Here is a 144,179-nt window from a genome sequence, read left to right on the forward strand (position 1 = left end):
CCTAGAACTCTCCTTTTCTGTACTTAAGTACAATACTATTTTCGTCGGGCTGATGAACTGCATGCCAGTTCTGCGTATGCCAGGTGCCCGAACACGGCAATATGCTATTTTCGGGTTTTATATGTCTGGAACGAGTGAGTGAATGTGCCTTTGTTTACAACAAAGTGAAGCCAAGGTTTTGCCTGATTTTCTGAAAAAAAAGCAAAATACAAGATTGGACAGTCATTGACTTTATCACTTTAAGTGATCATAATGCTATTTCTTTTAGTTTCCATGCCATCCTCACTGCAATTTTCAAAGCTTTCTATGGTAGAAATACAAAACCAAAGAGGCACTTTTTCTTTTATAGACACACTCACCAAGAATCTCAGATTATGCAATACAACTAAACTGATAGCATGCTGTAAGATAGCATGTCGACAAACATTTCGAATAAAAAAGACTCACACACGTACTGTATTTCTTGGTGGTCTGATACCTTATCTACGAATCTCAGAAATTTACGAAAACTCAGAACACAAGCACAAGCAACAACTGAACCTGCTATTCATAGTGACCTATTTGTTAACTATAAAATATCACAAGCTGCATTTAAACGAAAACTTGCATCTGCCAAGCAAGATTCCTGGCTGCAATTTTGCAAAAAACCAGTGGAAACCTACGGGACAGCTTTCAAAATCGCAACAGATAAGATTTTTAGGCCCACAGTTCTACCAGCAGAAATACTTCCAATGGCTGAGTCACCAACAGATACAATAAAATTCGTTCTTTCTTCCCTTATCAAGAATGATCCACCAGTTGATGACACAGCACAGCAATCAAAACTGAGAGCCAATTTTATTAACTTTGATTCACATAGGCAGTCTACTGAACCTCCTCCAAATAAATCTGAATTGGCAAAGATAATAAAACTCTTTAAACCGAAAACGGTCCCAGGGCCCCATAGCATAGACAATGCTATCATTCAAATGCTTTTTAAAATTGCTCGGGACCTTATTGTATTATTTATAAATACTTGTTAGAGACTCCGGCACTTCCCTTTACATACAAAAAGAGCAGAAGTGGTACTATTTCACAAGAAAGGCAAGGATCCTGTCCAAGCATCTTCTTATTGTCCTATATGTCTTCTCCCAGCTTTTGGGAAACTCCTGGAACGTGTTATCATGGGTAGATTACAATACTTCTTATTTCGTAATAATGTTCTGCACCCCCCGTAATTTAGTTTCCTTAGAGGCAAATCAACAGAACAGGCAATTTCGAGTCTTCTTTCAGTTACTCAAGCCATCAGAGAAAAGAATCTTCACTCTTTCATTATAAGCTTAGATATTCAAGGAGACTTTTACTCTCTGTGGTGGCCAGACATTCTTGATGCCTTTCTCACTATGGAGTGTCGCCATGCGATCTCGTAGACCTCATAAGAAGCTATCTCCAAGACCGCTCTATTTACTCTAGACTCTGGAATTGTTGCACAAAAATTGCGTCCAGGATGCCCTCAGTGCTCATGTATAGGTTCTGTCTTATGGACAGTGGTCGCAAATTCATTACTCCAAGAGTTCAGAAATACACCCAATTGTTCTGTCATAGCATACGCATTGATATATTATTATTCTACATTGTTCTATCATAACATATGCAGAGTACTTTATTCTTATTGTAAACGGGAAGTATTATTGTAAACTCATTGACTAAATAATAGGTATTTTTACGAATTTGGTACTTAAAAAGCTAACGTTAGTTCAATTATAAATCAAATTGTTTTATTTCCCGCGCAGTGCAGCGCATGACGAATATTAAAAGAAGAGAGCTATGCCGGAAAATTAAAAATACAAGAGCACGTGCATTTAACATCAAATAAATAAATATATCTTTTTGATTTCGAGAAAGTACCAGAAATTTCTCGCACGCGATTTAAAAATCGTATAAAGGGAGGAAAACCTCTCAGTTCGTAGTTCGTTACTTAGTTTGTTGTTGTTTAGAAAACTGCTCTTGTTGACTGTAGCGAATTCGCGGATTAGATTTCTTTAGCTGTTTTGAATTAAGTTCTATTGAACGTTTGAGTAGTTAGAAGATAACTACTGTGATATATTGTGATACTGGACGATTATTTGAGGACGATTAATCATATTTGTTGTGATAATAATAATTTTTTTTCATTTTTCATCGGACTTTTGCATTCATTTCGTAACGAACCCGTTCGCACGCAACAATTTTTGGTGTCAGAAGTGGGATTTGAATGCCAATCACAAGAGCGATGGAAGAGCAGTTAAGACAGCTATCAGCCTTTGCTGCATTTAAAGAGGAAATGAAAACGGGCCAGCAAGAAATGAAAGCTTGACAAGAAGAAATGAAAAATGAGATTAAATCGCGTCAGGAAAAGATGGAAGAATCCGTTAGAAAGGTAATGGAAGCCGTTCACGAAAAGTTGGAAGCTGGTCAAGTAACTTTTAAAGAAGACTTAAATGCCGTTAAGGAAGAGATTACCAGCGTAATAGAAAACAAATTCGAGGTTATGGAAGGCAGAATTGACGCAGTTGAAAATAAAGTTGGAAACATTGAAGAAAAAGTTTCTTCGGTAGAAGAAGAAATTGAAGAGGGAGTTTCTGCCGTGGAACAACAAATTAATGATAGAAGAACCGGTCACTAAAGAAGTTGATGATTTAAAGAAATTCGTAGCGACGGCAGGGAGCAATCCGGAAGGTTTTAAATTTCTGCCCATGCCTGCTCTCTTAAGCTATCGACATGTGATGGGAAGACAAAAGTGGACAAAAGTGATAACAAAGTGGCTCGAAGGTGTTGGAGATGTGGTTCTGAAGGTCACCTGCGATGGCATTGCAGAACACCCCATGGCACGGATAATAAAATGGAAGATTTGATAAGACCAGTGAATGCCTTAATACGTAATACTGAAGAGGAGAAACCAATCCTAAAGTGCTGGAACTGCGGTGTTGAATGCCACATACGAAGGAACTGCAAAACACCCCAGAGTACGAAAAATAAGAGAGACGGATTAAACAGACAATTAAATGCCATGGGACGGAAAGGGATTGACAAGAAACAAAAGTGCTGGAACTGTGGAACTGAAGGCCACGTACGAAAGAATTGCAAAACACCCCAGGGTACGAAAATTAAGACCATTTCTCAACAACGACACAGGAAATAAATTAATGACCATATCAAGGAACGGAGGTTGCCAGATAATGAAAAACTCTTTTTAAAGCGCTCAAGACTTCTACAGTGTGTGGCAACAGTAGCGGACTGTCCATCAATGGGCATATCGATCGAGTTCCTTGCAATATGATTATTAACACAGGAGCTAATGTTACCATCATTAGGAAAGATTTAGCTGAACAGTTTCCAAGGAAGGCAGCAGGCGCGCAAATTACCCACTCCCAGAACGGGGAGGTAGTGACGAAAAATAACAATACGAGACTCTTTTGAGACTCCGTAATTGGAATGAGTACACTCTAAATCCTTTAACGAGGATCAATTGGAGGGCAAGTCTGGTGCCAGCAGCCGCGGTAATTCCAGCTCCAATAGCGTATATTAAAGTTGTTGCGGTTAAAAAGCTCGTAGTTGAATCTCAGTTCCAGACGGGTGGTAAAGATAAACTTATTTGGACGCCCTCCTGTGTTACCCTTCAGACTGCGTTTGGTGACAAGATCGAAATAGCTGGGAAGTTAAACGTGGACATCACGTTTGGAAGTTCCGCCTACCATCACACGGCATATGTGGCGGATATTACAGATCCATGCATGTCGGATTGGACTTTTTAAGGAAATTCAATTTTTCCTTAGACTTCAAAAACAACAATCTGCTTTCAGCATCTAGTGTCATGACTATCCATCCTCAGAACAGATCCTCACCTGGAAATGCCGACGCCTTGTCCAAAAGACCCAGCTCGGGAAGCCGCCGAAATCATGCTAGGGTCGAAAAGAAACGCAAGACTACCAGCTATTCTCCATCTCAGAAGAAGCTCTTCGTTCGACACCTTCGTCTGCCTTGTGACCGCCTGTTTGGTCGCTCTACGGATGCGCCTTCATCGCTTGAGGAACACACCCGAGATGTCCAGGCTCGGCTTGAAGAGATGCACCGTTCTGCACGAAAGCGAGTCAACTTGGCGGCGGAGAAAGTGAAGACCAGACACGACACGAGAGCTACTAGACATAGATCTAACAAAGGAGACAAGGTGTGGTTGTGGAACCCGATTCAACGAAATGGACTCAGTCCTAAATTACATTCACCTTCAGATGGTTCATATACAGTGCTTAACAGATTGAATGACGTCGTGGTTCGTATCCGTAAGTCTTCGAACTCTGAACCTAAAGTCGTTCTCCACGACAGGTTAGGTTAGCTCATTACCCAGCTGTAGTTTGTGAAGTAGATATCACAGTCCACGAGGTTCCATCTTTCGAGCCTTCTTCGTGATTTTGGAAAAGACACCCTCTTCCTCGTGCGTATCCTGAGTTAGGTAAATCATGTTTTCGCTTTGATCCTATACCTTGTGCATTAGAAGAACCTAACAAAATAATATATATGTATATTTTTTTACAATAAATGACTCCTCACATTTTAAAAAAATTCGAGTACATCAGAAATTGTAAAAACAAAAATAACAATACATAAACATAAATATTTCTTACCTATTTCAGTTGATGTGGATGCTGTAGTTACTGATGACGAAATATTTGCTGCGTAAATATCGATGGGCTGAAAACCTTGCCCCAACGATTGCTCTTCCGTGCTATCTTCAGATTGACTAGAACTATTATTTCTCTCAAAGTTTTATGGAGACTCATAATCCGTATCATCATCAATATTATGTTCTTCAACATCAGATTCATTTTCAGATAAATCCTGTAAAAGTTGTGCAATTTCTTCTGGACTCAGATATCGCGGTCTTCGAGCTGCCAATACCGTGCGCTTGAAAGAATGAAATGTCATGAAACAAAGTGACTGAACTACTGCAAACTAAGGACTATATCATTTCGCCAAAAAGGGGTGGACCGTTGAGAGGGAGGTGAGGAAGTATTTGATGTTGTAAATAAAGAGAGAGTGAAAAGGAATGTGTAGGCCAGATGTTTTTCCAACAAAAGGGATTTTCTGAGCGGAAGGGAAGTATATCCTTCTGTAAATAATCAGTGAATGAAAGGAATGTATATGTACGCCAGATGTTTTTCCAAGAAAAATATTTTCTGAGCGAGAATACCATATAAATCTACACAGTATTACTAGCAGTCATTATGACTGTTTGTGGCGCTTTTAGGTATAACTAATAATATCTCCGTTAGCTTTAATTTCATTCGATTTATATTTGGTACCAATAATTTTCAACATATTTTAGGAAAATACCAAAATTTGTGAATTCTTAAGATAAAGGGTTTTTAAGGAATCCAAGGTCAAGTGACAAAAGCAGTCAAAATGACTGCTCTGGCGCTTCTAGTGTTAAATGATAATATCTCACAATTATTAAAGTTAATGGATGCTTATCTGGCAGAAAAATTGGATTTTTCTCATATGTACTGAGGTCAGAATGTTTCAGTCTGCCTCAAACCCTTAGAACATGATCTAAAAAATATTATATTTAAATTGAGCACATTTCTAGGAACTCGTAACTCTGAAAGTTCAGGAACCTCGGAGCACCACTGAAGCCATATGTTTTGTAGATCTACAGGTATTTCTTCATCCCAAGAAATTTTTTTCATCCACAAGACTTGCAGAATGAACTTTGTGCGAATAGTAAACGGTGAAAGCAACCCAAGCGGATCAAAAAGTTTTCCAATTGTACGTAGCAGGAATCGTTTGGTACTTTCGTTTTTAGACATACTGTCCACTAGGTTCTGCCTTCCCAATATTAGACAAAGTTCAGCAGGATTCCCCGACAGTTCCAAAACTTTAATAGTGTTGACTTGCGGCTGTGTATCGAAACCTTCACGTGTCCAAAACTGCATCAATGTATTGTCATTCGTAGTCCATTTTCGTAGAACCATGCTAGCTTGGCTCATAATTGATGTAGCTTGAGTGGAGATCTCAAAAGCATCCGACACATTATCAGCTCCAGAAATAAAATCATCCACATACAAACAGCGGTCTAAGCATTCTATTGTAGTCGGGAATTCTTCAGAGTGCTTTCTCAGGTGAGTTTTCGAATTAGCAGTCAAAAGGAATGGACTGCTCGTAACACCAAAAAGAACACGATTAAATCTGTAAACTTGAATTTTACCATTTTCTTCCTACAGAAAACGAACTGCATCTCTGTCCTTTTCGGCTAATAAAATTTGTAGGAAAGTTTTCACTATGTCTGAAGTAAAGGCGACTTTGTTTAATCTGAAATTAACAAGAATGTCGAATATGTTCGAATTCAGGTTTGGCCCTGACCACAGGCAATCATTTAAACTTAAATGTTTAAAGTTATGACTGGAACTTGCATCAAATACTATTCTCATTTTTGTAGTTGCACTTTCCTCTCTAAAAACTGGTTGATGTGGCAAATACTAGAACACACTTTTATCAACAGGTTCCTTAGGACATCTAACTTTCTCTATAATATTCTTATTTTCATAGTCCTTTAAAGTTTCAATATACTGCAAATGAAGATTTGGATCTTTCTGAAGTCTATGCATAAGTAAATTCAGTCTGTTTTTAGAAACCATGAAGTATTATTGAACTCTCCCCAATCTCTTTTCCATGGTAACTGAACCTCATGCCGGTCATCTTTAAAACAAACAGTTTTTTCAAATGTTTCTAAAGATTGATCTATCTCATTTTCACTGGGATCATCTTTAATTCCTATAGACTCAAGTTGCCAAAACTTTTTAATTTCATTTTCTTTACCACTATAAGTATTAATTTATCCACAGTGAACCATTCGCGTATTTTGAATCTCTGAACTTAAAATGCTGCCAGTGGCAATAAAGCCAAAAACAGAATTTTGAAATCTTAGCTCTGAATTGGGCACTTCAACTTGACCGAATTTTAAGATCAGATAAATCACCTTTGCGCCTAATAATGCATCAGTTTTTCCTCTTTTATAAAGGTTGGGATCAGCAAACTGAATGTTTTGAGGAAAATGTTCAGTCGGAACTTCTACATTATTTATTGGCATAGAGACCGAGATTTTAGGCACGCACAAAAATTCTAAACACATTTCAAACACAATACCGTTTGAAATAGAAGCACATACTTTAGAATTAATATTTATTCTCGTGTTATTTAATCCAAAAACCGCAACAGATATTTTTCTCTTTTAATCCCTAACGAATTAGCACATTCAATCGTTAAGAATGACGTCATCGAACCTACATCACATAAAGCGCGAACTGATTTTAATTCACCATAACAATCTCTGATTAAAATATTCGCAGTAGAAAGTAAACCATTTTTGGTCTGACGCATTCTGTTTACAGCTGTGTCGGCGAAAATACTTTCTTTATTAATAGAAGAAGAGTCATAAAAAATTTTTCTGCATTCGGATTAAGATTGACTGTCGTTTTCTCCACCCCCTACTTCCGGCTTTGAAATATGAGCACTTTCGGATTTATTTTGTTTTTCATTTTCGAAATGTAACAGCGTTGAATGCTTTTGTGAGCATTTTTGACATCGATAATTAGACAAACACGTTCGAACGGAATGGTTTTTCAAACAATTAAAACAAAGCTTATTTCTTTTCACGAATTCACACCTGTCCTTTACAGAAAGATTTATAAATTCCGCACACTTATATAATGAATGGAATTCTCCACACGGCACTTTATGCACTTCAAAATTATGTTTTTCGTATTAGAAGTGGATATCATACTCGTAAGTTTATGTGGAGAATTATTACTCTTTTCTACCTCCTTTATTTTACTATTTTAAAGCGTTCTCGCTTGGCTTTGTAAAAATGAAAGTAATTGTTCAATCGTACCGAATTCTTCCGAGTTTTATAATTCCTTTTCCCACCAGTATCGAGTTGATTTATCAAACTTATCCACTACTAAATATACTATCATGATTTCCGATAAGTTTTCTACTTTGTAATTTAAAGTATTTAAAGATCGAATACACTCGTTCGTTATATCAATTAAATTTAGAATAGAAGTAGATGCCTCGCTAATACTCGGCTGATTCAAAAACTTTTTATTATAGCATTTAAAAGCTCACGTTTATTCGAATACGTATCTTCTAAAAGTTTCCAAGCAATATCGAAATTTGTATCCGAAATAGAAATAGACTGTATTACTAGAGCTTCGTCCATACAAGTAGCTTCTAAATATTACTCAGGAGCTGGTTGACTTTGTATTTAATAAGAAAGATTATCATCACAAAGATATTTGCTTTATCATGTATTTATTAATAATTTTGTTGCTGTAGAGGAGCGATCTGGCTCCAAAACATTTCAAATTCTCAATCACAAAGCTGTAAGATCTGTTGCAGCAAGTAGAAAAAACAGAACAATACTCAATTTAAATTACGTAGGTCGAGAGTATGACGCGCTAGCAGCGCCTCCTGTCGGCAACTCTTAATCACTACTGAACATACCAAATGTCCTGTTTTATGACCCATGAAGTTTGGTGCTTTTGACTTCTCAAAGACGCAAGGCCAAATGCCGACCTACAGATCTCCTTAGACTTTGGAAAGCTGTTCAAAAAGAAGGGGATAAAATACCACTACCGATACTACATAGGTTTCATGATCTAGTTTTGAACCATCCAAACGCTATGAACGTAAATTCTTGAAAGATTGATGGCTTTCCAGTTTCCTACACAGAAATTGTCATGACCTGTCAGATTTCGGGTGAGATTCATATTGCGAGGTAAAGGAGTCAATGCGCAAAGTTCGAGGGTCATTTCCGAATTCTAATAAAAAAAAAAACCGTAACTTAATCCAAATATTTTGAGGAAATTTCAGGGAGAAACCCGTAATATTCGAAAGACTAAAAACACTTTAAACAAAGAAAATTTGCACAAAGCAAAACAAAGAAGGCATTTATTTTCATCTCCGATGACTTTGCATTTTGCCCTCCTACGAAAAATGTTGTATTCGGGATGTTCGTTAAAGAATCTGTGTTGAATCACCGAAGTAAACAAAATACCACCGGTTGGGATATAAATACATTTCTTTTTTTTTAAATAAATTTATTATAAGAGTTGCAGTTGTTCATAACAGACATAATATTTTAAAAGTCACTTCGCCTTTAACTATGAATCATCTTATTGTGTCCTTAATTTTTATGACATTGCACATTTTTTTAGTCTCGTCCTTAACTTTTATGACACTGCACATTTTTTTAGGCTAAGTTGTAATATAAAAGGACAGATTCATAGTAAGATATTCATACAGAAAAAATTTTTTGAATCTAGAGAATGGAGTTTCTGAAACGCAGTCTAGTTTTCGTTGTGGCTTTGGCGATGGCAACTTTGACTATCATCCATGCTATGCCAGGCCCTGATCCACAGCCCAGGTATTCGTTTGCCGATGGAAGATAAATTCTGGTATATCTTAGGTAATTGCGTAATATTTCTATCTATTTAGATAATTTTGTAATCTATTAAAATGTAAAAATTTTTTAATATTGTCTAATGAAGTGAAACAGCTGGTAAAAAGTTAAACGCTTTGGTATAATTTACTTTTAATATTGTTTGAAATATTCGAAGAATGAAAAATACAGGTTGTTCTTAAACTATACGAACAAAATAGAGCAGATTTGTAACCACTAAGACGAAAATCCGTGTCTCATTCCACGAAGAGTGTTAGAAAAGTGTAATTTAGAAACATGTCGACAAAAATAAGTTTTATATCTGACATCATTTCTCTCCTTCGGGAGAAGCAGAACTTCTGCAATACATAATCACCAAGCATTTGCTGCAAACTTCGAGTAATAAAAATTAGGATCGACGATTAAGCCTCATTTTCTCAACTCGGTTGTATACAACATCGGGCGAAACAGACGTTATTTTTTAAAGCCATACAGCCAAACTACCGTAAACACATCGGCGAAAGGGAACTTCAGGAAAGCCGTGGATTAATACAGGGAATTAGTATATATTTTAATTAGTGTACGTTAGTACGTCCATGTGTTTTCAAGGTCCGAAGTTCAAATTAGATATTTATTTAACTTGCCATTCTCCTGGCAATTGATGTATACATTTCTCGATCTTACCTGATTTCCCAAAAATTTGTAATTGGTCCCCCATTTTGTTTCTGTCTTTAAAAGTTCGAATTTGAATAATGGAGATTGTGACCACAATGTTAAGTGTAGTAAGGAATTTTTTATTAAGGTATTAATTAGGAAGTAAAATTTATAGCAATATCATGTGGAAAATAAAAGAACGCAAAGCAGCTTTCATTTTACGTGAGAAAAATATTTGTACTTATTAGAGAAGAAGAATGAGGCTTGCTAAAAACGCATAGATACTCTTTACGAATTAAACATCTGAAGCTATTGTTAAACATTAACAAATAAAATATTATTAATATTTTGTTAAATATCATATATTTTTATTCTCAGTAACACTGAACATAAAAGAAAGCAAAATTGAAAAATTATTTAACTAATATACATATTTTACATTTAATTAATACGCAATTTTTTTTTATTCTTGAATTTTACAAACGCAAATTATTTCCAAATATGAGATTTTTCATGCACACAGGAATACGAAACCACATCCAACGGAAACGTTTTTCTGAAGTTAATAAATCTTACACAGAATTATGTTAAAAATAATTGCTTTTGGTAAATCTGTTTAAACAAGCTCAAATTTTGCCTGTGATCTTCATTTCATACTCCAGTGGTCGTTTGGTGTATAAACAATAAAAGTCATAAATTATCAAGCTAAGGATTTCAAAATCTATGTCTACTTCCCTGAAATTTCACTTTTCATTCCACATTTACGCGAATTCCAACATACGACTTGGTCACTTCATTATTACAATTATTCGTACTTTAGTTTATTTGTATTAATTACTTGATTTTTTTTCCAGGATTTAGGAAAGTTTGAGAGAAGACATCTGAATATGCCTCTTTCGATTCAATGAAACTTCTTAACAGAGATAAAGGAAAAGTGTTAAAATCTGTGGCAATTATTATTCAGCATAATGTTAACCAAAATTTTAAAATGTGTTTTCTCTTTCACAAATGTTTCGAAAATGTACATCAATAAAATACTCTTCAATGTTGGCATAAAATGTATCATTTAATATTATTAGTAAACGCATGTTCAATATAAAATGGATGCTTATGCAACGACTAGTTTCTCTCATGTAAGTTTCGTGTATTTTAGCCACGATTGCATTCAACATAAATGACAATACTTGTTCAATATCTTTCCTCCATTTATCGCTTACCTGAAATGATGTAATAATTATGTCAATTTTGTAATTATATCCTGCACTACAACACCTACATTATCTTAGAATGTTATATCTTGCCAAGACGCCAGACAATAGCACCTAGCCTGTTTGTCAAATCATGGTATCCATGTCTCCCGTCAAATATCAAATGCATTAACCTTTATTAAATCTTTATCAAACCTTTATTAAAATATACCCCGTATTCACGATTTGGAAAAATACAAATAATTGAATCGCAATACATATTATTAAAATTGAAGAGAAACACGGAAATGCAAAATTTTAAATGAAGCGAAACAGCAAAATTAATTTGGCATTACTTTTCAACGAAATTTTATTAATTAGATGAAGGTCCGTCTCCTTCAGGAGAAGATACACTGCAAAAAGATTCGATGGGATTAAACATTTCTTCAATACACTTCCAAGGCAACAATAAACATAAAAATCATAGATATCGGATTACTAAATCCTTTTGAAGGACAAAATTGAAATTTATGTCCATAGTAAAAGAAGGTAAATAATTGTAGATCTGATATGTTTCATAGAAATTCAGTTCATGATATGAAGAAATTTTGTAAGTGTAGAATCAGAATTGGGCGAAAGTTCCTTCTAGGATAACCTACCGAAATTTTGCTTTTTTTTTCAGAAAATAAGGCAAAACTTTGGCTTAACTTTGTTGTAAACAAAGGCACATTCACCCAGTCGTTTCAGACATATAAAACCCGAAAATAGCATATTGCCGTGTTCGGGCACCTGGCATACGCAGAACTGGCATGCAGTCGATCAGCCCGACGAAAATAGAATTGTACTTAAGTAGTGAAAATGAGAATTCTAGGTCGGCAGCTCAGGAAGCCAAACTGAAAGGGAGCTCCCAAGAAGGAATGGTTAGCCTTGGGAGAAAGATTTATTTGAAAGTAAGGGAGCCTTATCTGTCAGTGAATATGGGGGAAATTGTTGATATATCAGAAAGCAGAAAACCTGTTTCTAATTATTTTCTTTAGAATATGCTTGGTACTTCAGCAATCTTTATGAGATAAAAGGAATTCATAAAACTATTTTCTTAAAGCAAAATTTTTAACTGTGAGTGAAAACGAGTTCATACCAATGACTTCCTTAGTATACATTCAGAAATTAAAACTTTATTTAAAACAATAATATTTTTAATAATAACCCTTTCAGAGTATAATATTTTTAAGAATCCAAAGTACTTATTTTTGGACATTATGTGTAATTGATGACTTAAAGACATAATATTATTATCATAATTGATTTTTAACTTCTGAACTTTAATAATATTTCTTCCCATCATAATTTTTGCTCTTTGTTTTAAATGATTTATTTTGGGAACATCAGTTTTACACATGTCTCATTATTCAAAATCCATTTAGTTTTCCTTATGTATTTATCCATTACTTCCTAAATTTGCTAATCCTCTTTTAATACTTATCCTATTCCATGTTTTTAATATTAAACTTTGTCTTCTAATTTATATTACGTTTCGGTCCTTATATTCCATATAATTTTAGTTCTTATTTCCTTTCCCTTGAAATCTAATTTTATTTATGTTCGTATTCCACACCGAACGTTATATGATTTTCTTGAAATGTATACCAGTATTTGATTATTTTTCTGATCGAAACTTTCACAAACGATTCCACGACATTTTCTCCCTTTAGCATCTTTAATTCCTTTAAGTCACCTGATTCAAATCACTATTAATACGCATTTACATTACTAGTACAGAGTGCAAAAATTGGAACTGAACTGTTACAGTAAAAGATATTAGATGCTTTCTTACTTCCTTACTTCCAATTCAATATACATAAAATGTATTTTCCTAAAGAAAGAAATTCATGACAAAAACATTTCAAACTCACAAACATCTACATAGTTAAAAAAATATAAACATTACAAGAATTAACCTCCTTTATTATCACTATACTATTATTTAAGTCTTTTTTCTCTCTCTGTCACAATATTGAAACCTCGAAAGTATCTAAAATCCTGAATGTACTGAGATTTTAAGAGATACAATCACAAAAATGTATACAACTCGGTATTTAAGTTAGACTGTATAAAAATGAGATAACTCCGTATTATTTCAGAGTATTATAAATGACAAACATCTCAAAATGAACACTCATATTTTGTACTTTCATTAAAATTTATGCCTTCATTGTCGTTGAATATAATTTTTAAGGCATTGTTTCTTTGATATTTAACTTTTATTTTGGACATTACTTTCCAAAAACCTTTCTCTGAAGCAGTTCTCGTAGAATTATTTCCGTTTTACAAATTATTCATCTGATGGATGCTGATTTTTAAACATACGATATAAAGCCTTTCAGAAAACATCCTACTAAACTATTTCCACTAAATTATTTTTTCAATCAATATGTTAATTTTAAGAGAAACAAATACTAGTTTAGTGCATTGTTAATGCTGCCTATAAAAATAAAACGAAAGTTTAAATATCCTCTTTTTAAATTTAAAATGATACAGCTAAATTATGAGTAAACTAAGTCTTATTTGGAATAGTTAGAAAAGGAAGTTTTACCCTAAACCTACCTTAGGTGTATTTTTAATTGTGTTTCCTGTTAAAAAATGTATTTTAAGTTTCCCTGAATGACACAATAAACTTTTGTTTCAGAAACCTAAATTGAACATGCATAGTGTATTTAGAATTAGACTAGATTTAATATCGTAATAATTTAGTTTGTTGTGTTAATCTCTGCTGCACTGTAATTCGGATACAATTCGGTTTTTCCTTCTATTTTTATTTTATACTACCCACTGGACTGTAGTAATATACAGAATACTGAAAGTGATAGAATAATATAAAAGAAAATATGTTAATTTTATTTAATGGTTACCTCTAACTGAACTTAAATGATTATTATAATTGACTATTAGAAGTAAAACATTTGATGTTGTGATTTATTGCCTAGCAAAATTAAAGAATTCGTCTTAGTTTGATATCTGAAAACACAAAATTCACGTTAAAGATTCACAGTAATAAAAACTCCATCAAAAATACACATTAAAATTTAATCGGTATCTAAATATCGGAAACAGAACAATGTAAGCTTCATTTCAGATACATTCTATTTAGACAGTTTCCTATCCGTTTAAGATAAGGAAACAGGAAATGATTTCAGACATCTCTTGACACTTCTTGTGGGTTTTAGAAATCAACCATGAGCTATAATGAAAATGAAGGATTAAAAGAAAATACTATATTCCCAAGAAATACAACTAAAAAAAAAAAAAAATATTAATTGGAAAATCAAAGCGAAAGTTAAAATATTTTTATCACAGAACATTTTTAATATTTCGACTGTGCGACATAGATTCCCAGGAATGTTGACAAGGATGGCGGTTCAGTTTCAGATGTCAAATAAGAATATTTGTAAGATGTGTGGACCTCGTAAGACTAAAGAAATTGATCACCCAAGATACCAACCCGAGATATTTGCATTTCTATTTTCTTGTGCTAGTGTCAGATAAATTCTCACACATCTACATTACATATACTGAAAATATAAATTCCCAGAAATTACTTTGTATTGTATATTATAAGCATAAAGCTTTGACGTTTATTTAAAATTTTAGTATTTTAGTGTATTTTTTCTCTTTTAATCCCTAACGAATTAGCACATTCAATCGTTAAGAATGACGTCATCGAATCTACATCATATAAAGCGCGAACTGATTTTAATTCACCATAACAATCTCTGATTAAAATATTCGCAGTAGAAAGTAAAATATTTTTGGTCTGACGCATTCTATTTACAGCTGTACCGGCGAAAGTACTTTCTTTATTGGTAGAAGAAGAGTCATAAAAAATTTTTCTGCATTCGGATTAAGACTGACTGTCGTCTTCTCCATCCCCCTACTTCCGGCTTTGAAATATGAGCACTTTCGGATTTATTTTGTTTTTCATTTTCGAAATGTAACAGCGTTGAATGCTTTCGTGAGCATTTTTGACATCGATAATTAGACAAACACGTTCGAACGGAATGGTTTTTCAAACAATTAAAACAAAGCTTATTTCTTTTCACGAATTCACACCTGTCCTTGACAGAAAGATTTATAAATTCCGCACACTTATATAATGAATGGAATTCTCCACCACGGCGCTTTATGCACTTCAAAATTATGATTTTCGTATTAGAAGTGGATATCATACTCGTAAGTTTATGTGGAGAATTATTACTCTTTTTTACCTCCTTTATTTTACTATTTTAAAGCGTTCTCGCTTGGCTTTGTAAAAATGAAAGTAATTGTTCAATCGTACCGAATTCTTCCGAGTTTTATAATTCCTTTTCCCACCAGTATCGAGTTGATTTATCAAACTTATCCACTACTAAATATACTATCATGATTTCCGATAAGTTTTCTACTTTGTAATTTAAAGTATTTAAAGATCGAATACACTCGTTCGTTATATCAATTAAATTTAGAATAGAAGTAGATGCCTCGCTAATACTCGGCTGATTCAAAAACTTTTTATTATAGCATTTAAAAGCTCACGTTTATTCGAATACCTATCTTCTAAAAGTTTCCAAGCTATATCGAAATTTGTATCCGAAATAGAAATTGATTGTATTACTCTCAGAGCTTCGTCCTTACAAGTAGATTCTAAATATTACTCAGGAGCTGGTTGACTTTGTATTTAATAACAAACATTATCATCACAAAGATATTTACTTTATTATGTATTTATTAAAAATTTTGTTGCTGTAGAGGAGCGATCTGGCTCCAAAACATTTCAAATTCTCAATCACAAAGCTGTAAGATCTGTTACAGCAAGTAGAAAAAACAAAAGAATACTCAATTCAAATTACGTAAGTCGAGAATATGACGCGCTAGCAGCGCCTCCTGTCGGCAACTCTTAATCATTACTGAACATACCAAATGTCCTGTTTTATGACCCATGAAGTTTGGTGCTTTTGACTTCTCAAAGACGCAAGGCCAAATGCCGACCTAGAGATCTCCTTAGACTTTGGAAAGCTGTTCAAGAAGAAGGGGATAAAATACCACTACCGATACTATATAGTTTTCATGATCTAGTTTTGAACCATCCAAAGGCTATGAACGTAAATTCTTGAAAGATTGATTGCTTTCCAGTTTCCTACACAGAAATTGTCATGACCTGTCAGATTTCGGGTGAGATTCATATTGCAAGGTAAAGGAGTCAATGCGCAAAGTTCGAGGGTCATTTCCGAATTCTAATAAAAAAAAAAAACCGTAACTTAATCCAAATATTTTGAGGAAATTTCAGGGAGAAACCCGTAATATTCGAAAGACTAAAAACACTTTAAACAAAGAAAATTTGCACAAAGCAAAACAAAGAAGGCATTTATTTTCATCTCCGATGACTTTGCATTTTGCCCTCCTACGAAAAATGTTGTATTCGGGATGTTCGTTAAAGAATCTGTGTTGAATCACCGAAGTAAACAAAATACCACCGGTTGGGATATAAATACATTTCTTTTTTTTAAATAAATTTATTATAAGAGTTGCAGTTGTTCATAACAGACATAATATTTTAAAAGTCACTTCGCCTTTAACTATGAATCATCTTATTGTGTCCTTAATTTTTATGACACTGCACATTTTTTTAGTCTCGTCCTTAACTTTTATGACACTGCACATTTTTTTAGGCTAAGTTGTAATATAAAAGGACAGATTCATAGTAAGATATTCATACAGAAAAAATTTTTTGAATCTAGAGAATGGAGTTTCTGAAACGCAGTCTAGTTTTCGTTGTGGCTTTGGCGATGGCAACTTTGACTATCATCCATGCTATGCCAGACCCTGATCCACAGCCCAGGTATTCGTTTGCCGATGGAAGATAAATTCTGGTATATCTTAGGTAATTGCGTAATATTTCTATCTATTTAGATAATTTTGTAATCTATTAAAATGTAAAAATTTTTTAATATTATCTAATGAAGTGAAACAGCTGGTAAAAAGTTAAACGCTTTGGTATAATTTACTTTTAATATTGTTTGAAATATTCGAAGAATGAAAAATACAGGTTGTTCTTAAACTATACGAACAAAATAGAGCAGATTTGTAACCACTAAGACGAAAATCCGTGTCTCATTCCACGAAGAGTGTTAGAAAAGTGTAATTTAGAAACATGTCGACAAAAATAAGTTTTATATCTGACATCATTTCTCTCCTTCGGGAGAAGCAGAACTTCTGCAATACATAACCACCAAGCATTTGCTGCAAACTTCGAGTAATAAAAATTAGGATCGACGATTAAGCCTCATTTTCTCAACTCGGTTGTATACAACATCGGGCGAAACAGACGTTATTTTTTAAAGCCATACAGCCAAACTACCGTAAACACATCGGCGAAAGGGAACTTCAGGAAAGCCGTGGATTAATACAGGGAATTAGTATATATTTTAATTAGTGTATGTTAGTACGTCCATGTGTTTTCAAGGTCCGAAGTTCAAATTAGATATTTATTTAACTTGCCATTCTCCTGGCAATTGATGTATACATTTCTCGATCTTACCTGATTTCCCAAAAATTTGTAATTGGTCCCCCATTTTGTTTCTGTCTTTAAAAGTTCGAATTTGAATAATGGAGATTGTGACCACAATGTTAAGTGTAGTAAGGAATTTTTTATTAAGGTATTAATTAGGAAGTAAAATTTATAGCAATATCATGTGGAAAATAAAAGAACGCAAAGCAGCTTTCATTTTACGTGAGAAAAATATTTGTACTTATTAGAGAAGAAGAATGAGGCTTGCTAAAAACGCATAGATACTCTTTACGAATTAAACATCTGAAGCTATTGTTAAACATTAACAAATAAAAATATTATTAATATTTTGTTAAATATCATATCATATTTTTATTATCAGTAACACTGAACATAAAAGAAAGCAAAATTGAAAAATTATTTAACTAATATACATATTTTACATTTAATTAATACGCAATTTTTTTTTATACTTGAATTTTACAAACGCAAATTATTTCCAAATATGAGATTTTTCATGCACACAGGAATACGAAACCACATCCAACGGAAACGTTTTTCTGAAGTTAATAAATCTTACACAGAATTATGTTAAAAATAATTGCTTTTGGTAAATCTGTTTAAACAAGCTCAAATTTTGCCTGTGATCTTCATTTCATACTCCAGTGGTCGTTTGGTGTATAAACAATAAAAGTCATAAATTATCAAGCTAAGGATTTCAAAATCTATGTCTACTTCCCTGAAATTTCACTTTTCATTCCACATTTACGCGAATTCCAACATACGACTTGGTCACTTCATTATTACAATTATTCGTACTTTAGTTTATTTGTATTAATTACTTGATTTTTTTTCCAGGATTTAGGAAAGTTTGAGAGAAGACATCTGAATATGCCTCTTTCGATTCAATGAAACTTCTTAACAGAGATAAAGGAAAAGTGTTAAAATCTGTGGCAATTATTATTCAGCATAATGTTAACCAAAATTTTAAAATGTGTTTTCTCTTTCACAAATGTTTCGAAAATGTACATCAATAAAATACTCTTCAATGTTGGCATAAAATGTATCATTTAATATTATTAGTAAACGCATGTTCAATATAAAATGGATGCTTATGCAACGACTAGTTTCTCTCATGTAAGTTTCGTGTATTTTAGCCACGATTGCATTCAACATAAATGACAATACTTGTTCAATATCTTTCCTCCATTTATCGCTTACCAGAAATGATGTAATAATTATGTCAATTTTGTAATTATATCCTGCACTACAACACCTACATTATCTTACAATGTTATATCTTGCCAAGACGCCAGACAATAGCACCTAGCCTGTTTGTCAAATCATGGTATCCATGTCTCCCGTCAAATATCAAATGCATTAACCTTTATTAAATCTTTATCAAACCTTTATTAAAATATACCCCGTATTCACGATTTGGAAAAATACAAATGATTGAATCGCAATACATATTATTAAAATTGAAGAGAAACACGGAAATGCAAAATTTTAAATGAAGCGAAACAGCAAAATTAATTTGGCATAACTTTTCAACGAAATTTTATTAATTAGATGAAGGTCCGTCTCCTTCAGGAGAAGATACACTGCAAAAAGATTCGATGGGATTAAACATTTCTTCAATACACTTCCAAGGCAACAATAAACATAAAAATCATAGATATCGGATTACTAAATCCTTTTGAAGGACAAAATTGAAATTTATGTCCATAGTAAAAGAAGGTAAATAATTGTAGATCTGATATGTTTCATAGAAATTCAGTTCATGATATGAAGAAATTTTGTAAGTGTAGAATCAGAATTGGGCGAAAGTTCCTTCTAGGATAACCTACCGAAATTTTGCTTTTTTTTTCAGAAAATAAGGCAAAACTTTGGCTTAACTTTGTTGTAAACAAAGGCACATTCACCCAGTCGTTTCAGACATATAAAACCCGAAAATAGCATATTGCCGTGTTCGGGCACCTGGCATACGCAGAACTGGCATGCAGTCGATCAGCCCGACGAAAATAGAATTGTACTTAAGTAGTGAAAATGAGAGTTCTAGGTCGGGAGCTCAGGAAGCCAAACTGAAAGGGAGCTCCCGAGAAGGAATGGTCAGCGTTGGGGGAAAGATTTATTTGAAAGTAAGGGAGCCTTATCTGTCAGTGAATATGGGGGAAATTGTTGATATATCAGAAAGCAGAAAACCTGTTTCTAATTATTTTCTTTAGAATATGCTTGGTACTTCAGCAATCTTTATGAGATAAAAGGAATTCATAAAACTATTTTCTTAAAGCAAAATTTTTAACTGTGAGTGAAAACGAGTTCATACCAATGACTTCCTTAGTATACATTCAGAAATTAAAACTTTATTTAAAACAATAATATTTTTAATAATAACCCTTTCAGAGTACAATATTTTTAAGAATCCAAAGTACTTATTTTTGGACATTATGTGTAATTGATGACTTAAAGACATAATATTATTATCATAATTGATTTTTAACTTCTGAACTTTAATAATATTTCTTCCCATCATAATTTTTGCTCTTTCTTTTAAATGATTTATTTTGGGAACATCAGTTTTACACATGTCTCATTATTCAAAATCCATTTAGTTTTCCTTATGTATTTATCCATTACTTCCTAAATTTGCTAATCCTCTTTTAATACTTATCCTATTCCATGTTTTTAATATTAAACTTTGTCTTCTAATTTATATTACGTTTCGGTCCTTATATTCCATATAATTTTAGTTCTTATTTCCTTTCCCTTGAAATCTAATTTTATTTATGTTCGTATTCCACACCGAACGTTATATGATTTTCTTGAAATGTATACCAGTATTTGATTATTTTTCTGATCGAAAATTTCACAAACGATTCCACGACATTTTCTCCCTTTAGCATCTTTAATTCCTTTAAGTCACCTGATTCAAATCTCTATTAATACGCATTTACATTACTAGTACAGAGTGCAAAAATTGGAACTGAACTGTTACAGTAAAAGATATTAGATGCTTTCTTACTTCCTTACTTCCAATTCAATATACATAAAATGTATTTTCCTAAAGAAAGAAATTCATGACAAAAACATTTCAAACTCACAAACATCTACATAGTTAAAAAAATATAAACATTACAAGAATTAACCTCCTTTATTATCACTATACTATTATTTAAGTCTTTTTTCCCTCTCTGTCACAATATTGAAACCTCGAAAGTATCTAAAATCCTGAATGTACTGAGATTTTAAGAGATACAATTACAAAAATGTATACAACTCGGCATTTAAGTTAGACTGTATAAAAATGAGATAACTCCGTATTATTTCAGAGTATTATAAATGACAAACATCTCAAAATGAACACTCATATTTTGTACTTTCATTAAAATTTATGCCTTCATTGTGGTTGAATATAATTTTTAAGGCATTGTTTCTTAGATATTTAACTTTTATTTTGGACATTACTTTCCAAAAACCTTTCTCTGAAGCAGTTCTCGTAGAATTATTTCCGTTTTACAAATTATTCATCTGATGGATGCTGATTTTTAAACATACGATATAAAGCCTTTCAGAAAACATCCTACTAAACTATTTCCACTAAATTATTTTTTCAATCAATATGTTAATTTTAAGAGAAACAAATACTAGTTTAGTGCATTGTTAATGCTGCCTATAAAAATAAAACGAAAGTTTAAATATCCTCTTTTTAAATTTAAAATGATACAGCTAAATTATGAGTAAACTAAGTCTTATTTGGAATAGTTAGAAAAGGAAGTTTTACCCTAAACCTACCTTAGGTGTATTTTTAATTGTGTTTCCTGTTAAAAAATGTATTTTAAGTTTCCCTGAATGACACAATAAACTTTTGTTTCAGAAACCTAAATTGAACATGCATAGTGTATTTAGAATTAGACTAGATTTAATATCGTAATAATTTAGTTTGTTGTGTTAATCTCTGCTGCACTGTAATTCGGATACAATTCGGTTTTTCCTTCTATTTTTATTTTATACTACCCACTGGACTGTAGTAATATACAGAATACTGAAAGTGATAGAATAATATAAAAGAAAATATGTTAATTTTATTTAATGGTTACCTCTAACTGAACTTAAATGATTATTATAATTGACTATTAGAAGTAAAACATTTGATGTTGTGATTTATTGCCTAGCAAAATTAAAGAATTCGTCTTAGTTTGATATCTGAAAACACAAAATTCACGTTAAAGATTCACAGTAATAAAAACTCCATCAAAAATACACATTAAAATTTAATCGGTATCTAAATATCGGAAACAGAACAATGTAAGCTTCATTTCAGATACATTCTATTTAGACAGTTTCCTATCCGTTTAAGATAAGGAAACAGGAAATGATTTCAGACATCTCTTGACACTTCTTGTGGGTTTTAGAAATCAACCATGAGCTATAATGAAAATGAAGGATTAAAAGAAAATACTATATTCCCAAGAAATACAACTAAAAAAAAAAAAAATATTAATTGGAAAATCAAAGCGAAAGTTAAAATATTTTTATCACAGAACATTTTTAATATTTCGACTGTGCGACATAGATTCCCAGGAATGTTGACAAGGATGGCGGTTCAGTTTCAGATGTCAAATAAGAATATTTGTAAGATGTGTGGACCTCGTAAGACTAAAGAAATTGATCACCCAAGATACCAACCCGAGATATTTGCATTTCTATTTTCTTGTGCTAGTGTCAGATAAATTCTCACACATCTACATTACATATACTGAAAATATAAATTCCCAGAAATTACTTTGTATTGTATATTATAAGCATAAAGCTTTGACGTTTATTTAAAATTTTAGTATTTTAGTGTATTTTTTCTCTTTTAATCCCTAACGAATTAGCACATTCAATCGTTAAGAATGACGTCATCGAATCTACATCATATAAAGCGCGAACTGATTTTAATTCACCATAACAATCTCTGATTAAAATATTCGCAGTAGAAAGTAAAATATTTTTGGTCTGACGCATTCTATTTACAGCTGTACCGGCGAAAATACTTTCTTTATTGGTAGAAGAAGAGTCATAAAAAATTTTTCTGCATTCGGATTAAGACTGACTGTCGTCTTCTCCATCCCCCTACTTCCGGCTTTGAAATATGAGCACTTTCGGATTTATTTTGTTTTTCATTTTCGAAATGTAACAGCGTTGAATGCTTTCGTGAGCATTTTTGACATCGATAATTAGACAAACACGTTCGAACGGAATGGTTTTTCAAACAATTAAAACAAAGCTTATTTCTTTTCACGAATTCACACCTGTCCTTGACAGAAAGATTTATAAATTCCGCACACTTATATAATGAATGGAATTCTCCACCACGGCGCTTTATGCACTTCAAAATTATGATTTTCGTATTAGAAGTGGATATCATACTCGTAAGTTTATGTGGAGAATTATTACTCTTTTTTACCTCCTTTATTTTACTATTTTAAAGCGTTCTCGCTTGGCTTTGTAAAAATGAAAGTAATTGTTCAATCGTACCGAATTCTTCCGAGTTTTATAATTCCTTTTCCCACCAGTATCGAGTTGATTTATCAAACTTATCCACTACTAAATATACTATCATGATTTCCGATAAGTTTTCTACTTTGTAATTTAAAGTATTTAAAGATCGAATACACTCGTTCGTTATATCAATTAAATTTAGAATAGAAGTAGATGCCTCGCTAATACTCGGCTGATTCAAAAACTTTTTATTATAGCATTTAAAAGCTCACGTTTATTCGAATACCTATCTTCTAAAAGTTTCCAAGCTATATCGAAATTTGTATCCGAAATAGAAATTGATTGTATTACTCTCAGAGCTTCGTCCTTACAAGTAGATTCTAAATATTACTCAGGAGCTGGTTGACTTTGTATTTAATAACAAACATTATCATCACAAAGATATTTACTTTATTATGTATTTATTAATAATTTTGTTGCTGTAGAGGAGCGATCTGGCTCCAAAACATTTCAAATTCTCAATCACAAAGCTGTAAGATCTGTTACAGCAAGTAGAAAAAACAAAAGAATACTCAATTCAAATTACGTAAGTCGAGAATATGACGCGCTAGCAGCGCCTCCTGTCGGCAAATCTTAATCATTACTGAACATACCAAATGTCCTGTTTTATGACCCATGAAGTTTGGTGCTTTTGACTTCTCAAAGACGCAAGGCCAAATGCCGACCTAGAGATCTCCTTAGACTTTGGAAAGCTGTTCAAGAAGAAGGGGATAAAATACCACTACCGATACTATATAGTTTTCATGATCTAGTTTTGAACCATCCAAAGGCTATGAACGTAAATTCTTGAAAGATTGATTGCTTTCCAGTTTCCTACACAGAAATTGTCATGACCTGTCAGATTTCGGGTGAGATTCATATTGCAAGGTAAAGGAGTCAATGCGCAAAGTTCGAGGGTCATTTCCGAATTCTAATAAAAAAAAAACCGTAACTTAATCCAAATATTTTGAGGAAATTTCAGGGAGAAACCCGTAATATTCGAAAGACTAAAAACACTTTAAACAAAGAAAATTTGCACAAAGCAAAACAAAGAAGGCATTTATTTTCATCTCCGATGACTTTGCATTTTGCCCTCCTACGAAAAATGTTGTATTCGGGATGTTCGTTAAAGAATCTGTGTTGAATCACCGAAGTAAACAAAATACCACCGGTTGGGATATAAATACATTTCTTTTTTTTAAATAAATTTATTATAAGAGTTGCAGTTGTTCATAACAGACATAATATTTTAAAAGTCACTTCGCCTTTAACTATGAATCATCTTATTGTGTCCTTAATTTTTATGACATTGCACATTTTTTTAGTCTCGTCCTTAACTTTTATGACACTGCACATTTTTTTAGGCTAAGTTGTAATATAAAAGGACAGATTCATAGTAAGATATTCATACAGAAAAAATTTTTTGAATCTAGAGAATGGAGTTTCTGAAACGCAGTCTAGTTTTCGTTGTGGCTTTGGCGATGGCAACTTTGACTATCATCCATGCTATGCCAGACCCTGATCCACAGCCCAGGTATTCGTTTGCCGATGGAAGATAAATTCTGGTATATCTTAGGTAATTGCGTAATATTTCTATCTATTTAGATAATTTTGTAATCTATTAAAATGTAAAAATTTTTTAATATTATCTAATGAAGTGAAACAGCTGGTAAAAAGTTAAACGCTTTGGTATAATTTACTTTTAATATTGTTTGAAATATTCGAAGAATGAAAAATACAGGTTGTTCTTAAACTATACGAACAAAATAGAGCAGATTTGTAACCACTAAGACGAAAATCCGTGTCTCATTCCACGAAGAGTGTTAGAAAAGTGTAATTTAGAAACATGTCGACAAAAATAAGTTTTATATCTGACATCATTTCTCTCCTTCGGGAGAAGCAGAACTTCTGCAATACATAATCACCAAGCATTTGCTGCAAACTTCGAGTAATAAAAATTAGGATCGACGATTAAGCCTCATTTTCTCAACTCGGTTGTATACAACATCGGGCGAAACAGACGTTATTTTTTAAAGCCATACAGCCAAACTACCGTAAACACATCGGCGAAAGGGAACTTCAGGAAAGCCGTGGATTAATACAGGGAATTAGTATATATTTTAATTAGTGTATGTTAGTACGTCCATGTGTTTTCAAGGTCCGAAGTTTAAATTAGATATTTATTTAACTTGCCATTCTCCTGGCAATTGATGTATACATTTCTCGATCTTACCTGATTTCCCAAAAATTTGTAATTGGTCCCCCATTTTGTTTCTGTCTTTAAAAGTTCGAATTTGAATAATGGAGATTGTGACCACAATGTTAAGTGTAGTAAGGAATTTTTTATTAAGGTATTAATTAGGAAGTAAAATTTATAGCAATATCATGTGGAAAATAAAAGAACGCAAAGCAGCTTTCATTTTACGTGAGAAAAATATTTGTACTTATTAGAGAAGAAGAATGAGGCTTGCTAAAAACGCATAGATACTCTTTACGAATTAAACATCTGAAGCTATTGTTAAACATTAACAAATAAAAATATTATTAATATTTTGTTAAATATCATATCATATTTTTATTATCAGTAACACTGAACATAAAAGAAAGCAAAATTGAAAAATTATTTAACTAATATACATATTTTACATTTAATTAATACGCAATTTTTTTTTATACTTGAATTTTACAAACGCAAATTATTTCCAAATATGAGATTTTTCATGCACACAGGAATACGAAACCACATCCAACGGAAACGTTTTTCTGAAGTTAATAAATCTTACACAGAATTATGTTAAAAATAATTGCTTTTGGTAAATCTGTTTAAACAAGCTCAAATTTTGCCTGTGATCTTCATTTCATACTCCAGTGGTCGTTTGGTGTATAAACAATAAAAGTCATAAATTATCAAGCTAAGGATTTCAAAATCTATGTCTACTTCCCTGAAATTTCACTTTTCATTCCACATTTACGCGAATTCCAACATACGACTTGGTCACTTCATTATTACAATTATTCGTACTTTAGTTTATTTGTATTAATTACTTGATTTTTTTTCCAGGATTTAGGAAAGTTTGAGAGAAGACATCTGAATATGCCTCTTTCGATTCAATGAAACTTCTTAACAGAGATAAAGGAAAAGTGTTAAAATCTGTGGCAATTATTATTCAGCATAATGTTAACCAAAATTTTAAAATGTGTTTTCTCTTTCACAAATGTTTCGAAAATGTACATCAATAAAATACTCTTCAATGTTGGCATAAAATGTATCATTTAATATTATTAGTAAACGCATGTTCAATATAAAATGGATGCTTATGCAACGACTACTTTCTCTCATGTAAGTTTCGTGTATTTTAGCCACGATTGCATTCAACATAAATGACAATACTTGTTCAATATCTTTCCTCCATTTATCGCTTACCAGAAATGATGTAATAATTATGTCAATTTTGTAATTATATCCTGCACTACAACACCTACATTATCTTACAATGTTATATCTTGCCAAGACGCCAGACAATAGCACCTAGCCTGTTTGTCAAATCATGGTATCCATGTCTCCCGTCAAATATCAAATGCATTAACCTTTATTAAATCTTTATCAAACCTTTATTAAAATATACCCCGTATTCACGATTTGGAAAAATACAAATAATTGAATCGCAATACATATTATTAAAATTGAAGAGAAACACGGAAATGCAAAATTTTAAATGAAGCGAAACAGCAAAATTAATTTGGCATAACTTTTCAACGAAATTTTATTAATTAGATGAAGGTCCGTCTCCTTCAGGAGAAGATACACTGCAAAAAGATTCGATGGGATTAAACATTTCTTCAATACACTTCCAAGGCAACAATAAACATAAAAATCATAGATATCGGATTACTAAAGCCTTTTGAAGGACAAAATTGAAATTTATGTCCATAGTAAAAGAAGGTAAATAATTGTAGATCTGATATGTTTCATAGAAATTCAGTTCATGATATGAAGAAATTTTGTATGTGTAGAATCAGAATTGGGCGAAAGTTCCTTCTAGGATAACCTACCGAAATTTTGCTTTTTTTTTCAGAAAATAAGGGAAAACTTTGGCTTAACTTTGTTGTAAACAAAGGCACATTCACCCAGTCGTTTCAGACATATAAAACCCGAAAATAGCATATTGCCGTGTTCGGGCACCTGGCATACGCAGAACTGGCATGCAGTCGATCAGCCCGACGAAAATAGAATTGTACTTAAGTAGTGAAAATGAGAGTTCTAGGTCGGCAGCTCAGGAAGCCAAACTGAAAGGGAGCTCCCGAGAAGGAATGGTCAGCGTTGGGGGAAAGATTTATTTGAAAGTAAGGGAGCCTTATCTGTCAGTGAATATGGGGGAAATTGTTGATATATCAGAAAGCAGAAAACCTGTTTCTAATTATTTTCTTTAGAATATGCTTGGTACTTCAGCAATCTTTATGAGATAAAAGGAATTCATAAAACTATTTTCTTAAAGCAAAATTTTTAACTGTGAGTGAAAACGAGTTCATACCAATGACTTCCTTAGTATACATTCAGAAATTAAAACTTTATTTAAAACAATAATATTTTTAATAATAACCCTTTCAGAAAATAATATTTTTAAGAATCCAAAGTACTTATTTTTGGACATTATGTGTAATTGATGACTTAAAGACATAATATTATTATCATAATTGATTTTTAACTTCTGAACTTTAATAATATTTCTTCCCATCATAATTTTTGCTCTTTGTTTTAAATGATTTATTTTGGGAACATCAGTTTTACACATGTCTCATTATTCAAAATCCATTTAGTTTTCCTTATGTATTTATCCATTACTTCCTAAATTTGCTAATCCTCTTTTAATACTTATGCTATTCCATGTTTTTAATATTAAACTTTGTCTTCTAATTTATATTACGTTTCGGTCCTTATATTCCATATAATTTTAGTTCTTATTTCCTTTCCCTTGAAATCTAATTTTATTTATGTCCGTATTCAACACCGAACGTTATATGATTTTCTTGAAATGTATACCTGTATTTGATTATTTTTCTGATCGAAACTTTCACAAACGATTCCACGACATTTTCTCCCTTTAGCATCTTTAATTCCTTTAAGTCACCTGATTCAAATCACTATTAATACGCATTTACATTACTAGTACAGAGTGCAAAAATTGGAACTGAACTGTTACAGTAAAAGATATTAGATGCTTTCTTACTTCCTTACTTCCAATTCAATATACATAAAATGTATTTTCCTAAAGAAAGAAATTCATGACAAAAACATTTCAAACTCACAAACATCTACATAGTTAAAAAATTATAAACATTACAAGAATTAACCTCCTTTATTATCACTATACTATTATTTAATTCTTTTTTCCCTCTCTGTCACAATATTGAAACCTCGAAAGTATCTAAAATCCTGAATGTACTGAGATTTTAAGAGATACAATCACAAAAATGTATACAACTCGGCATTTAAGTTAGACTGTATAAAAATGAGATAACTCCGTATTATTTCAGAGTATTATAAATGACAAACATCTCAAAATGAACACTCATATTTTGTACTTTCATTAAAATTTATGCCTTCATTGTGGTTGAATATAATTTTTAAGGCATTGTTTCTTAGATATTTAACTTTTATTTTGGACATTACTTTCCAAAAACCTTTCTCTGAAGCAGTTCTCGTAGAATTATTTCCGTTTTACAAATTATTCATCTGATGGATGCTGATTTTTAAACATACGATATAAAGCCTTTCAGAAAACATCCTACTAATTTATTTCCACTAAATTATTTTTTCAATCAATATGTTAATTTTAAGAGAAACAAATACTAGTTTAGTGCATTGTTAATGCTGCCTATAAAAATAAAACGAAAGTTTAAATATCCTCTTTTTAAATTTAAAATGATACAGCTAAATTATGAGTAAACTAAGTCTTATTTGGAATAGTTAGAAAAGGAAGTTTTACCCTAAACCTACCTTAGGTGTATTTTTAATTGTGTTTCCTGTTAAAAAATGTATTTTAAGTTTCCCTGAATGACACAATAAACTTTTGTTTCAGAAACCTAAATTGAACATGCATAGTGTATTTAGAATTAGACTAGATTTAATATCGTAATAATTTAGTTTGTTGTGTTAATCTCTGCTGCACTGTAATTCGGATACAATTCGGTTTTTCCTTCTATTTTTATTTTATACTACCCACTGGACTGTAGTAATATACAGAATACTGAAAGTGATAGAATAATATAAAAGAAAATATGTTAATTTTATTTAATGGTTACCTCTAACTGAACTTAAATGATTATTATAATTGACTATTAGAAGTAAAACATTTGATGTTGTGATTTATTGCCTAGCAAAATTAAAGAATTCGTCTTAGTTTGATATCTGAAAAACACAAAATTCACGTTAAAGATTCACATTAATAAAAACTCCATCAAAAATACACATTAAAATTAATCGGTATCTAAATATCGGAAACAGAACAATGTAAGCTTCATTTCAGATACATTCTATTTAGACAGTTTCTTATCCGTTTAAGATAAGGAAACAGGAAATGATTTCAGACATCTCTTGACACTTCTTGTGGGTTTTAGAAATCAACCATGAGCTATAATGAAAATGAAGGATTAAAAGAAAATACTATATTCCCAAGAAATACAACTAAAAAAAACAAATATTAATTGGAAAATCAAAGCGAAAGTTAAAATATTTTTATCACAGAACATTTTTAATATTTCGACTGTGCGACATAGATTCCCAGTAATGTTGACAAGGATGGCGGTTCAGTTTCAGATGTCAAATAAGAATATTTGTAAGATGTGTGGACCTCGTAAGACTAAAAAAATTGATCACCCAAGATACCAACCCGAGATATTTGCATTTCTATTTTCTTGTGCTAGTGTCAGATAAATTCTACACATCTACATTACATATACTGAAAATATAAATTCCCAGAAATTGCATTGTATTGTATATTATAAGCATAAAGCTTTGACGTTTATTTAAAATTTTAGTATTTTAGTGTATTTTTTCTCTTTTAATCCCTAACGAATTAGCACATTCAATCGTTAAGAATGACGTCATCGAATCTACATCATATAAAGCGCGAACTGATTTTAATTCACCATAACAATCTCTGATTAAAATATTCGCAGTAGAAAGTAAAATATTTTTGGTCTGACGCATTCTATTTACAGCTGTACCGGCGAAAATACTTTCTTTATTGGTAGAAGAAGAGTCATAAAAAATTTTTCTGCATTCGGATTAAGACTGACTGTCGTCTTCTCCATCCCCCTACTTCCGGCTTTGAAATATGAGCACTTTCGGATTTATTTTGTTTTTCATTTTCGAAATGTAACAGCGTTGAATGCTTTCGTGAGCATTTTTGACATCGATAATTAGACAAACACGTTCGAACGGAATGGTTTTTCAAACAATTAAAACAAAGCTTATTTCTTTTCACGAATTCACACCTGTCCTTGACAGAAAGATTTATAAATTCCGCACACTTATATAATGAACGGAATTCTCCACCACGGCGCTTTATGCACTTCAAAATTATGATTTTCGTATTAGAAGTGGATATCATACTCGTAAGTTTATGTGGAGAATTATTACTCTTTTTTACCTCCTTTATTTTACTATTTTAAAGCGTTCTCGCTTGGCTTTGTAAAAATGAAAGTAATTGTTCAATCGTACCGAATTCTTCCGAGTTTTATAATTCCTTTTCCCACCAGTATCGAGTTGATTTATCAAACTTATCCACTACTAAATATACTATCATGATTTCCGATAAGTTTTCTACTTTGTAATTTAAAGTATTTAAAGATCGAATACACTCGTTCGTTATATCAATTAAATTTAGAATAGAAGTAGATGCCTCGCTAATACTCGGCTGATTCAAAAACTTTTTATTATAGCATTTAAAAGCTCACGTTTATTCGAATACCTATCTTCTAAAAGTTTCCAAGCTATATCGAAATTTGTATCCGAAATAGAAATTGATTGTATTACTCTCAGAGCTTCGTCCTTACAAGTAGATTCTAAATATTACTCAGGAGCTGGTTGACTTTGTATTTAATAACAAACATTATCATCACAAAGATATTTACTTTATTATGTATTTATTAATAATTTTGTTGCTGTAGAGGAGCGATCTGGCTCCAAAACATTTCAAATTCTCAATCACAAAGCTGTAAGATCTGTTACAGCAAGTAGAAAAAACAAAAGAACACTCAATTCAAATTACGTAAGTCGAGAATATGACGCGCTAGCAGCGCCTCCTGTCGGCAACTCTTAATCATTACTGAACATACCAAATGTCCTGTTTTATGACCCATGAAGTTTGGTGCTTTTGACTTCTCAAAGACGCAAGGCCAAATGCCGACCTAGAGATCTCCTTAGACTTTGGAAAGCTGTTCAAGAAGCAGGGGATAAAATACCACTACCGATACTATATAGTTTTCATGATCTAGTTTTGAACCATCCAAAGGCTATGAACGTAAATTCTTGAAAGATTGATTGCTTTCCAGTTTCCTACACAGAAATTGTCATGACCTGTCAGATTTCGGGTGAGATTCATATTGCAAGGTAAAGGAGTCAATGCGCAAAGTTCGAGGGTCATTTCCGAATTCTAATAAAAAAAAAACCGTAACTTAATCCAAATATTTTGAGGAAATTTCAGGGAGAAACCCGTAATATTCGAAAGACTAAAAACACTTTAAACAAAGAAAATTTGCACAAAGCAAAACAAAGAAGGCATTTATTTTCATCTCCGATGACTTTGCATTTTGCCCTCCTACGAAAAATGTTGTATTCGGGATGTTCGTTAAAGAATCTGTGTTGAATCACCGAAGTAAACAAAATACCACCGGTTGGGATATAAATACATTTCTTTTTTTTAAATAAATTTATTATAAGAGTTGCAGTTGTTCATAACAGACATAATATTTTAAAAGTCACTTCGCCTTTAACTATGAATCATCTTATTGTGTCCTTAATTTTTATGACATTGCACATTTTTTTAGTCTCGTCCTTAACTTTTATGACACTGCACATTTTTTTAGGCTAAGTTGTAATATAAAAGGACAGATTCATAGTAAGATATTCATACAGAAAAAATTTTTTGAATCTAGAGAATGGAGTTTCTGAAACGCAGTCTAGTTTTCGTTGTGGCTTTGGCGATGGCAACTTTGACTATCATCCATGGTATGCCAGACCCTGATCCACAGCCCAGGTATTCGTTTGCCGATGGAAGATAAATTCTGGTATATCTTAGGTAATTGCGTAATATTTCTATCTATTTAGATAATTTTGTAATCTATTAAAATGTAAAAATTTTTTAATATTATCTAATGAAGTGAAACAGCTGGTAAAAAGTTAAACGCTTTGGTATAATTTACTTTTAATATTGTTTGAAATATTCGAAGAATGAAAAATACAGGTTGTTCTTAAACTATACGAACAAAATAGAGCAGATTTGTAACCACTAAGACGAAAATCCGTGTCTCATTCCACGAAGAGTGTTAGAAAAGTGTAATTTAGAAACATGTCGACAAAAATAAGTTTTATATCTGACATCATTTCTCTCCTTCGGGAGAAGCAGAACTTCTGCAATACATAATCACCAAGCATTTGCTGCAAACTTCGAGTAATAAAAATTAGGATCGACGATTAAGCCTCATTTTCTCAACTCGGTTGTATACAACATCGGGCGAAACAGACGTTATTTTTTAAAGCCATACAGCCAAACTACCGTAAACACATCGGCGAAAGGGAACTTCAGGAAAGCCGTGGATTAATACAGGGAATTAGTATATATTTTAATTAGTGTATGTTAGTACGTCCATGTGTTTTCAAGGTCCGAAGTTCAAATTAGATATTTATTTAACTTGCCATTCTCCTGGCAATTGATGTATACATTTCTCGATCTTACCTGATTTCCCAAAAATTTGTAATTGGTCCCCCATTTTGTTTCTGTCTTTAAAAGTTCGAATTTGAATAATGGAGATTGTGACCACAATGTTAAGTGTAGTAAGGAATTTTTTATTAAGGTATTAATTAGGAAGTAAAATTTATAGCAATATCATGTGGAAAATAAAAGAACGCAAAGCAGCTTTCATTTTACGTGAGAAAAATATTTGTACTTATTAGAGAAGAAGAATGAGGCTTGCTAAAAACGCATAGATACTCTTTACGAATTAAACATCTGAAGCTATTGTTAAACATTAACAAATAAAAATATTATTAACATTTTGTTAAATATCATATCATATTTTTATTATCAGTAACACTGAACATAAAAGAAAGCAAAATTGAAAAATTATTTAACTAATATACATATTTTACATTTAATTAATACGCAATTTTTTTTATACTTGAATTTTACAAACGCAAATTATTTCCAAATATGAGATTTTTCATGCACACAGGAATACGAAACCACATCCAACGGAAACGTTTTTCTGAAGTTAATAAATCTTACACAGAATTATGTTAAAAATAATTGCTTTTGGTAAATCTGTTTAAACAAGCTCAAATTTTGCCTGTGATCTTCATTTCATACTCCAGTGGTCGTTTGGTGTATAAACAATAAAAGTCATAAATTATCAAGCTAAGGATTTCAAAATCTATGTCTACTTCCCTGAAATTTCACTTTTCATTCCACATTTACGCGAATTCCAACATACGACTTGGTCACTTCATTATTACAATTATTCGTACTTTAGTTTATTTGTATTAATTACTTGATTTTTTTCCCAGGATTTAGGAAAGTTTGAGAGAAGACATCTGAATATGCCTCTTTCGATTCAATGAAACTTCTTAACAGAGATAAAGGAAAAGTGTTAAAATCTGTGGCAATTATTATTCAGCATAATGTTAACCAAAATTTTAAAATGTGTTTTCTCTTTCACAAATGTTTCGAAAATGTACATCAATAAAATACTCTTCAATGTTGGCATAAAATGTATCATTTAATATTATTAGTAAACGCATGTTCAATATAAAATGGATGCTTATGCAACGACTAGTTTCTCTCATGTAAGTTTCGTGTATTTTAGCCACGATTGCATTCAACATAAATGACAATACTTGTTCAATATCTTTCCTCCATTTATCGCTTACCTGAAATGATGTAATAATTATGTCAATTTTGTAATTATATCCTGCACTACAACACCTACATTATCTTACAATGTTATATCTTGCCAAGACGCCAGACAATAGCACCTAGCCTGTTTGTCAAATCATGGTATCCATGTCTCCCGTCAAATATCAAATGCATTAACCTTTATTAAATCTTTATCAAACCTTTATTAAAATATACCCCGTATTCACGATTTGGAAAAATACAAATAATTGAATCGCAATACATATTATTAAAATTGAAGAGAAACACGGAAATGCAAAATTTTAAATGAAGCGAAACAGCAAAATTAATTTGGCATAACTTTTCAACGAAATTTTATTAATTAGATGAAGGTCCGTCTCCTTCAGGAGAAGATACACTGCAAAAAGATTCGATGGGATTAAACATTTCTTCAATACACTTCCAAGGCAACAATAAACATAAAAATCATAGATATCGGATTACTAAATCCTTTTGAAGGACAAAATTGGAATTTATGTCCATAGTAAAAGAAGGTAAATAATTGTAGATCTGATATGTTTCATAGAAATTCAGTTCATGATATGAAGAAATTTTGTAAGTGTAGAATCAGAATTGGGCGAAAGTTCCTTCTAGGATAACCTACCGAAATTTTGCTTTTTTTTTCAGAAAATAAGGCAAAACTTTGGCTTAACTTTGTTGTAAACAAAGGCACATTCGCCCAGTCGTTTCAGACATATAAAACCCGAAAATAGCATATTGCCGTGTTCGGGCACCTGGCATACGCAGAACTGGCATGCAGTCGATCAGCCCGACGAAGATAGAATTGTACTTAAGTAGTGAAAATGAGAGTTCTAGGTCGGGAGCTCAGGAAGCCAAACTGAAAGGGAGCTCCCGAGAAGGAATGGTCAGCGTTGGGGGAAAGATTTATTTGAAAGTAAGGGAGCCTTATCTGTCAGTGAATATGGGGGAAATTGTTGATATATCAGAAAGCAGAAAACCTGTTTCTAATTATTTTCTTTAGAATATGCTTGGTACTTCAGCAATCTTTATGAGATAAAAGGAATTCATAAAACTATTTTCTTAAAGCAAAATTTTTAACTGTGAGTGAAAACGAGTTCATACCAATGACTTCCTTAGTATACATTCAGAAATTAAAACTTTATTTAAAACAATAATATTTTTAATAATAACCCTTTCAGAAAATAATATTTTTAAGAATCCAAAGTACTTATTTTTGGACATTATGTGTAATTGATGACTTAAAGACATAATATTATTATCATAATTGATTTTTAACTTCTGAACTTTAATAATATTTCTTCCCATCATAATTTTTGCTCTTTGTTTTAAATGATTTATTTTGGGAACATCAGATTTACACATGTCTCATTATTCAAAATCCATTTAGTTTTCCTTATGTATTTATCCATTACTTCCTAAATTTGCTAATCCTCTTTTAATACTTATGCTATTCCATGTTTTTAATATTAAACTTTGTCTTCTAATTTATATTACGTTTCGGTCCTTATATTCCATATAATTTTAGTTCTTATTTCCTTTCCCTTGAAATCTAATTTTATTTATGTCCGTATTCAACACCGAACGTTATATGATTTTCTTGAAATGTATACCTGTATTTGATTATTTTTCTGATCGAAACTTTCACAAACGATTCCACGACATTTTCTCCCTTTAGCATCTTTAATTCCTTCACCTGATTCAAATCACTATTAATACGCATTTACATTACTAGTACAGAGTGCAAAAATTGGAACTGAACTGTTACAGTAAAAGATATTAGATGCTTTCTTACTTCCTTACTTCCAATTCAATATACATAAAATGTATTTTCCTAAAGAAAGAAATTCATGACAAAAACATTTCAAACTCACAAACATCTACATAGTTAAATAATTATAAACATTACAAGAATTAACCTCCTTTATTATCACTATACTATTATTTAATTCTTTTTTCCCTCTCTGTCACAATATTGAAACCTCGAAAGTATCTAAAATCCTGAATGTACTGAGATTTTAAGAGATACAATCACAAAAATGTATACAACTCGGCATTTAAGTTAGACTGTATAAAAATGAGATAACTCCGTATTATTTCAGAGTATTATAAATGACAAACATCTCAAAATGAACACTCATATTTTGTACTTTCATTAAAATTTATGCCTTCATTGTGGTTGAATATAATTTTTAAGGCATTGTTTCTTAGATATTTAACTTTTATTTTGGACATTACTTTCCAAAAACCTTTCTCTGAAGCAGTTCTCGTAGAATTATTTCCGTTTTACAAATTATTCATCTGATGGATGCTGATTTTTAAACATACGATATAAAGCCTTTCAGAAAACATCCTACTAAACTATTTCCACTAAATTATTTTTTCAATCAATATGTTAATTTTAAGAGAAACAAATACTAGTTTAGTGCATTGTTAATGCTGCCTATAAAAATAAAACGAAAGTTTAAATATCCTCTTTTTAAATTTAAAATGATACAGCTAAATTATGAGTAAACTAAGTCTTATTTGGAATAGTTAGAAAAGGAAGTTTTACCCTAAACCTACCTTAGGTGTATTTTTAATTGTGTTTCCTGTTAAAAAATGTATTTTAAGTTTCCCTGAATGACACAATAAACTTTTGTTTCAGAAACCTAAATTGAACATGCATAGTGTATTTAGAATTAGACTAGATTTAATATCGTAATAATTTAGTTTGTTGTGTTAATCTCTGCTGCACTGTAATTCGGATACAATTCGGTTTTTCCTTCTATTTTTATTTTATACTACCCACTGGACTGTAGTAATATACAGAATACTGAAAGTGATAGAATAATATAAAAGAAAATATGTTAATTTTATTTAATGGTTACCTCTAACTGAACTTAAATGATTATTATAATTGACTATTAGAAGTAAAACATTTGATGTTGTGATTTATTGCCTAGCAAAATTAAAGAATTCGTCTTAGTTTGATATCTGAAAACACAAAATTCACGTTAAAGATTCACAGTAATAAAAACTCCTTAAAAATACACATTAAAATTTAATCGGTATCTAAATATCGGAAACAGAACAATGTAAGCTTCATTTCAGATACATTCTATTTAGACAGTTTCTTATCCGTTTAAGATAAGGAAACAGGAAATGATTTCAGACATCTCTTGACACTTCTTGTGGGTTTTAGAAATCAACCATGAGCTATAATGAAAATGAAGGATTAAAAGAAAATACTATATTCCCAAGAAATACAACTAAAAAAAAAACAAATATTAATTGGAAAATCAAAGCGAAAGTTAAAATATTTTTATCACAGAACATTTTTAATATTTCGACTGTGCGACATAGATTCCCAGGAATGTTGACAAGGATGGCGGTTCAGTTTCAGATGTCAAATAAGAATATTTGTAAGATGTGTGGACCTCGTAAGACTAAAGAAATTGATCACCCAAGATACCAACCCGAGATATTTGCATTTCTATTTTCTTGTGCTAGTGTCAGATAAATTCTACACATCTACATTACATATACTGAAAATATAAATTCCCAGAAATTGCATTGTATTGTATATTATAAGCATAAAGCTTTGACGTTTATTTAAAATTTTAGTATTTTAGTGTATTTTTTCTCTTTTAATCCCTAACGAATTAGCACATTCAATCGTTAAGAATGACGTCATCGAATCTACATCATATAAAGCGCGAACTGATTTTAATTCACCATAACAATCTCTGATTAAAATATTCGCAGTAGAAAGTAAAATATTTTTGGTCTGACGCATTCTATTTACAGCTGTACCGGCGAAAATACTTTCTTTATTGGTAGAAGAAGAGTCATAAAAAATTTTTCTGCATTCGGATTAAGACTGACTGTCGTCTTCTCCATCCCCCTACTTCCGGCTTTGAAATATGAGCACTTTCGGATTTATTTTGTTTTTCATTTTCGAAATGTAACAGCGTTGAATGCTTTCGTGAGCATTTTTGACATCGATAATTAGACAAACACGTTCGAACGGAATGGTTTTTCAAACAATTAAAACAAAGCTTATTTCTTTTCACGAATTCACACCTGTCCTTGACAGAAAGATTTATAAATTCCGCACACTTATATAATGAACGGAATTCTCCACCACGGCGCTTTATGCACTTCAAAATTATGATTTTCGTATTAGAAGTGGATATCATACTCGTAAGTTTATGTGGAGAATTATTACTCTTTTTTACCTCCTTTATTTTACTATTTTAAAGCGTTCTCACTTGGCTTTGTAAAAATGAAAGTAATTGTTCAATCGTACCGAATTCTTCCGAGTTTTATAATTCCTTTTCCCACCAGTATCGAGTTGATTCATCAAACTTATCCACTACTAAATATACTATCATGATTTCCGATAAGTTTTCTACTTTGTAATTTAAAGTATTTAAAGATCGAATACACTCGTTCGTTATATCAATTAAATTTAGAATAGAAGTAGATGCCTCGCTAATACTCGGCTGATTCAAAAACTTTTTATTATAGCATTTAAAAGCTCACGTTTATTCGAATACCTATCTTCTAAAAGTTTCCAAGCTATATCGAAATTTGTATCCGAAATAGAAATTGATTGTATTACTCTCAGAGCTTCGTCCTTACAAGTAGATTCTAAATATTACTCAGGAGCTGGTTGACTTTGTATTTAATAACAAACATTATCATCACAAAGATATTTACTTTATTATGTATTTATTAATAATTTTGTTGCTGTAGAGGAGCGATCTGGCTCCAAAACATTTCAAATTCTCAATCACAAAGCTGTAAGATCTGTTACAGCAAGTAGAAAAAACAAAAGAATACTCAATTCAAATTACGTAAGTCGAGAATATGACGCGCTAGCAGCGCCTCCTGTCGGCAACTCTTAATCATTACTGAACATACCAAATGTCCTGTTTTATGACCCATGAAGTTTGGTGCTTTTGACTTCTCAAAGACGCAAGGCCAAATGCCGACCTAGAGATCTCCTTAGACTTTGGAAAGCTGTTCAAGAAGAAGGGGATAAAATACCACTACCGATACTATATAGTTTTCATGATCTAGTTTTGAACCATCCAAAGGCTATGAACGTAAATTCTTGAAAGATTGATTGCTTTCCAGTTTCCTACACAGAAATTGTCATGACCTGTCAGATTTCGGGTGAGATTCATATTGCAAGGTAAAGGAGTCAATGCGCAAAGTTCGAGGGTCATTTCCGAATTCTAATAAAAAAAAAACCGTAACTTAATCCAAATATTTTGAGGAAATTTCAGGGAGAAACCCGTAATATTCGAAAGACTAAAAACACTTTAAACAAAGAAAATTTGCACAAAGCAAAACAAAGAAGGCATTTATTTTCATCTCCGATGACTTTGCATTTTGCCCTCCTACGAAAAATGTTGTATTCGGGATGTTCGTTAAAGAATCTGTGTTGAATCACCGAAGTAAACAAAATACCACCGGTTGGGATATAAATACATTTCTTTTTTTTAAATAAATTTATTATAAGAGTTGCAGTTGTTCATAACAGACATAATATTTTAAAAGTCACTTCGCCTTTAACTATGAATCATCTTATTGTGTCCTTAATTTTTATGACATTGCACATTTTTTTAGTCTCGTCCTTAACTTTTATGACACTGCACATTTTTTTAGGCTAAGTTGTAATATAAAAGGACAGATTCATAGTAAGATATTCATACAGAAAAAATTTTTTGAATCTAGAGAATGGAGTTTCTGAAACGCAGTCTAGTTTTCGTTGTGGCTTTGGCGATGGCAACTTTGACTATCATCCATGCTATGCCAGACCCTGATCCACAGCCCAGGTATTCGTTTGCCGATGGAAGATAAATTCTGGTATATCTTAGGTAATTGCGTAATATTTCTATCTATTTAGATAATTTTGTAATCTATTAAAATGTAAAAATTTTTTAATATTATCTAATGAAGTGAAACAGCTGGTAAAAAGTTAAACGCTTTGGTATAATTTACTTTTAATATTGTTTGAAATATTCGAAGAATGAAAAATACAGGTTGTTCTTAAACTATACGAACAAAATAGAGCAGATTTGTAACCACTAAGACGAAAATCCGTGTCTCATTCCACGAAGAGTGTTAGAAAAGTGTAATTTAGAAACATGTCGACAAAAATAAGTTTTATATCTGACATCATTTCTCTCCTTCGGGAGAAGCAGAACTTCTGCAATACATAATCACCAAGCATTTGCTGCAAACTTCGAGTAATAAAAATTAGGATCGACGATTAAGCCTCATTTTCTCAACTCGGTTGTATACAACATCGGGCGAAACAGACGTTATTTTTTAAAGCCATACAGCCAAACTACCGTAAACACATCGGCGAAAGGGAACTTCAGGAAAGCCGTGGATTAATACAGGGAATTAGTATATATTTTAATTAGTGTATGTTAGTACGTCCATGTGTTTTCAAGGTCCGAAGTTCAAATTAGATATTTATTTAACTTGCCATTCTCCTGGCAATTGATGTATACATTTCTCGATCTTACCTGATTTCCCAAAAATTTGTAATTGGTCCCCCATTTTGTTTCTGTCTTTAAAAGTTCGAATTTGAATAATGGAGATTGTGACCACAATGTTAAGTGTAGTAAGGAATTTTTTATTAAGGTATTAATTAGGAAGTAAAATTTATAGCAATATCATGTGGAAAATAAAAGAACGCAAAGCAGCTTTCATTTTACGTGAGAAAAATATTTGTACTTATTAGAGAAGAAGAATGAGGCTTGCTAAAAACGCATAGATACTCTTTACGAATTAAACATCTGAAGCTATTGTTAAACATTAACAAATAAAAATATTATTAACATTTTGTTAAATATCATATCATATTTTTATTATCAGTAACACTGAACATAAAAGAAAGCAAAATTGAAAAATTATTTAACTAATATACATATTTTACATTTAATTAATACGCAATTTTTTTTATACTTGAATTTTACAAACGCAAATTATTTCCAAATATGAGATTTTTCATGCACACAGGAATACGAAACCACATCCAACGGAAACGTTTTTCTGAAGTTAATAAATCTTACACAGAATTATGTTAAAAATAATTGCTTTTGGTAAATCTGTTTAAACAAGCTCAAATTTTGCCTGTGATCTTCATTTCATACTCCAGTGGTCGTTTGGTGTATAAACAATAAAAGTCATAAATTATCAAGCTAAGGATTTCAAAATCTATGTCTACTTCCCTGAAATTTCACTTTTCATTCCACATTTACGCGAATTCCAACATACGACTTGGTCACTTCATTATTACAATTATTCGTACTTTAGTTTATTTGTATTAATTACTTGATTTTTTTTCCAGGATTTAGGAAAGTTTGAGAGAAGACATCTGAATATGCCTCTTTCGATTCAATGAAACTTCTTAACAGAGATAAAGGAAAAGTGTTAAAATCTGTGGCAATTATTATTCAGCATAATGTTAACCAAAATTTTAAAATGTGTTTTCTCTTTCACAAATGTTTCGAAAATGTACATCAATAAAATACTCTTCAATGTTGGCATAAAATGTATCATTTAATATTATTAGTAAACGCATGTTCAATATAAAATGGATGCTTATGCAACGACTAGTTTCTCTCATGTAAGTTTCGTGTATTTTAGCCACGATTGCATTCAACATAAATGACAATACTTGTTCAATATCTTTCCTCCATTTATCGCTTACCTGAAATGATGTAATAATTATGTCAATTTTGTAATTATATCCTGCACTACAACACCTACATTATCTTACAATGTTATATCTTGCCAAGATGCCAGACAATAGCACCTAGCCTGTTTGTCAAATCATGGTATCCATGTCTCCCGTCAAATATCAAATGCATTAACCTTTATTAAATCTTTATCAAACCTTTATTAAAATATACCCCGTATTCACGATTTGGAAAAATACAAATAATTGAATCGCAATACATATTATTAAAATTGAAGAGAAACACGGAAATGCAAAATTTTAAATGAAGCGAAACAGCAAAATTAATTTGGCATAACTTTTCAACGAAATTTTATTAATTAGATGAAGGTCCGTCTCCTTCAGGAGAAGATACACTGCAAAAAGATTCGATGGGATTAAACATTTCTTCAATACACTTCCAAGGCAACAATAAACATAAAAATCATAGATATCGGATTACTAAATCCTTTTGAAGGACAAAATTGGAATTTATGTCCATAGTAAAAGAAGGTAAATAATTGTAGATCTGATATGTTTCATAGAAATTCAGTTCATGATATGAAGAAATTTTGTAAGTGTAGAATCAGAATTGGGCGAAAGTTCCTTCTAGGATAACCTACCGAAATTTTGCTTTTTTTTTCAGAAAATAAGGCAAAACTTTGGCTTAACTTTGTTGTAAACAAAGGCACATTCACCCAGTCGTTTCAGACATATAAAACCCGAAAATAGCATATTGCCGTGTTCGGGCACCTGGCATACGCAGAACTGGCATGCAGTCGATCAGCCCGACGAAGATAGAATTGTACTTAAGTAGTGAAAATGAGAGTTCTAGGTCGGGAGCTCAGGAAGCCAAACTGAAAGGGAGCTCCCGAGAAGGAATGGTCAGCGTTGGGGGAAAGATTTATTTGAAAGTAAGGGAGCCTTATCTGTCAGTGAATATGGGGGAAATTGTTGATATATCAGAAAGCAGAAAACCTGTTTCTAATTATTTTCTTTAGAATATGCTTGGTACTTCAGCAATCTTTATGAGATAAAAGGAATTCATAAAACTATTTTCTTAAAGCAAAATTTTTAACTGTGAGTGAAAACGAGTTCATACCAATGACTTCCTTAGTATACATTCAGAAATTAAAACTTTATTTAAAACAATAATATTTTTAATAATAACCCTTTCAGAGTATAATATTTTTAAGAATCCAAAGTACTTTTTTTTGGACATTATGTGTAATTGATGACTTAAAGACATAATATTATTATCATAATTGATTTTTAACTTCTGAACTTTAATAATATTTCTTCCCATCATAATTTTTGCTCTTTGTTTTAAATGATTTATTTTGGGAACATCAGTTTTACACATGTCTCATTATTCAAAAGCCATTTAGTTTTCCTTATGTATTTATCCATTACTTCCTAAATTTGCTAATCCTCTTTTAATACTTATGCTATTCCATGTTTTTAATATTAAACTTTGTCTTCTAATTTATATTACGTTTCGTTCCTTATATTCCATATAATTTTAGTTCTTATTTCCTTTCCCTTGAAATCTAATTTTATTTATGTTCGTAATCCACACCGAACGTTATATGATTTTCTTGAAATGTATACCAGTATTTGATTATTTTTCTGATCGAAACTTTCACAAACGATTCCACGACATTTTCTCCCTTTAGCATCTTTAATTCCTTTAAGTCACCTGATTCAAATCACTATTAATACGCATTTACATTACTAGTACAGAGTGCAAAAATTGGAACTGAACTGTTACAGTAAAAGATATTAGATGCTTTCTTACTTCCTTACTTCCAATTCAATATACATAAAATGTATTTTCCTAAAGAAAGAAATTCATGACAAAAACATTTCAAACTCACAAACATCTACATAGTTAAAAAAATATAAACATTACAAGAATTAACCTCCTTTATTATCACTATACTATTATTTAAGTCTTTTTTCCCTCTCTGTCACAATATTGAAACCTCGAAAGTATCTAAAATCCTGAATGTACTGAGATTTTAAGAGATACAATCACAAAAATGTATACAACTCGGCATTTAAGTTAGACTGTATAAAAATGAGATAACTCCGTATTATTTCAGAGTATTATAAATGACAAACATCTCAAAATGAACACTCATATTTTGTACTTTCATTAAAATTTATGCCTTCATTGTGGTTGAATATAATTTTTAAGGCATTGTTTCTTAGATATTTAACTTTTATTTTGGACATTACTTTCCAAAAACCTTTCTCTGAAGCAGTTCTCGTAGAATTATTTCCGTTTTACAAATTATTCATCTGATGGATGCTGATTTTTAAACATACGATATAAAGCCTTTCAGAAAACATCCTACTAATTTATTTCCACTAAATTATTTTTTCAATCAATATGTTAATTTTAAGAGAAACAAATACTAGTTTAGTGCATTGTTAATGCTGCCTATAAAAATAAAACGAAAGTTTAAATATCCTCTTTTTAAATTTAAAATGATACAGCTAAATTATGAGTAAACTAAGTCTTATTTGGAATAGTTAGAAAAGGAAGTTTTACCCTAAACCTACCTTAGGTGTATTTTTAATTGTGTTTCCTGTTAAAAAATGTATTTTAAGTTTCCCTGAATGACACAATAAACTTTTGTTTCAGAAACCTAAATTGAACATGCATAGTGTATTTAGAATTAGACTAGATTTAATATCGTAATAATTTAGTTTGTTGTGTTAATCTCTGCTGCACTGTAATTCGGATACAATTCGGTTTTTCCTTCTATTTTTATTTTATACTACCCACTGGACTGTAGTAATATACAGAATACTGAAAGTGATAGAATAATATAAAAGAAAATATGTTAATTTTATTTAATGGTTACCTCTAACTGAACTTAAATGATTATTATAGTTGACTATTAGAAGTAAAACATTTGATGTTGTGATTTATTGCTTAGCAAAATTAAAGAATTCGTCTTAGTTTGATATCTGAAAACACAAAATTCACGTTAAAGATTCACAGTAATAAAAACTCCTTAAAAAATACACATTAAAATTTAATCGGTATCTAAATATCGGAAACAGAACAATGTAAGCTTCATTTCAGATACATTCTATTTAGACAGTTTCTTATCCGTTTAAGATAAGGAAACAGGAAATGATTTCAGACATCTCTTGACACTTCTTGTGGGTTTTAGAAATCAACCATGAGCTTTAATGAAAATGAAGGATTAAAAGAAAATACTATATTCCCAAGAAATACAACTAAAAAAAAAAAAAAAAAACAAATATTAATTGGAAAATCAAAGCGAAAGTTAAAATATTTTTATCACAGAACATTTTTAATATTTCGACTGTGCGACATAGATTCCCAGGAATGTTGACAAGGATGGCGGTTCAGTTTCAGATGTCAAATAAGAATATTTGTAAGATGTGTGGACCTCGTAAAACTAAAGAAATTGATCACCCAAGATACCAACCCGAGATATTTGCATTTCTATTTTCTTGTGCTAGTGTCAGATAAATTCTACACATCTACATTACATATACTGAAAATATAAATTCCCAGAAATTGCATTGTATTGTATATTATAAGCATAAAGCTTTGACGTTTATTTAAAATTTTAGTATTTTAGTGTATTTTTTCTCTTTTAATCCCTAACGAATTAGCACATTCAATCGTTAAGAATGACGTCATCGAATCTACATCATATAAAGCGCGAACTGATTTTAATTCACCATAACAATCTCTGATTAAAATATTCGCAGTAGAAAGTAAAATATTTTTGGTCTGACGCATTCTATTTACAGCTGTACCGGCGAAAATACTTTCTTTATTGGTAGAAGAAGAGTCATAAAAAATTTTTCTGCATTCGGATTAAGACTGACTGTCGTCTTCTCCATCCCCCTACTTCCGGCTTTGAAATATGAGCACTTTCGGATTTATTTTGTTTTTCATTTTCGAAATGTAACAGCGTTGAATGCTTTCGTGAGCATTTTTGACATCGATAATTAGACAAACACGTTCGAACGGAATGGTTTTTCAAACAATTAAAACAAAGCTTATTTCTTTTCACGAATTCACACCTGTCCTTGACAGAAAGATTTATAAATTCCGCACACTTATATAATGAATGGAATTCTCCACCACGGCGCTTTATGCACTTCAAAATCATGATTTTCGTATTAGAAGTGGATATCATACTCGTAAGTTTATGTGGAGAATTATTAGTCTTTTTTACCTCCTTTATTTTACTATTTTAAAGCGTTCAAGCTTGGCTTTGTAAAAACGAAAGTAATTGTTCAATCGTACCGAATTCTTCCGAGTTTTATAATTCCTTTTCCCACCAGTATCGAGTTGATTTATCAAACGTATCCACTACTAAATATACTATCATGATTTCCGATAAGTTTTCTACTTTGTAATTTAAAGTATTTAAAGATCGAATACACTCGTTCGTTATATCAATTAAATTTAGAATAGAAGTAGATGCCTCGCTAATACTCGGCTGATTCAAAAACTTTTTATTATAGCATTTAAAAGCTCACGTTTATTCGAATACCTATCTTCTAAAAGTTTCCAAGCTATATCGAAATTTGTATCCGAAATAGAAATTGATTGTATTACTCTCAGAGCTTCGTCCTTACAAGTAGATTCTAAATATTACTCAGGAGCTGGTTGACTTTGTATTTAATAACAAACATTATCATCACAAAGATATTTACTTTATTATGTATTTATTAATAATTTTGTTGCTGTAGAGGAGCGATCTGGCTCCAAAACATTTCAAATTCTCAATCACAAAGCTGTAAGATCTGTTACAGCAAGTAGAAAAAACAAAAGAATACTCAATTCAAATTACGTAAGTCGAGAATATGACGCGCTAGCAGCGCCTCCTGTCGGCAACTCTTAATCATTACTGAACATACCAAATGTCCTGTTTTATGACCCATGAAGTTTGGTGCTTTTGACTTCTCAAAGACGCAAGGCCAAATGCCGACCTAGAGATCTCCTTAGACTTTGGAAAGCTGTTCAAGAAGAAGGGGATAAAATACTACTACCGATACTATATAGTTTTCATGATCTAGTTTTGAACCATCCAAAGGCTATGAACGTAAATTCTTGAAAGATTGATTGCTTTCCAGTTTCCTACACAGAAATTGTCATGACCTGTCAGATTTCGGGTGAGATTCATATTGCAAGGTAAAGGAGTCAATGCGCAAAGTTCGAGGGTCATTTCCGAATTCTAATAAAAAAAAAAAACCGTAACTTAATCCAAATATTTTGAGGAAATTTCAGGGAGAAACCCGTAATATTCGAAAGACTAAAAACACTTTAAACAAAGAAAATTTGCACAAAGCAAAACAAAGAAGGCATTTATTTTCATCTCCGATGACTTTGCATTTTGCCCTCCTACGAAAAATGTTGTATTCGGGATGTTCGTTAAAGAATCTGTGTTGAATCACCGAAGTAAACAAAATACCACCGGTTGGGATATAAATACATTTCTTTTTTTTAAATAAATTTATTATAAGAGTTGCAGTTGTTCATAACAGACATAATATTTTAAAAGTCACTTCGCCTTTAACTATGAATCATCTTATTGTGTCCTTAATTTTTATGACATTGCACATTTTTTTAGTCTCGTCCTTAACTTTTATGACACTGCACATTTTTTTAGGCTAAGTTGTAATATAAAAGGACAGATTCATAGTAAGATATTCATACAGAAAAAATTTTTTGAATCTAGAGAATGGAGTTTCTGAAACGCAGTCTAGTTTTCGTTGTGGCTTTGGCGATGGCAACTTTGACTATCATCCATGCTATGCCAGACCCTGATGCACAGCCCAGGTATTCGTTTGCCGATGGAAGATAAATTCTGGTATATCTTAGGTAATTGCGTAATATTTCTATCTATTTAGATAATTTTGTAATCTATTAAAATGTAAAAATTTTTTAATATTATCTAATGAAGTGAAACAGCTGGTAAAAAGTTAAACGCTTTGGTATAATTTACTTTTAATATTGTTTGAAATATTCGAAGAATGAAAAATACAGGTTGTTCTTAAACTATACGAACAAAATAGAGCAGATTTGTAACCACTAAGACGAAAATCCGTGTCTCATTCCACGAAGAGTGTTAGAAAAGTGTAATTTAGAAACATGTCGACAAAAATAAGTTTTATATCTGACATCATTTCTCTCCTTCGGGAGAAGCAGAACTTCTGCAATACATAATCACCAAGCATTTGCTGCAAACTTCGAGTAATAAAAATTAGGATCGACGATTAAGCCTCATTTTCTCAACTCGGTTGTATACAACATCGGGCGAAACAGACGTTATTTTTTAAAGCCATACAGCCAAACTACCGTAAACACATCGGCGAAAGGGAACTTCAGGAAAGCCGTGGATTAATACAGGGAATTAGTATATATTTTAATTAGTGTATGTTAGTACGTCCATGTGTTTTCAAGGTCCGAAGTTCAAATTAGATATTTATTTAACTTGCCATTCTCCTGGCAATTGATGTATACATTTCTCGATCTTACCTGATTTCCCAAAAATTTGTAATTGGTCCCCCATTTTGTTTCTGTCTTTAAAAGTTCGAATTTGAATAATGGAGATTGTGACCACAATGTTAAGTGTAGTAAGGAATTTTTTATTAAGGTATTAATTAGGAAGTAAAATTTATAGCAATATCATGTGGAAAATAAAAGAACGCAAAGCAGCTTTCATTTTACGTGAGAAAAATATTTGTACTTATTAGAGAAGAAGAATGAGGCTTGCTAAAAACGCATAGATACTCTTTACGAATTAAACATCTGAAGCTATTGTTAAACATTAACAAATAAAAATATTATTAATATTTTGTTAAATATCATATCATATTTTTATTATCAGTAACACTGAACATAAAAGAAAGCAAAATTGAAAAATTATTTAACTAATATACATATTTTACATTTAATTAATACGCAATTTTTTTTATACTTGAATTTTACAAACGCAAATTATTTCCAAATATGAGATTTTTCATGCACACAGGAATACGAAACCACATCCAACGGAAACGTTTTTCTGAAGTTAATAAATCTTACACAGAATTATGTTAAAAATAATTGCTTTTGGTAAATCTGTTTAAACAAGCTCAAATTTTGCCTGTGATCTTCATTTCATACTCCAGTGGTCGTTTGGTGTATAAACAATAAAAGTCATAAATTATCAAGCTAAGGATTTCAAAATCTATGTCTACTTCCCTGAAATTTCACTTTTCATTCCACATTTACGCGAATTCCAACATACGATTTGGTCACTTCATTATTACAATTATTCGTACTTTAGTTTATTTGTATTAATTACTTGATTTTTTTTCCAGGATTTAGGAAAGTTTGAGAGAAGACATCTGAATATGCCTCTTTCGATTCAATGAAACTTCTTAACAGAGATAAAGGAAAAGTGTTAAAATCTGTGGCAATTATTATTCAGCATAATGTTAACCAAAATTTTAAAATGTGTTTTCTCTTTCACAAATGTTTCGAAAATGTACATCAATAAAATACTCTTCAATGTTGGCATAAAATATATCATTTAATATTATTAGTAAACGCATGTTCAATATAAAATGGATGCTTATGCAACGACTAGTTTCTCTCATGTAAGTTTCGTGTATTTTAGCCACGATTGCATTCAACATAAATGACAATACTTGTTCAATATCTTTCCTTCATTTATTGCTTACCTGAAATGATGTAATAATTATGTCAATTTTGTAATTATATCCTGCACTACAACACCTACATTACCTTACAATGTTATATCTTGCCAAGACGCCAGACAATAGCACCTAGCCTGTTTGTCAAATCATGGTATCCATGTCTCCCGTCAAATATCAAATGCATTAACCTTTATTAAATCTTTATCAAACCTTTATTAAAATATACCCCGTATTCACGATTTGGAAAAATACAAATAATTGAATCGCAATACATATTATTAAAATTGAAGAGAAACACGGAAATGCAAAATTTTAAATGAAGCGAAACAGCAAAATTAATTTGGCATAACTTTTCAACGAAATTTTATTAATTAGATGAAGGTCCGTCTCCTTCAGGAGAAGATACACTGCAAAAAGATTCGATGGGATTAAACATTTCTTCAATACACTTCCAAGGCAACAATAAACATAAAAATCATAGATATCGGATTACTAAATCCTTTTGAAGGACAAAATTGAAATTTATGTCCATAGTAAAAGAAGGTAAATAATTGTAGATCTGATATGTTTCATAGAAATTCAGTTCATGATATGAAGAAATTTTGTAAGTGTAGAATCAGAATTGGGCGAAAGTTCCTTCTAGGATAACCTACCGAAATTTTGCTTTTTTTTCAGAAAATAAGGCAAAACTTTGGCTTAACTTTGTTGTAAACAAAGGCACATTCACCCAGTCGTTTCAGACATATAAAACCCGAAAATAGCATATTGCCGTGTTCGGGCACCTGGCATACGCAGAACTGGCATGCAGTCGATCAGCCCGACGAAAATAGAATTGTACTTAAGTAGTGAAAATGAGAGTTCTAGGTCGGGAGCTCAGGAAGCCAAACTGAAAGGGAGCTCCCGAGAAGGAATGGTCAGCGTTGGGGGAAAGATTTATTTGAAAGTAAGGGAGCCTTATCTGTCAGTGAATATGGGGGAAATTGTTGATATATCAGAAAGCAGAAAACCTGTTTCTAATTATTTTCTTTAGAATATGCTTGGTACTTCAGCAATCTTTATGAGATAAAAGGAATTCATAAAACTATTTTCTTAAAGCAAACTTTTTAACTGTGAGTGAAAACGAGTTCATACCAATGACTTCCTTAGTATACATTCAGAAATTAAAACTTTATTTAAAACAATAATATTTTTAATAATAACCCTTTCAGAGTATAATATTTTTAAGAATCCAAAGTACTTATTTTCGGACATTATGTGTAATTGATGACTTAAAGACATAATATTATTATCATAATTGATTTTTAACTTCTGAACTTTAATAATATTTCTTCCCATCATAATTTTTGCTCTTTGTTTTAAATGATTTATTTTGGGAACATCAGATTTACACATGTCTCATTATTCAAAAGCCATTTAGTTTTCCTTATGTATTTATCCATTACTTCCTAAATTTGCTAATCCTCTTTTAATACTTATGCTATTCCATGTTTTTAATATTAAACTTTGTCTTCTAATTTATATTACGTTTCGGTCCTTATATTCCATATAATTTTAGTTCTTATTTCCTTTGCCTTGAAATCTAATTTTATTTATGTCCGTATTCCACACCGAACGTTATATGATTTTCTTGAAATGTATACCAGTATTTGATTATTTTTCTGAACGAAACTTTCACAAACGATTCCACGACATTTTCTCCCTTTAGCATCTTTAATTCCTTTAAGTCACCTGATTCAAATCACTATTAATACGCATTTACATTACTAGTACAAAGTGCAAAAATTGGAACTGAACTGTTACAGTAAAAGATATTAGATGCTTTCTTACTTCCTTCCTTCCAATTCAATATACATAAAGTGTATTTTCCTAAAGAAAGAAATTCATGACAAAAATATTTCAAACTCACAAACATCTACATAGTTAAAAAAATATAAACATTACAAGAATTAACCTCCTTTATTATCACTATACTACTATTTAAGTCTTTTTTCCCTCTCTGTCACAATATTGAAACCTCGAAAGTATCTAAAATCCTGAATGTACTGAGATTTTAAGAGATACAATCACAAAAATGTATACAACTCGGCATTTAAGTTAGACTGTATAAAAATGAGATAACTCCGTATTATTTCAGAGTATTATAAATGACAAACATCTCAAAATGAACACTCATATTTTGTACTTTCATTAAAATTTATGCCTTCATTGTGGTTGAATATAATTTTTAAGGCATTGTTTCTTATATATTAGATATTTAACTTTTATTTTGGACACTACTTTCCAAAAACCTTTCTCTGAAGCAGTTCTCGTAGAATTATTTCCGTTTTACAAATTATTCATCTGATGGATGCTGATTTTTAAACATACGATATAAAGCCTTTCAGAAAACATCCTACTAAACTATTTCCACTAAATTATTTTTTCAATCAATATGTTAATTTTAAGAGAAACAAATACTAGTTTAGTGCATTGTTAATGCTGCCTATAAAAATAAAACGAAAGTTTAAATATCCTCTTTTTAAATTTAAAATGATACAGCTAAATTATGAGTAAACTAAGTCTTATTTGGAATAGTTAGAAAAGGAAGTTTTACCCTAAACCTACCTTAGGTGTATTTTTAATTGTGTTTCCTGTTAAAAAATGTATTTTAAGTTTCCCTGAATGACACAATAAACTTTTGTTTCAGAAACCTAAATTGAACATGCATAGTGTATTTAGAATTAGACTAGATTTAATATCGTAATAATTTAGTTTCTTGTGTTAATCTCTGCTGCACTGTAATTCGGATACAATTCGGTTTTTTCTTCTATTTTTATTTTATACTACCCACTGGACTGTAGTAATATACAGAATACTGAAAGTGATAGAATAATATAAAAGAAAATATGTTAATTTTATTTAATGGTTACCTCTAACTGAACTTAAATGATTATTATAATTGACTATTAGAAGTAAAACATTTGATGTTGTGATTTATTGCCTAGAAAAATTAAAGAATTCGTCTTAGTTTGATATCTGAAAAACACAAAATTCACGTTAAAGATTCACATTAATAAAAACTCCATCAAAAATACACATTAAAATTAATCGGTATCTAAATATCGGAAACAGAACAATGTAAGCTTCATTTCAGATACATTCTATTTAGACAGTTTCTTATCCGTTTAAGATAAGGAAACAGGAAATGATTTCAGGCATCTCTTGACACTTCTTGTGGGTTTTAGAAATCAACCATGAGCTATAATGAAAATGAAGGATTAAAAGAAAATACTATATTCCCAAGAAATACAACTAAAAAAAAACAAATATTAATTGGAAAATCAAAGCGAAAGTTAAAATATTTTTATCACAGAACATTTTTAATATTTCGACTGTGCGACATAGATTCCCAGGAATGTTGACAAGGATGGCGGTTCAGTTTCAGATGTCAAATAAGAATATTTGTAAGATGTGTGGACATCGTAAGACAAAAGAAATTGATCACCCAAGATACCAACCCGAGATATTTGCATTTCTATTTTCTTGTGCTAGTGTCAGATAAATTCTACACATCTACATTACATATACTGAAAATATAAATTCCCAGAAATTGCATTGTATTGTATATTATAAGCATAAAGCTTTGACGTTTATTTAAAATTTTAGTATTTTAGTGTATTTTTTCTCTTTTAATCCCTAACGAATTAGCACATTCAATCGTTAAGAATGACGTCATCGAATCTACATCATATAAAGCGCGAACCGATTTTAATTCACCATAACAATCTCTGATTAAAATATTCGCAGTAGAAAGTAAAATATTTTTGGTCTGACGCATTCTATTTACAGCTGTACCGGCGAAAATACTTTCTTTATTGGTAGAAGAAGAGTCATAAAAAATTTTTCTGCATTCGGATTAAGACTGACTGTCGTCTTCTCCATCCCCCTACTTCCGGCTTTGAAATATGAGCACTTTCGGATTTATTTTGTTTTTCATTTTCGAAATGTAACAGCGTTGAATGCTTTCGTGAGCATTTTTGACATCGATAATTAGACAAACACGTTCGAACGGAATGGTTTTTCAAACAATTAAAACAAAGCTTATTTCTTTTCACGAATTCACACCTGTCCTTGACAGAAAGATTTATAAATTCCGCACACTTATATAATGAATGGAATTCTCCACCACGGAGCTTTATGCACTTCAAAATCATGATTTTCGTATTAGAAGTGGATATCATACTCGTAAGTTTATGTGGAGAATTATTAGTCTTTTTTACCTCCTTTATTTTACTATTTTAAAGCGTTCTCGCTTGGCTTTGTAAAAATGAAAGTAATTGTTCAATCGTACCGAATTCTTCCGAGTTTTATAATTCCTTTTCCCACCAGTATCGAGTTGATTTATCAAACTTATCCACTACTAAATATACTATCATGATTTCCGATAAGTTTTCTACTTTGTAATTTAAAGTATTTAAAGATCGAATACACTCGTTCGTTATATCAATTAAATTTAGAAAAGAAGTAGATGCCTCGCTAATACTCGGATGATTCAAAAACTTTTTATTACAGCATTTAAAAGCTCACGTTTATTCGAATACCTATCTTCTAAAAGTTTCCAAGCTATATCGAAATTTGTATCCGAAATAGAAATTGATTGTATTACTCTCAGAGCTTCGTCCTTACAAGTAGATTCTAAATATTACTCAGGAGCTGGTTGACTTTGTATTTAATAACAAACATTATCATCACAAAGATATTTACTTTATTATGTATTTATTAATAATTTTGTTGCTGTAGAGGAGCGATCTGGCTCCAAAACATTTCAAATTCTCAATCACAAAGCTGTAAGATCTGTTACAGCAAGTAGAAAAAACAAAAGAATACTCAATTCAAATTACGTAAGTCGAGAATATGACGCGCTAGCAGCGCCTCCTGTCGGCAACTCTTAATCACTACTGAACATACCAAATGTCCTGTTTTATGACCCATGAAGTTTGGTGCTTTTGACTTCTCAAAGACGCAAGGCCAAATGCCGACCTACAGATCTCCTTAGACTTTGGAAAGCTGTTCAAGAAGAAGGGGATAAAATACCACTACCGATACTATATAGTTTTCATGATCTAGTTTTGAACCATCCAAAGGCTATGAACGTAAATTCTTGAAAGATTGATTGCTTTCCAGTTTCCTACACAGAAATTGTCATGACCTGTCAGATTTCGGGTGAGATTCATATTGCAGGGTAAAGGAGTCAATGCACAAAGTTCGAGGGTCATTTCCGAATTCTAATAAAAAAAAACCGTAACTTAATCCAAATATTTTGAGGAAATTTCAGGGAGAAACCCGTAATATTCGAAAGACTAAAAACACTTTAAACAAAGAAAATTTGCACAAAGCAAAACAAAGAAGGTATTTATTTTCATCTCCGATGACTTTGCATTTTGCCCTCCTACGAAAAATGTTGTATTCGGGATGTTCGTTAAAGAATCTGTGTTGAATCACCGAAGTAAACAAAATACCACCGGTTGGGATATAAATACATTTCTTTTTTTTAAATAAATTTATTATAAGAGTTGCAGTTGTTCATAACAGACATAATATTTTAAAAGTCACTTCGCTTTTAACTATGAATCATCTTATTGTGTCCTTAATTTTTATGACATTGCACATTTTTTTAGTCTCGTCCTTAACTTTTATGACACTGCACATTTTTTTAGGCTAAGTTGTACTATAAAAGGACAGATTCATAGTAAGATATTCATACAGAAAAAAATTTTTGAATATAGAGAATGGAGTTTCTGAAACGCAGTCTAGTTTTCGTTGTGGCTTTGGCGATGGCAACTTTGACTATCATCCATGCTATGCCAGACCCTGATCCACAGCCCAGGTATTTGTTTGCCGATGGAAGATAAATTCTGGTATATCTTAGGTAATTGCGTAATATTTCTATCTATTTAGATAATTTTGTAATCTATTAAAATATAAAATTTTTTTAATATTATCTAATGAAGTGAAACAGCTGGTAAAAAGTTAAACGCTTTGGTATAATTTACTTTTAATATTGTTTGAAATATTCGAAGAATGAAAAATACAGGTTGTTCTTAAACTATACGAACAAAATAGAGCAGATTTGTAACAACTAAGACGAAAATCCGTGTCTCATTCCACGAAGAGTGTTAGAAAAGTGTAATTTAGAAACATGTCGACAAAAATAAGTTTTATATCTGACATCATTTCTCTCCTTCGGGAGAAGCAGAACTTCTGCAATACATAATCACCAAGCATTTGCTGCAAACTTCGAGTAATAAAAATTAGGATCGACGATTAAGCCTCATTTTCTCATCTCGGTTGTATACAACATCGGGCGAAACAGACGTTATTTTTTAAAGCCATACAGCCAAACTACCGTAAACACATCGGCGAAAGGGAACTTCAGGAAAGCCGTGGATTAATACAGGGAATTAGTATATATTTTAATTAGTGTATGTTAGTACGTCCATGTGTTTTCAAGTTCCGAAGTTCAAATTAGATATTTATTTAACTTGCCATTCTCCTGGCAATTGATGTATACATTTCTCGATCTTACCTGATTTCCCAAAAATTTGTAATTGGTCCCTCATTTTGTTTCTGTCTTTTAAAGTTCGAATTTGAATAATGGAGATTGTGACCACAATGTTAAGTGTAGTAAGGAATTTTTTATTAAGGTATTAATTAGGAAGTAAAATTTATAGCAATATCATGTGGAAAATAAAAGAACGCAAAGCAGCTTTCATTTTACGTGAGAAAAATATTTGTACTTATTAGAGAAGAAGAATGAGGCTTGCTAAAAACGCATAGATACTCTTTACGAATTAAACATCTGAAGCTATTGTTAAACATTAACAAATAAAAATATTATTAATATTTTGTTAAATATCATATCATATTTTTATTATAAGTAACACTGAATATAAAAGAAAGCAAAATTGAAAAATTATTTAACTAATATACATATTTTACATTTAATTAATACGCAATTTTTTTTATACTTGAATTTTACAAACGCAAATTATTTTCAAATATGAGATTTTTCATGCACACAGGAATTCGAAACCACATCCAACGGAAACGTTTTTCTGAAGTTAATAAATCTTACACAGAATTATGTTAAAAATAATTGCTTTTGGTAAATCTGTTTAAACAAGCTCAAATTTTGCCTGTGATCTTCATTTCATACTCCAGTGGTCGTTTGGTGTATAAAGAATAAAAGTCATAAATTATCAAGCTAAGGATTTTAAAATCTATGTCTACTTCCCTGAAATTTCACTTTTCATTCCACATTTACGCGAATTCCAACATACGACTTGGTCACTTCATTATTACAATTATTCGTACTTTAGTTTATTTGTATTAATTACTTGATTTTTTTTCCAGGATTTAGGAAAGTTTGAGAGAAGACATCTGAATATGCCTCTTTCGATTCAATGAAACTTCTTAACAGAGATAAAGGAAAAGTGTTAAAATCTGTGGCAAATATTATTCAGCATAATGTTAACCAAAATTTTAAAATGTGTTTTCTCTTTCACAAATGTTTCGAAATGTATATCAATAAAATACTCTTCAATGTTGGCATAAAATGTATCATTTAATATTATTAGTAAACGCATGTTCAATATAAAATGGATGCTTATGCAACGACTAGGTTCTCTCATGTAAGTTTCGTGTGTTTTAGCCACGATTGCATTCAACATAAATGACAATACTTGTTCAATATCTTTCCTCCATTTATCGCTTACCTGAAATGATGTAATAATTATGTCAATTTTGTAATTATATCCTGCACTACAACACCTACATTATCTTACAATGTTATATCTTGCCAAGACGCCAGACAATAGCACCTAGCCTGTTTGTCAAATCATGGTATCCATGTCTCCCGTCAAATATCAAATGCATTAACCTTTATTAAATCTTTATCAAACCTTTATTAAATTATATCCCGTATTCACGATTTGGAAAAATACAAATAATTGAATCGCAATACATATTATTAAAATTGAAGTGAAACACGGAAATGCAAAATTTTAAATGAAGCGAAACAGCAAAATTAATTTGGCATAAGTTTTCAACGAAATTTTATTAATTAGATGAAAGTCCGTCTCCTTCAGGAGAAGATACACTGCAAAAAAATTCGATGGGATTAAACATTTCTTCGATACACTTCCAAGGCAACAATAAACATAAAAATCATAGATATCGGATTACTAAATCCTTTTGAAGGACAAAATTGAAATTTATGTCCATAGTGAAAGAAGGTAAATAATTGTAGATCTGATATGTTTCATAGAAATTCAGTTCATGATATGAAGAAATTTTGTAAGTGTAGAATCAGAATTGGGCGAAAGTTCCTCCTAGGGTAACCTACCGAAATTTTGCTTTTTTTTTTCAGAAAATAAGGCAAAACTTTGGCTTAACTTTGTTGTAAACAAAGGCACATTCACCCAGTCGTTTCAGACATATAAAACCCGAAAATAGCATATTGCCGTGTTCGGGCACCTGGCATACGCAGAACTGGCATGCAGTCGATCAGCCCGACGAAAATAGTATTGTACTTAAGTAGTGAAAATGAGAGTTCTAGGTCGGGAGCTCAGGAAGCCAAACTGAAAGGGAGCTCCCGAGAAGGAATGGTCAGCGTTGGGGGAAAGATTTATTTGAAAGTAAGGGAGCCTTATCTGTCAGTGAATATGGGGGGAATTGTTGATATATCAGAAAGCAGAAAACCTGTTTCTAATTATTTTCTTTAGAATATGCTTGGTACTTCAGCAATCTTTATGAGATAAAAGGAATTCATAAAACTATTTTCTTAAAGCAAAATTTTTAACTGTGAGTGAAAACGAGTTCATACCAATGACTTCCTTAGTATACATTCAGAAATTAAAACTTTATTTAAAACAATAATATTTTTAATAATAACCCTTTCAGAGTATAATATTTTTAAGAATCCAAAGTACTTATTTTCGGACATTATGTGTAATTGATGACTTAAAGACATAATATTATTATCATAATTGATTTTTAACTTCTGAACTTTAATAATATTTCTTTCCATCATAATTTTTGCTCTTTGTTTTAAATGATTTATTTTGGGAACATCAGATTTACACATGTCTCATTATTCAAAAGCCATTTAGTTTTCCTTATGTATTTATCCATTACTTCCTAAATTTGCTAATCCTCTTTTAATACTTATGCTATTCCATGTTTTTAATATTAAACTTTGTCTTCTAATTTATATTACGTTTCGGTCCTTATATTCCATATAATTTTAGTTCTTATTTCCTTTGCCTTGAAATCTAATTTTATTTATGTCCGTATTCCACACCGAACGTTATATGATTTTCTTGAAATGTATACCAGTATTTGATTATTTTTCTGAACGAAACTTTCACAAACGATTCCACGACATTTTCTCCCTTTAGCATCTTTAATTCCTTTAAGTCACCTGATTCAAATCACTATTAATACGCATTTACATTACTAGTACAAAGTGCAAAAATTGGAACTGAACTGTTACAGTAAAAGATATTAGATGCTTTCTTACTTCCTTCCTTCCAATTCAATATACATAAAATGTATTTTCCTAAAGAAAGAAATTCATGACAAAAATATTTCAAACTCACAAACATCTACATAGTTAAAAAAATATAAACATTACAAGAATTAACCTCCTTTATTATCACTATACTACTATTTAAGTCTTTTTTCCCTCTCTGTCACAATATTGAAACCTCGAAAGTATCTAAAATCCTGAATGTACTGAGATTTTAAGAGATACAATCACAAAAATGTATACAACTCGGCATTTAAGTTAGACTGTATAAAAATGAGATAACTCCGTATTATTTCAGAGTATTATAAATGACAAACATCTCAAAATGAACACTCATATTTTGTACTTTCATTAAAATTTATGCCTTCATTGTGGTTGAATATAATTTTTAAGGCATTGTTTCTTATATATTAGATATTTAACTTTTATTTTGGACACTACTTTCCAAAAACCTTTCTCTGAAGCAGTTCTCGTAGAATTATTTCCGTTTTACAAATTATTCATCTGATGGATGCTGATTTTTAAACATACGATATAAAGCCTTTCAGAAAACATCCTACTAAACTATTTCCACTAAATTATTTTTTCAATCAATATGTTAATTTTAAGAGAAACAAATACTAGTTTAGTGCATTGTTAATGCTGCCTATAAAAATAAAACGAAAGTTTAAATATCCTCTTTTTAAATTTAAAATGATACAGCTAAATTATGAGTAAACTAAGTCTTATTTGGAATAGTTAGAAAAGGAAGTTTTACCCTAAACCTACCTTAGGTGTATTTTTAATTGTGTTTCCTGTTAAAAAATGTATTTTAAGTTTCCCTGAATGACACAATAAACTTTTGTTTCAGAAACCTAAATTGAACATGCATAGTGTATTTAGAATTAGACTAGATTTAATATCGTAATAATTTAGTTTGTTGTGTTAATCTCTGCTGCACTGTAATTCGGATACAATTCGGTTTTTCCTTCTATTTTTATTTTATACTACCCACTGGACTGTAGTAATATACAGAATACTGAAAGTGATAGAATAATATAAAAGAAAATATGTTAATTTTATTTAATGGTTACCTCTAACTGAACTTAAATGATTATTATAGTTGACTATTAGAAGTAAAACATTTGATGTTGTGATTTATTGCTTAGCAAAATTAAAGAATTCGTCTTAGTTTGATATCTGAAAACACAAAATTCACGTTAAAGATTCACAGTAATAAAAACTCCTTAAAAAATACACATTAAAATTTAATCGGTATCTAAATATCGGAAACAGAACAATGTAAGCTTCATTTCAGATACATTCTATTTAGACAGTTTCTTATCCGTTTAAGATAAGGAAACAGGAAATGATTTCAGACATCTCTTGACACTTCTTGTGGGTTTTAGAAATCAACCATGAGCTATAATGAAAATGAAGGATTAAAAGAAAATACTATATTCCCAAGAAATACAACTAAAAAAAAAAAAAAAAAAAACAAATATTAATTGGAAAATCAAAGCGAAAGTTAAAATATTTTTATCACAGAACATTTTTAATATTTCGACTGTGCGACATAGATTCCCAGGAATGTTGACAAGGATGGCGGTTCAGTTTCAGATGTCAAATAAGAATATTTGTAAGATGTGTGGACATCGTAAGACTAAAGAAATTGATCACCCAAGATACCAACCCGAGATATTTGCATTTCTATTTTCTTGTGCTAGTGTCAGATAAATTCTACTCATCTACATTACATATACTGAAAATATAAATTCCCAGAAATTGCATTGTATTGTATATTATAAGCATAAAGCTTTGACGTTTATTTAAAATTTTAGTATTTTAGTGTATTTTTTCTCTTTTAATCCCTAACGAATTAGCACATTCAATCGTTAAGAATGACGTCATCGAATCTACATCATATAAAGCGCGAACCGATTTTAATTCACCATAACAATCTCTGATTAAAATATTCGCAGTAGAAAGTAAAATATTTTTGGTCTGACGCATTCTATTTACAGCTGTACCGGCGAAAATACTTTCTTTATTGGTAGAAGAAGAGTCATAAAAAATTTTTCTGCATTCGGATTAAGACTGACTGTCGTCTTCTCCATCCCCCTACTTCCGGCTTTGAAATATGAGCACTTTCGGATTTATTTTGTTTTTCATTTTCGAAATGTAACAGCGTTGAATGCTTTCGTGAGCATTTTTGACATCGATAATTAGACAAACACGTTCGAACGGAATGGTTTTTCAAACAATTAAAACAAAGCTTATTTCTTTTCACGAATTCACACCTGTCCTTGACAGAAAGATTTATAAATTCCGCACACTTATATAATGAATGGAATTCTCCACCACGGCGCTTTATGCACTTCAAAATCATGATTTTCGTATTAGAAGTGGATATCATACTCGTAAGTTTATGTGGAGAATTATTAGTCTTTTTTACCTCCTTTATTTTACTATTTTAAAGCGTTCAAGCTTGGCTTTGTAAAAACGAAAGTAATTGTTCAATCGTACCGAATTCTTCCGAGTTTTATAATTCCTTTTCCCACCAGTATCGAGTTGATTTATCAAACGTATCCACTACTAAATATACTATCATGATTTCCGATAAGTTTTCTACTTTGTAATTTAAAGTATTTAAAGATCGAATACACTCGTTCGTTATATCAATTAAATTTAGAAAAGAAGTAGATGCCTCGCTAATACTCGGATGATTCAAAAACTTTTTATTACAGCATTTAAAAGCTCACGTTTATTCGAATACCTATCTTCTAAAAGTTTCCAAGCTATATCGAAATTTGTATCCGAAATAGAAATTGATTGTATTACTCTCAGAGCTTCGTCCTTACAAGTAGATTCTAAATATTACTCAGGAGCTGGTTGACTTTTTATTTAATAACAAACATTATCATCACAAAGATATTTACTTTATTATGTATTTATTAATAATTTTGTTGCTGTAGAGGAGCGATCTGGCTCCAAAACATTTCAAATTCTCAATCACAAAGCTGTAAGATCTGTTACAGCAAGTAGAAAAAACAAAAGAATACTCAATTCAAATTACGTAAGTCGAGAATATGACGCGCTAGCAGCGCCTCCTGTCGGCAACTCTTAATCACTACTGAACATACCAAATGTCCTGTTTTATGACCCATGAAGTTTGGTGCTTTTGACTTCTCAAAGACGCAAGGCCAAATGCCGACCTACAGATCTCCTTAGACTTTGGAAAGCTGTTCAAGAAGAAGGGGATAAAATACCACTACCGATACTATATAGTTTTCATGATCTAGTTTTGAACCATCCAAAGGCTATGAACGTAAATTCTTGAAAGATTGATTGCTTTCCAGTTTCCTACACAGAAATTGTCATGACCTGTCAGATTTCGGGTGAGATTCATATTGCAAGGTAAAGGAGTCAATGCGCAAAGTTCGAGGGTCATTTCCGAATTCTAATAAAAAAAACCGTAACTTAATCCAATTATTTTGAGGAAATTTCAGGGAGAAACCCGTAATATTCGAAAGACTAAAAACACTTTAAACAAAGAAAATTTGCACAAAGCAAAACAAAGAAGGCATTTATTTTCATCTCCGATGACTTTGCATTTTGCCCTCCTACGAAAAATGTTGTATTCGGGATGTTCGTTAAAGAATCTGTGTTGAATCACCGAAGTCAACAAAATACCACCGGTTGGGATATAAATACATTTCTTTTTTTTAAATAAATTTATTATAAGAGTTGCAGTTGTTCATAACAGACATAATATTTTAAAAGTCACTTCGCCTTTAACTATGAATCATCTTATTGTATCCTTAATTTTTATGACATTGCACATTTTTTTAGTCTTATCCTTAACTTTTATGACACTGCACATTTTTTTAGGCTAAGTTGTAATATAAAAGGACAGATTCATAGTAAGATATTCATACAGAAAAAATTTTTTGAATCTAGAGAATGGAGTTTCTGAAACGCAGTCTAGTTTTCGTTGTGGCTTTGGCGATGGCAACTTTGACTATCATCCATGCTATGCCAGACCCTGATCCACAGCCCAGGTATTCGTTTGCCGATGGAAGATAAATTCTGGTATATCTTAGGTAATTGCGTAATATTTCTATCTATTTAGATAATTTTGTAATCTATTAAAATGTAAAAATTTTTTAATATTATCTAATGAAGTGAAACAGCTGGTAAAAAGTTAAACGCTTTGGTATAATTTACTTTTAATATAGTTTGAAATATTCGAAGAATGAAAAATACAGGTTGTTCTTAAACTATACGAACAAAATGGAGGAGATTTGTAACCACTAAGACGAAAATCCGTGTCTCATTCCACAAAGAGTGTTAGAAAAGTGTAATTTACTTAAAATAAGTTTTATATCTGACATTATTTCTCTCCTTCGGGAGAAGCAGAACTTCTGCAATACATGATCACCACGCATTTGCTGCAAACTTCTAGTAAGAAAAATTAGGATCGACGATTAAACCTAATTTTCTCATCTCGGTTGTATACAACATCGGGCGAAACAGACGTTATTTTTTAAAGCCATACAGCCAAACTACCGTAAACACATCGGCGAAAGGGAACTTCAGGAAAGCCGTGGATTCATACAGGGAATTAGTATATATTTTAATTAGTGTATGTTAGTACGTCCATGTGTTTTCAAGGTCCGAAGTTCAAATTAGATATTTATTTAACTTGGCATTCTCCTGGCAATTGATGTATACATTTCTCGATCTTACCTGATTTCCCAAAAATTTGTAATTGGTCCCCCATTTTGTTTCTGTCTTTAAAAGTTCGAATTTGAATAATGGAGATTGTGACCACAATGTTAAGTGTAGTAAGGAATTTTTTATTAAGGTATTAATTAAGAAGTAAAATTTATAGCAATATCATGTGGAAAATAAAAGAACGCAAAGCAGCTTTCATTTTACGTGAGAAAAATATTTGTACTTATTAGAGAAGAAGAATGAGGCTTGCTAAAAACGCATAGATACTCTTTACGAATTAAACATCTGAAGCTATTGTTAAACATTAACAAATAAAAATATTATTAATATTTTGTTAAATATCATATCATATTTTTATTATCAGTAACACTGAATATAAAAGAAAGCAAAATTGAAAAATTATTTAACTAATATACATATTTTACATTTAATTAATATGCAATTTTTTTTATACTTGAATTTTACAAACGCAAATTATTTCCAAATATGAAATTTTTCATGCACACAGGAATACGAAACCACATCCAACGGAAACGTTTTTCTGAAGTTAATAAATCCTACACAGAATTATGTTAAAAATAATTGCTTTTGGTAAATCTGTTTAAACAAGCTCAAATTTTGCCTGTGATCTTCATTTCATACTCCAGTGGTCGTTTGGTGTATAAACAATAAAAGTCATAAATTATCAAGCTAAGGATTTCAAAATCTATGTCTACTTCCCTGAAATTTCACTTTTCATTCCACATTTACGCGAATTCCAACATACGACTTGGTCACTTCATTATTACAATTATTCGTACTTTAGTTTATTTGTATTAATTACTTGATTTTTTTTCCAGGATTTAGGAAAGTTTGAGAGAAGACATCTGAATATGCCTCTTTCGCTTCAATGAAACTTCTTAACAGAGATAAAGGAAAAATGTTAAAATCTGTGGCAATTATTATTCAGCATAATGTTAACCAAAATTTTAAAATGTGTTTTCTCCTTCTAAAATGTTTCGAAAATGTATATCAATAAAATACTCTTCAATGTTGGCGTAAAATGTATCATTTAATATTATTAGTAAACGCATGTTCAATATAAAATGGATGCTTATGCAACGACTAGTTTCTCTCATGTAAGTTTCGTGTGTTTTAGCCACGATTGCATTCAACATAAATGACAATACTTGTTCAATATCTTTCCTCCATTTATCGCTTACCTGAAATGATGTAATAATTATGTCAATTTTGTAATTATATCCTGCACTACAACACCTACATTATCTTACAATGTTATATCTTGCCAAGACGCCAGACAATAGCACCTAGCCTGTTTGTCAAATCATGGTATCCATGTCTCCCGTCAAATATCAAATGCATTAAACTTTATTAAATCTTTATCAAACCTTTATTAAATTATATCCCGTATTCACGATTTGGAAAAATACAAATAATTGAATCGCAATACATATTATTAAAATTGAAGAGAAACACGGAAATGCAAAATTTTAAATGAAGCGAAACAGCAAAATTAATTTGGCGTAAGTTTTCAATGAAATTTTATTAATTAGATGAAAGTCCGTCTCCTTCAGGAGAAGAGACACTGCAAAAAGATTCGATGGGATTAAACATTTCTTCAATACACTTCCAAGGCAACAATAAACATAAAAATCATAGATATCGGATTACTAAATCCGTTTGAAGGACAAAATTGAAATTTATGTCCATAGTGAAAGAAGGTAAATAATTGTAGATCTGATATGTTTCATAGAAATTCAGTTCATGATATGAAGAAATTTTGTAAGTGTAGAATCAGAATTGGGCGAAAGTTCCTCCTAGGATAACCTACCGAAATTTTGCTTTTTTTTTTTCAGAAAATAAGGCAAAACTTTGGCTTAACTTTGTTGTAAACAAAGGCACATTCACCCAGTCGTTTCAGACATATAAAACCCGAAAATAGCATATTGCCGTGTTCGGGTACCTGGCATACGCAGAACTGGCATGCAGTCGATCAGCCCGACGAAAATAGTATTGTACTTAAGTAGTGAAAATGAGAGTTCTAGGTCGGGAGCTCAGAAAGCCAAACTGAAAGGGAGCTCCCGAGAAGGAATGGTTAGCCTTGGGAGAAAGATTTATTTGAAAGTAAGGGAGCCTTATCTGTCAGTGAATATGGGGGAAATTGTTGATATATCAGAAAGTAGAAAACCTGTTTCTAATTATTTTCTTTAGAATATGCTTGGTACTTCAGCAATCTTTATGAGATAAAAGGAATTCATAAAACTATTTTCTTAAAGCAAAATTTTTAACTGTGAGTGAAAACGAGTTCATACCAATGACTTCCTTAGTATACATTCAGAAATTAAAACTTTATTTAAAACAATAATATTTTTAATAATAACCCTTTCAGAGTATAATATTTTTAAGAATCCAAAGTACTTATTTTCGGACATTATGTGTAATTGATGACTTAAAGACATAATATTATTATCATAATTGATTTTTAAATTCTGAATTTTATTAATATTTCTTCCCATCATAATTTTTGCTCTTTGTTTTAAATGATTCATTTTGGGAACATCAGATTTACACATGTCTCATTATTCAAAAGCCATTTAGTTTTCCTTATGTATTTATCCATTACTTCCTAAATTTGCTAATCCTCTTTTAATACTTATGCTATTCCATGTTTTTAATATTAAACTTTGTCTTCTAATTTATATTACGTTTCGGTCCTTATATTCCATATAATTTTAGTTCTTATTTCCTTTCCCTTAAAATCTAATTTTATTTATGTCCGTATTCCACACCGAACGTTATATGATTTTCTTGAAATGTATACAAATATTTGATTATTTTTCTGAACGAAACTTTCACAAACGATTCCACGACATTTTCTCACTTTAGCATCTTTAATTCCTTTAAGTCACCTGATTCAAATCACTATTAATACGCATTTACATTACTAGTACAGAGTGCAAAAATTGGAACTGAACTGTTACAGTAAAAGATATTAGATGCTTTCTTACTTCCTTACTTCCAATTCAATATACTATAACGTTGCGCGCCTCCAACTTGCACGCAACCAAGAGGTGAGTGTGAAAACTTGTATAAAAGATAGAGCCTAGTGAAGGGTTTAAGTCCCTTTTTATTCAACGTAATAAATTACAATTGCGTCCTCTTGACGCTTACAGACTGTGCGAACTTGGCAGTCAAATAAAAATAATAACCTGAAAAGAAAGTAAAGACAAGATTCTAACTACGAGGTTCTCTAAAATAACTAACTCACTGCGTTTTACAATACCGCTGCTAATTCAGCAGACTTGAAGCTCACTGGAACGATTACCACTACTTCCCGCCAAGCACATAGGCCGCAACGCGGGGTTCTTGAATTCTCGCTAGCTACCTCCGCGCTCGCTAAGTAAGAATATATCACCGAACTTGTTTCCTTCCTATTTAAATCAGAATACTTCCGCTGATAATTTGAATGCTTGCGCGTTCTACTCAAATTTACATATTCTGGCATTGGCAGTTCCAGGGGAAAGTAAGGCTTGACAGGAAAGATAGTTTAAACTTAAAATAAATGTTAGTTAAAATAAATATAAACCCTACATTTGCCGTTTCCAGAATTTGGAAAACTTGGAAGCAGGTCCTTCAAACGACCTGTTGAAAGTTTCTCTAATACTGAACTAACTGGCGAGAACCTCGTTTACACACAAAAAGAAAAAAAAATCTTATGTAACAATTATACTAAAATTCTGTTGCACGTTACAAAGCTTTCTTCTTACAGCAACTTTTCCTGGACTTCATCAATCAATCTTGGTCTTTCCTTCCAGCATCTGGAAGGAATAAGTATCAGTATCTTTCTACATACATTATAATTTACACTTTCTTGACACAATAAATTTTTGTTTTTAAGCGATTCGTTTTTCTTAGTTATTGCTTACTTCACATTCATTCAATTTTTCAAGCATTAATTTAACTTTACCCTGGCTCTCCACCGTGTGTGGTGTCAAACGGGAATATTCGTGTTTTAGTCTTACAACACTTCCCCTAACCACCATGATTTGTTAGAATTCAACAACCAAATAGACACACCTTACTCGACATTCTACAACTCAATGAGCTACTTTAATAGTCTTAAAAATTCAAATGTAGGTGGAGAACCCTACAAAACACATTCATTCTAACTTCCCCCTCATTCATCTTTAAACATGCAGGCTTTCGCTCTAAAGCATGACTTTATCTACAATTTACTACTTAAATTTTGACTTCATTGCTTTTAAGCATTCACTTTTAGCATCTACAATTTTATGCTTCTAGACTAAATTCTACCTATACATAACCTTCAAGTATTTACATACATTTACAAATTTTTAATACATATGCTTTTTACAATTTACCATAAAATGAATAAGAGAAAATAAATTTTTACTTTACTCATTCTTCTCCAAGCTGGCGGCACTGAAAGTAAAATTCTTATTAATACACTAATACGAAGTTATTTTTATCTTCGGCCAAATTTTGGCTTTAACATAACAGAATTAGTCTTTCGACCAACAGAAAATGCTTGTTTTTAGCTTTTACACTTAAAGAAAATAATACTTCGTACTTATGCATAACATTTCGGAACAAAAGAGAAAAAAAAATTATAGAAGGTTTTAACTTATCTTTGAGTTTTCGATGCTTGAAACTCCGTTATCCGTTTTTGGCAAAATTGATCCCAAGTTAGAGGTTTCATGGATGTCAATCTTCTCCTTATTGATCTCCGAGTGTCGTCCACGTTGCTTTTTCTTTTGCGTCCTCTACATGCTGGCCTCTTGACGGAGTAATCGTCAAGTTGTTGGCCTTTCCGTTTCTGCCTGGGACGGCTGGTCTTGACGTCCTCCGGTCTGGAGTCCTTCTTGAATTTCTTCTGTTCCTCGTATTTTTGTGCCTCCTGCTGGCGTTTCAGTTTCCGGAACGGCGGCCTTGCTGGCACCTGACTCTGTGGCCGTGTGCGCGTTCTCCTTGATGTGTAATTTCTCCTGCTATCCTTTGTAGGTGGTGTTTTTCTATTTACCACGGTTTCTTTACCCGGTTCATCTGTATTTTTGTTTTTCTTAAACGCCGGAGTTTGAAAATCATTTTTTCTTTTTGATACCGACGTCCGGGTTGTAGAAGTGCTAGGTCTCTCTTCAGTTCTCTGTTTCTTGGGTGGTGGAATAGTTGTTGTAGTCTCTGATTCTTCTACTTCGTTTAGACTTGAGTCCTGCAAGAAACTTTTAAGGATTTCAAAATCATTTGGATTATAGTATTTTTTCACCTGGTCGGGACTTGCTTTACAGATTTCCCCTCTGTCGTTCTTAAGATATAATTCTACCCCTTTGATTTCCTGAATTACATAGGGGCCTTCAAACTTTGGAGCTAGCTTTGCCATAAAATTGTCTGGGGCACTTGATAAAGAAAATTTTCGCTTCAATACTTTATCCCCAACTTTAAAATCTGCTTCACGGCGTTTTCTATCATAATAAAGTTTCTGCCTATTTCTTGCCGTATCCGAGGTTTTAAGCGCCTGATCAATCAACTTTTGCACATCTTGTTGTTTAAACTCCTGCTCTCTTTGTTGCACAAAGAATAATTTATCTAAAGGCGTAATTAACTTTCTGCCTAAAAATAATTCTGCTGGAGTTTTTCCCGTAGTATCATGATGTGCCGTTCTTAAAGCATAAGCTAATTCATTTATGTAGCCATCCCAGCGCTTGTGATGTGTGCTCACGTAACTGCGAATTATTTTTACTATGTTTTTATTAACTCTTTCTGCTATGTTAGCCTGTGGTCTATACGGAACCATTTTGATATGGCGTATGCCAAGTCCATTGCATATGTTTTCAAATATTTGACTAATGAATTGTTTTCCGTTATCGCTAATGACTTCTATCGGTGCACCGTATTTTAAAATGTATCTGTGTAAGAATGCATCTGCGACTGTTTTGGCTGACGCGCGTTTAAGTGGAACAATTTCTATCCATTTTGAAAAATGATCTACTATTACTAAAAGAAAACGATTTTTATTTAACTCGCTCTGGGGGAAGGGACCAAGGAGATCTATGCCTAAAATTTCATTCGGAAATGTAGCGCGAATGCTATTTAAATACCCGGCCGGGCTGTAATTAATATCATTTATTAACTGACATTGATTGCAGGACCTGACATACGCCGTTACTATTTTGTATAATTGCGGGAAATATACCGCCTCGCGTACCCTTTTTATAGTCTTTCTGACCCCGAGGTGGCCCGCTGTTTTTTTTTTTTTTCGTGCAACTCCTTCAAAATGCTTAATCGAAGCGAGGCTGGGATGACTGGCTTATACTCAAGATTTTCGTTTGTTGTTTTCGTATAAAATAATAAATTATCTATTATTTCATAGTTTTTTGCTCTATTTCTTATCGCATCGATATCTGTATGCTCAAAGCTTTCGGGGTCTTTCAAATAAGCATAGATATTTCCAAATTCAGGATCAGCTTTCAGTTCAGTAATAACCGTATCTCTAGAATCTAAAATTTTTGAAGTCAACACAGCGCATTTAAGTTCATTTCCTTCTTCGTCCAGTTTTATACGAGAAAGTGCGTCAGCTACATTGTTTTCCTTACCCGGTTTATATTTTATTGTGATATTATATTCTTGGAGTTTTAAAGCCCATCTTATTAACCTGGGCGTTAGGTTTTTTCCTGAGTAAAGTCTACCAACAGCCGTATGATCCGAAAAGACTGTTACTGGCGATTTGCCGAAATAAACTCGAAATTTGTGTACAGCCATTAATACGGCTAATGTTTCTCTTTCTGTAGCTGTATAATTCCTTTGTGTCTGATTCAACGTTTTACTAAAAAATGCCAGCGGATGGTTATTTTGCATAAGAAGCGCACCCACCGCATAGTCTGACGCATCTGCCTCAATTTCCAGGTTTTCGTCCCCCTCAGGGAATTTTAAAACAGGGGCATTAATAAGCGCTTCTTTTAATCTTTCAAAAGCTGTGTTAGCTTCCGCTGTCCACGTAAATTTACTCTTTTTTCTTTTGATTACTAAGAGTGGTTCAACAATATTAGCGAAATCTTTTATGAAAGATCGATAGTAAGAACATAATCCAAGGAAAGACGAAAGTTTCTTGGCGGTGTTGGGCGGTGGGAAATTCTTAATAGCTTTTATTTTTGAATCTTGCGTTTCTATACCCTTTTGCGAAATTTTATAACCGAGATATTTAAGTTCTTTAGTTGCGAACTTGCATTTTGAGGCGTTAATTGTAAGACCGGCCTCTTTTAATAATTTAAAAACTTGTTCGAGGTCATTAATGTGTTGTTCCAACGTACTACTCGTTATAATTATATCATCTAGATAAATTAAAGTTGATTTTCCTAGGACAGGCTTTATAACAATGTCCATAGCTCTCTGGAATGTTGATGGGGCCCCACACAACCCAAAGGGCATGCGTAAAAATGCATAAGAGCCCGATTTTGTTATAAACGCGGTTTTGTGTATATCTTCGGGTCTCATAGCTATTTGATAGTAGCCAGACGTTAAGTCCAAAGTAGACATATATCTTGTCGATTTGATCTGTCTAATGATCTCGTCTATAACCGGCAAAGGGTAAACTGGAAATTTAGTAATGCTATTTAGTTTTCTGTAATCGATAGCAAACATCCAAGCCCTTTTATCCGAAGGAGGAAACTCGTTCTTTTTCCTACATAGTACGACTGGACTCGCGTACTCACTATTTATGGACGTTATTATTTTATTCTTTAACATCTCCTGAATATGTTCTTCGATGATTAGGTCTTTTTGTTTATCATAACGATACGGTTTAGTCCTACAAGGTTTTTCGGCATTTAATTGAATCTTATGAGTCACGATTTGGCAGTTTCCTGGTTTTTCTGAAAACAAATGAGAAAAATTACTCACCACTTGCTGTATTGCTTTACTTTCCTGGTCATTCAGATGGCTAAGGTCCAATTCAGGTGTCTCCACAGGTTCCACCACCCTCTGGTCCATCTCCAACACCACGGAACTATCTTGAAAATTTAATTTGGCCCTCGCGGCCCTTAGAAAGTCCATACCTAAAATAAGAGAGTGTTGCAGGTGTTTCACCACAAAAATTAATACTTTGAGATTTTCCTCTTTTACCTGTAAGTTTAATGATAATTTCCCGATGCAGTGACATGTTTTTCCTTGTGCTGCTATAATTTCCGTATTTCTGGTTTTAAATAGTCGTATCCTATAAAAATTCTTTTTGAAGAAATTTTCACTCATAAAATTTCCTTCTGCTCCTGTATCTATGAGGGCTTCTACTGGTACATCGCCAACCAGGACTTGTATAATTGGTAGCTGTGAGTTTTTTTACGATGACCGTGTTTAAATGTCTATTTGACGGTTTTTTTAAACTTCCGGGGTCTGGACCCTCCCTTTCACAGGCCCCTCTACTCGTTTAAAGCTTTCCTTTCAATCTGTGTCTTCTGGGTACGCGGATGTTTATTTTCAAATTTTATTTTTGGGCCTTGACCTTCGAGTTTCGATGCGTTAGCTTGATAGTTCTTTCCCCCATATGAGCGATTTCCATTTCTGGTTTCCTCCTTCCTTCGGGTATGTTGAGAATATGTTTCCCCTCTCGCTTTTTCCGCTATTCTGCGATTTTGAAACTTCACCGCCAATTCGAAAAGTTCTTGCAACGTGCTTGGGTTTCTAATTTCAAAGTAGTCTTGGACAGCGGGTAACAATCTTGGTAATATTATTTCAATTATCTCCGCATCGGGTTTTTTCCCATACAGCATATCCGTTAGCTTGATTTTTCGTAAAATAAAGTCCGTCAATTCTGCTGTATCCCGTTGATAGAAACTATATAGTTCGGCTTCCAGCCGTGCGCGATCTTTCACTATGGGGAAGGCCTTTACTAACGATTTTTTGAAATTTTCAAATGTATACGTCGGGCTTCCAAATTCACCTAGAAGAAATTTGCCTATATTTTTCCACCATAGCGCGGCCTGTCCTCTTAGTGCTGATGTGGCGATGGCAACTTTTTGTCTTTCAGGCACAGGGTAGAGCTGAAAGTGGTTTTCTAGACCTTCGAGAAATACCGCCACCGAATTTTTTCCGTCGAAATCGACGTTTGGCTTGATTGATGCTCTCAAAGTCTGGACCAGGTATCTAAATCCTTCTAACTGCGTTATCATTTCTTGGTGTTGTGCAGCGGCTTCCATCCAATTTTCGGCCATTTCAGTTCGATAAGTGTTCGGGCGCCAATATAACGTTGCGCGCCTCCAACTTGCACGCAACCAAGAGGTGACTGTGAAAACTTGTATAAAAGATAGATCCTAGTGAAGGGTTTAAGTCCCTTTTTATTCAACGTAATAAATTACAATTGCGTCCTCTTGACGCTTACAGACTGTGCCAACTTGGCAGTCAAATAAAAATAATAACCTGAAAAGAAAGTAAAGACAAGATTCTAACTACGAAGCTCTCTAAAATAACTAACTCACTGCGTTTTACAATACCGCTGCTAATTCAGCAGACTTGAAGCTCACTGGAACGATTACCACTACTTCCCGCCAAGCACATAGGCCGCAACGCGGGGTTCTTCAATTCTCGCTAACTACCTCCGCGCTCGCTAAGTAAGAATATATCACCGAACTTGTTTCCTTCCTATTTAAATCAGAATACTTCCGCTGATAATTTGAATGCTTGCGCGTTCTACTCAAATTTACATATTCTGGCATTGGCAGTTCCAGGGGAAAGTAAGGCTTGACAGGAAAGATAGTTTAAACTTAAAATAAATGTTAGTTAAAATAAATATAAACCCTACAATACATAAAATGTATTTTCCTAAAGAAAGAAATTCATGACAAAAACATTTCAAACTCACAAAATCTACATAGTTAAAAAAATATAAACATTACAAGAATTAACCTCCTTTATTATCACTATACTATTATTTAAGTCTTTTTTCCCTCTCTGTCACAATATTGAAACCTCGAAAGTATCTAAAATCCTGAATGTACTGAGATTTTCAGAGATACAATCACAAAAATGTATGCAACTCGGCATTTATGTTAGACTGTATAAAAATGAGATAACTCCGTATTATTTCAGAGTATTATAAAAGACAAACATCTCAAAATGAACACTCATATTTTGTACTTTCATTAAAATTTATGCCTTCATTGTGGTTGAATATAATTTTTAAAGGCATTGTTTTATATATTAGATATTTAACTTTTATTTTGGACACTACTTTCCAAAAACCGTTCTCTGAAGCAGTTCTCGTAGAATTATTTCCGTTTTACAAATTATTCATCTGATGGATGCTGATTTTTAAACATACGATATAAAGCCTTTCAGAAAAAATCCTACTAAACTATTTCCACTAAATTATTTTTTCAATCAATATGTTAAATTTAAGAGAAACAAATACTAGTTTAGTGCATTGTTAATGCTGCCTATAAAAATAAAACGAAAGTTTAAATATCCTCTTTTTAAATTTAAAATGATACAGCTAAATTATGAGTAAACTAGGTCTTATTTGGAATAGTTAGAAAAGGAAGTTTTACCCTAAACCTACCTTAGGTGTATTTTTAATTGTGTTTCCTGTTAAAAAATGTATTTTAAGTTACACTGAATGACACAATAAACTTTTGTTTCAGAAACCTAAATTGAACATGCATAGTGTATTTAGAATTAGACTAGATTTAATATCGTAATAATTTAGTTTGTTGTGTTAATCTCTGCTGCACTGTAATTCGGATACAATGGGATTTTTCCTTCTAATTTTATTTTATACTACCCACTGGACTGTAGTAATATACAGAATACTGAAAGTGATAGAATATTATAAAAGAAAATATGTTAATTTTATTTAATGGTTACCTCTAACTGAACTTAAATGATTATTATAATTGACTATTAGAAGTAAAACATTTGATGTTGTGATTTATTGCCTAGCAAAATTAAAGAATTCGTCTTAGGTTGATATCTGAAAAACACAAAATTCACTTTAAAGATTCACAGTAATAAAAACTCCATACAAAAATACACATTAAAATTTAATCGGTATCTAAATATCGGAAACAGAACAATGTAAGCTTCATTTGAGATACATTCTATTTAGACAGTTTCTTATCCGTTTAAGATCAGGAAACAGGAAATGATGTCAGACATCTCTTGACACTTCTTGTGGGTTTTAGAAATCAACCATGAGCTATAATGAAAATGAAGGATTAAAAGAAAATACTATATTCCCAAGAAATACAACTAAAAAAAAAACAATTATTAATTGGAAAATCAAAGCGAAAGTTATAATATTTTTATCACAGAACATTTTTAATATTTCGACTGTGCGACATAGATTCCCAGGAATGTAGACAAGAATGGCGGTTCAGTTTCAGATGTCAAAAAAGAATATTTGTAAGATGTGTGGACATCGTAAGACTAAAAAATCGATCACCCAAAATACCAACCCGAGATATTTGCATTTCTATTTTCTTGTGCTAGTGTCAGATAAATTCTACACATCTACATTACATATACTGAAAATATAAATTCCCAGAAATTGCATTGTATTGTATATTATAAGCATAAAGATTTGAAGTTTATTAAAAATTTTAGTATTTTAGTGTATTTTATCTCTTTTAATCCATAACGAATTAGCACATTCAATCGTTAAGAATGACGTCATCGAATCTACATCACATAAAGCGCGAACTGATTTTAATTCACCCTAACAATCTCTGATTAAAATATTCGCAGTACAAAGTAGAACATTTTTGGTCTGACGCATTCTGTTTACAGCTGTGACGGCGAAAATACTTTCTTTATTGGTAGAAGAAGAGTCATAAAAACGTTTTCTGCATTCGGATTAAGACTGACTGTCGTCTGCTCCATCCCCTACTTCCGGCTTTGAAATATGAGCACTTTCGGATTTATTTTGTTTTTCATTTTCGAAATGTAACAGCGTTGAATGCTTTCGTGAGCATTTCTGACATCGATAATTAGACAAACACGTTCGAACGGAATGGTTTTTCAAACAATTAAAACAAAGCTTATTTCTTTTCACGAATTCACACCTGTCCTTGACAGAAAGATTTATAAATTCCGCACACTTATATAATGAATGGAATTCTCCACCACGGCGCTTTATTCACTTCAAAATTATGTTTTTCGTATTAGAAGTGGATATCATACTCGGAAGTTTATGTGGAGAATTATTACTCTTTTCTACCTCCTTTATTTTACTATTTTAAAGCGTTCTCGCTTGGCTTTGTAAAAACGAAAGTAATTGTTCAATCGTACCGAATTCTTCCGAGTTTTTTAATTCCATTTCCCACCAGTATCGAGTTGATTTATCAAACTTATCCACTACTAAATATACTATCATGATTTCCGATAAGTTTTCTACTTTGTAATTTAAAGTTCGAATACACTCGTTCGTTATATCAATTAAATTTAGAATAGAATTAGATGCCTTGCTAATACTCGGCTGATTCAAAAGCTTTTTATTGTAGCATTTAAAAGCTCACGTTTATTCGAATACCTATCTTCTAAAAGTTTCCAAGCTATATCGAAATTTGTATCCGAAATAGAAATAGACTGTATTACTCTCAGAGCTTCGTCCTTACAAGTAGTTTCTAAATATTGCAATCCCATTGCATTACTCGATATAGATTTGTTTTCTATTACACTAGCTTTAAACATTATCCAGTTGTCTATTTTACCATTGAATGTCGGTACCGATAGCTTCGGTAACTTAACATCCGAAAACACATTTAAATTATTATTACTCGGCACAGAAGAAACAGAATGTTTAGAGTTCATCTTATTTTTTACTACTACTAATTTACGTTTAATCATCAATAGCAACTCATCAACAATATCATATGTATCTTCTTTATCCTCAACATATTTATCCACTTCTTCGGGTTTGCATGCTTCGAAAATTGAATAAAACACAGATTTAAGTTCGTTAGAAATTTCATTAGTTTTGGTTCCAAATAGCTGCAACGCAACTGAATCTGAAACATCTAATGACGAAACAACTTTATGCCGCGTCAGTTAACATTTTAACACTCTTTTTCTAGTTTTTAGAGCTTCCATATTTATTACAGTTATACTCTTCAAATTTAATAGAGATTAAAATGGGAGAGCTCACCTTCGATTCTCAACGGACAACTTGAACTGTAGTCAGGAGCTGGTTGACTTTGTATTTAATAACAAAGATTATCATCACAAAGATATTTACTTTATCATATATTTATTAATAATTTTGTTGCTGTAGAGGAGCGATCTGGCTCCAAAACATTTCAAATTCTCAATCACAAAGCTGTAAGATCTGTTACAGCAAGTAGAAAAAACAAAAGAATACTCAATTCAAATTACGTAGGTCGAGAGTATGACGCGCTAGCAACGCCTCCTGTCGGCAACTCTTAATCACTACTGAACATACCAAATGTCCTGTTTTAATGTACCCATGAAGTTTGGTGCTTTTGACTTCTCAAAGACGCAAGGCCAAATGCCGACCTAAAGATCTCCTTAGACTTTGGAAAGCTGTTCAAGAAGAAGGGGATAAAATACCACTACCGATACTACATAGTTTTCATGATCTACTTTTGAACCATCCAAAGGCTATGAACGTAAATTCTTGAAAGATTGATTGCTTTCCAGTTTCCTACACAGAAATTGTCATGACCTGTCAGATTTCGGGTGAGATTCATATTGCAAGGTAAAGGAGTCAATGCGCAAAGTTCGAGGGTCATTTCCGAATTCTAATAAAAAAAAAACCGTAACTTAATCCAAATATTTTGAAGAAACCCGTAATATTCGAAAGACTAAAAACACTTTAAACAAAGAAAATTTGCACAAAGCAAAACAAAGAAGGCATTTATTTTCATCTCCGATGATTTTGCATTTTTCCCTCTTACGAAAAATATTGCATTCGGGATGTTCGTTAATGAATCTGTGTTGAATCCCCGAAGTAAACAAAATACCACCGGTTGGGATGTAAATACATTTCTTTTTTTTAAATAAATTTATTATAAGAGTTGCAGTTGTTCATAAAAGACATAATATTTTAAAAATCACTTCGCCTTTAACTATGAATCATCTTATTGTGTCCTTAATTTTTATGACACTGCACATTTTTTTAGTCTTGTCCTTAATTTTTATGACGCTGCACATTTTTTTAGGCTAAGTTGTAGTATAAAGGGACAGATTCATAGTAAGATATTCATACAGACAAAAATTTTTGAATCTAGAGAATGGAGTTTCTGAAACGCAGTCTAGTTTTCGTTGTGGCTTTGGCGATGGCAACTTTGACTATCATCCATGCTATGCCAGACCCTGATCCACAGCCCAGGTATTCGTTTGCCGATGGAAGATAAATTCTGGTATATCTTAGGTAATTGCGAAATATTTCTATCTATTTAGATAATTTTGTAATCTATTAAAATGTAAAATTTTTTTAATATTACCTAATGAAGTGAAACAGCTGGTAAAAAGTTAAACGCTTTGGTATAATTTACTTTTAATATTGTTTGAAATATTCTAAGAGTGAAAAATACAGGTTGTTCTTAAACTATACGAACAAAATGGAGGAGATTTGTAACCACTAAGACGAAAATCCGTGTCTCATTCCACAAAGAGTGTTAGAAAAGTGTAATTTACTTAAAATAAGTTTTATATCTGACATTATTTCTCTCCTTCGGGAGAAGCAGAACTTCTGCAATACATGATCACCACGCATTTGCTGCAAACTTCTAGTAAGAAAAATTAGGATCGACGATTAAACCTAATTTTCTCATCTCGGTTGTATACAACATCGGGCGAAACAGACGTTATTTTTTAAAGCCATACAGCCAAACTACCGTAAACACATCGGCGAAAGGGAACTTCAGGAAAGCCGTGGATTCATACAGGGAATTAGTATATATTTTAATTAGTGTATGTTAGTACGTCCATGTGTTTTCAAGGTCCGAAGTTCAAATTAGATATTTATTTAACTTGCCATTCTCCTGGCAATTGATGTATACATTTCTCGATCTTACCTGATTTCCCAAAAATTTGTAATTGGTCCCCCATTTTGTTTCTGTCTTTAAAAGTTCGAATTTGAATAATGGAGATTGTGACCACAATGTTAAGTGTAGTAAGGAATTTTTTTATTAAGGTATTAATTAGGAAGTAAAATTTATAGCAATATCATGTGGAAAATAAAAGAACGCAAAGCAGCTTTCATTTTACGTGAGAAAAATATTTTTACTTATTAGAGAAGAAGAATGAGGCTTGCTAAAAACGCATAGATACTCTTTACGAATTAAACATCTGAAGCTATTGTTAAACTCTAACAAATAAAAATATTATTAATAATTTGTTAAATATCATATCATATTTTTATTATCAGTAACACTGAATATAAAAGAAAGAAAAATTGAAAAATTATTTAACTAATATACATAATTTACATTTAATTAATACGCAATTGTTTTTATACTTGAATTTTACAAACGCAAATTATTTCCAAATATGAGATTTTTCATGCACACAGGAATACGAAACCACATCCAATGGAAACGTTTTTCTGAAGTTAATAAATCTTACACAGAATTATGTTAAAAATAATTTCTTTTGGTAAATCTGTTTAAACAAGCTCAAATTTTGCCTGTGATCTTCATTTCATACTCCAGTGGTCGTTTGGTGTATAAACATTAAAAGTCATAAATTATCAAGCTAAGGATTTCAAAATCTATGTCTACCTCCCTGAAATTTCACTTTTCGTTCCACACTTACGCGAATTCCAACATACAACTTGGTTACTTCATTATTACAATTATTCGTACTTTAGTTTATTTGTAATTAATTACTTGATTTTTTTTCCAGGATTTAGGAAAATTTGAGAGAAGACGTCTGAATATGCCTCTTTCGCTTCAATGAAACTTCTTAACAGAGATAAAGGAAAAGTGTTAAAATCTGTGGCAATTATTATTCAGAATAACGTTAACCAAAATTTTAAAATGTGTTTTCTTTTTGACAAATGTTTTGAAAATGTACATCAATAAAATACTCTTCAATGGTGGCATAAAATGTACCATTTAATATTATTCGTAAACGCATGTTCAATATAAAATGGATCCTTATGCAACGATTAGTTTCTCTCATGTAAGTTTCGTGTGTTTTAGCCACGATTGCATTCAACATAAAGGACAATACTTGTTCAATACCATTCCTCCATTTATCGCTTACCTGAAATGATGTAATAATTATGTCAATTTTGTAATTATATCCTGCACTACAACACCTACATTATCTTACAATATTATATCTTGCCAAGGCGCCAGACAATAGCACCTAGCCTGTTTGTCAAATCATGGTATTCATGTCTCCCGTCAAATATCAAATGCATTAACCTTTATTAAATCTTTATCAAACCTTTATTAAATTATATCCCGTATTCACGATTTGGAAAATACAAATAATTGAATCGAAATACATATTATTAAAATTGAAGAGAAACACGGAAATGCAAAATTTTAAATGAAGCGAAAGAGCAAAATTAATTTGGCGTAAGTTTTCATCGAAATTTTATTAATTAGATGAAAGTCCGTCTCCTTCAGGATAAGATACAGTGCAAAACGATTCGATGGGATTAAATATTTCTTCAATATATTTCCAAGGCAACAATAAACATAAAAATCATAAATATCGGATTACTAAATCCGTTTGAAGGACAAAATTGAAATTTATGTCCATAGTGAAAGAAGGTAAATAATTGTAGATCTGATATGTTTCATAGAAATTCAGTTCACGACATGAAGAAATTTTGTAAGTGTAGAATCAGAATTGGGCGAAAGTTCCTCCTAGGATAACCTACCGAAATTTTGCTTTTTTTTTCAGAAAATAAGGCAAAACTTTGGCTTAACTTTGTTGTAAACCAAGGCACATTCACTCAGTCGTTTCAGACATATAAAACCCGAAAATACCATATTGCCGTGTTCGGGCACCTGGCATACGCAGAACTGGCATGCAGTCCATCAGCTTGACGAAAATAGTATTGTACTTAAGTAGTGAAAATCAGAGTTCTAGATCGGGAGCTCAGGAAGCCAAACTGAAAGGGAGCTCCCGCGAAGGAATGGTCAACCTTGGGAGAAAGATTTATTTGAAAGTAAGGGAGCCTTATCTGTCAGTGAATATGGGGGAAATTGTTGATATATCAGAAAGCAGAAAACCTGTTTCTAATTATTTTCTTTAGAATATGCTTGGTACTTCAGCAATCTTTATGAGATAAAAGGAATTCATAAAACTATTTTCTTAAAGAAAAAGTTTTAACTGTGAGTGAAAACGAGTTCATACCAATGACTTCCTTAGTATACATTCAGAAATTAAAACTTTGTTAACAATAATATTTTTAATAATAAACTTTACAGAGTATAATATTTTTAAGAATCCAAAGTACTTATTTTTGGACATTATGTGTAATTGATGACTTAAAGACATAATATTATTATAATAATTGATTTTTAACTTCTGAACTTTAATAATATTTCTTCCCATCATAATTTTTGCTCTTTGTTTTAAATGATTTATTTTGGGAACATCAGTTTTACACTTGTCTCATTATTCAAAAGCCATTTAGTTTTCCTTGTGTATTTATCCATCACTTCCTAAATTTGCTAATCCTCTTTTAATACTTATGCTATTCCATGTTTTTAATATCAAACTTTGTCTTCTAATTTATATTACGTTTCGGTCCTTATATTCCATATAATTTTAGTTCTTATTTCCTTTCCCATGAAATCTAATTTTATTTATGTCCGTATTCCACACCGAACGTTATATGATTTTCTTGAAATGTATACAAGTATTTGATTATTTTTCTGAACGAAACTTTCACATACTGTTATGTAGAGAAATTATCTGATAGCGTTATAAAAAAATTAGGTGAATGATTTTATGATTTATGGAAATTTAAATTTTATTTTGATTCTGAATTATTTAATTTAAGGCTTTAATTTTGGGGAAAAACAGATGCTTCTGGAAATATTATTTAGTTTAAAAGAGTATTATTTATTTTGCTCTATTTGTAAATCTTGTACAAACTTTTATTCATTGTGAAAGAAGCAGGGAAAGGGAGGCAATTTTCGCCAAGTCATGATTTCGCGCGCTTTAGAATGTTCGAGAAAGAATTTTCATTGTTAGTTGACCTTAAGAGAGGCAAGTACGTGACGGAAAGGTCAAAGGTTGCTACTTGTCTTTCAATGTAAGTCATTCAGGTTTTTGGCGATTGAGGGTCCGGTTGTTGGCTAAGTGAAGAAGGGCGCGCATGCGCGATCACCCTTATTTCCGCATTCTGGAGTTGAAAACGAAGATTTTGCCATAATTAAGGGGGCGATAAGTGAAGCCATAGTGGGAGCCCGTTTTGTGAAGGAGACGAAGGAAATTCGAGATGGGTACACACTTACTCTGGACTCGCTTAGACTTGCTCTGGACTCACTTACTCTTGGACTCGCTGACTTTCGGGTCTGCTGGACTTGTGGACGTTGCTCTTGAAAACTGGCTTGAAGAAAATTGGAGTTGGATTCTCTCCCTTACTGACTGGTGGGTGGAACTTACTTGGGACGTTACCCGTGAAGCTTGCTCTTGGGATGAGTAAGAACAGGCGAGCAGTAATTTCCTAGCAACAACGTTTCTGACCGGCGAAATTTGAACGAGTTACCTGCGTGTTGACATAGGACTTTCAGGACCAAGCGGATAGCCGTCCTGGGCAGCAGTGCTCCTGTTTCTGTTCTACAGTAGTGAAGTGGAGTCTACATTTTTAGAACCAGTGGCAAGATGAGCCCGGCCGACATCAACGCGGAATAAGATAAGAGTCCTCCGCTTCAAGATGTCCCTTCAAGATAAGTTTTATTTTTTTGGTGTGTTTGAACTTTAGGCAAGCTTCTCAAAAACGTCCTTAGCAGTAAAAAAAAAAAAAAAAAACAACGTCAAATCTAAAATTTAACTCTCAGGCCTTAAATTGTTTCCCTTTCCTTTCTTTTAAATCACCAGACAAACCTTAAGTTTTTTATGAATTTAAATGAACAGACTCTCAGATGAGGTTAAGATTTTTCTTATTGTGTTGTAATTGAATAAACTGATATTTAATCTGGAACCTCTTACAGTATGTTTTCTTTATATATTTAATATGAACTTTTCCTTTATATCTTGTATATGTTTTATGTTTTCGATCCTCTCACGGCGCGGTCCCGGAATGCATTTTTTTCACAACGCAAAAATGCTGTACACGTTTCACTATACGATTACTACCTTTAACGGCAAGTAGTTTCATATTTAACATTTAACAATATAGGAATTTCAGATATAACATGGTACCTAGAAGTAAAACTATTTAACCTTGGTGTCGAAACATTCTTCATAACATTGGTGCCGTGACCAGGATGCAATATGACACTGGTGCCGTGACCTCTGCTTAGTGAAGGATCGAATCAGTAATTGATTTTGAATTTACCTATTTTGTGTAATTTACTTTTTAAGGAAGGAGTTAAATTTTTTGTGCTAGGATTAATTAGAGTTTTTGATTTGTGTTTGCTTATTTGTTAATACGAGAGTGATAAAGTTTGAAAATGTGTGAATTTCAGGAATTTTGGACTTTAACGTTAGGCACACAGAATTGAACTTTAAAATTAGGAAAAATATATTTTTTTAATGTAGCAGAATAGGTACTGTACATTCTTACTGTTGAAAATCCTTGAGTGTTTTCTAGATGTGTATTTTTGATTTTCGACGTACTGATTTATGATACAAGATGGAAAATGAATTATTTCACGATAATCCTATGCTATTTGTATATCCTTGTATAAAGTTTCGAGTGCTTGTCGGTAAAAACTGGACTCATTTTTTTTGAGCACTTCTAAGAGAAAGAGATTAAAGACTCTAATTATTTTACTGAATGAGACAAGCCATAGCTATGCGTAGCTAGAAATTTTTTTGTGTGTGTGTTTTTGCTAATTATTTAACCTAGAATCTTGTGAAATGTATAATTGTGAGGGGTAACGTAAGAGAAATTTTGATTTTTTTGACTTAATTGAATAATATTTTGTGAAATGTATGTAATGTTGTCATGATTCTCTAGCGTAGTAGATTATTACTTTTTGATTTACAATGTTTTGATATGATTCCAGTATATTGTGTAATGTGTTAGAAAATTTAATTTAGTATTGAGCAATGAATTTTATAAGTTCTTAAGGCATAATGATACAAATGAATGAGTAAAAATTGAAGGTTATTTTTCAATTGCAAAATTCTGTTTTAAAATTAACATGGGTTAGATTTGAATTTTTGCCTGAGGTCAGCAATAGTGATGCTTTGCATATTTAATTTTTCTTTTGGATTGAATTCATCAGCTTGAGTGAAGTTCTAATTAGTTTAATGAGTCAGAGTAATTGAGATTAGTTATCTTCTGAGTTTTAAGTTTGTGAAAAGTTGTCAGATGAGAATTGTTTAAACAGTAGAAATTTAGTCTTGTGAATTGTAGAAAGTGAAGTTTAATGAGAATTTTTTGACAACGGGAATTTGTTTTGTGAAAATTTTGAAATAAGTTTGAGAAGATTGGTTACTTTTGCTCTGTACTCACAAGTGGGAATTTTCTGTTGATTACAAGTAGTTGGTCTTGAATTTGCTAGTGAATCGTAATAGATTTGATTTGAGTTATTGAATTTTCTTTCTTGGTTGGACTTGTTGCTGAATTTGGGGTTAATTCTTGTTTTGGCTTAAGTTTTGTATTTGAATTGGTAGTATCAAGATAGTTGTATCAGGTTTTTGTTTTGTTTTTGGTGGTTACTGCCAAGGTCCGTAAAATGTAAGTTCTCTGATGTTTAGTTTCCGTGGAAGAATTGAGATTTCTGTGGTTATAGGAAAATGGTAGAATTTGAGTTATGGATTTGATTTGTGAGATTTTCAGGGATTTTTGAGTTATGAGTAAGTACTTTTTTTTTAGTTTAGCACTTTTGAGAACTTTGCATTTGTTGCTTGCAGTTAGGTCTTGCGTGAAGTTGTAATGTCCTGAAAGCTCGTTTTCTTGTAAATACTTGCACTTCATGGTGGCACTTGACCTCTTACACCGGGAGAAACAGGAACTTGTTATCTGAGAAAACTATTGTTGTATCTTTTTCATTGTGTTGGTTCAGGATTGTAACGTTTCAGTCAGCGCACTTTTCTTTCCGAGATTAGAGATCTTATGTTCTCTTTCAACGTGTCTGGAGGTTTGCTTGATACGTAAAGTTTGAGTCTGTCATTCATAATACAGCGTTTTTCTCAGCTTACATGGACGCGGTAAAGAGTTACTTTGTTTCTTTTGTTTGGTTGGAGGTGTTGCTGATGGCTGCTACTTAGGTTACTATACAACGTTTTGAAAAAGTCTGATGCAGAATAGATCTCAGTTTTTGCCTAAAATTGGGGGGGGGGTTTGTTTTGAACACCTTTTTGATTTGTGATATTTTATTTAGTGTTCTAGTAACGTGCTTCAGTCCAGCTTTGATTGATTTCTTTGACTAGGTTGAATTTTTTTCTCGTGGACTTAAGGGATTTTTAGAATTACTGGATTTTTTTTTTTTGGTGTTGTCTTACTAAGGGGACTTAAGTTTGGTGTTGTTACTCACTAGTGTTTACCGTGAGGTTTGAAATTTTTAGCGGCACTTCACTCTTGCTGGTTGATTTTTTTTTGGCTTGATTTGAATTACAGTGAAATATTTTTGACTTGATATGGTTTAACGTAATGATTAGGTGTGTATTGGTTTAGGTATTGCAGTTTAAAATTTTTTTTTAAGTATCACTGATCTCATTGCTCATTTGAATTATGTACGAAATTTTTACAGTTTAATTGTATTTACAGTTAATTGTAATAATTTAATTTAGTTGCATTTTATGTCTATATGTGTATCTTGGTAGTATCTGTTTGTAATTATTGGCCAAACGTCATTTTGTATATACATTAGGTTATATTATTACTATTATTTTTGTGTGTTTTGGATAAAATTCTAATTGGTATTTGCACAGCGTATTCGTTATGTTCATTCTCGGAATTGATTTTGGTTGGATTGAATTTTTGGACAATCACGTTTTCCTTCTTTCTGATCTTTGTGTGGGGTATTTTCGGCTGGTTCCGAGGTTCCTTGTGTTGTAACGTTCTTTTCTTTTCTAATGCTTGGCCCTGATCAGGCCGCTTCTGTTCTTAGACGTGATTGTTTGGGATTCATTCTTGGAAGTTATTTAATTTCGTAGTACTTAGGGGGATCTTTACTCTTTGTTGTGAATACGTTCATGTGACATATTTTATTTGGAATTGTTTGAATTATTAGTGTGTTTATTTTCTCAGGAATGTATTTTATGTATTTGCGGCGCGTTAATTATCGTATTTTTATTTATTTCATTTTTTTTTTTTTTTTTTTTTGTGTGTGAACAATTAGATTAGATTATTTCTTTCTTCGGGTGTGTGTATCCGAACACATTCAGTGGCTTATCTATCGTAAGGGAAAAATTGAAAGATAAAGTCTTCTTCAACTTTGAAAGAGTGATTGTTCTTCCTTGGTCGAAGGTGAGACGTAGGAGGGTGAAATCTGGTTTCTTTTAAGGTCAAGTTTCTCTACTAAGGAGTATTGTGGTGCTGAGTTCACATTCCGGGGTTGGTTGCTTTCATTTTCTCGCGTTGAAGGCTGCAGGGGGGAGTTGTTAACACAATGATTTCTAACTACAGGGTTTTCCCTCGCTTGCATTCACAACTCTGTACTCGTTTAATGTACTCCATGATTGTGCTCAGCAGAAATTGTCACAATAATAGAATGTGCTCGACCTCGGGTGAAATTGTTTACATTAATGGACTCAAAAAGAGAATGAATAGATAAATAAACGTTCAGAAATGTGGCCACACAGAGACTGCAACACTAATGTGATGCAATGAACTGAAAAAAAAAAAGAGAAATTCTTTTTGTCATTATTGATTGATCTTAGACATATTTTGTTTGTGATTAACGCCTTATTTTTATTTTTATTTTTCTATGTGTTCTGAGTATTTCTAGGTTTGATTAAGTGATTTAATTGATGTTTTTGATTAATTGTTTTTGATGATCTTCCTTGAGTATTCTAATTAGTAATTGCTTTGATTAATCTTGTTGTTTTACTTGCACATTTTGGACTTGAAATTTAATGTGTCAGTAACGTCACTGTACCAAGGAGTCGTGTGAAATATTGTTACATTATGTTATCCTTTAGCCTTATTGCACAGTATGAGTCATGGTATTTCAAGAAGTGTCTGTCTGCTAAATTTTGGTAAACCAAAATTTAATTCCTTAGGGGAAAGGAATGTTATGTAGAGAAATTATCTGATAGTGTTATAAAAAAATTAGGTGAATGATTTTATGATTTATGGAAAATTAAATTTTATTTTGATTCTGAATTATTTAATTTAAGGCTTTAATTTTGGGGAAAAACAGATGCTTCTGGAAATATTATTTAGTTTAAAAGAGTATTATTTATTTTCCTCTATTTGTAAATCTTGTACAAACTTTTATTCATTGTGAAAGAAGCAGGGAAAGGGAGGCAATTTTCGCCAAGTCATGATTTCGCGCGCTTTAGAATGTTCGAGAAAGAATTTTCATTGTTAGTTGACCTTAAGAGAGGCAAGTACGTGACGGAAAGGTCAAAGGTTGCTACTTGTCTTTCAATGTAAGTCATTCAGGTTTTTGGCGATTGAGGGTCCGGTTGTTGGCTAAGTGAAGAAGGGCGCGCATGCGCGATCACCCTTATTTCCGCATTCTGGAGTTGAAAACGAAGATTTTGCCATAATTAAGGGGGCGATAAGTGAAGCCATAGTGGGAGCCCGTTTTGTGAAGGAGACGAAGGAAATTCGAGATGGGTACACACTTACTCTGGACTCGCTTAGACTTGCTCTGGACTCACTTACTCTTGGACTCGCTGACTTTCGGGTCTGCTGGACTTGTGGACGTTGCTCTTGAAAACTGGCTTGAAGAAAATTGGAGTTGGATTCTCTCCCTTACTGACTGGTGGGTGGAACTTACTTGGGACATTACCCGTGAAGCTTGCTCTTGGGATGAGTAAGAACAGGCGAGCAGTAATTTCCTAGCAACAACGTTTCTGACCGGCGAAATTTGAACGAGTTACCTGCGTGTTGACATAGGACTTTCAGGACCAAGCGGATAGCCGTCCTGGGCAGCAGTGCTCCTGTTTCTGTTCTACAGTAGTGAAGTGGAGTCTACATTTTTAGAACCAGTGGCAAGATGAGCCCGGCCGACATCAACGCGGGATAAGATAAGAGTCCTCCGCTTCAAGATGTCCCTTCAAGATAAGTTTTATTTTTTTTGGTGTCTTTGAACTTTAGGCAAGCTTTTCAAAAACGTCCTTAGCAGTAAAAAAAAAAAACAACGTCAAATCTAAAATTTAACTCTCAGGCCTTAAATTGTTTCCCTTTCCTTTCTTTTAAATCACCAGACAAACCTTAAGTTTTTTATGAATTTAAATGAACAGACTCTCAGATGAGGTTAAGATTTTTCTTATTGTGTTGTAATTTAATAAACTGATATTTAATCTGGAACCTCTTACAGTATGTTTTCTTTATATATTTAATATGAACTTTTCCTTTATATCTTGTATATGTTTTATGTTTTCGATCCTCTCACGGCGCGGTCCCGGAATGCATTTTTTTCACAACGCAAAAATGCTGTACACGTTTCACTATACGATTACTACCTTTAACGGCAAGTAGTTTCATATTTAACATTTAACAATATAGGAATTTCAGATATAACATAGTACCTGGAAGTAAAACTATTTAACCTTGGTGTCGAAACATTCTTCATAACACAATAGAAAGTAAAACATTTTTGGTCTGACGCATTCTGTTTACAGCTGTGCCGGCGAAAATACTTGCTTTATTGGTAGAAGAAGAGACATAAAAATTTTTTCTGCATTCGGATTAAGACTGACTGTCGTCTTCTCCACATACTACTTCCGGCTTTGAAATATGAGCACTTTCAGATTTATTTTGTTTTTCATTTTCGAAATGTAACAGCGTTCAATCCTTTCGTGAGCATTTTTGACATCGATAATTAGGCAAACACGTTCGAAGGGAATGGTTTTTCAGACAATTAAAACAAAGCTTATTTCTTTTCACGAATTCACACCTGTCCTTGACAGAAAGATTTATAAATTCCGCACACTTATATAATGAATGGAATTCTCCACCACGGCGCTTTATTCACTTCAAAATTATGTTTTTCGTATTAGAAGTGGATATCATACTCGGAAGTTTATGTGGAGAATTATTACTCTTTTTTACCTCCTTTATTTTACTATTTTAAAGCGTTCTCGCTTGGCTTTGTAAAAACGAAAGTAATTGTTCAATCGTACCGAATTCTTCCGAGTTTTTTAATTCCATTTCCCACCAGTATCGAGTTGATTTATCAAACTTATCCACTACTAAATATACTATCATGATTTCCGATAAGTTTTCTACTTTGTAATTTAAAGTTCGAATACACTCGTTCGTTATATCAATTAAATTTAGAATAGAATTAGATGCCTTGCTAATACTCGGCTGATTCAAAAGCTTTTTATTGTAGCATTTAAAAGCTCACGTTTATTCGAATACCTATCTTCTAAAAGTTTCCAAGCTATATCGAAATTTGTATCCGAAATAGAAATAGACTGTATTACTCTCAGAGCTTCGTCCTTACAAGTAGTTTCTAAATATTGCAATCTCATTGCATTAGTCGATATAGATTTGTTTTCTATTACACTAGCTTTAAACATTATCCAATTGTCTATTTTACCATTGAATGTCGGTACCGATAGCTTCGGTAACTTAACCTCCGAAAACACATTTAAATTATTATTACTCGGCACAGAAGAAACAGAATGTTTAGAGTTCATCTTATTTTTTACTACTACTAATTTACGTTTAATCATCAATAGCAACTCATCAACAATATCATATGTATCTTCTTTATCCTCAACATATTTATCCACTTCTTCGGGTTTGCATGCTTCGAAAATTGAATAAAACACAGATTTAAGTTCGTTAGAAATTTCATTAGTTTTGGTTCCAAATAGCTGCAACGCAACTGAATCTGAAACATCTAATGACGAAACAACTTTATGCCGCGTCAGTTAACATTTTAACACTCTTTTTCTAGTTTTTAGAGCTTCCATATTTATTACAGTTATACTCTTCAAATTTAATAGAGATTAAAATGGGAGAGCTCACCTTCGATTCTCGACGGACCACTTGAACTGTAGTTAGGAGCTGGTTGACTTTGTATTTAATAACAAAGATTATCATCACAAAGATATTTACTTTATCATGTATTTATTAATAATTTTGTTGCTGTAGAGGAGCGATCTGGCTCCAAAACATTTCAAATTCTCAATCACAAAGCTGTAAGATCTGTTACAGCAAGTAGAAAAAACAAAAGAATACTCAATTCAAATTACGTAGGTCGAGAGTATGACGCGCTAGCAGCGCCTCCTGTCGGCAACTCTTAATCACTACTGAACATACCAAATGTCCTAATTTATGACCCATGAAGTTTGGTGCTTTTGACTTCTCAAAGACGCAAGGCCAAATGCCGACCTACAGATCTCCTTAGACTTTGGAAAGCTGTTCAAGAAGAAGGGGATAAAATACCACTACCGATACTACATAGTTTTCATGATCTAGTTTTGAACCATCCAAAGGCTATGAACGTAAATTCTTGAAAGATTGATGGCTTTCCAGTTTCCTACACAGAAAGGTTTCCGCATGTCATGACCTGTAAGATTTCGGGTGAGATTCATATTGCAAGGTAAAGGAATCAATGCGCAAAGTTCGAGGGTCATTTCCGAATTCTAATAAAAAAAAACCATAACTTAATCCAAATATTTTGAGGAAATATCAGGGAGAAACCCGTAATATTCGAAAGACTAAAAACACTTTAAACAAAGAAAATTTGCACAAAGCAAAACAAAGAAGGAATTTAATTTCATCTCCGATGACTTTGCATTTTTCCCTCCTACGAAAAATATTGCATTCGGGATGTTCGTTAATGAATCTGTGTTGAATCACCGAAGTAAACAAAATACCACCGGTTGGGATGTAAATACATTTCTTTTTTTTTAAATAAATTTATTATAAGAGTTGCAGTTGTTCATAAAAGACATAATATTTTAAAAATCACTTCGCCTTTAACTATGAATCATCTTATTGTGTCCTTAATTTTTATGACACTGCACATTTTTTTTAGTCTTGTCCTTAATTTTTATGACGCTGCACATTTTTTTAGGCTAAGTTGTAGTATAAAGGGACAGATTCATGGTAAGATATTCATACAAAAAAAAATTTTTGAATCTAGAGAATGGAGTTTCTGAAACGCAGTCTAGTTTTCGTTGTGGCTTTGGCGATGGCAACTTTGACTGTCATCCATGCTATGCCAGACCCTGATCCACAGCCCAGGTATTCGTTTGCCGATGGAAGATAAATTCTGGTATATCTTAAGTAATTGCGAAATATTTCTATCTATTTAGATAATTTTGTAATCTATTAAAATGTAAAATTTTTTTAATATTATCTAATGAAGTGAAACAGCTGGTAAAAAGTTAAACGCTTTGGTATAATTTACTTTTAATATTGTTTGAAATATTCTAAGAGTGAAAAATACAGGTTGTTCTTAAACTATACGAACAAAATGGAGGAGATTTGTAACCACTAAGACGAAAATCCGTTTCTCATTCCACAAAGAGTGTTAGAAAAGTGTAATTTAGTTAAAATAAGTTTTATATCTGACAAAAATAAGTTTTATATCTGACAAAAATAAGTTTTATATCTGACATCATTTCTCTCCTTCGGGAGAAGCAGAACTTCTGCAATACATGATCACCACGCATTTGCTGCAAACTTCTAGTAAGAAAAATTAGGATCGACGATTAAGCCTAATTTTCTCATCTCGGTTGTATACAACATCGGGCGAAACAGACGTTATTTTTTAAAGCCATACAGCCAAACTACCGTAAACACATCGGCGAAAGGAACTTCAGGAAAGCCGTGGATTAATACAGGGAATTAGTATATATTTTAATTAGTGTATGTTAGTACGTCCATGTGTTTTCAAGGTCCGAAGTTCAAATTAGATATTTATTTAACTTAGCATTCTCCTGGCAATTGATGTATACATTTCTCGATCTTACCTGATTTCCCAAAAATTTGTAATTGGTCCCCCATTTTGTTTCTGTCTTTAAAAGTTCGAATTTGAATAATGGAGATTGTGACCACAATGTTAAGTCTAGTAAGGAATTTTTTATTAAGGTATTAATTAGGAAGTAAAATTTATAGCAATATCATGTGGAAGATAAAAGAACGCAAAGCAGCTTTCATTTTACGTCAGAAAAATATTTTTACTTATTAGAGAAGAAGAATGAGGCTTGCTAAAAACGCATAGATACTCTTTACGAATTAAACATCTGAAGCTATTGTTAAACTCTAACAAATAAAAATATTATTAATATTTCGTTAAATATCATATCATATTTTTATTATCAGTAACACTGAATATAAAAGAAAGCAAAATTGAAAAATTATTTAACTAATATACATATTTTACATTTAATTAATACGCAATTTTTTTTTATACTTGAATTTTACAAACGCAAATTATTTCCAAATATGAGATTTTTCATGCACACAGGAAGACGAAACCACATCCAATGGAAACGTTTTTCTGAAGTTAATAAATGTTACACAGAATTATGTTAAAAATAATTGCTTTTGGTAAAACTGTTTAAACAAGCTCAAATTTTGCCTGTGATCTTCATTTCATACTCCAGTGGTCGTTTGGTGTATAAACATTAAAAGTCATAAATTATCAAGCTAACGATTTCAAAATCTATGTCTACCTCCCTGAAATTTCACTTTTCATTCCACACTTACGCGAATTCCAACATACAACTTGGTCACTTCATTATTACAATTATTCGTACTTTAGTTTGTTTGTAATTAATTACTTGATTTTTTTTTTCCAGGATTTAGGAAAATTTGAGAGAAGACGTCTGAATATGCCTCTTTCGCTTCAATGAAACTTCTTAACAGAGATAAAGGAAAAGTGTTAAAATCTGTGGCAATTATTATTCAGAATAATGTTAACCAAAATTTTAAAATGTGTTTTCTCTTTGACAAATGTTTCGAAAATGTACATCAATAAAATACACTTCAATGTTGGCATAAAATGTATCATTTAATATTATTAGTAAACGCATGTTCAATATAAAATGGATGCTTATGAAACGACTAGTTTCTCTCATGTAAGTTTCGTGTGTTTTAGCCACGATTGCATTCAACATAAATGACAATACTTGTTCAATATCTTTCCTCCATTTATCGCTTACCTGAAATGATGTAATAATTATGTCAATTTTGTAATTATATCCTGCACTACAACACCTACATTATCTTACAATGTTATATCTTGCCAAGACGCCAGACAATAGCACCTAGCCTGTTTGTCAAATCATGGTATCCATGTCTCCCATCAAATATCAAATGCATTAACCTTTATTAAATCTTTATCAAACCTTTATTAAAATATATCCCGTATTCACGATTTGGAAAAATACAAATAATTGAATCGCAATACATATTATTAAAATTGAAGAGAAACACGGAAATGCAAAATTTTAAATGAAGCGAAACAGCAAAATTAATTTGCGTAAATTTTCAACGAAATTTTATTAATTAGATGAAGGTCTGTCTCTTTCAGGAGAAGATACACTGCAAAAAGATTCGATGGGATTAAACATTTCTTCAATACACTTCAATACACTTATATACAATGATACACTTCAATACACTTATATACAATGAGATAAAAGGAATTCATAAAACTATTTTCTTAAAGCAAAATTTTTAACTGTGAGTGAAAACGAGTTCAAACCAATGACTTCCTTAGTATACATTCAGAAATTAAAACTTTGTTTAAAACAATAATATTTTTAATAATACCCCTTTCAGAGTATAATATTTTTAAGAATCCAAAGTACTTATTTTTGGACATTATGTGTAATTGATGACTTAAAGACATAATATTATTATCATAATTGTTTTTTACTTCTGAACTTTATTAATATTTCTTCCCATCATAATTTTTGCTCTTTGTTTTAAATGATTTATTTTGGGAACATCAGATTTACACATGTCTCATTATTCAAAAGCCATTTAGTTTTCCTTATGTATTTATCCATCACTTCCTAAGTTTTCTAATCCTATTTCAATACTTATGCTATTCCATGTTTTTAATTTTAAACTTTGTCTTCTAATTTATATTACGTTTCGGGCCTTATATTCCATATTATTTTAGTTCTTATTTCCTTTCCGTTGAAATCCAATTTTATTTATGTCCGTATTCCACACTGAACTTTATATGATTTTCTTGAAATGTATACCAGTATTTGATTATTTTTCTGGACGAAACTTTCACAAACGATTCCACGACATTTTCTCCCTTTAGCATCTTTAATTCCTTTAAGTCACCTGATTCAAATCACTATTAATACGCATTTACATTACTAGTACAGAGTGCACAAATTGGAACTGAACTATTACAGTAAAAGGTATTAGATGCTTTCTTACTTCCTTACTTCCAATTCAATATACATAAAATGTATTTTCCTAAAGAAAGAAATTCATGACAAAAACCTTTCAAACTCACAAACATCTACATAGTTAAACAAATATAAACATTACAAGAATTAATTTCCTCTATTATCACTATACTATTATTTAAGTCTTTTTTCCCCCTCTCTCACAATATTGAAACCTCGAAAGTATCTAAAATCCTGAATGTACTGAGATTTTAAGAGATACAATAACAAAAATGTATACAATTCGGCATTTAAGTTAGACTGTATAAAAATGGGATAACTCCGTATTATTTCAGACTATTATAAATGACGAACATCTCAAAATGAACACTCATATTTTGTACTTTAATTAAAATTTATGCCTTCATTGTGGTTGAATATAATTTTTAAAGGCATTGTTTCTTATATGTTAGATATTTAACTTTTATTTTGGACACTACTTTCCATAAACCTTTCTCTGAAGCAGTTCTCGTAGAATTATTTCCGTTTTACAAATTACGCATCTGATGGATGCTGATTTTTAAATCAGCCTCAAGTTAGAATAAAACATACGATATAAAGCCTTTCAGAAACAAATCCTACTAAACTATTTCCACTAAATTATTGTTTCAATCAATATGTTAATTTTAAGAGAAACAAATACTAGTTTAGTGCATTGTTATTGCTGCCTATAAAAATAAAACGAAAGTTTAAATATCCTCTTTTTAAATTTAAAATGATACAGCTAAATGATGAATAAACTAAGTCTTATTTGGAATAGTTAGAAAAGGAAGTTTTACTCTAAACCTACCTTACGCGTATTTTTAATTGTGTTTCCTGTTAAAAAATGTATTTTAAGTTACTCTGAGTGACACAATAAACTTTTGTTTCAGAAACCTAAATTGAACATCCATACTGTATTTAGAATTAGACTAGATTTAATATCGTAATAATTTAGTTTGTTGTGTTAATCTCTGCTGCACTGTAATTCGGATACAATGGGATTTTTCCTTCTATTTTTATTTTATACTACCCACTGGACTGTAGTAATATACAGAATACTGAAAGTGATAGAATACTATAAAAGAAAATATGTTAATTTTATTTAATGGTTACCTCTAACTGAACTTAAATGATTATTATAATTGACTATTAGAAGTAAAACATTTGATGTTGTGATTTATTGCCTAGCAAAATTAAAGAATTCGTCTTAGTTTGATATCTGAAAACACAAAATTCACGTTAAAGATTCACAGTAATAAAACCTCCTTAAAAAATACACATTAAAATTTAATCGGTATCTAAATATCGGAAACAGAACAATGTAAGCTTCATTTCAGATACATTCTATTTAGACAGTTTCTTATCCGTTTAAGATAAGGAAACAGGAAATGATGTCAGACATCTCTTGACACTTCTTGTGGGTTTTAGAAATCAACCATGAGCTATAATGAAAATGAAGGATTAAAAGAAAATACTATATTCCCAAGAAATACAACTAAAAAAAAAAAAAAAAAACAAATATTAATTGGAAAATCAAAGCGAAAGTTAAATATTTTTATCACAGAACATTTTTAATATTTCGATTGTGCGACATGGATTCCCAGAAATGTAGACAAGGGTCACAGCTGAAAACATCGCGGCAAAAATATTGCGGACCAAAACGTCGCGGAGAAAACAACGGAAGATGAAAATCTAACTGAACTCTAACTGAATAACTGAAAACAACGGAAAACGATATCGTCGTGCTACAAAACATCGTGGGAGAAAACATCGCAGGTCTAAAACATCGTGGTACAAAATATCGTCGTCGAAAATAAAGCCGTTCAAAAACTTCGCAGTTTGAAAACGTCGTCTTCGAAAATATCGTGGTAAAAAATAAAGTATCTACAAATCATCGCATGACGATAACATCGCAGACATGCTTTATTTTTTTCAGGCTTTTTTTAGATTATACTTTTCATGAAAATTTACTAGTAAAAGCTTAAGTAATTTATTAATGACCTTTGTTAGTTAACTATGTCGGTTTAAAATTCTGTTAAGTGCTATAAGTTGCATTACTTTTCTATGCTTAAGTTTCCTTCTTACTTTATCAGCAAAAATGTATTAGTTAATAAAAAATATGAAAGTAAAAATTATCCTTCTTTCCATCTTGCGCTCAATCATTATAGGAATATCCATTTACAATTACTATTATGTTTTTGCGGCGATGTTATCGGTTGACACCGTAGACAAGGATGGTGGTTCAGTTTCAGATGTCAAATAAGAATATTTGTAAAATGTGTGGACATCGTAAGACTAAAGAAATCGTTCACCCAAAATACCAACCCCAGATATTTGCATTTCTATTTTCTTGTGCTAGTGTCAGATAAATTCTACACATCTACATTACATATATTGAAAATATAAATTCCCAGAAATTGCATTGTATTGTATATTATAAGCATAAAGCTTTGACGTTTATTTAAAATTTTAGTATATCCCAGATAAAACGTGTATGAAACGTTAGAAATTAGTCATGAACAACTAAGATTAAATTCAAAGAATGAATCTGTTTGTAAAACGGCTTTCCAAGATAAATAATAATTAAAATGCAGACTAAGTTTTCTCTTGACATTTCTTGACAAGATGTACAAATAAAGAAATTTTAAGAAAAATCAATACAATGAACATTACGTTTGAATAAAATACATAACGAAAAAAGATAAAGTAATTTTAGAAGAACTAATCTTATTAAAATGCTATTCGACGAAAACGAAATCCTAAAATGGAATTGAAAAATGAAAGAAAATGTTAAAAACAAACTTTGAAAATAAAATGTTAAAAATTAACTTATTACCAAAAGCTAGAAAGAGGGCATTAAAAATTGTAAAATAAAAATATGAAAAGTAAAGTTACACTTGAAAAGAGTCGAAGCTTCTCAACGAATGTATGAAAAATTTAAGTAAAATGTAAAAATAAATTTACTTATACAGGAAATTTACGAGAAAATTAAAGGCATGAAATAAAATACTGAATGCAAAATAAAATGTGAGGAAGAATTTACTCTTTAAAAGCTCGAAACATAAATTAACACTTTAAATAAAATTCAGATACTAAAATAAAATTATTAATTTTTTTTGCACGATGATTATTTAGGAAAAAAAGACAATTAAAACACGCCTTTATGAAGCGCAGATAAAATGAAAACTCTTTTGTTTTGAATAAATTACAAATCTTGCAAAGCTTAAAATGCACAGAGGTGATGAAATGAACTTCGTTCCCTACATGTTCTAAGAACAATTTATTTGCAACATCTTAGCACAAACAATAAATAATTTAAAATTAAACAATAAATGCTTTTAATGTTCTACAAGTTTAAGTGTTCATAGATGCAGTGTTCGCAATTTAAGTTCATTGTATTCAGTTCAAAGAGTTCCAGTCATTTCTAATGGGTACAATAACTGCACAGGACGACAAAGATAAGTTCCATTAGCTAAACGGACAGTGCAAGCTCTTATTTTCCCATCTCGTCCTGGATGACACTCCTGTACAACTCCCACCTTCCATAATAATCTTGGTAATTTTTCTTCATGTACTAGAACTATAGAGCCTTTCAAAAGATCTGTTACGGCATTACCTCTCTGAATTTGTTTTACGTTTCTAATTTCAAGTAAGTATTCTCTTTTCCATCTTTTCCAAAACTCTTCTAATAACCTTACCCGGTATTTATATCGCCTTGTTAAATTTTCTTTAGTTGAATCAGGTTCAAGAATTTTGCCAGATGATAAAGATGTCAGTCTTCGTCCAACTAGAAAATGAGCTGGCGTCAGCGGTTCTGGTTCTCCAACTTCACTATAAACATACGTCAGTGGACGCGAATTCAATATCGCCTCAATTTCAATTAAAACTGTTTCCAGCTCTTCATCCTTTGTACTCATAGGACCAGCAAAATCAAGTCCTACAACTTCGAAGGGATTTGCCTCTGTTATTCTTTCGATTGGTAAAGGAGCGATATCCTGACTTAGTGGCTTAGCTTTAAATCTGTAGCAAATCACACACTTGTTAATATTACTCTTTACACGCTGTCGACCCTTAAGTATCCAAAATGTTTCCTTGATTTGAGTTAAAGTTTCAGCTACACCAGGAAATGCAAGCGTGTGCTTGCATTTCGTGACAATCTTTAATGATATGATCTGTGAAATGAGACTTCTCAGGTAGTATGCCTGGGTATGTTTGATTATAGCTTAACCCAGCATTTTGAAGCCTTCCTCCTACTCTGAGTATTCCATTTGAGTCTACAAACGGATTTAATGTAAATATTTTCGAACTATGTATGCTTTGTTTCATCTTTAATTTCCTTATTTCTTCTTTAAAATTTTCTTCCTGAGTTTTCTTGATCCAGAAATTCTCTGCTTCATTCATCTCTTCAGCCTTAACAGGTCTAATGCTTCTTAGTTTTGGGTTTTTCAAATTATTGATAAATCTGGAAACATAAGATGTTATTCTATATACCTTTTTTATGTCACTAAAGTCCTCGATAGGAATGATATTTTCAACAATACAGTTTGCTGTTAAAATTTCTTGCTTCTTTCCTTTTCGTTTCTCGGAATTTGTTATTTTATCATCTTCCTTAAAATTTCTCGAAGATCTGGGCCAAACGTTGTTATCTTTGACAAGCCAAGGTGGGCCATACCACCACAGCTCATTTTTTGAAAGGGTTTCTACCTTCTGTCCTCTCGTCAATAAGTCCGAAGGATTCTCATGGCTGGGACAATAATTCCACCAATCTGGATCAGTTTTCTCTTGGATTTCTAGACACCTATTTCGTACAAATTGTTTCCATTTTTTAAAACAGAATATTTCATATACGACAAAATTCTTCGATCAAGTTAGAGATTATATGATTTTTTCCCCTGTAAAACATGCATATCTATAGATTTATACGAAATGTAGTCTTGAATATTTTTTAGCGTCTAAAGGTGGGTCCAATTAATATTAATTTTTTCTTAGTTGTATTTCTTGAGAATTTTTGTTCATCCCTTACTTCCATTATGACTTATGCCCCTCAGGGGGCTCACGTTTGTGAGTACGGGTGTGGCAATCCCGAGGTACCCTAGCCCTTCAGGGGATCATCTTCTTGATGAGACGGGTGTCACGATCCTGGAGCCCCACTGATCTATCCTTTTTTCCGTCTCCTCTCCTCTTGGCTGGAACTTTTTCTCTTCCCTTCTCCCTTGTGGTTTCTCTCTACGGAGTTTGGGGCTCGTCACGAGAGACTGGAGCAGTCCTTGCATCTAGTTTTCGAGTGGCGAGAAAACTGCCCACGTGTTTTCCGTGCGTGGAGACCCGTGTCGCTGGAAAGGAGGGTCCTGGTAGTTGAGGGGCGAGGTACTGTCCCCAACACACTGCTTTGGCCTCTGCTTCAGCTAAACGGGAGGCACCTTAGTCGTCCTCACGGGTGTCAATCGGCTGGTCACTAGTCCTTGTGTCAGTGGCTTGGGGTTAAGCTCTCGGGAGTACCTGCTTTCGGGAAAGCCGACTGTGAAACTTCAGTTTGCGTATAGATCCGGCTAGCCCTAACACAGGAATTTGTGTTCCCTTGTTGGGCTCCGTGGTGGGCGGGGCCGTCGGACCCGAATCTTTATTCTTTCACTATGGCTTCTTCTCATATCTACTTAATTAAAGATTTCGAGGTAACTCCAGTCACTCAAGTCACTCCAGTCACCCAACCTAGTTCTGAAACTTCTACTGCTAAACCAGTCACTGAACCTAGTTCTGAAACATCTACTGCTAAGCCAGTCACTCAACCTAGTTCTGAAACGTCTACTGCTAAACCAGTCACTGAACCTAGTTCTGAAAAGTCTACTGCAAAAACATTACGTACAGATACAAATGAAAAAAATCATTACAATAGTCCCCGTTTCCTAGTCATCTCTAGTCCTTCTGGCGAAATGCATAAGATGTCTCCATTCGTAATAAACAAATATATCCAGTCTTGTATTGGTGAGCCGAGAAATATAAAGCGTCTCCGCTCCGGAGACTTGCTTATTGATACAACCTCAGCCACCCAGTCTGCTTCTTTACTTCAGATTACTAAACTTGGGCAAGCGAATGTCACTGTAACACCCCATAAGTCACTGAACTATTGTCGTGGTGTAATCTCAGAATTCGACCTTCTGTATGTTTCTGAAGAAGAGATCGCTTATGAGCTATCCGACCAAAATGTCTGCGGTGTAAGGCGGATCAAGATGCGTAAAGAAGGTAAGTTGATAGACACGAAACACGTGATCCTTACCTTCAACACGCCTGATCTGCCTAAGAATATTAAGGCCGGATATCTAAATATTCCTGTAAGACCTTATATTCCAAACCCTATGCGATGTTTCCAATGCCAGCGTTTCGGCCATTCTAAGACGTCTTGTCGTGGCAGCCTCACATGCGCCCGATGCTCACAGATTGGCCACGATTCTGATAATTGTACCGCTGCGCCTTTGTGTATAAATTGCAAAGGAGACCACCCAGCATTTTCTCGCTTGTGCCCAAAATGGAAATCGGAAAAAAAAGTCCAGACTACAAAAGTTACTAGGAACATCTCTTACGCCGAAGCCAGAAGATTAGTCCAGAGCACACAGCTTCGACCAAATACATCATACGCCAGTGCTGTAAAGTCATCTCGTACAGTCGCCACCCAAACATCAATAGGCACACAGACCCTACCAAATAAAACCCAACCGTCTACATCCAATAAGAAAAAAGAAAATGCAACCCATATAGTACAAAAAAAAAGAAACACTTATTCAAAGTAAGTCCAAAACTACTACACATAAAATATCCAATAAAAATAGAAGTCACAGCAATAGCTCTTTTGATGAGATGATTTCTGAATCTACGGATTCAGACTTTATGGAAGTAGAAGATGGTCTGGAAGTTCCCAGGCATCTACTTCCACGAAAAACAAAAGAACAGCACAGAAAAAACAAAAACCACTCATAATGGCCACCCTCATGTCATGGAACTGTCGCGGTTTCCACCGAAATTTGCTTGACATCAAATCTATAATAAATGTGTATCATCCTGCGTGCTTAACAATACAGGAAACAAATCTGAAGCCAGAACAGCATGCAAAACTTCGGAGGTTTTCTTTCGTCAGGAAGCATAACCTTGTAGGTGAGCGTGCCAGGAGAGGTGTAGGTCTCCTCTCCTCACTGGATTATCCCTCAAATGTACTTTCTTTGATGACATCCCAAGTTGTCGCTATTCAAATAAATTTTGATATTGTTGTTTCATTTATTTCCTTGTATTTGCCTCCAAATGAGCACATTTATCAGCAAGATTTAAATAATCTAATAGAGCAGCTGCCTGAGCCTTTTATCATAATAGGAGATTTTAACGGCCATAGTCCACTCTGGGGTAGTAAAGATACAAATTGCCGAGGAAGACAAATTGAGCAGATGATCGAAGATCATAGCCTTTGTCTCCTAAATAATGGGCAGGATACGTACTTCCATGAGCCTTCAAGGACATTCCACGCTCTCGACCTTGCCATTTGTTCACAATCTCTGTTGCCTTTTTGCACTTTTAGTGTCGGAAATGACCTGTGCAACAGCGATCATTATCCCATTTTTGTGTCTCTTGCACGAAGAGGAGCAAACCCCGTGTCGAGAGTCCCTCGGTTTATCCTGGACAGGGCAGACTGGGAACTCTTCTCTTCCGTTGCAGAGCTGACAGAGGAAATGGTAGAAGATGTGCATATCGATGACGCTGTTGAAGCTGTTACTAATACTATTATTCAGGCAGCTATGCTTTCGATTCCTAGAACATCAGGAAAAATACTAAAATATTCGAAACCGTGGTGGAATCGCGACTGTCATGAAGCACTGAAAAAACAGAAAAAAGCATGGGGTATTTTTCGTAGATATCCTACTCTGCGAAACCTCATAGCCTTTAAAAGAGCCAAAGCAAATGAGCGAAAAGTAAGAAGGCAGAGCCAGAGGGATTCCTGGATTTCATATGTGTCATCAATAACATCTTCTACGCCTAGTAAGCGGGTTTGGGAAAGAGTTCGAAAAGCATGCGGAATATATAAAGACCACTCACTTTCCTTTTTGGAAAAAGATGGCCGAGTGATTAGCTCCATAGAAGAAATTGCAAATACTGTAGGTGAGACATTTGCTGCCGTTTCTTCCAGCAGAAACTATTCACCTGCTTTTTTCTCTATCAAGCAGCACTCTGAAATAAATCCCATCGCATTCAACTCTACCAAATCTGAGCCTTACAATAGAGCATTTACTATGCTGGAATTAAAGAGAGCTTTATTGCAGGCACATAGGTCTTCTCCGGGTTTTGATGGCATAAATTACGAAATGCTAAAACATCTGTCCTATAAGTCACTGAATGCCCTTCTCACTCTTTATAATATAGTGTGGAAGGAGCATATTTTTCCCAGTGCATGGAGGAGAGCTATTGTAATTCCTATTGCTAAGCCAGGGAAAGACCCAAGAAATCCCTCCAACTATCGGCCAATTGCCCTTACCAGTTGTGTATGCAAACTGTTTGAAAAGATGGTAAACAGTCGCCTAGTCTACTTCTTGGAAAAGAATAATATTATTTCGCCTTATCAAAGCGGTTTTCGAAAGGGGAGAACTACCGTAGATAACATGATCCTCTTGGAGACATCCATTCGAAAAGCTTTTGTAAGAAGAAGCCACCTTGTCTCGGTATTCTTCGACATTGAGAAAGCTTATGATAAAGCATGGAGATACGGTATACTTCGCGATCTTCATGAGAGTGGCTTGCGCGGCAACCTACCAATTTTCATTCAGAATTTCTTGAACACTAGAACTTTTCAAGTAAGAATTGGCTCTGTTTTTTCGGATGTTTTTCAACAGGAAGAGGGTGTGCCTCAAGGCTGTGTGCTTAGTGTAACCCTGTTTAGTTTAAAAATAAACTCAGTACTAAAAGAACTTCCTTCCACCATCTTGGGATCTCTATATGTTGATGATCTGCAGATTAGCTGTCGAGGGGCAGACATGAGATACGTAGAGAGGCAGTTGCAGATAGCTCTGAATAAGATCCAAGAATGGTCAAACAAACAGGGATTTACTTTTTCCAAACAGAAAACTGTGTGTGTTCACTTTTGTAGGAAGCGAGGTCTCCATCCTGAGCCTGAGTTACATCTGAATAGTACAATTATTCCAGTTACGCCCGAAGTAAAATTTTTAGGAGTGACGTTCGACCGAAAATTGACCTTCCTTTCTCATGTTTTAAACCTGAGAAAGAGGTGTCTAAAAACACTACATATTTTAAAAGTGTTGGCGAACATCTCCTGGGGTGCAGAGCGTTGCTCCATGCTTCGCATTTACAGAGCGCTTGTCCGCTCTAAACTGGACTATGGCTCAGTTGTTTATGGATCCGCTCGGCCATCAGTATTATTAAAACTGGATCCTGTTCACCATCAAGCTCTGCGGATTTGTTCAGGAGCTTTCAGAACCTCTCCCGTCCAGAGCCTATACCTTTGACTGTAACGAACCATCACTTTATCTGAGGCGTGAGCAATTGTCCCTCTTGCTATATTTTAATATTCTATCCCAACCTGAACATCCCAATAAGCTGTACTTACTCGATAATGTGTGTAACACTTTATTTGAAACGCGTCTTCCTGCGTTCCTACCTTTCCTTTAAGAGTTCGCCCTGTCATTGAGAAACATTCCCTCTCTGATATGCGCCTCCAAGCAGTACAGAATTTTGAAATTCCACCTTGGGAAAATTCATGGCTTCAGCTTCTTTATGTTTTCAAACATCACGTGAAGGTAAGCACTAACGAGATCCTTTACAGGCAACTCTTCGCTAAACACAGGCACAAATATAGCAGTTATTATCCGATATATACAGATGGATCAAAGTCAAAAGATCATGTCGGGATGCCATTTGTATTTGAAGATTACATAGAGGGCAGATGCCTGCACCATGCTTTCTCAGTCCTAACATCTGAACTAACTGCAATATATTATGCTCTTTTGTACATCTCGAAGCTCTGCCACAAGAAGTTCATAGTTTATACAGACTCGTATAGTGCTCTTAAATCCTTGGAAGCTTTTCCCAACACTCAAAATCCTGTGGTAGTGGATGTTCTGAAAATTCATATAAATTTAACGATTCGAGGATATGAAGTCCTGTACTGCTGGGTTCCTGGACATGCTGAAATAAAAGGAAATGAGCTTGCAGATATTGCAGCCAAATCTGCTGTTGAACTGTCTAGTCGCCTTATCCCTTTTAGAGATATCTGTTGTGTCATCAAGGGAAAGGTCCGGAAAAAATGGCAGCAAATTTGGGATGTTCAGCTTCAAAACAAGTTAAGACATGTAAAACCTAGAATTGAGCATTGGGAATCAACCAAAAATCGTAAGGAGGAAGTTCTTTTGACTCGCCTCAGAATTGGTCACACTAGAGTGACACATAACTGCTTTTTAAAAGCTGAAAATGAGCCTGTTTGTTCAAATTGTAAAGTTTGTCTGTCTGTCCGTCATATTTTAATTGAGTGTCCCTGTTTTAACAGTCTTCGTCAGAAATATTTTAATAGCTGTGACTTACCTCTCGACCGTTTAATCGGAAGAGAGGCCAATTGTAGTTTATTTTATTATTTAAAAGAGACTGGCTTTTATTACTTAATGTAATCTGTTCAGGAGATTTTGTATTATATTTTAATGTGTGCTTTTACCAGGTTTTTTATATGACTTCATCCTCTGGATTTGGAACATGTAGCTTTTAAAATTTTTATTAATAAGTATTTCATTCCATTAAATTAGGTCATCCCACCATTTGTTTGGCGCGTCATAATCATCATTGGTTTTTGCGCCAAAAAAAACTCACTCACTCACCCCTTATTATGGCTTATGACTGATTTCTAAAACACACAAGATCCTGTGTCTGACATTATTTCTGTTTTCTTATCTTCCACGGATAATAAAATATCCAAATGGAGCCCATCTCAAATGAAGGTTACACTGTTCTGTTTCCGCTACTTATATACCGATTAAATTCGAATGTGTATTTTCATATGCAATTTTTATTACTGTGCAACTTTAACGTAAATTTTCTATTTTTCAGATATCAACCTAAGATAAATTCTTTAATTTTGCTAGGCAATAAATCATAAGAACAAAACCTTTACTTTTAATAGTCAGTTGTAATAATCACTTAAGTTCAGTTAGAGGTAACTATTAACTGGAATTAACATATTTTCTTTTATAATATTCTTTCACTTTCAGCATCCTGTATATTACCACAGTCCAGCGGGTAATATAAAAAAAATAGAGGGAAATACCCCTTGTATCCAAATTACAATGCAGCAGAGAGTAACATAACAAAATTAATTATTATGAGATTAAATCTAGTTGAAGTCTAAACATGCATGTTCAATTTAGTTTCCTGAAGCAGAAGTTTAGTGTGGAGTTTCCTGAAGCAGAAGTTTAGTGTGGATGCTACTTTGGTAGACGGTTGCATGGATTTTGGCGATTTTTCTGTTGGCGAGTAATACGACTTATGGTAAACCCAATTTCAATTTTGTCTTTCAAAAGGATTTAGTAATCCGATATCTATGATTTTTATGTTTATTGTTGTCTTGGAAGTGTATTGAAGAAATGTTTAATCCCATCGAATCCTTTTGCAGTGTATCTTCTCCTGAAAGAGACGGACCTGCATCTAATTAATAAAATTTCGTTGAAAACTTACGCCAAATTAATTTTGCTGTTTCGCTTCATTTAAAATTTTGCATTCCCGTGTTTCTCTTCAATTTTAATAATATTGTAGTAAAATATATTATTGTTGAGAATAAATATGCAGTAAAAAATTATTAGTATATGTAGTAAAAATATTCTGGCACCATATGTGGTGAAAATATTAATTGAGAAAAGCTATATGTAGTGAAAATATTTGTGGCAGTAAAAATGTTTATATATTTTAATTTCTTATGTAATTATCAGCGAAGAAATTATAACAATGATTAAGAGTACATCACGTTGTTTCCGCAATAACCCGAATGACAGGGATAAAATATGTGACCCACAGAGGATAGCAAAATAAAGTACTTACCCCAGAGTATGACTACTGTATGTTACCAAATCAATTATATTTTATTCTTCATCTTTGATATTGAGATAAGCATTAATATAAATAATTTTATCAACCAGACAGACGAAAAATATTTGAACATCAAGCACGAGTGATGCGCATCACCAGAATTAACGTTGCACTCAGAATAAAGTCAATCTTTCTTGATCCACTCGAAACAAAGTCTTGGTGTAAAAGGAACAATCAAAATTTGATGGCAGTCATTAAGCATACTTGATCAATCCTGGTATTTTTGCATTTTCTTCTTTAGATCAGGAAGTTTCAGGTTTCACAAACACGTGCTGCGAAGATTTCTCAAAAGGAGGAAGAAGCCGAACAAAATTTATTTTCTGCAGCAATGTACAGGAAACAGGAGTAATTATTTTCTTGAATCTTCATGTAAAAATCTCACTAAAAGGATTTTCATCTATGGCAGATAGCATCGAATGAACAGCAAAGCGAAGCAGGAAAATGGCACATCATATTGGCCAGGGAGAGGACAGACCGAAGCCCGTCCTACACCCTCGAACGCCAGCAGCCGAAGAGAGAAAAAACCGGTCCAACAACTGCCACCAAGGACTTGGACGATACGATGACGATTCTTGAAACGATATCGTCTGAAGGTAGATGCCGGCTTTCTAGCACATTCCCTCCGGCCAAAGAAAAGCACAGATCACCGCATGAACACTGCACTTCACTGACGCTGAGCACTGTATGATAAATTTCACCGAAACACAGTTCATTGCACGATAAATTTACTGACGCACAACACTCATTACATGTATGATCTGGTATGATAGTTAAATCAAATGAAAAATAGTGAAAAATTATTTTATCATAATTTCACTGTCTGGGATAAGTGCTACACATATGAAGTACAATCAAAATTTAATAACTAATACATATCATACAAGTTACTCATATAATTACAGCATACACTTTCATTACAATCTGTAGTCAAGTTACAATTTTCTCTTTGTAAATGTAAATTGTAAGCTAATGCCTAATTTTTACATTCATACATTTTCACTGTTAAACACAACTCTGCATTAATGATCATTTTCCTGACAAGTTTCTAATTATACAGATTCTATAAATTCTTCTGGATGACATCAATTTGCCCTTGAAATTACTAAATTCATCTAGACCAATTACTCTACAATTTCATTTTTTTTTGAACACATTAATTTTCTTCTTGCTCTTTTTATTATTGTTATATATGTATATACATTTTACTACTCAAGCTTGTTTTAGTAGCACAATTTTCATGTCTAGCTCGTTACTTGTAATGATCACTAAGTGTACTGCACACTTTTTTTTTTTTTTTTTTTTTTTTTGTAAATTCCATGACATTAGTCAACCCGGACCAGCCTGCAGCCAACCAGACGTGTGAGTGAAGGTGGCCACCCGACACCCACACTGATCAAGAAATCTCAAAAAAAATTTCTTTTGTTGGAAATAAATCCACTAATTTCCTAACACTTACAAATGTGTGTATGTTTTCTATTTATTTATTTTTTCTAACTTAGTGAACAAGAAAAACAAGCTCGATGAAATAAATGTTCTTAATTAATCAAATTGAACCTTGGATCAACTCTTTTAAATAATTTGCTACAATGAATTTTTGTAGTTTTGTTGTCTTCGATGTTTTGAATTAAGTAGTTTTTATTTCGAAAAATTTTTATTATTTTGAAAGGTCCATTGAATTTTGGCTGAAAGGCATGAGGTGGTTGTAAAGCCTTTAAAAATACCTCATCTCCAATATTAAATTTTGGTGGTTCTCTGCCTTTAACAACTTTATTTTGAGACTGAAAATATTTTTCTTCGTTTTGTTTCACTAATTCTCTAGTTGCTTTAATGTGTTTTCTCTGACGTAACAAGTATTGTGAAGGATTATCTACCGTTGCCGGTTCATTATTTGTATCTAGAGGTGTATTGAGTTCTCGCCCAAAAAATAACTGTGCGGGAGTAAAACCAGTCACTATGTGTTTAGAATTGTTGTAATATAGTTTGAAAAAAGCTAATCTATCTGACCATTCGATTACCTTATTGGATAAAGAAGCTATGCTTTCTTTCATAGTTCGATGAACTCTTTCTATGATTCCATTAGACTGTGGATAATAAATGGAGCTTTTTCGGTGTTCAATATTGAGATCTTTTAGAAATTTTTGAAATTCAGCTGAACAAAAATTTGAAGCATTATCAGATAAAATTACTTTTGGAATACCAAATTTTGAAAAATAAAGATTCATACACCTTATTATTGTAGCAGATGTAATATTTGCCAGAGGAATAGCTTCTAAATATCTCGAATAATGATCAATAATATTTAGAATGAAAAATTTGCCATCATGTGATCTGGGCAATTTACCCACAATGTCAATTGCTAACATTTCTCCAGGTGCTAAATCAGATTTTTTTATATTGCTTGTAATTGTTTTACATGACCTTGGTTTATTCTCCAAACACTGTTGACATTTTTCACAAAAGTTTTTTGTATCTATAAACATGCCCTTCCAGAAATACTTTTTCTTAATGAATTCATAAGTTTTACTAGTACCAAAATGCGGAGCATGAGCAGTCTCTAAACAAGGTTTTACTAAAGAATTTGGAAGTAGAATTTTATTTTCTAAATGCCTTGTCTTTAAATGATGCGCTCTAGGTCTTAATTTTATCATTACTACACCATTTTTTTTATCAATAAAATATTTTCCACAAATATCAGCTTTCTGATTGTTAATTTGGCTTAAGATATCCTTAATATTTTTGTCATTTCTTTGGTGATTAACTATATTTTGGATGCTTAACTGAGTATTATCTGAATGAAATAAGTTGATATTGTTTACACTATGAGATGCTTCAGGAACTCTAGAAAGAAAATCTGCAGGATTGGAAAAACCAGGTATATGTTTTAGAGAGTAATCAAAATCCCGTAAATACAACAACCATCTGGCAACAATGTCAGGCTGCTTATCCAGCTGCATATGAAAAGTGAGTGGTCTAGCATCAGTTAAAATAGTAAATTTTTTGCCATATAAATGTTCATGAAAATGCTTAACAGAAGAAAAAATAGCATAAAGCTCACGCCTGATCGATGGGTATCTAGACTCAGCAGGAGTGAGAAGTCTCGAATAAAATTCTACAGGAAAGAATTTATCATCAATCTTTTGTAACAGAATACCACACATAGCTACTTTAGAAGCATCAGTGATCAAAAATATCTCATGATTATCATCAATGTTCCTTATAGTTGGTTTGTCCAACATTATTGATTGTAATTTATCAAAAGCATCTTGGCAATCTTGATTCCAAACAAAGGGAACATGTCTTTTAGTTAAGTGTACTATTGGCTGAGTGATCTCAGCAAAATTATGGATTAAATGTCTAAAATAGTTCATCATGCCAAGAAAAGCCTGAACTTGTTTTACATCTTTTGGAATAGGAAATCTTGTAACCTTTGAAATATTTTCTTCAGAAGGAGAAAAACCTGCTTGTGAAATATTGAAACCCAAATAAGTTATTTCAGATTTACAGAGCTGCACTTTAGCTGGATCTAGTGTTAAATTAAATGATTTTAATCTGTCAAACACTTTTTGAAGAATTACTTTTAACTCATTCATACTATCAGCTGCAATAATAATGTCGTCCAGAAAAAATTGAACATTACTACCTTTAATGTCGTTTAAACATTTTGAAATTAATGTATGGAAATAAGAAGTGCTATTGCGAGCTCCAAAGGGAAGTCTACAAGGATGAAAATTACCCAGTTCGGTGCAAAATGCCAACTTTTCTTTATCAGAGTCCTGCAAATTGATCTGGAAAAAGGCTGACTTCAAATCCAGTACACAATACAATTTCCTACCAGCAATGTTATGCAAAATCTCAGAAATTTTTGGTAAACAAATTTTGTATGATTCTGTGATACAGTTTAATAGACGATAATCTACAACCATACGAAATTTTGGTGCATTTTTATCTTCACCAGGTAAATTCTTTTTCCTAACAAATATTACAGGAAAACTATAACTTGAAGAAGAAGGTTCTATTATGCCTGCTTCTAATAATTTTGCAATTTCTTGTTGAGCATACTGTTTTGCAATTTTAGGAATAGGGTAAGGTCTAGTTTGAATTGGGAAATTGTGAAGAAGTTTAAATTCTGGTACAACTTTATCAGTAGATCCTAAAGTATTATATGATTTTGAAAACACAGCATAGTTATTCATTAGCAATTCTATGATTTCATTTTTTGCTTGTTCATTTAAATGATCTAGTTTAAAGTCTGATACATTTAGTTCCTCTTTTCTAAGTTTAATTACTTCTTGCAGATTTAGTGTGTTGATTTGTAAAGTCTCATGATTTTTGGGACTAACAATATCCTCAAAGTGAAATGGCACAGCAGTTCCAATAACAGAATTCTTCCTAAGAATTAATTTCTCATTGGTGTTGTTTTCAACAATAGTTTGAATGTGGTTGTGACAATCAACTATATGTAAAGATTCATTGATATGGAACTTATTTTTTGATGGCTTTGGAGAAAGCAAAATTTCTTTGAATTGTTTTAAAGCTTCAGGAACAGCTAAAGAAATGATTTGAGATTGACCTGGCTGGACAGTTATATTAGAAACCATTCTTAATGAGTTTAAATTACAATTTTTTCTTCTTGCATTAACTGAGTTGCTTAATTTTTTATTGGGATAATTTTCTTCAAAGTCCAAATGAGTATTATCTACTATGAGTTTCTTATTTATGGAGTCTAACAAAATTTTGTTACTTTGAATGAAGTCATAACCTAGGATTATCTGATAAGTAGAATTCCAATTGTTTTGGGTGACATAAAATAAATTAGTGAACCATTTACTTTGAATTTTGAATTTTAAATTAACTGCAGACATGTAAGGGATGCATGAATCTTCAATAGTTTTTATTCTTACCATCCGAGAAACAAATTCAACTTTAGTGAATTGTTTAATTTCCTCAATAACATCTGGTTGGACTAAAGATAAATTAGCACCAGTATCAAGAAGAGCTTCATAAGTCTGAGAACCAATTTTAAGTTTGATTATTGGCAGATAATTAGAATTTTCTGAGTTACAAGACATCAACAATTTGTTTGAGTTTCTATTATTACATCTTTTATTTTTTGCAAACTTGTGTTGGACATTATTGCTGTTACTTTGGATCTTTTTTGGATTATGATGTCTATACAGGTGTTCTTTATAACCCCAGTCTCTGCGGATTCTTGCAAGGGGTCTAAAATTTTTGTTGTAATATATCTGGCAAGAATCCTTAGCTAGTTTAAATGCTTATTCTGACCTTTTTTGTATTGACTATTATTTCTGTAAGGATGATAGTTCCTCCGCCAAGTGTTTCGAAATTGTCTGTGTCCCCTGAATGTGTTGTTTCTAAAATTATGCTGGTCTTGCCTAGGAAAATACCAACAATCTGTTGTTAAGTGTCTTTTGCTACATATATGACAAGATACACTATTAAAGTTGCTAGAATTTTGAGATGTAGAAGCATTGTGATTTATTCTTGTATAAGATGTGTTTATAGACTTATTTTGAGAAAGTTGATTTACTTTATCTGTTAGCTCCTGAATAATCTTATTCTGTTCAAGTCTTTCTTTGAGAAGATTATTAATCTCTAAATTTTGCTCAACATTTATACTGTTCAAATATGTTTTCTCATCATTCAATGCATTTTCTATATTACTTGCCAATTCTACAGCCTTATCAAAGGAAGATGGACCCAATTTCTTAACTTCAGTCCTAATGTCTGTTCTGAGGGCCTCAAGAAATTTAGTGAGCTTCATTTTCTCTTTTAATTTATGTAAACTAGAATCCTCAACCGAATCTTCATTTATGTATTTTGTCGCTGTTGTAGTAATCTCGTCAGCTAATTCCCTAACAGATTGGTTACACTTTTGAGAAATGTTTGAGAATTGCTGTAGAATGTCCTGAAAGGATTCAACTCGTGCAAATTTATTCTTTAATAATTTTTCTAAATTTTCAAATTTATTTTCCTTAGCCATTCTTGGATCATTAATTAGGAAATCTAGAGCTTTATCCCTACAGTTTATTTTCAGAATGATTATTTTCTTTTCCTCTGACCATTTTTCTAATTTAGCAACACTATTTATTTGATCAAGAAAGAAATTTACATTTTCAGATAAGTTGCCACTAAATGTGGGCAGAGCAGAAGCTAGAGAAGTTGCCATACCAATGTTAGATCTACCTTTAAGCTTTGACATGGATGAAGAAATATAGTTACTTATGTTGCATTACCTTACAATCTGCTATTTCTATTTTAATGTTATTGAGATCTACATTATTTTACAGAAACACTTAGCATTCTCTCTGATAATTTACATATACATTTACCAAACATACATATAAGAGTAGATAACAAAGTTAAGGTAATTTTTTTTTATATTTTTTTTATTTTAGTAATTAATTAGGATCTCCTGTAACTTCAACCATGCATATATCAAATTAGTGATGCAATATAAGTACATTGATCATTAACACTTCTGGATTCTAATACTGCTGAACATTATTATATCATTACATACCACAATCCAATGAAATTACTGAAATCAGCTTTTGATTCAAATATCTTAAAACTTTCTTTAAATATGCACATATATATAACAATACATATGAAATTGAATTTTTTGAATTATCCAAAATAGAATTACTCTTTCATGGCATATTACCTATCATTTATCGTAAATTTTCAACAATATAAATCATATGTGTAGCAAATATACTATAGGTCACACATTCTATTTGAATTCTCAACCTGAACTAAATGATTTTAAGTTATTTCTTTTGTCACGGCACCATATGTAGTTCAGTGTGGGTGTCGGGTGGCCACCTTCACTCACACGTCTGGTTGGCTGCAGGCTGGTCCGGGTTGACTAATGTCATGGAATTTACAAAAAAAAAAAAAAAAAAAAAAAAAGTGTGCAGTACACTTAGTGATCATTACAAGTAACGAGCTAGACATGAAAATTGTGCTACTAAAACAAGCTTGAGTAGTAAAATGTATATACATATATAACAATAATAAAAAGAGCAAGAAGAAAATTAATGTGTTCAAAAAAAAATGAAATTGTAGAGTAATTGGTCTAGATGAATTTAGTAATTTCAAGGGCAAATTGATGTCATCCAGAAGAATTTATAGAATCTGTATAATTAGAAACTTGTCAGGAAAATGATCATTAATGCAGAGTTGTGTTTAACAGTGAAAATGTATGAATGTAAAAATTAGGCATTAGCTTACAATTTACATTTACAAAGAGAAAATTGTAACTTGACTACAGATTGTAATGAAAGTGTATGCTGTAATTATATGAGTAACTTGTATGATATGTATTAGTTATTAAATTTTGATTGTACTTCATATGTGTAGCACTTATCCCAGACAGTGAAATTATGATAAAATAATTTTTCACTATTTTTCATTTGATTTAACTATCATACCAGATCATACATGTAATGAGTGTTGTGCGTCAGTAAATTTATCGTGCAATGAACTGTGTTTCGGTGAAATTTATCATACAGTGCTCAGCGTCAGTGAAGTGCAGTGTTCATGCGGTGATCTGTGCTTTTCTTTGGCCGGAGGGAATGTGCTAGAAAGCCGGCATCTACCTTCAGACGATATCGTTTCAAGAATCGTCATCGTATCGTCCAAGTCCTTGGTGGCAGTTGTTGGACCGGTTTTTTCTCTCTTCGGCTGCTGGCGTTCGAGGGTGTAGGACGGGCTTCGGTCTGTCCTCTCCCTGGCCAATATGATGTGCCATTTTCCTGCTTCGCTTTGCTGTTCATTCGATGCTATCTGCCATAGATGAAAATCCTTTTAGTGAGATTTTTACATGAAGATTCAAGAAAATAATTACTCCTGTTTCCTGTACATTGCTGCAGAAAATAAATTTTGTTCGGCTTCTTCCTCCTTTTGAGAAATCTTCGCAGCACGTGTTTGTGAAACCTGAAACTTCCTGATCTAAAGAAGAAAATGCAAAAATACCAGGATTGATCAAGTATGCTTAATGACTGCCATCAAATTTTGATTGTTCCTTTTACACCAAGACTTTGTTTCGAGTGGATCAAGAAAGATTGACTTTATTCTGAGTGCAACGTTAATTCTGGTGATGCGCATCACTCGTGCTTGATGTTCAAATATTTTTCGTCTGTCTGGTTGATAAAATTATTTATATTAATGCTTATCTCAATATCAAAGATGAAGAATAAAATATAATTGATTTGGTAACATACAGTAGTCATACTCTGGGGTAAGTACTTTATTTTGCTATCCTCTGTGGGTCACATATTTTATCCCTGTCATTCGGGTTATTGCGGAAACAACGTGATGTACTCTTAATCATTGTTATAATTTCTTCGCTGATAATTACATAAGAAATTAAAATATATAAACATTTTTACTGCCACAAATATTTTCACTACATATAGCTTTTCTCAATTAATATTTTCACCACATATGGTGCCAGAATATTTTTACTACATATACTAATAATTTTTTACTGCATATTTATTCTCAACAATAATATATTTTACTACAAATATGTATTTCGATTCAATTATTTGTATTTTTCCAAATCGTGAATACGGGATATAATTTAATAAAGGTTTGATAAAGATTTAATAAAGGTTAATGCATTTGATTGACGGGAGACATGGATACTATGATTTGACAAACAGGCTAGCTGCTATTGTCTGGCGTCTTGGCAAGATATAACATTGTAAGATAATGTAGGTGTTGTACTGCAGGATATAATTACAAAATTGACATAATTATTACATCATTTCAGGTACGCGATAAATGGAGGAAATATATTGAACAAGTATTGTCATTTATGTGAATGCAATCGTGGCTAAAACACACGAAAATTACATGAGAGAAACTAATCGTTGCATAAGCATCCATTTTATATTGAACATGCGTTTAGTAATAATATTAAATGATACATTTTATGCCAACATTGAAGAGTATTTTATTGATGTACATTTTCGAAACATTTGTCAAAGAGAAAACACATTTTAAAATTTTGGTTAACATTATACTGAATAATAATTGCCACAGATTTTAACACTTTTCCTTTATCTCTGTTAAGAAGTTTCATTGAAGCGAAAGAGGCATATTCAGACGTCTTCTCTCAAATTTTCCTAAATCCTGGAAACAAAAAATCAAGTAATTAATACAAATAAACTAAACTACGAATAATTGTAATAATGAAGTGATAAAGTTGTATCTTGGAATTCGCGTAAGTGTAGAATTAAAAGTGAAATTTCAAGGAGGTAGACATAGATTTTGAAATCCTTAGCTTGATAATTTATGATTTTTAATGTTTACACACCAGACGACCACTGGAGTTTGAAATGAAGATCACAGGCAAAATTTGAGCTTGTTTAAAGAGATTTACCAAAAGCAATTATTTTTAACATAATTCTGTGTAAGATTTATTAACTTCAGAAAAACGTTTCCATTGGATGTGGTTTCGTATTTCTGTGTGCATGAAAAATCTTATATTTGGAAATAATTTGCGTTTGTAAAATTCAAGTATAAACAAAAAATTGCGTACTAATTCAATGTAAAATATGTATATTAGTTAAATAATTTTTCAATTTTGCTTTCTTTTATATTCAGTGTTACTGATAATAAAAATATGATATGATATTTAACAAAAAATTTAATAATATTTTTATTTGTCATAGTTTAACAATAGCTTCAGATGTTTAATTCGTGAAGAGTATCTATGCGTTTTTAGCAAGCTTCATTCATCTTGTCTAATCAGTACAAATATTTTTCTCACGTAAAATGAAAGCTGCTTTGTGTTCTTTTATCTTCCACATGATATTGCTATAAATTTTACTTCCTAAGTAATACCTTAATAAAAAATTCCTTACTACACTTAACATTGTGGTTACAATCTCCATTATTCAAATTCGAACTTTTGAAGACAGAAACAAAATGGGGGACCAATTACAAATTGTTGGGAAATCAGGTAAGATCGAGAAATGTATACATCAATTGCCAGGAGAATGGCAAGTTAAATAAATATCTAATTTGAACTTCGGATCTTGAAAACACATGGACGTACTAACATATACTAACTAAAATATATACTAATTCCCTGTATAAAATCTATGGCTTTCCTGAAGTTCCCTTTCGCCGATGTTTTACGGTAGTTTGGCTGTATGGCTTTAAAAAATAACGTCTGCTTCGCCCGAAGTTGTATACAGCGAGTTGAGAAAAAGAGGCTTAATCGTCGATCCTAATTTTTATTACTCGAAGTTTGCAGCAAATGCTTGGTGATCATGTTTTGCAGAATTTCTGCTTCTCCCGAAGGAGAGAAATGATGTCAGATATAAAACTTATTTTTGTTGGACATGTTTCTAAATTACACTTTTCTAACACTCTTTGTGGAATGAGACACGGATTTTCGTCTTAGTGGTTACAAATCTCCTCTATTTTGTTCGTATAGTTTGAGAACAACCTGTATTTTTCATTCTTCGAATACTTCAAACAATATTAAAAGTAAATTGTACCAAAGCTTTTAACTTTTTACCAGCTGTCTCACTTCATTACATAATATTAAAAAATTTTACATTTTAATAGATTACGAAATTATCTAAATAGATACAAATATTACGCAATTACCTAAGATATACCAGAATTTATCTTCTATCGCCAAGCGAATACCTGGGCTGAGGATCAGGGTCTGGCATAGCCTGGATGATAGTCAAATTTGCCATCGCCCAAGCCACAAAGAAAACTAGACTGCGTTTCAGAAACTTCATTCTCTAGATTCAAAACGTTTTTCTGTATGAATATCTTACTATGAATCAGTCCTTTTATACTACAACTTGACCTAAATAAATGTGGAGTGTCAAAAAATTTAAGGACAAGACTAAAAAAATGTGCAATGTCATAAAAATTAAGGACACAGGAAGATGATTCATAGTTAAAGGCGAAGTGATTTTTAAAATATTATGTCTGTTATGAACAACTGCAACTCTTAAAATAAATTTATTTAAAAAAAGAAATGTATTTACATCCACCCGGTGGTATTTTTTTTACTTCGGTGATTCAACACGGTTACGGTTTTTTTATTAGTATTCCGAAATGACCCTCGCACTTTGCGCATTGATTATTTTACCTTGCAATATGAATCTCACTCGAAATCTGACTAGTCATGACTGGCAGAAACCTTTCTGTGTAGGAAACTTTCTTTCAAGAATTTACGTTCATAGCGTTTGGTGGTTCAAAACTAGATCTTGACACTATGTAGTATCGGTAGTGGTATTTTATCCCCTTCTTCTTGAACAGCTTTCCAAAGTCTAAGGAGATCTGTAGGTCGGCATTTGGCCTTGCGTCTTTGAGAAGTCAAAAGCACCAAACTGCATGGCTCATAAATCAGGACATTTGGTATGTTCAGTAGTGATTAAGAGTTGCCAACAGGAGGTGCTGCTACCGCGTCATACTCTCGACCTACGTAATTTGAATTGAGTATTCTTTTGTTTCTTCTACTTGCTGTAACAGATCTTACAGCTTTGTGATTGAGAATTTGAAATGTTTTGTAGCCAGATCGCTCCTCTACAGCAACAAAATTATTAATAAATACATGATAAAGCAAATATCTTTGTGATGATAATCTTTGTTATTAAATACAAAGTCAACCAGCTCCTGAGTAATATTTAGGAGCTACTTGTAAGGACGAAGCTCTGAGAGTAATACAGTCTATTTCTATTTCGGATACAAATTTCGATATAGCTTGGAAACTTTTACAAGATAGGTATTCGAATAAACGTGAGCTTTTAAATGCTATAATAAAAAGCTTTTGAATCAGCCGAGTATTAGCGAGACATCTAGTTCTATTCTAAATTTAATTGATATAACGAACGAGTGTATTCGAACTTTAAATACTTTAAATTACAAAGTAGAAAACTTATCGGAAATCATGATAGTATATTTAGTAGTGGATAAGTTTGATAAATCAACTCGATACTGGTGGGAAAAGGAATTAAAAAACTCGAAAGAATTCGGTACGATTGAACAATTACTTTCGTTTTTACAAAGCCAAGCGAGAATGCTTTAAAATAGTAAAATAAACGAGGTAAAAAAGAGTAATAATTCTCCACATAAACTTCCGAGTATGATATCCACTTGTAATACGAAAAACATAATTTTGAAGTGCATAAAGTGCCGTGGTGGAGAATTCCATTCATTATGTAAGTGTGCGGAATTTATAAATCTTTCCGTCAAGGACAGGTGTGAATTCGTGAAAAGAAATAAGCTTTGCTTTAATTGTTTGAAAAACCATTCCGTTCGAACGTGTTTGTCTAATTATCGATGTCAAAAATGCTCACGAAAGCATTCAACGCTGTTACATTTCGAAAATGAAAAACAAAATAAATCTGAAAGTGCTCATATTTCAAAGCCGGAAGTAGGCGGTGGAGAAGACGACAGTCAGTCTTAATCCGAATGCATAAAAATTTTTTATGACTCTTCTTCTACCAATAAAGAAAGTATTTTCGCCGGCACAGCTGTAAACAGAATGCGTCAGACCAAAAATGTTTTACTTTCTACTGCGAATATTTTAATCAGAGATTATTATGGTGAATTAAAATCAGTTCGCACTTTATGTGATGTAGGATCGATGACGTCATTCTTAACGATTGAATGTGCTAATTCTTTAGGGATTAAAAGAGAAAAAATATCTGTTGCGGTTTCTCGATTAAATAACACGAGAATAAATATTAATTCTAAAGTATGTGCTTCTATTTCAAGCGGTATTGACTTTGAAATGTGTTTAGAATTTTTGTGAGTGTCTAAAATCTCGGAATCCATACCAATAAATAATATAGAAGTTCCGACTGAACATTAACTTAACATCCGAAGACACATTTGAATTATTATTACTCAAAACATTAAGTTTGCTGATCCAAACTTTTAAACTTTTAAACTTTTTACTTTAAAAGAAAAAAAATTGATGCATTATTAGGCGCAGAGTTGTTTTATCAGATCTTAAAATTCGGTCAAGTTAAAGTGCCCAATTCAGAGCTAAGATTTCAAAATTCTGTTTTTGGCTTTATAGCCACTGGCAGTATTTTAAGTTCAGAGATTCAAAATACGCGAATGGTTCACTGTGGATTAATTAATACTTATAGTGGTATAGAAAATTAAATTGAAAAATTTGGGCAATTTGAGTCTATAGGAATTAAAGTTGATCCCAGTGAAAATGAGATAGATCAATCTTTAGAAACATTGGAAAAAACTGTTCGTTTTAAAGATAACCGGTATGAGGTTCAGTTACCATAGAAAAGAGATTGGGGAGAACTCAATAATAACTTCATGGTTGCTAAAAACAGACTAAATTTACTTATGCGTAGACTTCAAAAAGATCCAAATCTTCATTTGCAGTATATTGAAACTTTAAAGGACTATGAAAATGAGAATATTATAGAGAAAGTTAGATGTCCTAAGGAACCTGTTGATAAACCTGTGTTCTATTTGCCACATCAACCAGTTTTTAGAAAGGAAGGTGCAACTACAAAAATGAGAATAGTATTTGATGCAAGTTCCAGTCAATAACTTTAAGCATTTAAGTCTTATTGATTGCCTGTGGTCAAGGCCAAACTTGAATTCGAACATATTCGACATTCTTGTTAATTTCAGATTAAACAAAGTCGCCTTTACTTCAGACATAGTGAAAACTTTCCTACAAATTTTATTAGCCGAAAAGGACAGAGATGCAGTTCGTTTTCTGTAGGAAGAAAATGGTAAAATTCAAGTTTACAGATTTAATCGTGTTCTTTTTGGTGTTACGAGCAGTCCATTCCTTTTGACTGCTAATTCGAAAACTCACCTGAGAAAGCACTCTGAAGAATTCCCGACTACAATAGAATGCTTAGACCGCTGTTTGTATGTGGATGATTTTATTTCTGGAGCTGATAATGTGTCGGATGCTTTTGAGATCTCCACTCAAGCTACATCAATTATGAGCCAAGCTAGCATGGTGCTACGAAAATAGACTACGAATGATAATACATTGATGCAGTTTTGGACACGTGAAGGTTTCGATACACAGCCACAAGTCAACACTATTATAGTTTTGGGACTGTCGTGGAATCCTGCTGAAGATTGTCTAATATTGGGAAAGCAGAGACTAGTGGATAGTACAAGTACCAAACGATTCCTGCTACGTACAATTGGAAAAATGTTTGATCCGCTTGGGTTGCTTTCACCGTTTACTATTCGCACAAAGTTCATTCTGCAAGTCTTGTGAATGAAGAAAATTTCTTGGGATGAAGAAATACCTGTAGATCTACAAAACATATGGCTTCAGTGGTGCTCCGAGGTACCTGAACTTTCAGAGTTACGAGTTCCTAGAAACGTGCTCAATTTAAATATACAAGAGCCAACCGATATCTTAGAACTACACTGCTTCTGCGATGCTAGCCAAAAGCTTACGGTGCTGCTATTTATGCAAAAGTTGTGAAGGATAATAACATGGAAGTGAATTTATTGGTTAGCAAGAGTCGAGTGACACTACTAAGGAAAATCAGTCTTCCTAGACTAGAATTACTTGGTGCTTTGCTTGCCGCCCGACTAGCGAGTAAAGTCAAGAAAACAGTGGATTTAAAAAAGCCCTGCTTAGTGTTCTTTTGGACGGATTCAAAAATAATTCTCTATTGGATTCAAGGATCTACGAAACGATGGAAATAATTTGTTGCCAATAGAGTTAACGAAATACAGAGTTTAAGTGATACGAGTGCCTTGGCACACTGGCCTGGGAAGCAAAATCCAGCTGATCTCCTCAGCAGAGGAGTCAGTGCTGACATTTTATTGAACAGTGACATTTGGTGGCATGGACCCCAATTTTTGAGAGAAAAGACTGATGTTTCGGTAGACAATAATGACATTCTAATTTCATTAGATGACTTTTCTGATGAACTAAAGAAAACTGATGACTCTAATGATCATTCTCCTATTGCCTTTACTGTTTTAAATTATAGTTCTATAGTTGATGATAATATTTCCTTGAGTAATAATTACTTAACTATTGTTCATGTTATGTGCTATGTATTTAGATTTATCAATAATGTTAGAAATGAAAAGCTTACAGGTCATCTTACATTCAGCGAGTTGACAAGAGCGGAACTCTATTTATTTAGGTCAATTCAACAAGGTGAATTTGTAGATGAAATAAAACATCTTGAGAGAGGTGCCTCAGTGCCCAGCAACAGCAAGGTAAAATCTTTAAACTGTTTTTTAGATAAAGACAATGTTCTAAGGGTTGGAGGCAGACTGAAACATTCTGACCTCAGTACATATGAGAAAAATCTAATTTTTCTGCCAGATAAGCATCCATTAACTTTAATAATTGTGAGATATTATCATTTAAAGTATTTGCATGTTGGTTCAAATGCATTATTGTATCATGTTCGACGTAAATTTTGGGTCTTAAATGGCAGAAATGTTTGTCGTAAAGTCGTATTTCAATGTATAACTTGTTTTAAAAACAAAACTTGTTTTTGAGACTCAGATAATGGGTGATCTGCCCAAAGAACGAGTAACACCTTCTTACCCATTTAGTAATGTTGGAACTAACTTTTGTGGACCATTCCACATTAAATTTAAAAATCAGCGTAAGGGAAAAGTAAACAAAGTTTATGTGTGCATATTTGTATGCTTAAGCACCAAAGCCATCCATTTAGATTTTGTCTCTGATCTTACTTCAGATGCCTTTATAGCCTGTTTGAAAAGATTTTTTAGTCGCAGGGGTAAATGTGCAAAATTATTCAGTGACAATGCAAAGAATTATGAGGGTGCACGCATTGAGCTCAGAAAATTGCATAAATTGGTTAAACATCCAAATGAAACACTGACTAAATACCTGCTAAGTGAAAACATTGAGTGGAGGTTTATCCCTCCTTAAATCACCAAACTTTCGCGGCCTTTGGGAAGCTGGGGTGAAATCTTTTAAGTTTCGTTTGAAACGAATTATTGGCAATGCTCATCTGTTTCTTGAAGACTTTCTCACTGTAATTCTAGAAATTGAAAGCGTATTAAATTTCAGACCCCTTGTTGCAACATATGATCTTTTTTCTTATTCTTATTATTTATATTTTAACAACATCGATAAGTGTAACTTTGCTTACCTTTCTTAATAAATATCCACAGGAACGCTTGGAATTCCTTTTCATTTTTATCACACAGAAGCTTTATTTACAGCTATGTACAAGAATTGTATGCCTACATTAGAACATTCATCATGTTTTTATGGTTGCCACTACATCTATCTCAAAAATCCGCAATAATCATGCGGTAAGAAAAATATAACAAGCAAAAAATAAAAAACGCTGCGCCCTCTCGTGGCCAGCTACATAAACTGTAACATCCTCCCCCTCGATGAACTCTTGGTTCATCAAAGGATTGGATTCTGAAGTTATCTTAAACAATAAATGCTTTTAATGTTCTACAAGTTTAAGTGTTCATAGATGCAGTGTTCGCAATTTAAGTTCATTGTATTCAGTTCAAAGAGTTCCAGTCATTTCTAATGGGTACAATAACTGCACAGGACGACAAAGATAAGTTCCATTAGCTAAACGGACAGTGCAAGCTCTTATTTTCCCATCTCGTCCTGGATGACACTCCTGTACAACTCCCATCTTCCATAATAATCTTGGTAATTTTTCTTCAAACATGACTTGATAGATCTAATAAGCCTTTCCCAAAAACCGCCCCACCAAGCCGCCTTCTCCACATTGAATTTCCACTCAATACCTTTATTACCAAAATAATTTTGAACTTCTGCATCCTTGATGGTATTCCATAGTTTTTGTAAATCCTTCTCTGCTCTTTTGAAGGTTTTTGCATTGTCTGAATATATTATTCGACATACTCCTCTTCTTGAAATAAATCTTCTAAAGGACAGAAGAAAATTGTTTGCTGTTTGGCTAGACACAAGTTCCAGATGCACTGCTCTGGTTACAGCGCATGTATACAGAGCAATATAAGCTTTCCCAGTTTCATCCTTTGTACTCATAGGACCAGCAAAATCAAGTCCTACAACTTCGAAGGGATTTGCCTCTGTTATTCTTTCGATTGGTAAAGGAGCGATATCCTGACTTAGTGGCTTAGCTTTAAATCTGTAGCAAATCACACACTTGTTAATATTACTCTTTACACGCTGTCGAGCCTTAAGTATCCAAAATTTTCCCCCAATTTGAGTTAAAGTTTCAGCTACACCAGCGTGTGCTTGCATTTCGTGACAATCTTTAATGATATGATCTGTGAAATGAGACTTCTCAGGTAGTATGGCTGGGTATGTTTGATTATAGCTTAACCCAGTATTTTGAAGCCTTCCTCCTACTCTGAATATTCCATTTGAGTCTACAAATGGATTTAATGTAAATATTTTCGAACTATGTATGCTTTGTTTCATCTTTAATTTCCTTATTTCTTCTCTAAAATTTTCTTCCTGAGTTTTCTTGATCCAGAAATTCTCTGCTTCATTCATCTCTTCAGCCTTAACAGGTCCAATTCTTCTTAGTTTTGGGTTTTTCAAATTATTGATAAATCTGGAAACATAAGATGTTATTCTATATACCTTTTTTATGTCACTAAAGTTCTCGATAGGAATGATATTTTCAACAATACAGTTTGCTGTTAAAATTTCTTGCTTCTTTCCTTTTCGTTTCTCAGAATTTGTTATTTTATCAACTTCCTTAATATTTCTCGAAGATCTGGGCCAAACGTTGTTATCTTTGACAAGCCAAGGTGGGCCATACCACCACAGCTCATTTTTTGAAAGGGTTTCTACCTTCTGTCCTCTCGTCAATAAGTCCGAAGGATTCTCATGGCTGGGACAATAATTCCACCAATCTGGATCAGTTTTCTCTTGGATTTCTAGACACCTATTTCGTACAGATTGTTTCCATTTTGTCGGATCAGCCTTGACCCAATGTAATACAATTTCTGAATCTGCCCACATATAAATTTTCATTTCTATGTTTTTCAACGAATGTCGGATGTATGTGATGAGTCGAGCTCCTATGACTGCTCCTAAAAGCTCCAGTCGAGGTAACGTAACTCTTTTGATGGGAGCAACTCTTGCTTTGGACATAACAAATGATGTTTTTGTTAACTCATTTTCATTGTATCTCAAATATACAACGACACCATATCCCTTTTGGCTACTATCTGTAAAACAGTGCAATTGAATATTCGACAGATTTCCTTTTGACAGATTGTCGAAGTAATGTCTTGGAATTTCAACATTTTTTAATTTAGGAATTTCATTATACCAGGTTTTAAATCGATTCTGCAATTCTTGATCAAGTGGTGCATCCCATTGGTAGCCTCTTTGCCAACATTCTTGCATCATCATTTTAGCTGCAACAACAAAGGGAGATATGAAACCGATTGGATCGTATAGTTCGCCCGCAACTTGAAGACTCTTCCGTTTTGTTATTTCCTCAGCCGGATCCTTGAGTAATTCATGTTTGATTCGAAATTTCAGTTTATCTGCTTCATGATTCCAAATATATCCTAACAAAGTGCTATTCATTCCATCTCCATTAAACTTCGTACTTTCAGCTGCATTCCAAATCGCATGTAATTGGGGGTTATTGCTCCTCCACTTTCTCATATTGAAACTAGCAAGCATCATAATTCTTTTCACATCTTCATAAATTTCTGCAGCTTCTTCTTCATCATCTGTACCATGAATCAAATCATCTACGTAAAATTTTCTTCAAGAAGCTGACAGATCTTCGAATATTGTGCTTTCAACTTTCTTGCGTGATGCTTTATAGTTGCTGCTAGTAAAAAGGGGCTACAGGTTGCTCCGAACATTACACGCGTCATTCTTAAAATCGTCGGTTGCTCCTTTTCCTTTGAAGTCCAAAGAAATCTTACTGCATTTCTGTCCTCAGGCTTCAACAGAATTTGTAGAAAAAACAGCTTCGATATCTGCAGCAAATGCTATTTTGTGTTGACGAAATTTAATTAGCAAATCTAATAATTCAGGGTTTAAATTTGGTCCTGAATGTAAGCAATCATTTAAAGATAGACTGTCATGAGTATGCGAGGAAGCATCAAATACGACCCTTAATTTTGTAGAATCGTGATCTTCTCTGATTACACAATGGTGTGGCAAATAATACATGTTTTCTTCAGAATTCTTCGAAGCCTTTTCAGCTATTCCTTTATTTAGATAATCTTCAATTACCCTTGAATACTTGTCATAAATTTCAGGATTTTTCTTAAACCTTCTAAGTAAACTGTTCCATCTGTTTAAGGCGATGTTATAATTACTACCTATTTTGTTCATATTGTCCTTCCAAGGTAATGAAACTTCATAACGATTGTTTTTATATTCAATAGTTTCTTCAAATCTACGCATAACTTAAGTGTCATTTTCATTTGCTGAATAGTCATGTATTCCAATTGCATCTAAATACCATAGCCTTTTTAGAGCTGCACTAATTTCCAAATCATGTGGATGTGAAGTATTCTCAGCAACATTCATTACCGTAATTCCGGAATGAAGTGTAGAAACATTACTTAATGCTTCAGTTCCGCTTATAGTGTAACCAAATAAGGTTTCAGAGGCAACAAGACCCTTTGATAATCTTTTAACTTTTCCAGTGACTATTTTCCAGTAATAATCATTACCAATTAATACTGATATTTGAGAGTTATGGACACCTATATCTGTAGCATCAGCAAGTCTTATCGAATTTTCCTTACAATAATTAAGTATTTCCTTTCCTGGCATACCAATAACAGCTTGATTAATTTCTGGAGTTTCAAGAGCTTCAATTATTATTTTCCCAGATCCACATATATCTTTAAGAATAACCTTAACCTTTTTTAGCCTTTTAACTGTAGGCTCAGTAGAGCCGAAGGTGTAAATCTGAAGTTCTTCTTCCCCCACAACACTTAATTTTAATTGTTTTGATACTTCTGTCAGGATGAAAGATTTATGAGAGGCAGAATCGAAAATGAGTCTTACATTTTTTCTTCTATTCTGACCTAAAGCTATTGCATTTGCAGTTTGTAAATAAACCCTATTTTTGTTATCTCTTTCCGAAATTGACGCCACCACTGTGTCTGTTTTAAGCTCACCTTTATTTTCCCGTTTATTTTCAAATTTATTATCATGTAAAATAGTATTATGCCTTAACGAACATAAATCACAGCGTATATCCGAGCTGCAACGGGCAGATGTATGAGACTTACGAAAGCATAAATAGCATCTGTTAGCCAATTTTAATTTTTTTCCTTTTTTCCTCAATTGGAATTGCGCAATTTGAAGTAGAATGTTTCAAAGATTCATTTTCTATCTTCCCACAAAATATACAATCGGCTGTTGATGTATTCGTATTCAACGACGCAACTGCTGGAACAAAATGTTTGTTTTTGAAGGCAGTATTAAAATGCTAAAGCAATAAATATTCTGAAAGAAGACCTTATTAAAAGTGATATTTCTCACTTTTAATAAGGTCTCGCGATTGATGTTTATGTTGTTCGGTTCTAATGTTAAACTCGGAATAGTTTGGCGATGTTTGGAGAAACGTACGCTCTCTGCTTTCAACTTCCTTCTTCAGAAATTCCAAAATGTTAGTCACTGGGGTTTCTGTGTCACGGGTTAAAGATCGATTAAACTCTAAAACCAATTCGCTAGGAAGTATCCTCATTAACAGTGGGCATAATAAATAGCTGTAAGAATTTGAAGTAACGTTAAGGGAATCAAGGCTTCTAATTTCAATTTCTAAGCTATCATATAAGTTACGTAATGTTTTAATATCATCCATTTTTTTAACTGGCTTTAAATTCAGCAGACGATTCATATGTGCATTTATTAAAATGTCCATTCTATCAAACCTTTCTTTCAGAATATTTATTGCTTTAGCATAATTTTCGGCAACTAACGGTAATCCCTTTATTGACATTAAAGCTGTGTCCGTTAGTAAAGATGTGAGGTAATTAAATTTGTCTACATCCTTTAAAGCAGAGTTATTATGTATAGCAGATTCGTATTGAGCCCAAAAACTTTGAAATTCACATATTTCGCCTTTAAATTTATTTATGATTAGTTTCGGAAGTTTAGCGCCATTTGTATTTGTGTTCTGTATCGTATCTATAGTAGCAGAATTAGATGGCAACTCATTTAATTTAACACATTTTCTATTTCTAAATATTCTACTGATCTTCGATTTACACAAGGTAATTTTATTTTTATATTCCAAGCTATCCTGTATTTCAGTTTCGTACTCCTTTTCATCTGTTAGGATAGATTCGATTTCAGTGTTCAATATTAGTATATCGTTTTCATTTTCATTTAAGATGGATAAATCATCTTCTAATAAATAAAATTTAATATTATCCGATTCTATTTCCTTTTCCATTTTAGCTATCAGTCTTGTTACTGATGCTCTTAACATTCCTCGCTTCTTTTTTAGTGCTTTTAACTTATCCATCTTAATACTCAATATTCAATCACTAATCGAACAATAATAAATACTTAAATCACAATATATCTAAAGATCACTGTTATCTCGGAATTTCGGCACCATGTTGCAACTTATGATCTTTTTTCTTATTCTTATTATTTATATTTTAACAACATCGATAAGTGAAATTTTGCTTACCTTTCTTAATAAATATCCACAGGAACGCTTGGAATTCCTTTTCATTTTTATCACACAGAAGCTTTATTTACAGCTATGTACAAGAATTGTATGCTTACATTAGAACATTCATCATGTTTTTCTGGTTGCCAGTACATCTATCTCAAAAATCCGCAATGCGGTAAGAAAAATATAACAAGCTAAAAGTAAAAAACGCTGCGCCCTCTCGTGGCCAGCTACATAAACTGTAACACCCCTTACTCCCTTATCATCCGAGTTTGATAATTTTGAAACCTTGTCCTCCGGACATTTTCTCATAGGGAGGCCTTTAACTTCAATAGCTGAACCCCAACTTATTGAGATACCAGAAAATAGGCTCTGTAAGTGGCAAAAAACAACGAAATATAGTCAACAAATTTGGAAGTTATGGAAGAGAGACTATTTGAATAACCTTCAACAACGTAGTAAATGGATGTTCGCTAAGGATAATGTTAAGGTGGGTTCACTTGTGTTAGTCAAGGATGAGCATATGCCCAGTACAAAATGGTTAACAGGTAGAATTGCAGAAATAATTTTTGGAAAAGATAAAAAGGTTCGAGTGATTAACATAGTATTACCAGGTGGTAAAATGTTAAAAAGAAATGTGAGAGACATTTCTGTTCTTCCTGTGTATTGTAATTAGATTTATGTATTGTGTATTGTAATGTGTTTCTTTATAGTGTTTATATTGCATTTATGATTTAATGTGTCTTTTAAAATTGAACCATTGTATTGCTATTGCTTACAATTGTTTGTTATTATATTGTGTTTTAAAACATTGTATACTAATTGTAATACTATTTTGAAACCCGTAAGATTTCAAGGTCGGGAGTATGTTCAGTAGTGATTAAGAGTTGCCGACAGGAGGCGCTGCTAGCGCGTCATACTCTCGACCTTCGTAATTTGAATTGAGTATTCTTCTGTTTTTTCTACTTGCTGTAACAAATCTTACAGCTTTGTGATTGAGAATTTGAAATGTTTTGGAGCCAGATCGCTCCTCTACAGCAACAAAATTATTAATAAATACATAATAAAGTAAATATCTTTGTGATGATGATCTTTGTTATTAAATACAAAGTCAACCAGCTGCTGAGTACAGTTCATGGTAGAGCTATGAGTGAAGGCTATGGTAATCGTTTCTTGCTAAAATTTTTCTTGGAAATTAACAGTGAATATTGACGTGTGGCTGCCACCTTTGTCTTGATGCTGTTGCATAGATTCAGGGCAGTGTTTGTAGAGAGAATATATTTCATATTTGGAAACGGAGTGTAAAATATAATTTGAACCATATTTTAAGATTTTTTTCGCCTCTTTGATGAAAGTGAATGGATCTCTTTTCATTGCAATCATTTAAATACTCCCATGATGCATGTATTGTAACAACATTTCTACATTTTTGTGTACGAATAAATATTTCCCCATAAGAATTCTGCAAATGTTTTTTCGTTCCGCGAGAGATGTCTTAAAGAAAGACGAAGTACATTATGTTCTATCGCCTTCTAAAAATTAAAATGAGCATTAATCATTTTGCTTACACTTGACACCGAACATTTTAATGATTTTGCAATTCTCCTTTGACTTGGAGGACATATCGTGGATATTAAAGATCTTATTGCTACATTTAATACATGCCGATATTTTCTTAGATATATATTAAAAAGATTTTTTTCCAATTGTAGAGGCATTAGGTTAATTGCAAAAGCCGGAGAGATGAAACATTAGCAACCACTTTCGCCGGGAATCGAACCACGGAGCTCTGAAATACCGGCCCAGCGTGCAGAACCACTACACCACAAAGGCACACTAGGAACGAGGGAGAAATACCTTACATACGTCCCGTTTTATAGGCGACTGGGGTTTTTATGGGACCCAATTGCCAAATCATGGGTGTTGAAAATCCTTATCCAACAACCTTTTAGTTCGGCGCCAGTGAACACACATTAGGTATTTTTGAAAAGCAAGCAAGATGAGAAATTAGCAACCACCTTCGCCGGGAATCGAACCACGGATCTCTGAAATATCGGCCCAGCGTGCAGAACCACTACACCACAAAGGCACACTAGGAACGAGGGAGAAATACCTTACATACGTCCCGTTTTATAGGCGACTGGGGTTTTTATGGGACCCAATTGCCAAATCATGGGTGTTGAAAATCCTTATCCAACAACCTTTTAGTTCGGCGCCAGTGAACACACATTAGGTATTTTTGAAAAGCAAGCAAGATGAGAAATTAGCAACCACCTTCGCCGGGAATCGAACCACGGATCTCTGAAATATCGGCCCAGCGTGCAGAACCACTACACCACGAAGGCGAAAGAAACACCTTATACACTTAAACCAAACTTTTATGTTTTCTTCCTTTCTTTGTTGATAATATTCCTATCGTAGCTTGATTAACGGTGAATTTTAACGTGTTTCCTGTCCTCTTTGTCTTGATGCCGTGGTATAGTTTGAGGGCACTGTTGGTTAAGAGAAGATATTTCATATTTGGAAACGGAGTATAAAATATATCCCTCATAATATGTGGCGTTGATCTTAAAATTTGTCTCCTCTCCTTTTATTTTAATTTGCTGTTATACGGAAATTAAGCAACAAGCACAGATCTCTTCGAAAACCGTTCTTTAGATTATTTGAGCCATATTTTAAGAATTTTTTCGACTCTTTGATGATAATGAATGGATCTCTTTTTATTAAAATCATTTAAATCCTCCCAAGATGCATGTATTGTGACAACATTTTTTCATTTTTGTACCGATAAATATTTCCCCATAAGAATTCTGCAAATCTTTCTTCGTTTCGAGAGATGTCGTAGAGGAAGACGAAGTACATTGTGTTCTTTCGCCTTTTTAAGATTCAAATCAGCATTAATAACTTTGTTTACACTTGACACTGAACATTTTAATGATTTTGCAATTGTCATTTGACTTGGAGGACATATCGCGGATATTAAATATCTTAATAGCGCAACATTTAAAATATTCCGTTATTTTCTTAGATATGTATTTAGAAAGTGTTTTCCACTTAAAGCCAAACTTTCATGTTTTCTTCCTTTCTTTGTTGACAATATTCCTATCGTAGCCTGATATATCGAAATTTTATGGTTTTCAAAGCGATTTTTCAATAGCTAGATACGACAAATTTGTTTCAGAAAAAGCACAGGCATAGCCGTCCATCCACGGTTTAAGCGCCATTTTGCATGAAAATAAAACTGTCATGTAACAAAAGATCGGCTATATCTCTTTGGTTAAGATTAGTTTAGTTTAATTCGTAGTCTCTTAAGTTCAAACCTAAGTGTCGGCTTTATTGTACAACGCCAAGAAATAGATCTGTTAACTTTAGTTGTAATAATAAAGGGTTATTTTACCCTTCTATCTTGTTGTTTCCTGTCACAAGACCTCAAGCGATTATTCGCTTGTCAGTTCTTAAGACTTTTCACTTTGAACGCTATTTTAGAATTAGGCAGTGGAGAATCCATTTGGCGCCCGAAATGTTTTAAACGGACCATGTACTTAGAGCCCGGGAAGTTTACATTCACCTCTCCGACCTTTTGAAAAATACCTAATGTCTCTACAGTAGCGCCCGAACTAAAAGGTTAGTGGATCATTATTTCTTCACACCCAGAATTTGGCGATTGGATTCCCTAAACACCCCAGCCGCTCTTTAAAAGGGAGAGTATGTTAAGTATTTCTCCCACTTTCCTTACGTGCCTTCGTGGTGTAGTGGTCAACACACTGAGCCGGTATTTCAGAGGTCCGTGATTCGGTTCCCAGCGAAGGCGGTTGCTAATTTTTCGTCTGTCTTGCTTCCAAAAACCTAATGTCCCTGCAGTGGCGCCCGAACTAAAAGGGTGTTGCATGGCGATTCATTTCACCCAGAATTTGGCGATTGAGTCCCCTAAAAACCACAGTCGCCCTTTAATAGGGGAAGTATATAAGGTAATCCTTCCGCCTTCCTAGCGTGCCTTCGTGGTGTATTGGTTCTGCATGCTGGGCCGGTATTCCAGAGATCCGCGGTTCGATTCTCGGCGAAGACGTTGTTAATTTTTCATCATTCCTGCTTCTGAAATACCTAATGTCTCTACAAAATTGAATGTTTTAGAATATATATATATATATATATGTGTTTAATGTTAGACTCTCCAGCTAACGCTTTAAAGTTAAATTTAAGCTTTCGCTTAGTACATTAGGAAAGTGTTTGTTTACAGGGAGTCTTTTGAGTTCTAGTATGTCAAGTTTTGTTCGCGCTAACACAACATAAGTACCCTAAGTACTTTTCAGAACAAATTTCTGTAGAGCATGCGGGAAACAGAAGTTTAAGTAGGAATGAAAGTGTATGAGGGCCAAATCAAGCAATAAAGGAGTAATTGTAAGGAAGACGGAACTCCTTGTAAAATCCAGTAATAGTATTCTTTCCTTCTAGATATGGAAGGACCAAGACTAAAAGCAGCAGAATAACTGATGGATTAAAAGAAGAAGTTGATGTTTGTCGAGAAACAGATGAAAATTGTAAAATTTTATAGCTTTAGTTTTAGATTTGCTGTAACGTTGGCGCTAAGAACAGAAGTTTAAAGTGAAAAGCTAGTTAATATAAGAGTTAGGTATGGTAACACTTTAACGTTAGAAAGTTTTTAGACTTTAAAGTCTTAATCAAGGTCGTTTAAAGTCCTTTAGCTTAAGGTCTGGTCGTGAGTTATGTAAGGATTATGCTAATTTTATTAACAGTTAAATTTTGAGTTGCACTTCCTTTCCTATCGCTTCTTAACTTACTCTTACCATTTCCGGCCAGAACGTAGTTTTAGAATCACGTCTGAATAGTAATCAGGAAGAGCGGTATTTAACCACGAAGTTATACTGTCTTAGTGAGAGAGATACCAGATATTCTCGCTGCACGCGTCCGCCTTTTTAGGCTACTCTCTCGTAAGATATTATTATGCTCGGCCGTACTTTAGGCCCTTGATAGCTTCGCAGTCAATTAGCGTTAAGGGGCCATTGTTCAACTCCAAGATAGAGTTCTGTTAAGTTTAGTTGGAAAAATAAAGGGTTATTTTAAACTTCTATATTGTTGTTTCCCGTCACACGAACTCAAGCGATTATTCGTTTATCAGTTCTTAAGATTCTTCACTTTCAACGCTAACTTAGAATTACACAGTGGGGAATCCTACAAGTTTTATTGCAATACCTTGCTAATGGCAGCATGGAGTAGCTAAATGAGACTAAAATTCATTGCGGTTTAGTTCGAGAAAGAGGACATAAATGACACGTTGCAGAAATTTTGGGAAATTGAGAACATGGAGGTAGAATTAACAGAATGTAAGGAAGCTGCTCTATGCGGGGTATATTTTGCGGTCATGCATTGGAGAAATGAAGAACTTAGATACGTTGATGCCAATGCTTCTCATGGGTGTCCCTTCAAGCTTCAGTCAGTCTAGCGGCACTGTTTGTAAAATTGTTAAGTCACTGTGGATTCGGTCACAAAGAGAGCCAGAATATTTTTCACTGTATCGCAGTTTTCTGAAGGAATGTCGGAGGCTAGGTTAGAGAGTTGTCGAGGAAAATGATCCTGATGCAAGTTATTATGCAACATACGATGGAGTTTATCGCCCAGAAAAGACTAGTTGTAAATTGAGAGTGGTTTTCAATTGTTCTACATTGACAACCAATGGAATCCATCTTAATTCATTACAGTACATTGGTCGAATGAGAGGGCGGACACACTGGCCAAGGAGGCAATTACCGATGTTAATGCTCGTGATATTGATGTACAGGGATCGACAGGGAAAGCTGTGACTGTTATGAAAAATTATATTTATTATAAATGGAGTGAGGAGTGGGAAAAGTATCAAAATAAAGGTTATATGAAATCCGTTAAACTTAAAAAAGATTTTTGTTATTCAGACATTGACATTAGCCAAATTATTATAGGTCATGGCCGTTTTGCTTTCTATTTTAAAATGTTAAAATTACAAGAGTCTGACCTCTGCGATATCTGTAAAGAACCGGGCACTGCGAAGCATTATGGGGAGACATGTAAATATTTTACTGATAATCAGGAACGAGTTTAAGAAAAATGATGTTTTTAATAAATATGATATTTTAAATGAATTTAAAAGACTGAAAAGAATTGCCAGGAAAATGATGGAGAAGATTAATCAGGGTAAGCTTGCAGTAGGGATTTTAATTTTAATTTTGTGTTTTAGTTATGATTTTTATGTCTGTTTGTTGAAGGTGTTGTTTCTAGCTTGCTCTGAAGCAGCCAGCAAAAAGGCCATAGGACGATGTAAATTCTGCCAGGAGGGTGTGCTGCGTCCTTCATATCACATATCAAATTGGTCGAATCATACAATATTTATTTGATTAGATTCAGAGTATACGTTTACGCTAAAGCTGCTACTAAATTGATGTACCGAATTATACTCATAGATCCAAGTCAACACAGACTTCAGAAAATTTTATTTAAGGATAACACAAACAAGCTGCCCAAAACTTACGAACTGAAGACAGTAACGTATGGTACAGTCAGTGCTCCTTATCTGGCTATGAGAACACTGAGATAATTATCTACATATTTGAAGAGTGTAATTTTTCGATGGCACCTGTTTTGCAAGATAACTTTTATATGGATGATGTTTTACGCGGAGCATCGAACTTGGAAAAAGCTAAAGAGTTGCGAAGTCAACTTATTGGTATTATGACGAAATGACTTTGCCCAAATAGTGAACATCATCCACAGCTGTAATCAATACAAAATAAAGACTACAAATTTTCCTGAGACCAAAACACTGGGAACCGAAAAACCTTGCTAATGTAGATAGAAGTCATCTCTTTGTATAACAAGGCATCAAAATCTTCTTGGATTCTAAATGGAAACCGAAAGACGATTGTTTTCTATTTGGAATCCAAGTAGAGTTTGCTGCTTCGTCTGCCAAGAGATGTCTTCTGCTTGAATTAGCGAGACTTTTTGAGCCCCTGGGACTTCTTGGGCATGTAGTGGCTAAAGCTAAAAGCTTTATGCAGTAATTATGGCGTCTTAAAATCGATTGGAATGATTCTCTTCGAAATAAAGAATATCAAGAATGGCATCAATTTCTTATGTCATTAGAAAGTATAACATCGATATTGAAAGACGCATCGTGACTGAGCAAACTATAACGATTGAAATTCATAGATTTGCTGATGCCTCTGACCGTTGCTTCGGAGCAGTAGTGTAATAATAAAGAATTTCTTAAATGGTTACTTAGATTGCGTTGTGTCCGCAATAACCTATAAATACATACAAATGCGAGAATAGAAATGTGTGATATATGACGAGAAATACAAGATCAAAATAAATTTACCCCAGAAGACAAGAACTAAAATATCACAAGGAAATCGATTATTTTTTATTTTTTATTTGGCATCAAAACTTCGGAATAAACACTAAGGAGTAATAAAGAAGGTATTTGCCAGACAGAGAAACGCAGGTACTTATACAAATTCCCACCCAGTATATGTTTCACGTGATTTCACGAACATTTGGAATATAATCCTGAGCTCATCATTACAATCAATCGTCTTCCATCTATACAAAATTAAAATTCTGGGGAAATTAGAACCATAAAAAATTAGAGTAGTCAATAAGCATATTCGGTCAACGATAATATTTTCTTTTACCAAAAGAAGAGAAGCACGTGTGCACAGAGATTACTCGCTTCAAACTATTACAAGTAATATACTGTAAAACCAGAAGTCTAGCTGGCAGAACAATGGTGAAGATAATAACAAGTAAATAAGGAGTCTTCTGAACAGCCAAACTGTTCCTAGGCTTGAATTGTGTGCAGGACTTTTATTGTCCAAATTAGTGAAAAGAGTTCTTGCTGCTTTGGAAATTGGCAGTAACACAGGTATACTTATCTAGTGATTCGATGATAGTGCTTTTATGGTTTTATGGATCAAAAAGGAGCCAATAAACTTCAAGACGTTTATTCAGAATAGAGTAGCGGCAATTCAAGAACTTACATTACCTCATCAATGGTATCAGATAATATCTGAACAAAACCCTGAAGATCTACTTTCCCGACGAGCAGAACCGGATAAACTCTTACAATACGAAAATGTGGTGGGAAGGTCTAGCTTTCCTCGCCGACAATGACTATCTTAATCGAAGTGTTTCTGTTTCAGAATTCAATTCTGAACTTAAAGATCCACCATATGAGGACTTTCAGGAAGTCTTTCTGTGATTAATTTTGTTCATGAGGTGATTAAAATTAGTAACAATTATGTAACTGTTCTTCACACTGTAAGTTATATTTTCAGATTTGTGAAGAATATGAAAAACCCAACAACAAAAGTGACTGGATGTTTTGAAGAACTCAACCTATAAGGTATTTCTCCCGCCTTCTTAGCATGCTTTCGTGATGTAATGGTCAGCACGCTCTACGCTTATTCGAGAGGTCCGTAGTTCGAGTACAGGCGAAGGCATTGCTCATTTTTCACATCTCCTGCTTCCAAAAACTCCGAATGACTCTACAAACCAAGCAGAATTATATCTCATTAAGATGATCCAAAAAGAACAGATTTTACCCGAAATTAATACTCTAAAACGAGGGAAAAGTGTTTCTTCAAAACGGAAGTAACAAATGTTAAATCTATTCCTGCATGCTGAGGGAGTTCTACATGTAGGAAGTCGATTAGGAAACTTAAATTTTGATTTTTATAAAAAGTTTACAAAAGGTTATAAAAAGTATCTTACAATTGTCCCAAAATATCATAGATTTACCAGCCTTGTTATAGAAAACTATCATAAACTCATATGCATGTACCCAACGGTACGTCCGTACTGTTGTACATAAAATAGTGCATGATTATAATTATTTGTTTTTGAGTCATCGTTGCGTTAAGCCAGTTAATGGGTAATTTACCCTGGTACAAAGTCAAACCTGATTACCCTTTAGCTGTTCGGGTGTTGACTTCTGTGGTCTTTTCTTCCTAAGATGCAGAAACCAGAGAAGAGAACTTTGCATAAAGTATATGTGGGCATATTTGTATGATTTGTTACGAAAGCGTTCCACTTACAGATGGTACCGGATTTAATATTAAAAGCTTTCATTGCTGTTGTAAAGCGATTTATTGCTCGTAGACACAAATGCTCCAAACTATATTCAGATAGTGCAAAACACTGTTGGTGCAGATAAAGAATTTCTAAAAGGATAAAAGACTTCATGAACTAGTTAAAAGACTCAAAGATTAATTGGCTAATTTTTTATCATCCGAGGCTATTGAGTATAAATTTACTCCACCCAGAGGGCCTAATTTGGATGGTCTTTGGGAAACCGCTATAAAGGCATTTTAAATACCATTTTAATTTTCTGCACAGCAAACCCAAGAAAGCCTTTTTCATATTTCCTTCTACGAAATAAAAAGGAAGTATTGTAATCGCGAAAAGTTTCAGGCATCATACTTCATTGAAAATATGACCGCTATCAAATGCAATTTAACGATGCTTTTGCCTGACCTCTGTACGTCAGAATAAAAGACTGTTTCCCACCAAAAAATTATAAAACTGATTTATAATGAATTCTGAAGAGAATTTTTCGTGGCATCTGTGCATATGTACGTACGTATCTCGCATAAGTGAAAAAAGTGTAGCCTCAGAAGGTTAAAATTTGTATATAGGACTGCTATAACATGTAGATGTGCATCTCATATTTTGGTTGCAATCGGCCGCACCAAAGGTATGTAAATATTTGTATATATATATATATATCCACTCTGTTAGCCGGCTCAGTGATCTCAGTTTCTATTTCTATTATATGTTTGTAAATTGTTCTTTTTTTGCTTTAAAAATGATTGAACTAGGTTGTTTTTATCTTCCGGTTAAGGTTTTTATACCTTTAGTAAATCTGCATGCAATATTTGTAGAGTTATCGACAATTTAAAAGTTATTAAGTCCGCCTAAGCCTAATTATTTTTGCCACAGCGGCCCTGTTTATTTACATTTGAAACTTGGAAGAATAGCGGATTTGTTGCCAATCTAGAGAAACTAAGCTTCGGAACAACAAAGATAACGCCTTCTTTTATTATTGCGAAATTTAATCATGCTTAACCCATTCTGGAATTTATTCGAGGAAGTGTTTAAGGTTTACTTCATAATGTTTAATATATATATTTTGAGTTTTTATGTATTTTTGTTTTGTCGCCAAGTGAAAACTAAATTAATTGAATGAGAAACGCTGAATAGTCTGTGAAAAACTGTTTGTTTTTTGTTTTGTTTGGTTAATTTCTTATATACATCGTTTTAGATTTATTATAGTATTTGAATAGATCATGTAGCAAGGATTAGATAGTTCTTCAAATGATGTAAATTTTGCGCATTCTGAGTTACAATATAAACGAATTGTATCGCTATTATTTGAACCTAGCGCCAGAGTGTCACTATGGTAAATAAATATAGTGAATTTTAAAGAGTGCATTTATTCTATTGAGGTTTATCATCATGTTTTCCAGAACCGTCGATTGTTTTCCTGAACCGACCAGTTGATAAACCATCGATTAGAGAAATGAGGACCTGTTAAAATAGGATGTGTACACATCGCGCCTCACTTCCCTAATCGATGGTTTATCAACTTATGGTGATACGGGCTACCCTATCTGTTTATCCTTAGATGATTCATCATGACAAGGTTCGATATATCGACATCGTTCTGGAAAACATGATGTTATCGGAATAAATAAGGCGATTACCGATTAAAAGAATGTATCAAATTATCCTTATTTATCAGTAAATGATTATATAAATAAGTTTAGAAACATTCGATCTCAGTAGATTTCTCATTTCATTGCAAATCTTGACGAATTGTACTTCAAAGCAGTCATTCTTAACACTTACAATTCTCACGATGACCGAAATATTTGATGATCAGTTAATACTATCCTATTTCAAAGATTTTCATAGTAAAGAAAAGGCAAATTCTATTTTTGAAGAACTCTGTACGTATCCTTTCCAACCTGTGAAACTGCATATTTACGCCCACCAATATATTCCAGCTCGACTTTGTTGCGCTTTCGGGGATGAAGATGGACTCACCTACAGTTTTTCGGGCACATCGATCGTCGCCCAGGCCTGGACTCCTATGCTGCACCAAATTAAAAGTGAAGTGGAAGCCCACACCCACGAAAAATATAATTACGTTCTGCTCAACAAATACCCTGACGGAGATGCCAAGATATCAATGAACTTTAAAAGACTTGCTCGAAAACTTTATAAGGACACTTGCTGTTGTATTTATGATAATGAAGACTTTTTATTTTAATATAATTTATATTAAAATAAATATTAAATTAAAATAAATATTAATATTTAATATTGATAATGAAGACTTTTTAATGAAGACTTTTAAGAATATTTCATTGTCACCTTTACGTGATCAAATAGCAAATTTGTAAGAAAAAAATTTAGTATGTATTTTAATGAAAAATGTTTTATTTATATTGAAATGTATCTTTACTTAGCGGTCAACTGTTTCTTATTATATTTTAAATGAACATTTCTTTACCTTAATCTTACCTCTTAAGTCTTGATAAGTTATAAGAATACTCTTTTTTTACCGTATACTGCTTATAGGAAATGATATGTTACTCAGGTTTTATATTAATGCATTGCAAGATTTTACATTTCATTTAAGTGTTGGGGTAAAGTTTTACTGTTCTTAATGAATGGGATTTTCGTAGTGTGTACATGGATATTTAATTGCATTTATCTTAATAATGCTTGGGAAGAATTTGATAATATGTCGCATAAATATATTTTCTTTTTAAAATCTTAATTGAAAGTTAATTAAAATTAGTTAATTAGTATTAAAATGTTAATTGTACTACAGAATGATTCATGACTTTTCTGTGTATACTGACGAGGGTAGGTAAAGTGAACTTCAGGTTTTTCCCACTGATAGTAAACCTGAAGCCGATAAAAATCTGTTAAGACTCATGTTTAGGTAAATAACTTGCTTTCTATAGCACATTTTCTAAAATGTGTTGGAATTCTGGGTAAATAAATAAAATTCGGTAAAGGTTATATCCTCATTTGGGTAAAACCTTAAATATTCTATAGTGAAAAATGCTTCTTTCGTATTTAGTTCTTAAGAAAATAGTTCTAAGATAAGTATTCGGTACTGCGGGAAATACTGAAGGTGAAGATGAATGATTTGAATAGTCTTTGGAGTTTTTATTTCAGAAAGAGGTAATATTTAGCAAATTACAGTTCTCGAAAATGCATAGAAAGTTCCTGTAATGCAAACATATATGTACAATTACAAGAAAACGTAACACTTATTTGGGTGTAATTTTTTTATTGAAAAGGGGATATTCCTCATTAAATGTGTATTAGTAAGGAATATTTAGCTGATATGATGAGTATTGTACGAAGAAATTTCTGTACTTGTGATGAAGAAGGTTAAAATATTCGAAATTATAGTGGAGATTTGGGTAAAATGTCTCTTTCTCTCTGTGGTTCCTTCTGTAAATATAGGTATATTGGTAATGATATATGTTGTGTAAAGTACCTCACAAGATTTCGTTCATAAGAAAATAAATTGGTAAATAAATTAATGCAAACTGACATTTTCGAAAAGAACATTTTAGTCTAAGAAATTAAAAAATAGTCTAGATATGAAATTGTCTAGTGAATTAAGTTGGAACTGAACTAAGTTAAGAAAATGTGTTAACATTATGCGTTAGAAATTAATGCATATCAATAAAACAAACTTTCAAGAGATGAAATGGTAACCAATAGGTAAAATCAATGGTCATTCATCTCTTATTCAATACTGGAAATGTTTGTCTTAGAAATTTCTTTTATACATGTAACGTCAAATTTCGTCCATTTCACATGAAATTCGTTCATGAAGGTAGAAATATCCGTACTTAGTGTAGGAAAAGTTCATAAAAGTAAAATTTACATAGTCGAGACATTTAAAGTGATGTAGAATGCATTCAATTAGTACAAGTTACTGAATTAAAAGGTACTGAGCTTTCAAAATAATAAGAAAGAATTTTGTATGAGTACATGAAAGAATAAATATGGTTCTAAAATTATGGATGAAAGTTGAGATTTCATTCTAAAAATTCGGAATCTATCAAACTAGCTTCATGAGAATCAAGATTCAAAACTGAACATTGGTAACACTGCAGAGCTTAAAAACATATATTTAGATATAAAGGGTGTTAAAAATTAAAAGGAAATACCAGAATATGCAGGAAATGTTAAAGTTTGAAAATGCAAATGAAGTTAATAATGAAGTAAAATAGTAGGATAAGTCATGGTAAGAGTACTGCCGAATGTTAAATTGTAGAATTGGCAAATTAAGATAGTACTATAAAATATGGAGTAAGTAAGGGTTATTCAACGAATTGGATATGAATAGCACTTAAAGGTTTTAAAATAAAATGCTTAATCGAAATCTATCTCTATGTTTAAGAAATTTAAGCATGTTAATTTAGCTGAAATAGTAAAAAAAAAAGTGCAATTACAATCACAAATTGTAAAACAGAGTTAAATTTTAGAGTATGTTGGAAACTAGAAAGAAACCCAGTGTCAGAAAAGTATAACAATGACATCTAAAATTATCTAAAGTTCATGCGTATGGTGGGAAAATGTAATAAACAAGTTCAAATTTAGAGTACTTTAAAAATTACGAAAGTATAAAATGTGCAAAACAAGTTAAAAATAATATCTAAAATGAAATAAAGCTCATACACATAGTAAGAAAATTGAGGAATTAAGCTAAAATTAAGAGCCTGTTTGAAATTAGGAAGGTTAAAACGTATGAAAGTCATGTGAAATTATAACAAATTAGTTAAAAGTCTTAGTATGTTGGAAACCAAAAACGATAAAGAATAGAAAAGGAGTTAAATTTTATATCTAAAATTAAATAAGTCAGGTATAAAAATGTAGAAAAATGTAATAAACAAGTTTAAAATTAAAGTAAAATGTTTAAAATTAAAGTTTAAAATTCAAAATTACGAAGGTCCAGAATGTACGAAACAAGTTAAAAATAACATCTAAAATTAAATAAAGCTCATATACATGGTAAGAAAATAGAGGAATTAAGCTAAAATTAAGAGCCTGTTTGAAATTAGGAAGGTTCAAACGTATGAAAGTCGTTACAAATTAAATGAAAGTCATGTGAAAATATAACAAATTAGTTAAAATTCTTAGTATGTTGAAAACTAAAAACGTTAAAATATAGAAAAGGAGTTAAAATTTAGATCTAGAATTAAATAAGTCAGGTATATCATGTGAAAATATAGCAATTATTTTAAAATTAGGACTATATTGGAAATTATGAAGGTTAAAATGTATAAGAGAAATGAAGTAAAAGTCATGTACGTAGTGTGAAAATATAGAAAATTAGTTAAAACTCAGAGTATGTTGGAAACTAAAAACGTTAAAAAATAGAAAATAAGTTAAAATTTACACATAAAATTAAATAAACGTCAGGTATATGATATGAAAATGCAGGAATTATGTGAAAATTAGGACTATATTGGAAAGCATAGAGGTTAAAATGTATGCAAGAAATCAAGTAAAAGGTCATGTATATAGTGTGAAAATATAAACTGGTTAAAAATTTGAGTATATTAAATAGTGTGAAGGTTAAAATGTACAAAACAAGCTAGAAATGTTACATCTAAAATTAAATACAAGTCATCTATATGATTAGAAAATGTATGAAATAAGTTAAAATACAGAATATGTTGAAGATCGCTAACGTTGGAAAGAACGAAAAAAGTTAAAAATTACGTCTAACATTGAATAATATAATACACGAAAATGCGTGTTTTAGTAATTACACTCATAAAATATAACGAATAAGTTAAAAGTATTGCCTAACAAGTCTGAAAAAACTCTGGGTAAAATGAATTTAAGAATAAAAATGAGTAATGCAATGAAGATTACGGAAAGTATATGTGATATTATGAACAGAAGATTTAAGAAATAAGGTAAAATTCTGAGTGTATAGGATCACTCAATCATTAAATTCGAAAATAATCCTCATTCAGGGTAACTAGGAGATAATCATCGTATACGTAGTAAAACAGTTGGAATACGAAGCAAAAGCACAAAGGCTAAAAATTTATTAACGAAGGGAAATCACCTCCGATAAATCAGTAAAATATAATCTCTTATTAAATTGTGATGACATGTAGCAATTTTGCAGATATTCAGTCATAGGATAAATACAAGTAAGAAAATAAATATTTTCCAAAAATTGTTAAGGAAACATTTTATTATATGCTAATATCTGTTTCAAGATAATAACTGTATCAGTCACTTAAAACACCTACTTGATATATGCTTTCAAGAATTCAATATAAATAAGTACACATTATCATATAACTACTCAATGCCTAAATCACCAAATTAAAAAAAAGAAAATAATCTAAGCACACGTCCTTTTTCTGTGCCGTAGCAACTACTCTACTCGCATCCACTTCCTGATAAGGCTCCCTGTCCCCATTTTCAGATAAGCCTTCCTTCTCGGGAG

The 144,179-nt window shown here is 32.5% G+C and overlaps 10 long non-coding RNA genes across 10 annotated transcripts; all 10 read left to right on the forward strand.

Moving 5' to 3' along the window:
• The first annotated feature begins 9,301 nt into the window (after positions 1 to 9,301).
• Positions 9,302 to 11,166, forward strand: LOC146995888 (uncharacterized). The gene is made up of 2 exons (XR_015042857.1): positions 9,302 to 9,481; positions 10,963 to 11,166. It is a non-coding gene; the product is annotated as an uncharacterized LOC146995888 (long non-coding RNA).
• A 5,871-nt stretch (positions 11,167 to 17,037) lies between these two features.
• Positions 17,038 to 18,898, forward strand: LOC118194779 (uncharacterized). The gene is made up of 2 exons (XR_004759147.2): positions 17,038 to 17,209; positions 18,695 to 18,898. It is a non-coding gene; the product is annotated as an uncharacterized LOC118194779 (long non-coding RNA).
• Positions 18,899 to 24,681: 5,783 nt separating this feature from the next.
• On the forward strand, positions 24,682 to 26,627 carry LOC146995889 (uncharacterized). Its single transcript, XR_015042858.1, has 2 exons — positions 24,682 to 24,938; positions 26,424 to 26,627. It is a non-coding gene; the product is annotated as an uncharacterized LOC146995889 (long non-coding RNA).
• Positions 26,628 to 32,484: 5,857 nt separating this feature from the next.
• On the forward strand, positions 32,485 to 34,352 carry LOC146995890 (uncharacterized). Its single transcript, XR_015042859.1, has 2 exons — positions 32,485 to 32,664; positions 34,149 to 34,352. It is a non-coding gene; the product is annotated as an uncharacterized LOC146995890 (long non-coding RNA).
• A 5,776-nt stretch (positions 34,353 to 40,128) lies between these two features.
• On the forward strand, positions 40,129 to 42,073 carry LOC146995891 (uncharacterized). Its single transcript, XR_015042860.1, has 2 exons — positions 40,129 to 40,385; positions 41,870 to 42,073. It is a non-coding gene; the product is annotated as an uncharacterized LOC146995891 (long non-coding RNA).
• Positions 42,074 to 47,942: 5,869 nt separating this feature from the next.
• LOC146995892 (uncharacterized) lies at positions 47,943 to 49,810 on the forward strand. Its single transcript, XR_015042861.1, has 2 exons — positions 47,943 to 48,122; positions 49,607 to 49,810. It is a non-coding gene; the product is annotated as an uncharacterized LOC146995892 (long non-coding RNA).
• Positions 49,811 to 55,599: 5,789 nt separating this feature from the next.
• LOC146995893 (uncharacterized) lies at positions 55,600 to 57,531 on the forward strand. Its single transcript, XR_015042862.1, has 2 exons — positions 55,600 to 55,853; positions 57,338 to 57,531. It is a non-coding gene; the product is annotated as an uncharacterized LOC146995893 (long non-coding RNA).
• Positions 57,532 to 63,415: 5,884 nt separating this feature from the next.
• On the forward strand, positions 63,416 to 65,272 carry LOC146995894 (uncharacterized). The gene is made up of 2 exons (XR_015042863.1): positions 63,416 to 63,595; positions 65,069 to 65,272. It is a non-coding gene; the product is annotated as an uncharacterized LOC146995894 (long non-coding RNA).
• A 13,021-nt stretch (positions 65,273 to 78,293) lies between these two features.
• LOC146995895 (uncharacterized) lies at positions 78,294 to 83,367 on the forward strand. The gene is made up of 2 exons (XR_015042620.1): positions 78,294 to 78,621; positions 80,097 to 83,367. It is a non-coding gene; the product is annotated as an uncharacterized LOC146995895 (long non-coding RNA).
• A 7,389-nt stretch (positions 83,368 to 90,756) lies between these two features.
• Positions 90,757 to 93,481, forward strand: LOC146995896 (uncharacterized). The gene is made up of 2 exons (XR_015042864.1): positions 90,757 to 91,755; positions 93,276 to 93,481. It is a non-coding gene; the product is annotated as an uncharacterized LOC146995896 (long non-coding RNA).
• Positions 93,482 to 144,179: the final 50,698 nt, after the last annotated feature.

This window comes from Stegodyphus dumicola, chromosome 8, assembly GCF_044657685.1.
Source record: "Stegodyphus dumicola isolate Sdum_Otavi_A_Nest chromosome 8, ASM4465768v1".
In the NCBI taxonomy this organism is placed as follows: Eukaryota; Metazoa; Arthropoda; class Arachnida; order Araneae; family Eresidae; genus Stegodyphus; species Stegodyphus dumicola.